Source organism: Ambystoma mexicanum, chromosome 2q, assembly GCF_040938575.1.
Source record: "Ambystoma mexicanum isolate Mex_15411 chromosome 2q, UKY_AmexF1_1, whole genome shotgun sequence".
Classification (NCBI taxonomy): Eukaryota; Metazoa; Chordata; class Amphibia; order Caudata; family Ambystomatidae; genus Ambystoma; species Ambystoma mexicanum.
Genome location: NC_090924.1, coordinates 288,686,937 through 288,831,115, shown reverse-complemented (window position 1 = coordinate 288,831,115; position 144,179 = coordinate 288,686,937). Strand labels below are relative to the sequence as shown.

General features: G+C 45.7%; 1 protein-coding gene across 1 annotated transcript; it reads left to right on the top strand.

Annotated features, from left to right (window-relative positions):
- Positions 1-55,210: 55,210 nt before the first annotated feature.
- On the top strand, positions 55,211-116,908 carry LOC138569348 (somatostatin receptor type 5-like). Its single transcript, XM_069647251.1, has 2 exons — positions 55,211-55,536; positions 114,983-116,908. The coding sequence occupies exon 2, from the start codon at positions 115,039-115,041 to the stop codon at positions 115,975-115,977; it is 939 nt and encodes a 312-aa protein (XP_069503352.1). The 5' UTR covers positions 55,211-55,536; positions 114,983-115,038; the 3' UTR covers positions 115,978-116,908.
- The last annotated feature ends 27,271 nt before the right edge of the window (positions 116,909-144,179 follow it).

Genomic DNA, 144,179 nt, shown 5'->3' with positions numbered 1-144,179 from the left:
TACTATGCCCGTTTTGAATGAAGCATTGATGAATGCTGTGAGAAGAGGTGCGAGTGGTTCTGCGCAGTCCTTAATGATATGTGGGGGACACACATCACCCTTGCATTGTGAAGGTTTGAGGTGTCTAAGGATGTCAATGACCTCGCTTTCGGGGATTTCGGTGAATGAGAATTTGGGCATGTTGCTAGTTCTAACATTAGGTTTCGTTTGTGGATGCAGGCTTTGCTTGGGTAGAGTTTTATAGTGGTGGGATATTTTGTTTTGCAGGAGGTTTATTTTGGCCAACATGGCTGATTGTATGCCTGTGCACCATGCTTCATCTTTAACGATTTCATCAGGGCAGGAGGGTGGTACAGTTAGTTCTTTAAAGATACTGAAGAGTTCTTTGGAGTGGGAGTTAGCAGAGGAGATGCGGATGTTATAGGCTTCGGATTTAGCGATGAAGATGGCGTCTTTATATTTTTTGGCTATGGATTTGAAATGATCTTTTGCGGTGTCACAAGGATTTCGTTGCCATTCTTTGAGCGTCTGGCGTTTGTTTTTGCGTAGTGTCTGGAGTTCCTCTGTGAACAAAGAGTTGGAATGGAAGGATTTATTTTCTTTTTTGTTTTTTAGTGGGGCAATGGTATTGACAGCCTTAGTAATAGTGTCTTTGAATATTTCTGCAAGGATGTTCGGGTCTGAGGAGAATGGGGGTGATAGGCATGGCAGATTCAGATGTGTGATGAGATTGTCAGCAGTGAGTTTTTTTGCCCTTCTGGCTAAGGTTGCCGGAGCAGTGGTAGGTACTTTCGTGTGTGTTTGGACTGGGATGTCGAATTGGAGATAGTTTTGGTCTGTCCATGGGAGTTTAATATTAGAAGTAATGGTCGTGTTACAATTATGGTCTATGATCCAATCCAGGGTGCGTCCTTTTGCGTGTGTAGGTGAGGTGATTTTTTGTGTGAATCCTAGGTCCTAAAGATCCTTTGCTAGGGAGATGGCAGTTTTGTCCTTGGGGTCATTGAATCCTAGGTTGAGGTCTCCGATGAGAAGTGATTTGGTGGATTTCTTGATATTGTTACCTAAGAGGTGATTGACGTGGCCTATGAAATTGGCAGCGGGGCCAGGTGGTCGATATATGATATGAATATTTATAGTACTGTTTGGCGAGAGTGCTAGTTTGACTGATAGGGTGTCCACATTTCCTTCCTCTGGGTGTGGTATGATTCTGATGTATAGTGTTTCCTTGTATATAAGGGCTACCCCCCTCAAAGTTTGGCTATCCTATCTTGTCTAAGGATGGCGTACCCTGGCGGAAGGGCTAACATGATAGCTGGGCCTGAGGCTTCGTTAAGCCAGGTTTCAGTGATTGCGAGAATGTTTAAGTCTTGTGTGGTTATCAGATCATTAACCTCTAAGGCGTGGGCATGAAGAGAGCGTACATTGATTAAGGCGCATTTGTAAGGCGAGGGGCACAAGTTCGTTATCGGTATGGGTGGCGTGTCTAACTTAGGTGATGCAGTACGTGATATGTAGGAATAGTTGCTGGGTGTGGCATGATGTATGTGTTTAATGTTGTGGTCTATGGAGGAATTGTCGTGGTAGGTGTGTGTGTTCACTATGGTGGTGCGTGAGCTAAGTCGTTAATTTCTGTGTAGTGTGCGTGTGGGAGCAGCATGGTGCTGAGATGGGAGGGTGCGGGATCTGAGTCTGACTAATCTTTGGTGCAGGTTGGATGCCTGCATGTTTGTGTCCATTGGGGGTGCACAATTGAAGGTGTTTTGGTTGTGGTAGTTAATGTCTAGGCTATGGAGGTTGGGTGTATTAGTATCATGGAGTATTGAGCTAAGCAAGAATGCGTAGAGGGGCAGGGCGTACATGCTGTGGGTGAGGTTGCCGTGCTTTAAAATATATTGATGTAAGTAGTAGCGAAGTTACTCACAGACAGGGATTGTGTACAGTAAAGTGGGCAACATGCAACTAGGTACTGACTCGCATGAATGGGCACAATGCAGCTAGGTACAGGCTATCATGATGTGGGCACAATGCAGTTAGACACTGACTATCAGGAATGGGTAAGATGCAGTTAGGCACAGACTAGCAAGAATGGGCACAATGCAGTTAGGCACTGACTAGCAGGAATGGGCACAAAGCAGTTAGGCACTGACTAGCAGGAATGGGCACAATGCAGTTAGATACAGGCTAGCATGATGTGGGCAAAATGCAGTTAGGCACTGGCTAGCAGGAATGGGCACACTGCAGTTAGGCACTGACTAGCAGGAATGGGCACAATGCAGTTAGATACAGGCTAGCATAATGTGGGCACAGTGCAGTTAGATACAGGCTAGCATGATGTGGGCACAATGCAGTTAGGCACTGACTAGCAGGAATGGGCACAATGCAGTTAGATACAGGCTATCATGATGTGGGCACAATGCAGTTAGGCACTGACTAGCAGGAATGGGCACAATGCAGTTAGATACAGGCTAGCATGATGTGGGCACAATGCAGTTAGATACAGGCTAGCCTGATGTTGGCACAATGCAGTTAGACACTGACTATCAGGAATGGGTAAGATGCAGTTAGGCACAGACTAGCAGGAATGGTCACAATGCAGTTAGGCACAGACTAGCATGAATGGAAAAAAGTCCAAATCGATACAGGATGAGTGAGATTATCACAGACTGTGTACAATTGTTTCTCATGCTGAGTGAGTCTTGTGGTCTGTTTGGAGGATAGGCATAGACGACTTACATTTGCATTCGGATCGTTCTGATCAGAACTGTATGTCCGTGTTGCTCAGTAGACGATGATGTCGTATGTGGAGGTGCCTGCATCTGTTGTTGTCCAGTGCAACGTTTTTGTTAAGGCAGGGTATAAGGATGTTACAAGAGGCAGATATGGTGAGAGGTAGATGGGGTACTTCACCTGAGCGCTACCAATGCGCTAACAGGCGCAAACAGGGCCTTAGTATGGCCTCTGCGTGTTTGCTGCGGCGAGGAGAAGCTCGATTGTAGCTTCTAGGAGGGGGAGAGGGCTCCGGCCCTCTTCCCTTGGCGTGTGAGACGAAATGGGGGTCACAGGAGCAAACAGGGCCTTAGTATGGCCTTTGTTTGTAGCCGGCGTATCCGCCTGCCGGCGGATGCAGATTTTCAAAAAAGGCACTCTCAGCCTCGTTTCGGCGCCGCATTGAAGTCTAAAATCTTCCACTAGGGTCTCATATGAGTGAAATGGCAGCTCATATCCATTCTTGCCCATTCTGTAGTGGCAACGTTATTTATTTGTGTTGTTTTTTCTCTCCAGAAATAATCAACATTCAAAACCATTACAATGTAGTTAGTGCAACAAGCAACATATAAAGGGATGAGTGGAACCTTTAGGCAGGGACATCATTTCACCAAAATGCCAGGGGTAGCGGTAGTGACATCTCACAACCCTTGACCTGTGATGACATCACTGGAAGTGATGTCTTTTGACCCCCCCTGAAGTGACATCACGGGAGGCGATGGAACACAACGTTTCACCCCTTGACAAAACAGGAAGTGGCATCACATAGCATTGTTTCTAAGTACACTACAAAAATATGGTTATGATATCACTGTAAAGTGTTATCCATTTCATACAAGAATGCATCACCATATTTATCATTAATATCAGAGCGTATAGGCCCGTATTACAAAATTACTGCCAAAGCAAGCAGACGTCTAAGGCCAAACGATAATGATGTGTTATTATATAGCACTTACACTTAAGCGTTTCATATAGAACAACTATACATACAATACCACCCAAGCTCTGTTGGTACTCGTTTATCAAACTCAGCAGGATGAAAGGCTGTGTTGACCTTGCTGGGAGTCGAACCTGCAATCTGCAGATCACACACACATTGCAGCACTGAGCACTGAACCCACTGAGCCCTCTTACCGGCTATAGCTATCACAAAACCAGCTAGTCCAGAAAGAAAGATCAACATGCTGCTATCCACAGCCCAGGAGCCTCAATTTAAAAAAAAGAAAAACCTTTTATATTTCACTTTTTCTTTTTTTAGGGGTGGCAAGGGAGACCACATGGCTAACAAAGGGAGGTGCTGGTGCGACCCCTGGCAGCACCTGACAGTCCTGTCGTTAGGGTAGGAGCACTGCCCATGTAGGGTGAGCTACCATAGACACCATAGACACTGATCCAGCAAACCGCAAGGCCTTTCTTTGTACAGACATTTCTGCAATTAAGTTATTAGTGTTGGGGAAAGGGAGCCAGGGAAGCAAACAGTTTTGGCAAAAGGCAATTTCTGGCACAAGACTTACTAACTTTCAAAGTTGGCATACCTCTAAAGGCCTACAAAACCGAGTAATAGTAGTGGAGCACTCTATGTACTAATGGGTTTAAAAGTAATGGAATCACATCGTTAAGATGTCGGAAGGAGATGCTCTGTGACAAAGCCAGCTGCCCTGATGTCAACTAAAGAGTGCAGTGCCCCGAGATAAAAGGCCCACAGAGCAGCGCGACATGAGTGAGGACAGTGGCCTGTGCATTCACACGTGTTTACTGGGTTCAATGTGAAACTATAGACTACACAAATAAAGGATACAACATTATAGGCTAAAATGATATCTACACTCTTGTTCAATTCTAAAATTCCAAAAGGTTGAGCACATTCTTCATTGTCCATAAATGCCAACAATATTACTGACACCCTATAAACTCAAAGCATGAGCTTTGCCAATACTTCTGCTGAAGGTGTTCTCCTATGCCTACTGTACCAGACATGGCTTTCCCTCACCCACCCCCACATATAAAGGGGAGGAACCAGTGATGATTTAAACGGGATAAGAAAAAGATGGAGGGGCGGCAATAAATTAAAGGAGTCGCTTAACAGGGTGGGTGGTGCTGCTGAGCCTGCAATAAAAGGGAGTCAACTTTGAAAAGGTGCATTACATTGAAATAATATGGAATCAAACCCACTAAAATAAAGCTATTCAAATATGAACTAGAAATCAAAGGTAAATAGGGGAACTGACGTTCTAATCCCTCAGGTCTTTCAAAGAAAATCCATGATTTGTATTTATTAATGTTATTAAATCATTCCAATGACACAGTACAATATAACATGTGGCACAATTCAAAACATTTGTTATATATGTTATACTTTACCTTCCGTTAAGTGTTAGGACAAAAAATCTAATTCAGAGGACAGGAAGCAGATGATCCAAAGAGAGCAAGTCCATGCAGTTGCTCGGAGCCATGATAGTTCTGTTCCTGTAGTTGGTAGGGACCAAAGGAGTGCGGGGGAGGGGCTAGACCAAAAGTCCAATCTGGTGGCACTATTTATCAAAAGGAACACTGTATGGCTTGCGTGTCCTCTGCACTTTAATCTCTTCACTGTACTTTCTGTAACTAGCGCCTAGATGCCCAAGGGATGTGTGTGCTGAAATAAAGGCAAATAGTTGTCTGCAATTGGTTACTTAGGGTTACAGAGAGCCTTTTGCCATTTGTCATGACCAGTGTGGATGATCAACAGGCAGTGGCATGGAAAAAGAGTTGCAATTCATGAAAATGAGTGAGACATGGGTGGACCTGATGGAAGAGAAGGACAAGTAATGGCCACAGAAACATACCCAGTTCCAGGCCTCAGAATTCCAACATTGCTCAAACATATCAAATGCAGCAAACTTCCATTTGCAGAATGTGCATGTAAGAAGATCAAACCATCCTATACAATAACATCTATAGGAAGCACAGATCAATTGTTCAGGTTTTTTTTAACATAAAGCAACAGAAAAATAAGTGTGATCAGGCAATGGTCACTGCCAAACATGACAGTAAACTTGCTGGCAGGATCGCTAAGGCTCTGCAGAGATCCTGAGAGGTGGAGGACAGAGATTAGAGCCACAGACAGGCCTACCAGGCCTGGACAGGGGCCAACAGATCCTGTCCTTGTCTCAAAAGCACTTAGCTGAGACACCCAACATAATGACAAAACGTCATGGACTTCATTTGGGGGTGGCCAGGGGTAGCACTTGCACCCCTGGCATCTCCCCTGCAACCCCTGGCATTTCCTTTGCTACCCCTGCTGTTTTCAACAGGAGATCCCTGTTGAAAATAACAAAGTTTGTTGTTTGACACAAATTAAAAAATGTTTTAAAAGTGCAAGCCTGCCTGGGCAGCGACCGGCATTGGAGCCGGCTCCTCTGTGTCGAGAGTTCTCACTGTTCTCATGGTTGCATAGCAACCATGAGCTGAGCTTGTCGTCCAACTTCCATTCTGTAATTGCTATTCTAATCTCTTGTGACTCGCCTTCCTGAGTGAACTATAATGGATGAAGACCCTATTGCTTACATTCAGGATATCCAGGAGAAATGGCAACTTGAAACTCGCAAGCTTTGGGAAAAGACAGTGGCATTATTTTATCACATTTTATGTCAGGGGTTGCCTCAGCCAGTACAAAGACAGATGAAAAAACAAGTGGGGATGGAAGCGAACCCATGGGCTGAGATACAGCTGACAATAGTACATAATTGTCGGTTATTACAAGAGAAAAATAAGAAGAACAATGAGAATAGGAAAATTGAGTAAGCCAAGTTAGTTCAGAATAAATTGTCAAAATTTGCCATCGAAGGGGCGGTATTGACAAGAAGAGAAGGATTGAGAATGGAAGAGGCAAAGGGTATATCGCAGGTGAGTAATCTGCGCCCGATGGATCAGGTGGATATGGCTTTTTGCCACAAGGGAGAGGTATAGGCTATAGAGGAAGAGGAGGAGGATTTAAAAATAATCAAGGTGGGTTTCAAGGTATGCAGAATGAGAACCAGAGTACTCAAGGAGGGCTTGTCAGATGTGCACCACCAGTATGTTGGATTTGTGGGATGACAAGGCACATTGCACGTGAAAGTGGGAGTCAAGGGAATGTTCAAAATGGCCAATTTTCAAGAGGAGTCATAGCTTATCCTCCACCATATAGCACACAGACTAGAGAAGGGTTAACCCAAGATCATACATTGTATCAGACAGAAGCGCCACAAGTGCAGCAGGTACAACAGCAAGAACGAGTGCAAATGAATCCATCAAAAGGGCAGTCACAACAAGCCCCTATGCAGACACAGCAGTATGTGAACACAGGACAAGTACTGACACCCAGGATAGGAGATGTCACTGTGGTAGGAGGGAATCCTTTCACATGGATGGGATGAGCCTGTAGCCACAATAGGACAGCTCACAGGGTGACTTGAAGTGTTCAGTACTATCTTTGACACCAGACCCCAAAGAGGAACAAGGGGTCAATGTGACGATAGGAGGCAAATATTTTTCTTTTCTTGTAGACACTGGAGAAACTCGGTCAGCGTTTTGGCGTAAGACGCTTAATAAATCAATAAATACAAATACAAAATCTATACGAGAGGGAAAATATCCAATGTCGGGTATTGCCACGAATGCTCAACGGTTCTCTGAGCTATGAGTTGAGTTCCTTTACCAATGAATTACCAGTCTCTATATGAGAATGTAATGTGTCTGTTCCTTTGTTATATTCACGACAGACACCGGTCAACATTTTGGAAAGAGAGTTAATGGCAAATCTAAACTTGACAATTTCATTTAATGATCAAGGAATGGTGTGTTCCACTCCAGGAATACACTATTTAAATGTGGGAGAATGTATACTGGCATTCACAGGGCAAGTGGCTCTGTGAGGTGTTCCAGTAGATACAGACACTTTTCTATATGTAGTGAGCATTCTATTAACATGGCTACCTGGCTTAGTGGGAACAATTGTAAGGATACTGGATGAGTTTTGTTTAGACCACGAATACCCATGGACAAAGAGGGGGGACAGACTATCACTATAGAATTGGAAGCAGCCATAGTACAAAGGGAAATAGCAATGCTTGAAGGAGTAGATGATGAGGATAGACCATCGATAACAGTAATAGCTCTCGAGGAAGGGTACAGATTGACTGACATAACTGATGATGACATGTTCAGGGAAGACCAAACAGACGATGAAGTAGTGTTTTTCATGAGCATTACATACAGCACAAGAATAGAGAAAAGGGAAGTCCCACAGGGAATTACAATAATGTGGCAACGTCCAGCATTTTTTCAGGAAGACTTGGAAAAGGTGACAAGAGTCCTTTGCACCACAGGACCTTATTACGTAGGTTTTTTGAAGGGAATAGGGGAAGTTAAAATAAAGCTTAAGCCAGGAGCGATGTTACCTCCAGCAAAGCAGTACCCCATGTCTTGAGGAGCTGATAAAGGTAAATTCCAGATCATTTCACCACTAATGAAGCAAGGGATTCTGGTGCCATCGGAATCATCGTGTAATACTACGGTGTACCTGATCAAAAAATCCAAAGGAGGGTTGTGGAGATTTATTCAAGGTATGAGACCGATTAACCAGATTGTAGAAGCAGAGTTTCATTTAGTTCCTAATCTGGTGAAGATACTGTGTAGTATCCTGGTGGAAGCTCGATATTTCACGGTAATCGATTGAAAAAATGCTTGGTTAAAATTCTAAGTTGTAAAATAGTGAATCCTGCCACGAAGGCGATCAGGTGCATGACTGTGCTAATCATGTTGAATGTTGATGATATACCCTGTGTGAAGGAAAATTCTTTAGCGGGAGGGAAAATACTGTTTATTGATGGTTCTTTGAAAATGTATCAGACTAGTGGGGAAAGGCATTGAAGCACTGCATTAGTGAGACATAGATTAAATGGACAATTTGAAGTTGTAGCAAGTGCAAGGCTACCCTTTCACTTTTCAGTGCAAGCAACGGAATGTGTACCACTCATTGTCACGCTCGAGAAACACAAAGGACAGAAAGTGACAGTGTACAGTGACTCTGCATACGTGATGTCAACCGTCCATGCAGTGTTAGCACGTTGGAAGAGGAGGAGCTACCTCAGCGCAGACGGCACTCTAGTGCAGCACGCAGCTTTATTGGATAGGCTTATTAAGGCACTACTACTCCCAGTGGACATTGCAGTCGATAAATGCGTGGTGCATACTAAGCAAACAGATTGTATCTCTTGCGGGTACGAAACCACAGACGAAGAAGCCAAAAGGGTTGCATATTCCCCAGATATTTCACATTTTGATACTGAGAATATTAAAGAAAAATTAGTCACAACTTTGTTAGTGCAAGAAGGATTTAATAAATGATTGATAACCCAACTAATGGAGATTCAAGGGAGTTCACCACATGAAGAGCAGGAATTGTGGATACGAAGGGGGTGTCCGTTATCCCCCACAGAAGCATTATGGTGACAAGACAGCACTGGAAACCCCGTGATGCCAGTAACATTATTAAAAGTTGCACTTGAACAGCTGCATTACCCCGCGCATGTAACTAGGGAGAGTCTTGCTGCTACAATTGCGGAAGACTTGTTCATTCTGAATTTGTTGGAACACGTTGCACTCTGAATGGGAAACTGCATCGTGTGTCAAATGTTTACTGCTGGGCATAGACTGAGGACAATTGGGTTATACCTCAACCAAATGGTCTGTTTCAGCATTTGCATATCGACTATGTCGACTATGTCGATATGCTGCAAATATGTCATGGATTTAGGTATCTATTAGTGGTGGTGTGTCCCTTCTCTGGGTGGATAGAGGCAGGTCCATGTATACACCCTGATGCCACTTATACAGTGAAGTTTTAAGTGCGCATAGTTTTCCAGAGATGGAGTTTGTGTGAAGTGCTGAGATCCGATAATGGACCACATTTTGTTTATGATCTATTTGTGCAGATAGCACTTCTATTGAGTATTAAGCACATGTTTTCTTCTGTTTATCACACACAACAGCCTCCTTAAAGAAAGGATTGCCAAGATTAAATTGACTTTGAAGAAGGGATATCTACATTGCCTACCCCTAGCCTTATATGCCCATCGGAATCAGCCAGGATCAGACCATTTCCTCACCCCTCATGAACTAGTGACAGGGCAGCATATGAGAATGCCCCTTACACCTCCATGTAGGAGCAGACGTGATGCCCAGAGTGTAGCCAAAATCTGAGGTGATGAAATGCATGACTATTTGACATGCATGACCTCTAGGATTTCTTTCATTTCAGATCAAGTCAAGCGCAAGGGGGGTTGGTCTCAGTACACAGAAGAAGACAATTCAACAACCAACCCAATTGAACTACTACCAGCATCTAAGTTATATGTTGGAGACCTAGTTCTCGTTAAGAATTTTACCCGAAGGTGGCATGAGCCACATTTTAATGGTCCCTTTTGTATTGAGACTATAACCCCTTCAGCTGTGAAGGTCCAAGGGAGACGAGCTTGGCTTCACCTCGGTGACATAAAGGCCTATGAAGGTGTGCCCCGCCCTCCCACCGTTGCTGATCCAGAAGCAAGACAATAAGAAAGATTTGAACGTGTGCGATCGATGACGAAGAAGAAGGATGATAAAGCAACCAGCGGTTAATACAGATTTATATTGGAGTGGAATTCAAGTGGACACCCCCTATAGATATTTTAGCAGAGAGTGCAAAGACTTGCAGAGAATTCCAGTAGTTTGAAAATGAACTTTTAGAAATACACATTGAAGCATCAGAGTTGCGCCTAAAATTCAGTTCTTGATTGGAAATTAGAAACAAGATGAACATCCAGATACATCTTGTGAAGAATACCTGTTCTAAACAGTAATTCATATGGTACTTACCGAAAGTGATGTTCATCGGCTTGTGCTTGCGGCTGTCTTTGTGTTTATACTTCAAGCTTACCCTGCTTTTGTGAGAAGAAATGTTGATTTTCGCACTTTCTTACAGGATCCTATACATGTCCCAGTGATAAGGAGGCTCCTTATTGCCACCATCGAGCAGATTTTGCAGTTATATAGGAATTTTGATGATTGTATTAAAAATATTTAAAGAGGGAAGTGGCAAGGTTCAATGCAAAGAACAAGTGTAGGGTGGCACAAGAGATGGATGCCTATGCTCTTAGGCATAATATATGCATGTATAATTGTTCTCATTGTCTTTCTGTTCCTAATCTTTCACTCTCAAGATTCTTGGAGCAATATTGCCGATGGTGATGTATAGATTCTGTGTGATCAGGATAGTGATCACCCAATGCAAGAAGACAGCGAGGAATGAAAATCATGATCGATGTTCGGACCCAAGGAATTGATGGATAAAGATGTCAGAAAATACATAGAGACCAGCATTGTAACATCTGAAGGAACAAAGTTATTGTATTCAAAGAATCATAAGAAATACGTGGGACGATGGTTCTATTGTAATCCAAATGGACAGTGCAACTACATGACATGGAGTGTAGATGAGCATGTTAAATCAGCCGGCACCCTCATGGGGGTGATTATGATCTGGACAACGAAGAAGCACTTCTTCAAGAGAAAATATCAAGATGTGGAAACTACTGAAGAGGTGGTCAAGGACTCGACAAGAGGGGGGAATGTCGAGGAGCATCTGCATGCCTCTGCAGGAAATCCCGCCCTCTGCCTCCTATATGTTGGAGGCCTGAGAACGTGCCATGTTTGACACCAGAAGTTGTGCCAATACCGCAGCGAATATTCAAAAAAAGGTATCTACTGAGAAAACCCTATCAAATGTATCCCTGAAGAGACGACAAGCTGAGGGAGGAAGTCCCTGAAGGAATATGAAAAGGAGCAAAAGAGAGAAGCTAGAGACATCACAAGAGATGTGCGTGTCACCCTGAAAATACTGGCTGAAGAGAATGCATGCATCTAACAGAAACTAATGATGAAGATAAAAATCAAGTAAACTTTCGTATGTGGAAAAAAGATTGCATGTGTGTGAAGTGCTACAGAAAATCAACCGTTCAATAATAGTAAAGATGTTGAAATGCAAGTAGACCATGTCATCATAGAAGCCGGCTATATGTAGTGAATAGACTGCAGGCAAAGCCGCCATTGTATAGGAGCTGAATATCAGTGTCATGAATTTAGTAATCCCGGACCCATGGAGAGGAAAGTCAGAGTATTGTGTCACAGCAAGAATAAGCTGAGATCGTGGAAGCGCCTGGCGAGGCTGTCCAGCCTGGTATCAAAACTGAAGCAGCCATGATTTTTTATCTATTTTGGAAAGCAGTGAACGTGCGAAGGATGAATCATCTCTTATTAAAGGGCAAAGAAAGAACACCAATAGTGCCAAGTTTTATTCATTTGAATGCTGCAAAATGGACCAAATCGTGGTCTTCTGTCATGTGAGCGGAGTATGGAAATAGAGTTGAGCTTGGAGTCCTAGAACAACCATAGTTAGAGCCTGCACTCCCATATATTCCCACATACCCAGATACTTTGCAAGGCTAAGTTCAAAGACAATCTTCATGGCACAAGGCTTAGGTGATGAGAGATGATGGGCTAATTGGGAGGGGAGGTAAAGTCAAGTCCACCTCCTGGCATCTGGGTCTGAGGTTACATGCTGCTAAGTGAACCGAATGTTACAGACATCACACGAGCATGCCAAGAAAGAAAGGGCCTTTTAATTTGAAGACTAATAATAAACTGTGTACTTAATAGTGTTGGAGATTACATGTTTTATATGTAGGCATGAGTTGTCCTCCTGACATTAGGGCAGACAATCACAATCCTATTCCCTATAGAAAGTATACTTAGATGTTCCCCTTGAACCAATTATAATCGCTTGTAGGTTTTCTTATTTGCCACGTAGTATGACATCACCTCTAACGTATGTTTAGTATTAAGTCTATGTTTAATGAGAAGATTGTCGAGAGCTGAGCTAATACTCCTTTGATGTCCGCTGTAACCTCCTGTTTTCGATAATTGTTAATGAAACAGCAACTTTTGCCATCTTCCTGAGTTGGTTTGATTATTTGGACTCAGAGTTATTCTGCAACTCTGCAACCCCATCCATTGCATGCACTCTACTAAAGAACCATAAGTTAAATCTTGAAAACCTCCACACATTCAGGGAGATGGGGGACATCCCTAGCATACCGGGAAGGAGGGAGGACGAGAATGAGTACTTTCTTGCGCGAAAAGGAGATGACAAGGGAAGTGACCCTGAGAATTCATGACACCAGAGGAGAGAAGAGACCAGACCCCGTAATTCTGAGAGGTTTTCCCATAGAGGAAGGGAGTGCCTAGTGGACAGGGAATGGACCACCAACAGTAGCAGCTCTGTGTCAGAGAGTAAGTGCAGCATAAAATGAATTCTGCCTAACATAAGAAAGGTCTTGTGAAAGACCCAATTTGTCAGGTAAAGGCATAAAGAGCTTTACGGCTCCCTACCGGAAGAATGCCAAATATTCGGTATGGGAGCATTTAGAGCTGTACGAACAAATTATGACATCATTTGGAATTAATAATTATGGGTACTGCATGGAGTGTGTCAAATGGACATTATCCCTAGAGTAGTCCAGCTTCTTTGCAGGGCTGGAGGATCAAGATCACCATAAATGGTCCACATACAAGGCAGCCATTTTAAAACACTTTTCCACTCACAAAAACGCACAGGAGGACCGCAAGGTGGCATACAACTTGATGTGTGGAGACCACAAGGTGCCTAGAGAGTTTGTTCAGGGTTTGAAACAAGTATTTGCCCAGACTTCTAGGTGGTTGAATACCAATAGTAGCAATTTCATCAACACATACTTCCATGCGCTCCTGAAATACATCATGACACAATTAGTGAGAGATTCTCATGAGTGTAGGTCCCTGGATTCGGTGATTGAACAGGCAACCAGGATCTATGAGGTCCAAATTCCTTCTGAAAATAAAAATAACCCTAAAACTCCCAAACCATCCAACACACCTGCTGGTGCAAAGGTAACACCAGTGAAAAATAATCTTCCATTGGACTAGCAGACTTGGGCAGAGAAGACCCTCAGATTCAGCCCAATTGAGTCAGGCAGGATACCAGACAAATCACCCTTCTGACACGGCCACCTATGTAAGTCCAAGATACAAAGGTAAAAGACCTATACCCAGATATACATATGCTCCCCTGTCACAAGGGGGGGTCCAGTCAGCTAAGCACCGCCCCCAGAAACCTCCCTCTAAGCTTCTCTCTGGAAAGAAGTACTCCCCACTTCCCAACTTGAACTTCTTTCCCAGGTTCCCCCTGAACTCTAATTTCCCAAAAAATACTCCTCTCTCTCCCCGCTTTCAGGACAATAGATGTATGAGAAGGGAGACCTAGGATGGTAGGTTATCAGGGAAACCTCAATTCCCGAGCTACTTCAAGAAAAGGGACAGTTACCCCTTTTCTGGAGCAGCAAATGTATGAATCAAGACCTCCCTACCAACCAGAAAATGTTTCACAACTGCAGCGACAGGTCCAACAACTAACCTAAGAACTGGGTTGCATGCTGAGGGCTAAGTCGAACCCTCAGCTGGAACCTGCCACCCAGAATAACCCAACATCCGGGTCTGATGCCCCAGGGGGTAAATGACTGGAAGAAAATTCTGACAACCAACAAGTTCCTGAGGAGGTGGCCCGGGTGGAGGGGAGATGCACAGCCCTAGAGGAAGCTTAATTTCCCACCAGAACAAAACCACTGTAAACCTCTAAGCCTGAATATGAATCTTCTGCCCCTGAAAAGTTGTAACCTAGAGAACAGAGAGTAGTAGGAGAAAGCAAAAGAAAACCCACTTTGTGGAGTAAGTCTGTGCTATCCCTTTTGAAGGAGAAGAATCCCTGGAGGATTCAGGTAAGAAAATCTTCTCTTTCAGGGTTGGAGAGATCCCTTCCAAGAGAAAATGGGTCCCAAAAGACCCTGATTTGGACTGGTTAAGTATGGAGATCGACCCAGTGCAAGAGGTTCTTAAACCATAACAATGTCACCCAGATGACCCTGAAATCACAGAGGTATCCACACCACAAACAGGCTCTGTGAACTGTCTCCAGGAAAAGGGGGCAGCAAAGAATCAGGGGAGAAAGAGGATCCCTCAACTCCATGTTTGTCTGGATGACAAATCTTTTTTACAGAATCTCGGACTCCGACACAAAAAACTGTCTAAGATCACACAGAGTCAGAGTTCAATATAAAAAGGTTAACTGCCAAGCTGACACATGATGCACATTTTCTTTGCCCCCTTGAGGAGAAAGATGGAAGATGTTATGTTCCCATCAAGGTACAGGATCAGTTTGCGTTATCAGCATTGGTGGATACTGGTTCCCAAGCCACACTCCTGTCCAAAAAAGTCCTTTGACCAACTGATCTCAGAAAGGGGCGAGCGTCACCGAATTCCCTTCACACCTCTTCCCAGACCACTCCAAAACTTTGATGGCAATGATATTTCCATCAAAGAGACTACGGATCTGGAAATAAAAATTGGGCCACATAGGATGAAACACCCGGTGATAGACATGATTCCAGAGGGCACACCATGTCTATTGGGGAATTACTTCATTCAGAGTTTATAACCCCTGATTTACTCTGTGAGCAAGGTCCTCTGGACCCAGACTACCCGGTCAATTAAACTAAAAGAAAGCAGAAATTATGTGAGTTTGAAAGGCACATGCCATGTGATTGAACGACGCACGGAGAAGGTGGAATTTAATTTCCAGAATAATCAGGTTCCCGACATCACCGTCATCCGTATAGGAGAAAAAACTAGTGATGGGAACTTTTCTCAATACTTGAACATCAACCTTCCTCCCAGTCTTAAGTGGCATTCCACACTGGAAGGGAATACTGTGAAATGTTATGCTAGTCCGAAACCAGAAGAAAACCTGAGTCTCATAAGAAGGGCAGATGAAAAACCGGCTCAAAGTCTGACCGACATCCAGAAAAATGATGAACAGCTTTTGTCCCGATTCAGATAAATGAGGAGGAAGAGCCTTTTCTCACCATAGTATGCCTAAATAACGGAAGTAGCTTCATAAGCAAAGCATTATTCAGGAAACTCCCAAAAGATCAGACCTCGCCCACATTTAAATTGATTGATAAATGGGAAGTAGGTCTGGAAAACTCAAATTCCAAACATCTCCAACCTAGAAGGTGTATGCTATAAAATATCCATTGGAGACAGAAGCATAGAACATAATTGTTGGGTCATGAGAGATGTCCCTTTTTATTATTTTTATTTAGGCAGTGTCATTTCTCAATTGATTCACAATTAAGTTGAAACTAATTAGTAATAAAGCCTGGTCTCGACTAGGGGGTAGCCCCATGGGGTTTTAAAATACAGAAAAAGCATTATGGTCAGCTCAATGTCTGCCTCATGTGGTTGAAGCTCAAGTGAGAGAAGAGGTTACAATACCAGGACAGGTGCTGCAATTTACAGTTCCCCAAAAAGTAAACGAGGACCAAACCTCAAAAATCCAGACACCTATATATCTTTGAATCTGCTAAGCCCTTTGTTGTGTGACACCTTGATTGGGGGTGGGAATGGAACTCCTTGAGCGGAGAGTGACCATCCAATAAACTGTGACACACAAGTGAGATGCACTTTTCCCCTTCACTTCCCCCATGCACTTGCACGATCTCAATGTAACCTGGCCTAGTAGGATCGCTGTCTGTCTTCCCTCCGTTTCCCCTCCCTTGCCTTGTTGAGCCTTGAAACACTTGTGTAAAGGCGCATTATAAATGCCATATAATATCATATCATATCATATCATACATACCCATCCCAAGCCAAGCCATGAAAACAAATATGGACATTTGGTATTCTATTGGGGCTGCTATCTCAAAAGGTGAGGGTCTGGCAGGAAACTAGGTGCTTGATCCATTGTCCTGAGAAATGTACTTTTTAAGTTATCGTTATAAAGCAGAGTATTGCTGAAAGCCAAATGTGGGTGTGAGAGTGGAAAGGATGAGAGGGCAAGTGAGTCATATGTATTTGGCCAGTATGTGACAAGAGAGTTTGGCATTCTTGAGACTGCATGGGTAATTTTCTCTGGTATTGGCCCTGTGCTGATTTTCAGGGCACAAGCCAAAGATACATGTGGTTGGACAGCATCCAGCCACTTTTTCCGAAGGGTGGATGCAACCCCTGATGGGTGTTTTTGAGGCCAGAATTAAAAATTTAAGTTTGCTTGCTCAAGTGCTTGGCTACTATGATTCTGCCCCAGGTGGTCATATTTCCAGTGCAGACACTTATTACCCCCAAGAACACATAAAAGTGTCATTAAAGCCCACGTCTCATGTTTGGATTTTGTTTTCCTTTGAATATTTCATTATTAATTGTTGGCCTTAAAAGGTTGCCACCTTTTATACTTTGCCAGCGTAGTTATTGGACATTCTTCTACCTCTGAATATTTTTCCAGGTTGATACATTTTTTTGAAATGCCAATGCTTATTTGTCTTGTGCACTTTCTTCCGAGGGAAAAGGTCAATTGAAATAAATGTGTATGTTTCACTATAAGTTAAGTTTGCTTATTTTGCCTGGATTATTGGGTGCCAGCTTTTCATTTTTACTACGGGGGCAGAAATTCCCACAATGAGTGCGGTACTCATCCCCAGATAACAACAATACATTTCATAGCACATTTTGCAGGAGGAATAAGAAAAAGACCATATGATTTACAGGAAGATCTAAACATATAACATCTCAGCAACAGTCACCCAACCTGCTGTTTTGCCTTTATAACATTGCTATAGGATCCCCTGCAACTCCTGCAACCGCAAAGTAGATTTGACCTACCAACCCCTCCAATCAAGGATCAGGTGGTCCATTAATGAGGCTCCCTTCTCATTTTAAAGTGAGAAACACTAGCTAATTTGGCGAGATGCATGTTATCATGTCATCAGCCTGAAGCCAGCAGGAGAGGAGACAAAAACTGTGCCAAAATCAGTCATTTAGACGAGCATGGCAATGAGAATGGGTGCAACTAAGCCTATGCAAAATTCATTGAGTCCCCCAAAAGCCCCCCCCTTTTTAGGACTTTAATCCTGTTCATTATGTTAACATTTGAAGAACTGAAAAATTGCTTAATTCCCTGCCTCACGACCTCCCAGGTAAATAGGCTCTATTGCACTATAAGGTAATACTGCAGTAGATGTCACCTGCCCCAGGGACGTTCCCTGCCCTGCCATGACATCCTTGGAACTTGCTTGGAGTGTATTTCTTTTGACAGCCAAAATAATCTGTATGTGTAGTTTCTGAAATAAAAGCATCTTGCTCCTTTGGACAATATGGCAACATATATACACAATGAAAATAAAAACAATAGGGAAATTCCTGCAAAAATAGCTAGTAAATTCAGCAAGCAAAACACAATTACGATATTCCTGCTGCCTTCCATAGTCAGATGGTGTTTTCAAACAAAATTTCAAAAATACCTTTTACAAACAATATTTCTATCATTTACTGAATTGCAGACTGGTCTCAAATCCTTGCTTCTCCACTTAACCAAAGTGTGTGCTCCCAGGCAAATCCTGTTATCTCCCTATGACTTCTCTGCTAATATTAAAAGTGCGTATAGGTATTCAGCCTCACTCCTGATATTGCAGCATAGGTAAATAAAGGACACAGCTTGTCTACTGCCTTAGTCATGGCAACGTGTTTTTAATGTAGCTCCCCACGATTCTGTTGCGTATTGAAGACTCATGCTATAATATCATATTCTGTAATATCAATGATGTAGCTATGTATGCAAATAAGGACATCCCACACACCATTTACCACCCAGGGCCCTCCAAATACTAGGGCCAGACCTAGTACTGAACATCCGCTTTAAAAAATCGAAACACCCAGGCAGATGCAGTATGCCGCGTGCAACGGTCTAAAGTTAGGCCCCAGAGCACGATGGCAGGATTAGCGCTGTACCCAGCAAAGCTGTAGATCCGGCTGCGGTTTGATTTATTTTCATCTGTTCGGCTGGCCCCAAGGTGATGTTAACACTTATCATCTCTGGGAGCCAGACTTTAGACAGGTCTGTGTAGCTGCCAATCTTTTGCACGTTAAAAGACACGGCAAGGACAGTCTACGACATTTTACAGAGTGGTTTCTCTTTGCGCCTCTTCCCGCAGGCATTGAAAGCATGAAGTCTATCTCAGAGGCCCCGAGGCTGGGATTTATCAGCGCGCCATCAGAGCGGGGGAAAACTGTCAGTGGAAGAAAAAAGAACCTTTGTCTTCAGCTGGACTCTGAAACTTCCTGAAAATGAGGGAAACGCAAGCCAGTCCGTGTTGCAGCAGCTGTGCTATCGCACATTGTACTCATTTCCTTAGAATGAGAGGGCAGGAGATCTCTCTCAGGCAATGGCGCACTTAAGAGCTGACAGCAAGTCTCTTGCAGAGGGCCGAGGGAAGTGTGTCAAGCACTGAAAAGAGCTGAGCTGATACACTCCTGTCAGGGCTCAGGTCGAGGGTACACGCGGGGGGACGGAGTCCACCCCCTTTTTCACAGGGTGGACTCAGTCCCCCCCACCTAAAATGAGAAACATTGAATGTCTTCTTTGAATGTATGAATTAACACCGACATCGGGGATCAAAACGCAGTTGTCAGGTTTGCAGGCCGAACACTTCTCCACTGCACTATAAATCCTAATGAAAAATAACAAACAACTAAAGGTGAAATGTCCCATTTCGGTACTGAAAATCCCATGGAAAACATGTCTATTGGTTCTTGGAGTTTAAACCATGCACATCGTTTAACGTTTTAATAAACACTATTAGAAGAAAATATCCTCTCTTGGTTTTCTGTGTGTGTTGATTTTATAAAAGGCAAATGCATTCGTCCCGGGCGATTTGGGTGGTTATGCAAAGCCAATTTAATGAAATGTGCATATTCCAACTTGATGTACTCATTTCTGGTGACATCACATCCAATTGTGTTTGTTGATGAGTCCCCGAACTTTAATTTTTAGGACTTGACCCCTGATTTAAAACCTCTGTTTAAAGTGCAGTAAAGCCAGCTGCATATCAGGACGTTCTTGGAGAACAGGGCAAGGGTCGGGTCACTCCACTCTCGAGGATATCTCCCAGCTCTTCACCATATGGGCCAGTCAACTTTTATTTGGACTCCACTGCAATAGACATCTTCACCCAGATGCAATGCTCAGCAATCTCCTCTGGTGTTTCCTTGAAGCTCTCAGATGGTACATTTCAGCAGCTCTGTCCCTTCCCCCACACTGCCTACCCATTATACTAGTGATGACACCATCAAGTTAACAATCTTGGCCAGTACTAAACTTATGGTTCTTTAGTATCATGCATGCAATGGATGGAGTTCGCAGAATAACTCCAAATAATTGAACCAGCTCCGGAATATGGTAAAGGTTGCTGTTTTATTAATAATTATCTAAAACAGGTAGGTTACAATGGACATCAATGGACGTTTGTTCAGTACTCGACAAATTTCACATAAAAACATCCTTATATGCAATAAATACATCAGCAGTGACATCATACTATGTGGCAAATAAGAAAATCCTATGAGGGATTGTGATACGTTCAAGTCGAACATCTAAGTATACTTTCTATAAGGGCTGAGATTGTGATTGGCTAGTTACTGTCAGGTGGACAACTTATGCCTACCTCTAAAATATGTCATCTTCAACACTCTTAAGTACACAGTATATCATTGGCTCTGAAACTATAAGGCCTTTTGTTATACAGCCTTCTACAATTGGTTGGCATGCTCATACCATGTCTGGAACATTTGGTTCACTTAGCAGCATGTAACCTCATACCCAGGTGCCAGGAGGTGAACTTGACTTTACCTCCCCACCCAATTAGCCCAACATCTCTCATCACCCATGCCTTCTGCCATGCAGATTTTATTTGAACATGGCCTTGCAAAGTATTCTTGTCTGGGAGAATATATGGGAGTACAGGCTTTTACTATCGTTGTTCTAGGACTCCAAGCTCAACTCTATTTCCGACCTCAGCTCACGTGACAAGGTCTATTTTGCAGCCTTTAAATGTCTTAAATGAATAAAACGTGCCACTATTGGTGTTCTTTCTTTGGCCCTCGCTAAGGGATGATTCATCCTTATAACATTTATAGCTTTCGAGAATAGATAACTAACATTGGCTACTTCTGTTTTAATGCCAAGCCAGATAGTCCTGCCAGGTTCTTCCAGGATGTCAGCTTATTTGTGATGCGACAAAAATTTTCGACCTTTCTTCTTCATGGGTTTTTAGCTTACTAAAATTCATGACACCGATGTCCAGCATCTATACAATGGCGGATTTGCCTGCAGTCTATTCTCTACGAATAGCCAGCTTCTATGATCACTTAGTCTACTTGTGTTTCAGCGTCTGTACAGTACCATTGAACAGTATCATTTCTTTAGCACTTCGGATGTGTGCAATCTTGTTTTCTGCATATTAAGTTTACTTGATTCTTAACTTCGGCAACAGTTTCCGCAAGATCCATACATTCTCTTCAGCCAGTATTCTCAGTGTTTCATGCTTGTCTCTTGCGATGTCCCTGGCTCCTTTTTCACTCCTTTTCATATTCCTTCATGGAGTTCCTCCCTCAGATTGTCATGTCTTTGAGGATACATTGTTAGGGTTTTCTCAGATGATTCCTTTTCTCAAACACTTGCTGCGGAATTGGCACAACTGTTGGTGTCAAACATGACGCAGTCTCTGACTTCCAACATGTAGGAGGCACGGGGTGGGATTTCCAGCAGAGGCATGCAGATGCTCCTCTACAGTAACCTGAAAGAATTCTTGCAAATATGAATGGACAGTCACCCTTCTCTCTCCTCTCAAGTCCAGCCTCTCTCTCAGGATTGGTTTAGGAGTATGAAACAGACATATGAAATCCAGTTTTAATCCCATGTCAATATTTGGCAAACATCGTTATGTGTCAAAAACATAGTGATTTACTAGTAATAACTGCAGTGTATACATATTATGCTTTAGGTACTCATGGGGAATTAAAGAAACTGATAGCCAGGTCGATACCATTTGGCAATTTTCCGCCATTTTTACAAAAAAAAAAAAAGTTAGGAACATGTAATCTATTGCCCATTTTCCTCATTTTACCCACCACAAGTTTGCCAACTCTTAAATTTGGGACATTTTCAGATCAGCCAGAAAGCCATTTTAGCTGGTCATTACAGTTCCCTAGGTTACAGGAGGATGATTTCAATTTCAACAAAACTGTCCGGAAATTGTCCATAAAATGACACATAAATCAATGCAGTATGACTTGTGGTTGCTGGGCAAACGACCCGTGTTATAATAACCCTTTAAATTAATTGTAACTCTTTATGTTCAGCAAATGGGATCTCTACTTCCACCAGGCCATTTGTCCCTTTCGACCAGCCTGTGACCATATTTTTTTATTAGTCTTTTTGTTGTCTGAAGTTGGTTTTGCAGGTCGTAAATGGGGGGTTCATTTGCTATACAGAATTCTCCCACTGCAGATAATAAGCTAGGCTGGCCCTGTGATGTCATGAGGCCTGCCCTCTTATCTGAAGGGGACCTTCTTATATTTCTTACAAAGTTTCAGCTTCTCTTGATTCTAGCCCCTGTATTAACACCTCCCCCCGCTTTGCAGTCAGGCCCCTGCAGTCTCAACTGTGACACAGCAGCCTGAGGAGCTCCAGCTCGTACTTTTTTGGCATACAGGCTGCCCATGCTGCAACCCTCCCAGCTGTGCAAGCCGTGTCTGTTTCCCACTGATACCACCCTGGATCAGCATTTTTCGACCTCCAGCGAGAGCAACAGGACCATACAGAGAACAGCCCATGCGGCTAGCAGATCTCAAATTTAGCGCCTGTGAAATCTATTAACCCATAGACGTCAATCTACACAGAACTCCATCCTGATGAAGGCCGTGTTAAAGATGAGGCACACCTAGCCCACCTAGAAACGGCTGAAACACCTGGTGTAGACGCACTACTCCCCCAAAACTACAGCACATTAATGCTGTTTACGCAAGAAAAATAATTTTGTGTACCCACCATTGTTCTATGTGTTTTCCACACATGTTGACTTGAATATGTACACTGCAATATGTGAATTTCTTGGCAAATCCTAATAGGAGTCAGGTTTGTTACACACACACAATTTGGAGATTGTCCCAAAAAATGTTTTTTTGGCACTGTGTGTTGTAAATATTTTTCTGTTTTATTGTCCGATTGTTCTGTTTTAGCAAACCATTTTGATGTCTTAATTTCTCTAAATGTTGGATTTATGTCTTTTTGCACACAACTTTAATATAAAAAAATGAGATTTATCTCTACAACATACTATTGAAGAGTGATTTCTTGCTTAGCAATGCAGAGTTTGATAATACATGTGGAGGTGTTGTTCTGAGCCTAGCATCCTTGGACCTATTCATTTGTATCTTTTGTTTTCCTAGTTAGCACCTCCCCCCTACATTCCGGTCATACACCATCCAGGGCCAATTGTCCTGCCCAGAGCTCAGCCTTTCAAATACCTTTCAGGCAGGGCACATTTTACTGTAGTTATAAATAGGTGGGATGCACAAACCAGGCTGGAAGTGGGGGAAGCACTTGGGAATTTTGCCAATTGTCCTTGGCTGAAAAGAACTTACATTCAGCAACTTCAGACTTTATTCTTTGACACACTTTGTTTTACTGATCAGGGTTCACTTTGGTTTTGTGCTCGAAGTGCAGAGCTGTTTCATTCAGTAATTAACAAAATACACTTTTAATGATCTGTTGTTAATTTTTCTGCTGAAAAGTGAGTCTGAATTGTCACAGTGCACCACCTTTTGATGGGTTGCAGTTTCAGTGAAAATGCTGCATTTATTTCTCAGCCAGTAATGTGATGTGCTTTTGCAATCTGCACTTTGATTACATTTTTGTTTTAGCTTTCTTTTGATTTCCACTGCATAAAGACACCCACCTAGAGACCCACCTAGTCTTCCTTTGGCCTACAGGAGCTTTTCATGGTGTAGAGGAGGAACCAAAAGCCTTTACCGGAAGTTACCCCCCTATCCTGCCTATATGCTGGGAACCGGAAATAGAAACAAAAGTGACACCTGTAATGATGCCTATGACACAAGCAGCCATCGAAGCAAAGTACCCATTAAGAAGACCATTCTTTATGTATCCACGAAAAGCTGACAGCCTCTTGTGAAAGACCTCAGAAGAGATGACGAGAAAGAAAGCTAATAAACTATATAGAATCTGATGACAAAACATAGAATCAAGTCATCCTTTACGTACAAAATGAAGATCGCACGTGTGAAAAGCACAGAAGAAAATCTAAACCATTTAAAAATTGTACAGATACCGAAATGCAAGTTGATTAATTATTCATGAAGGCTGGCTATACGTAGTGAGTAGTGCAGGTGGTGCCACAAAGGTATATACATGCATAGGAATCTGGAAGTTCCACATCATATTTTAGCAACCTGAAAAACCTGTGGATGAAAGGACTTTAAGTGTTGTGCAGCAGAATAAGCCTTGCTGGAGATGGAAGGAGAATCGAGAAGGTCTGCCTGGCCTAGTATCAAAGATTGGGGCAACCAAGAAAATGGTTATCTAGCATGGAAAATACAATGAGCAAGAAGGCGAGAGCCGACCTCCTGTTAAGGTGTGGCGGAGGGACAATGTGTGCCAGGTTTTATTTGTTTAATACCAGTAAAAATAACAAAGGAGCTCAAAACATGGTCTCCAGTAAAATGCTCAGATTAAAATAGACTTCAGGCGGGCTACAGTGAGACCAGAAGATAAGAACATGCTCACACTCCCTTTTACTATCAGGCATAGAGATTCGAAGCAAGGCCGAGTTCTAAGGCCTAATTGAATGGCAGACAGTAAGCGTGATAATGGATGATGAGCTAATTGGGTGGGGAGGTATGGTCAAGTCCAACCCACCAGCACCTGGAGTACCAGCTTGCATGCTGTTAACGAGTGGAATATTCCAGAAAGGTACAAGCATGCCAGCACATTATAGAGGGCCACCTATCAAAGAGCCCTATAGTTTAGAGACCCAATAAGACTTTGTGTATTTCATAACGCTCACACTGACTTGCACGAGAGGTGGGCAGAGTAGAGATCCAATCACACCCACAACCCCATAGAAAGTATATCTAGATGTTCCCTGTTACCCAATCAAGTATAAAAGTATGTTTTTAATTAAATACATTGAGATCTTACTGCCAGACATCTTTGATGTCCGTTTATACTCCCTGTTTTAAATAATTTTTATTAAAACAGTCTTTTGCCAACTTCCTGAGTTGCTTTTATTTTTGCTGTTTGAGTAATTTCTGCATCCCCATCCACCCTGTAGAGTGTCACCTTGTCTTAAAGGACCTTCGGGTTCAATGGCAACAAATGTTTGCTGGTATTTTGCATGTGAATCATAATATACATTATATTTTTGTCAACACCAGGTCTTTTCCCTGACATCTTTATGTTGGAAGGGGAACATTTTTCTCATGTCTTGCCTTAAACTGCAAGCACACGTGCAAAGCTGTTTTGGTGTCAGTGTTTAAAACGCCTGTTTTTCATGTGAAAGGGACGTTTGAATTTCTTCTACCTTTGTGAATTATAATGTTGATTTTCTGTATATAATGAACCCCAAAGTCTGCTTTAATAGGCCTGTTTTTGGTGTGAAGGTTTTGTTATCAAATTATTCTAAGGGGCCCTTAGTTCTGTTGGTTTGGGGCCTATGATTACATCTTACATGCCCCTCCTCGTTCTTCAATGATTATTTTGTGGGGAAGAGCATGGCAGTGTGGAGTTTTCATCCAAAGCCCCTTTTATTTTTCTTTCATGGTTTTTTTTGCTGTTATATCCCATCCGGCCCAATTTTCTTCAGTAGGGAGTGGGCCCTCAAGCCTCCCCTTTCGTTTTTGGGTTGGGGGTGTAGCACTGCACCCCTTTCTTCATTCATTAGGAAGTTGGCAATCCAGCCTCCCCTTCTGTCTTTGGGTTGGGGGTGTAGGACGGCACCCCCTTTCCTCCTTCTTCCGCGGTCTCTGGGGTTCTCACAGGACTCCCCTCTCGCCTCCAGGCTGGAAGTGAATGGAGTTAATTATCTAACAAATAAAAAAAACTTCAGTACTTTTTGCACACATAGTTTCAAGGAATATTTACACAGACTTGACAAAAACAACAACAGCATACAATTATTACACAACACATATTCACCATTTCACATACCATATTTATGTACTGTCTTTCTCTTTACAATGACCACTGAGTAAATTACTCCCTGAGTATATTTAAACATCTCTTAGTTCCCATTTGATTTTCTTGCATCATCCTTTTCATTCCTCCGATGGTTCATCTGCTCAACTTTCATTTGGCTCCTCAATCAGTCATAAAGCGTGTCTGGGATGAAAGCATTTCAATGGAATGATGTCGACCCATTTTTGTTCTCTCTGTTCTCTTTTTGACATGTGGATCTTGTAAGCAAGAGCGGATATTTTATCTACAATTTCAAAGGCTCCACACCAAGATGGAAGACATTTCTGCTCCTTGGCTTGTTTCCTTGTCACATACTTCATACACTTTCTTGGTGATATTTAGGTCATAATATGTCTTCATTCCTTCAGCCAATTTTTCTGAATTGCGCTGAGCATAAGCACAATTGTGCTTCCTTAAATTTTCAATGTGGACTCATTTATCAGTGTCTGCTCCTGAGTTAAATAGAACTGATGCTGAAGTAACACCATTTGTCATCTGGTCGTGAGCTCAAATGGAGAAATCTTTGTTGCAGAAGATGGTGTAGACCTAATAGCCCTCAGGACAACTGGTAATCCAATGTCCCAACTGGGTCCAGAGTCTGCCACACACTTCTTTAAGCATTGTTTTGTTGTATCTCTCTACCCCCCATTTGAGGCCAGCGGTATGCAATGTGGAGTTTTCTTTTTACCCCTAGAATCTCCCACAACCTTGCCATCACCTCACTGATAAAATGACTTCTACGATCCGACTCCATCCTTTGTGGGAGGCCAAAATGAGAGAAGATGCGATTGATCATTAGCACAAACAGCAGTTGTCTCTGCTTTACAGTTCCAGGCTGGAAGACACTGTACCTACTTTGTGTACAAGCATGTCACAGTCAACATGAACTTGTTTCCTCTAGAGGAGCTTATCACTGGCCCGATGACATTGACTTGCAATTCTGACCAAGGCAGTGTCATTCCCCGTTTTTTGTAGGGGAGCTCTGAGTGTGAGTGAACTGCGTTGAAATTGAGCACACACAAGACACCCCTTTAGGTAAGTGCCGAGGTCCTGGCCCATGTTTGGCCAGCAGGAAACCTCGTGCAAGATTTCTCATGTTGTGTGATACCGTGTTTGACCGTCAGTGGCTGCTTCAGGGGCGTGGTTCAACATTAGGCTTCAGAATGATGTAGGTACCACTCACTGGTCACAGCCAGATAGGAAAACCCTCTTGGATTCGGAACATCTCGGAAAACTTCAACAACAACCGTAGAACCTCTTTTTCGCTATAATCTGACTCTATTAGAATAAAACTGACGGGGTCTTCAATGTGTTGATGGAATTTTCCAATGATTGGTCTTCTTTCTGTGCAGTGATGAAATCTGCATCTGGGTATCTTTACTCCACTGGGTTGGTGAGGGCTCACCATTCGCACCAGTTTGAGACCTGGTGACGGTGGCAACTTGGATTTCGCCCAGCAGGGATTCCATTTCTATGAAATCCCCCTGAAGGGCGCCAGTTTCAGCCAGCTGGTCAGCCTGGTAATTCTCAGTTTTATCTGACCACTCTATTTTGGAATGACCGCTTATCTTCTTCCAAAAGATGGTCATCTCATTGGAGGTCACCAGATCTTCAAATGACTGGATCAGTTTGGCATGATTTAAGGATTTATTGTTGGCACAAAGCATGCCTCGATTCTTCCAGTAATCAGTGATTATGACTAGTTCATTGAGTTGGTGGTGCACTGCAGTGAGGATGGCTTGATGAACGACCATCAATCCTGCAACCTGACTACTTTGGGGTCTTTTCTATTAGCAGCAGAGAGCTCTGGGGTATCATGCACCCAGGCATTCCCAATGCCATCCACCAGTTCTTTTTCCCAGCTGTTATCAACATGGTAGGAACATCCATCCACATAAACTGAGGGTACTTCCTGATACATCTCTTCTTCATGGAACTTGTGTACGGAAGTTGAGTACACCTCCATGTTATTGTTTTTCATTAGACTTTCATCCGCAAGACTTTTTTCTTGAACACAAACATGCAAGTCTGCCAACCTTTGCACTGGGGGACTTTTATTGTTGTGGCCATATCTGATCTCCACAGGAAAGCCTTGCATGGACAGAATGCAGGAAGTAATTCTGGAATTACTAGCATTCCCCACCGGGAATCTCTTTCTTTGGAGATATTGCAAGTGTTGGTGAGGAGTCTTGTCAATAGGTGCTCCCCTAGGATGAATGGGTGGTAATGCCCGTACCATTCCAAGGAGTGCCTTCTCTCAATCATTTAATTTTTCCTCCACAGAGTACAAAGTTTTACTTGCATACGAGATGACTTTCTTGATATTGTCATCCTTTTGATAGAACAACACTGTTAGGCAAGTATCTGAGAACCCATCTCCAAGCAGAACTCCTTGTTCTTTATGGGGTAATCCAAACAAGGAGCCTCGGTAAGGCTTTTTTCAGTAGTTTAACTGCCTCAGCTTGTTCCGGGTCCAAATCTCACTTGACTCTGGCCTTTAATTAATGTATCATGGGTTGAGTGACCTCTGCATAGTCTTCAATGACCTTTTGACTATAATTAGTGAGTCCAAGAAGGCTTCTGAATTCTCGCAGAGTAGTAGGGTCTTTTCATTTAAATAAGGCTTCCACCTTCTTAGCCTGTGGATTAAGACCCTCAGGGGTGATCTCATTCCCCAAAAAGTTCACTTGGGTCTAACACCACTGGGCCTTCTGAAAGGACAGTTTTACTTGACTTTCTGAAACTGGGTCAGAACATAGGGTATTTCTGCTATATGTTCCTTCACAGTTGAGCTCTTGATCAGAACGTCATGGACATAGGCTAGGTTTCCCCTTTCGCCCACCTCAGGCATGACCTTATGTAGAAATCAAAATCATTCGCAAACGCTGTTGCTGGGCGACTTTAACATCGGCTTTAATGAGCCAGAAAACAAAAATGCCCTCTCTATAACAGCTATACTAAATGACCACGGCCTTACCCAATAAGTCCTCTCCCCCACACATGCTAAAGTCAGAACCCTTGACTGGGTATCTGAACTTAACTGCAACATAGTCATTACTGACATCACCCCTTAACCATGGACCGACCACCATCTAATAAACTTCACTGCCACACTCGACCTCCTCAGCCCTAAAATTATCACCACTCCCCACCAGAAGTAAAAAAGACATTACTACAGAAAAACTCATCCCCCTCCTCTTGCCTACTATCAATGGCCTGAAGGGCAATACTGACCCAGACACCCTTGTAGACACCTTTAATAAAGCTATGTCTCATGCACTAGATACTATTGCACCTCCAAAACTACGCAAAGCTAAACAAGAAGCCCACCTTAATGCTTGGTTCACCCCACAGCTTAAGGACCTTAGAAAGCAGAAACGAAAACTCCAAACTATCTGGAGTAATTCGCCTACCGAAGACAACAAAGCTAATCTAACCCAAATCACTAAATATTACAAGTCAGAAATTATCAATACAAAAAAATGTATTCAATGACAGAATCACCAATGCCATGCAAATCTAATACCAAGGAACTCTTTGCCATCCTCCGAGAAATGGAATCTCCCATCCAACCTACTGACACGGTCCCCAAGGACAAGATATGGTGCACTAATATACAGAATGTCCTATCGAATAAAATCTCCACCCTCCAACTTAAAATAACTAATAAAAAGGATGCCCTCTCTCCTACTGATCAACAAGCACCTCTAGTGACTGAACCCAGTACCATCCCCCCTTTTAGCTTCAAACCTATCTCCATCATCGACACGGAAAAGGTTATCCTCTCACTGAAGCCGTCCAACTGTAAGGGTGACAGTTGCCCAGCTCAAATAATAAAGGACGCAGCCAGAGACTTAGCCACATTTATCTCGAAGCTCATTAACTCCTCCTTCAAATCCAACACAGTGCCAGCCAACCTAAAAGAATCCTGGGTCCTCCCCCTTCTTAAAAAACAAACCCTCGATCCATCCATCCCGACCAATTATAGGCCTATCACCACTGTACCCTTCCTACTAAAAATTATTGATAGAGTAGCCTATCTCCAAATTCAAGATTACTTAGAAGCTAACCATCTACTAGGCTCGTGCCAATCGGGCTTCCGCCCTCTCCATGGCACTGAAACAGCCTTGATAGATCTTAAAACTAAAATGGAGTAATTCAAGGATAGTGGGAAAACAGTGTTGCTACTCTTACTGGACTTGTCAGCAGCTTTTGATCTGGTGGATCATGCAGTTTTATGCAACCACCTCAAGCTCGCTGCCAATTTCACAGGAGAAGCTATAGCATGGGTCCAATCCTTTCTAGCCAACCGGACCATGAGAGTGTTTTCCACCTCCACTTGTGCCGATCCCATCCAAATTACATGCAGAGTCCCACAGGGCTCCTGTGTCTCACCCACCATGTACAATATTTTCATCAAGCCATTGTTCGACAAGTTGGACAGACTGGGCGTCACCTACACAAATTACGCAGATGACACCCAGATCCTCATACCCCTTTTGGGCAACTATGGAGTGGACCTGGCTTTGGTGAATAAAATTTACATCCTCATTCAGGCATGGATGGCCACCCATGTCCTCTGCCTGAACGACGATAAAACTGAAATCCTGCTCCTTGGATCAGACCATAACCTATCTAAACTCACCCCGGACTATGCCTCATTTAACATCGACAATAATACTATTAAGGTTATGCGAGAGGTTAAAACCCTAGGTTTTTAGCTCGACTCAGCTATCACCCTCAAAAAGCAAGTGAACTCACTCGCATCCACAACCACTTACATGTGTAAACTCATCCGTGCTGCCAGACCCTTCCTGTCCAGTGCCAGCTGCCTCACCTTGGCCAATGACCTTGTCATGTCCAGACTGGACTATTGCAACGCCTTATACTCAGGTGCTAATAAGTCGGTCATTGACAAACTCCAGAGGTTACAAAATAATGCTCTTAGAGCAGCTTTGAACATCCCACGTAGAGAGCATATCTCCAAACACCGGACCGAGGCCCACTGGCTAAAGATAAAGGACAGAATCCTCCTTAAAACCATTTCTCTCACAGCCAAATGCCTTAACAATCAAGCCCCCCCCACCTACCTGAAAGAATTAACTGGAGACCCTCTAGCCGATTGACAAGATCTGTCAACACCTTCTTACTTGAAGTCCCTAGATTCAAACTTACCACGGCGGGTGGATCTAGCTTCCCAGTTAGAGCTGCACAATCATGGAACATACTCCCACCTGACCTTAGATGCCCTCTACCCTACACCAGATTTAGATCTAACGCTCTCAAATGGCTGCACAATAACGATATGTAACGATATTCACCCTTATCTAGCTGATCATACTATACACTTGTTAAGACGATATTCTTCTGCGCTTACCCATCGATCCTATATGTACTGTTTCACCTGTATCATTTGTTGTAAGTTACCACTGTTCTGTAATAGCCTGTGTCAGGCATTGTAACTAAGTTTCGAGTCTACTTGTATTGTTGCGCCCAGCTTCCCACGGGCTTGGAGCGCATTACCAAATAAATAAACAAACAAACAAACAAACAAAGATGTTGATCTCATTGCCAAAGTTTATGTATCCATAGGGGTTCCGGGTCCACATGTACTACTGCCACCCAAGGGTAAGGGCGAGCTAGTACTGGTCTTCCTGACTCACGGGTGCTGTCCAGTAACAATTGTTCAGGTCAATGGCGGTATACACCTTTGACCCTTCGATCTGTGCCTGCCCCTGATTGATATTGGGAAGTGGCCATCTTGACATGTGGACCTGTTTGTTCAACTTCCTCAGGTATTCACATAATCTTCATTGGCCGAATGATTTGAGGATGCCCATGTGATGCTGGAAATGCATCAGAGGGACTGGCCCTCCCTTTCCTTTTCCTGTAGTCCTTTTTCATTTGTGTTCTGTATTGTTTTCTGCCCAGGAGTCCATATGGGACTCCTGGCAGTGCAACTCTTCCTGTTTTTGGTTTGGTGTACAGACCCCTAGGATACCATTATGGCACCCCTGGGTGGGGGTGCAACCCTGTGCCCCTAGTGTATGTTTTTGGGCACCGGTGTGTGGCCCACAGAGCAGAGTATGGACTAGTGGCAGCTCCATGCTGAATTTGACAGGTGCTTTGAGTATCCTCCATTTTGGGATACCCAGGCCCTGCCATTGGAATCAGTTGATTCCAGATAGGAAACAAGATGGCCTCTTGCTTTCTATTGCCTGTTACCTTGTTTTCCCAAAGTCCTGGGAAGTCCTGACTCTGTCCCTTCCCCCTGACTGGCTGCTGGGTGGAAGTTCCATATATGGTGTTGTTGTGAAATCCAGGCCATAATGGCTGGAGCCTTCCCAGTGACTGTATGTTGTGGGTACACCCAGTGGGTGGGACCTTGGTGAATGGAGTGTGTGACAAATGTACATTCTGTCTTGCGGATGTCTAGTATCTGGTGTATAACACAATGACTGAGACAGCCCTGCCCGAAACTGGTATGAATGCAGTATGGAGTGTTGAATGGCTGGGTACTTGTCCCAATACACATAAATTGTTATGAGTGTCTGGAGAGAAGTGAATGGCATGAATGCACTATGAACCTGATTGGATGCCTGCCTGCATGAATGCCCATCTGACTGATTGGTTGCCTGAGTGTGACCCAGAAAAATGAATGGGAGATCAACTAGTATATCTGGGGGCCTCTCACTGCTAGAATTTGTGTTCATAAGCTGAAGAGAAACTGGAGTTGATACTGAAGCTTAACCTTGAAGCCCTGCTGGAAGAGAAGTATTGATGCTGCTCTACCTCATCAATCTGAAAGCTGCTGTGTCTCCAAGGACTGACCCAGAGAGGACCTGGTAAAGTGCCCTCTTCCCAAGCTACGAGGGACCATCGTGTACCAGCTGATCTTTGCGAAAGCTCCCTGGTAGACAGGCCTAAGACAGGCTGCCTACCGGAGACAGGGACATCCGCAGAATCACAAGGAGAAGCGCCCGGACACTGTTGTACATCATCGTCGATGACCGCCGTCACCAACCGCAGCTTCAGTGCTCCCGCTGCCTAAGTAACATTTGATTCAAAGACACTCTCGCCTGCACCGTCGACCACTTTGTCCCACCGGAGAAAGTCGAGGCCACCGACACACCGAGGAGCATCCGTCGGTGGGTTTCCCGCCACCTGACAACCATAGAGAAGCCGGACGACTTGACGCCCTTGCTAGGCCACAGTTCTTCACAATCTCTTTGCGGTCCTGAACTATCGTCATCGAGGTGCCCCGCACGCCTCTTCCTTTCAGGACGCCAACGCTCCATTGTTGCAGAGAACCCCTAGGAATGAAGCTGCCGCCTCGCCGTCGCCGTTCGCCCCTTTTTCCTCGTGGGATCGCGACGATCCATGGCTCCTGTCTTAAAGGGAGCCACTCAACAACCCGATGACGAACTCTGCTATTCCAGGTACATTGGGGCTGTAGAACTATTTTAGAAGGAAATAAGACTCTTTTGAACAATATATGGACTGGGCTTGTATGATATATCTTTATTTACAGGTTGCCCAGGTGGGGGGATCTCCACACAGACTTGTGCTTAGTTGGTAGGGGTCAATATTCTGCCAATTGTTCTAACCAACTGCTTTCCTCCTATATCTATTGTTGGTTACTTTTATTCCTTCATCTGTGTGATATTTGACCAGAGTATAGTTGATGCACTTTAATGAGATCTGATAATAATTGTGGTACCACTTTAGAACGGTATATATTTGCCATTGTAGATTTTCTGAGCACAAAGTGAGTTATTGTGATAGTGTACATAACCTTGAATATTAATTATGTATTGACTGTGTTTTAACTAATACAGTGGGCCTCATTACAACCCTGGCGTTAAGGGGTTAACGGCGCCGTAAAAGGCTGCGGCACCGTTAAACCCTTAACGCCCGATTCACACTTTAACGCCTGCTTTTTGCAGGCGTTAAAGTCCAACCCGCTAAGGGACCTTTGTGCTAATTACGACACTGTAATTTACGGTGCCGTAATTAGCGCCTTCCCTATCCCCATTGAGCCCTATGGGCCAAAAATGGGAATGGGGAAGGGGCCATGGTGAATGGGGATTTACCACCCCGCCAACCTTGGAATGGTGCGGTAAATCTGCCATCCACCATAGCGAAATCCGGCATGGACCATGGTGCTAATAGCATCATGGTCCAACGGCAGGGTTGTAATGAGGCCCAGTGTGTGGACATGCCTTTGTGGGGGCTTGGGGACTAGACTGTACTTAAGAACCAGCCTGCACCACCTCCTGAGAAGCTAGGCCTTGATTGCTCGTCCATTGCTACCTTATAGAGAATCTTAGCAGGGGTCCTCTGTGCCTCGCCTCTGGCATATAGAGAGCAGGAGTACAGACCCCCCTCCGGTCTTTACAGCCCAGTACCAGATTGTTGAAGGTACTGTGGATTGGGCAAATTATTCCGCAGAATACTAAGTTCTTAATGATCTCTTTGAGTGACTCCATGGACAGGAGAGGTAACTGGTATTGTTTCAGAAATACTGGAGTCATCGTGTGATCCGTGGGTATGGTGGTTGAATGAATGGATGTGTGTCCACAGTTGTGCAAGTCTACTGAAAAGATATCTTGGAATTCCTGGAAGACCTGTTTCAGCTTTTGTATTTGCTCCTCAGTCTCAAAGGCATCAGCAAGATTGAACCTTTCCTCGCCCATCTGCTTGAAACCTGGAAAGACCTCAAGCTTGGCAATTTCAACGGTATCCTCCAGTTGGGTGGAGAGATTTATTTTGATGGTGTCGACCTGGACAGCAGGGTCCAGGGATTCAAGGAAGTGGTCGTTAACTTGATAAACTACCTTCTCCCTCCTGATGTCACAGGTCACATCTTCCACACAGTAGGGGCTGGAAGAGTACACCATGAAATCTTCTGCATACTTAGTAAACATCTTTTCTGGAGGAATACCATTGGTGATGTTGAAACAGTCATTTGGGATTGGTCCCATGATTTCATGGCCTAAATCAATAGAATAATGTTGGGCATCAACCACCATTCCAATAAAGCTGTCTTCACCCAAAGTGATACGTCTAGGGTCTTTTATCCAGCAATATTCAAAAGGTTTTGTGTTGTAGGTCTACTAGAGGTGTTAGATTTAAATACAAACCTTGTTGCTGGAGATGGGAATTTAAATGTATATAGGTGTCCTGACATTTGAGGTTCTCTCCTCGTTTAATTTTGAGGGGAATAGTGAATTGTCGCACCTGTCCTGGGTTGGTAACTCTTCTCGCACTTTAAATTCAATGGCATAACACAGCATTCGAGCTGACCAAAATGGTTTTCCATGTTGTCAAAGCCCATGGGGTTACCGGCCAGTCATGACCAGGTTTTCTTATTAATTAGGTCAAAATTGATTGTGAATGGACTGAGAATATCACTGCCTACAATAAAAAAAAAAGGCTGGAGGTACATCTCTCACGATGCAACAATTATGTTCTATGCTTTTGTCACCATTTGACATTTTTATCATACCCCTGTTAGACAGGAGATATTTGGAATTTGGGGTTTCCAGACCTATTTCCCATTTGTCAATCAATTTAAATGTGGGAATCGTCTGATCTTTATGGAGTTTCCTGAATAATTCTTCACTGATGAAGCGTCTTCTGTTATTCAAGCACACTCTGGTGAGCAACTGCTTCTCCTCATTTAACTGAATGGGTAAAAACAACTGTTTACCCTTTTTTTAATGTCCGTCAGACTTTGAGCATGTACTTCCTTGTCACAGGTCTCATGGTTTCTTCTCATTATGGACTGGTGTAAACATTTAGGGTGTTCCCTTCCAGTGTGGATTGGCAATGAAAATTGGGTGGAAGGTTGATTTTTAAAAACGGAGAAGGGTTCCCATCACCAGTGTGTTCTCCTACAGAGATGACAGTGATGTCGGTTGTTCTTGAAATGGAATTCTACTTTCTCAGAAAATCGATCAATTAGAATGACAGGTACCATTCAAGCTTACATTATTGGTACCCATATTTAAGTTTATGGGCTGTTTAGTCTGGGTCAAGAGTACCTTGTTTACACAGTCAATCAGAGGGGATAGCCTCCTTAGGAGATCGTTCCCCAGTAAACAAGGTGTGTCCTCCGGAATCACAACTATCATCGGATCTTTCAGTCAATATCGCCCAATTTAAGTTTCCAGATAAACAGTCCCTTTGACAGAAATGTCATTCCTGTCACGATTTTGGAGTTTTCCGGGAAGTGGTGTCAGGGTAATTTGGTGGTCATCCCCCTGTCCAGAGTTTAGTTGGTCAAAGGTATTTTTGGACAGGAAGGTGGCCTAGGATCCAGTGTCCACCAGATCTGATAATTCACACTGACCCTGCACCCTGACTGGTGCATGGAATCAGCCTTCTTTCTCCTCCAGAGTGCAAAGATGGTATGAGTCATTTGCCAGCCTGGTGGTCATTTTCTTAATATGGAACTCTGACACTGTGTGGTCTTGGGATTTTCTGTGTCGGAGTTCAGAAAACTTTACAACTCGCAATTGGGGTCATTGGGGAATACTCCTTCTCCCCAGCTCCTCAGCTGTTCACCTTTACCTGGCAACAGTTCTCAGAACCTTTTTGGGAAGAGGACACTCTCCATTTCAATTCTTGTTCTGGGTCGGTCTCCATGCTTATACACTCTCACTCAGGGTCTTTTGGGACCCATTTTTCTTTAGGAGGGATCCCCCATTTTTTAAAGAGAAGGACTGCTTACCTGAGTTTTCTTTCACATGGGATGATTTTTCTCTCTTCCACAAAGTGGGTTCTTCTTTGGCATCTCCTACTTACCCTTTTCTCTTTGGGTTTTAACATTTCGGGGGTAGACAAGACACTTTTAGGCTGAGAGGTATTTAGGGGCTCTGTCTGGTTGAGCATTTCCCCTGCACCCGGTCACCCAAGTCAGGATCCTGTGGTTTGTCAGACTGTCCTCCCGTCATTTCCCCCTGGGGCATCAGACCTGGGTGTTAGGGAATGTTGGGAAACAGGGTTAGATTGAGAGCTGGACTGAGCCCTCAGCATGCACCCCAGGTGTCATTCAGTTGCTGGACATGTCACTCCAGCTGCAAGACCTTTCCTGGGTGGTAGGTAAGTCTCTAGGCATACCTCTGAAGCGCCCCAAAAAGGGTAACTGTCCTTTCTCTGAGAGTAAACTCGGGTACTGGACAGTTCCCATATAATTTTCTACCCTGAATCTCCCTTCTATCGGGTTCAGAGATATATTGTCCTAGAACCTGGGAGAGAGAGAGGAGGATCATTTTTGAAGTTCTGATTCAGGGGATATTTGGGGAAGAAATTCAAATTTGGAGGTGGAGTGATACTTCTCTCCTAAGGGAAGTTCGGAGGGACATTTCCTGGGGCAGTACTTAACTGATTGCCTCCCTTTGGGCAGGGGGAGTGTATCCACACCCCAGGATTGATTTGGTACCCATGTACCTAGGGCTTACATAGGTGGCAGGGTCTCAGGGATGATTGTTCTAGGTCCCTGCCTGACTACCACTCGATTGGGCCTGATTGAGGCATCCCTTCTGCCTTCCTTTTTGCTTGTTGGCAGGAGGGTTACTTTTAGCCCCCCCATTTCCAGATCCAATGGAGGGGTAGTTTCTACCTCTGCCACCTTCGCAGCAGCTGGGATTTTATATGGTTTGGGGGTTTTGGGGTGTATTTAGTCACAGTGGTCTTGTGAACCTCATAGATCCTGGTAGCCTGTTCAATCACCCAATCAAGGTCCTGTGCTCGTGAAAATCATGCACCAACTGAGTCATTATATATTTGGGTAGCACACGGACATATGTAGTTACGAACACCCTACTAGTTGTGTTCACCCACCGGGTAGTCTGAGCAAATGCGCACTTTAGCCCCTGTTCAAATTCCCTAGGTGCCTGATCCTCCCCACATTGAAAATTATATGCAGACTTATAGGCCTCCTGTTTGTTTCTGTGTGAGGAGAAATGTTTTTAAATGGCTGCTCTATAGATGGACCATTTATAATGATCATGGCCCTCCAGTCCTGAAAACAAAAACTGGAGTACTCAGGTGAGAACGTCCATTAAGCAAATACTATACAATTCACATCACTTGTGATCTGTAATGATGCCATCAACTGATAATAAAGTTCCAGGTGCTACCATACCGAATACTTGCCATTCTTGTGGTATGGGGTCAGGAAGCACCTTATGGCCTTAATTTGTCTTATTGGCACTTTCACAAAACCCTTGCTCTGTTTCCCTGTCTTTTCCGTCTTCTGCACTGGAGTCCATTCACCTTCTGACTCAGAACTGCTAATGGTACTCCCTTCCCTGCCTTCTAGGTGCTCCCTATCTCTATGAGACTGCAAATATCTCCCAGAACCATGGGGTCTGGACTCCTCTCACCTGGGCAAAAGTGACCTGTCAGGATAACTCTCCCTGCACTTACTTTTAGGCCCAGGATAGAACTGAGTTTTCTCATTCATACTTCCAGGGAGTCTTGGGAATTCCTCCCTTCCCCAGAAGGTACAGACATTTTTAGAATCCCCTTCCTAGGCTGAAGCTTTAAATGTTCTTCTCCAGCAAAGCAAGCTGGATGGTCTCTCTGCATTCTCATTTTCTTTAACTCCAGCTCCCTCATTTTCTCATCAAGGGAGGTGAGTGCTCCTTAATCTCAGATAAGGACTGGTCTTCTGGATCAGTTTGGCCAGGCCTGGGTAAGTCTAGGTGTCACAAGTTTCCAGGAGCGTGGTAGGTGGAAAGCATGAGGTCAGTCGCAGTCAGCTCATGGGAGGTTGTGGTTAACTGGCATGAGGTTCCTGATGGAGAGGGCATCATCACTGAATCAGAGGGCCCATTCCCATATCCTAATTGGTCAGTGAACCTCAATGGCTATTTTTGTTTTTCAAACTAATGTGTCAAACTCTCACATCGGCTTCTCTCTGTCCTCAGAGCTGGCTTTTTAACTCTAAGAACAGGGCCTCATTGGCCTTAAGCACTTTACTCTGGGCCATTAATCAATCTTTTCATTCCCTGATTTCATTCTGACTTGACTCATTTTCATTTTTTTGCAGCCTGCATTGTGCGGGCATATCCAAAGCGGTTTGCTTTCAAAATACCAATCTCTTTCTCTTACACGTTTGTACACTGCGCTGCCTGTAACAGGTCAGCTTCAGCTTGCCTCACTTGCTCTATGAGTTCTACATTTGCTTTCCTGTTTCCAATCAGTTCCTTGGAACCTGACTGATTATTTTCTGCATCCACTGATGTACCTTCTGTACAAGGACACCACTGTCCTGGTTCAAGAGGTCTTTTTCGACCACCAGTTGAATTTTCTGTTGTTTTAAAGTATGTACCTGCTGATTTAGCTGATTAAGTCATTTTGGGAATCAAGCCCTTTTATAATTAACTGACGGTTTTCATTTTCAACTCCTTTATTTGTAATTGAAATGTCATAAGGTCATCTAACAGCCCTCAATTATAAATAGTCAGATCATTGACCTTATGTTGCGCTCACATTTTCTACACACTGTTTATGTGCATCTTGCAGTGCAGAAAACTGTGTTTCACCCTCTGCACTCCCTTGCTCTTGGGTTTTGAACTCATGTTTTAGTTCTTCCATGAGGCTTTCTTGCTATAACTTGATTATGGTTTTGCTGTATTTGATCTTCTAACTGTTTAAGTTCTTTTTGCCCCTCATTAAGGATCTCAGTCTGACTTTGCAGAGAGGCCTCACTTTTCTGCACTCGCTCTTCTACTAACTCCAAGTAGAAGTATAGATAAGCTTTGAGCTGAGCCATTTCACTCAGTTCTTCTTGAACATTTCTGGTTATTTAAAATGTCTCTAATGTTTTGTGCAGCATCCCACCTTGACACCGAATGTCAATGACTTCTGATGTGACATCTTGCATCATTTTAGCTTGCCAGCTCCCTTCGTCCATCTCTGTCCATTCACCGTAAATAAACGGCTTAGTAAGGAAATGTCTCCTAGCATCATCTAATTCAAAAGTATTCATTTCTAACTATGGCCTTTTGCATTTTTTGTAGAATTTCCATTGTGGAGAGGGAATATCACCCTGTTCCTGCTTAATTTCCACTCGCAATGCAAAATCAAAAATCAATTCTTACTCAATTGTAATTTGTTTACCTATAAACCTCCCTGAAACTCAAGGTTCAAGTCCTTGCGGCACTTTACCAAAAGAAAGATGAATTTCACTCCACCTTAATGCAACAAGATCAAGGTGAATAGTCTGACAAAATGCACTTGCCGTGAGTCAAAAAAAGCCTGCCAAATCACGCCCACAAGACCCAAATGTGAACACTCCACCTTCTTTGTGGCTCACCATTAACTTTTTGTTGCACAAATAAATCACACCAATGTGTTGGAAATAACATAAATTAGGATACTTTTCTTTCTACATAATTCACTTCAAAACATAATCAGCACTGATCAATGACAGAATCCCATTTACATATGCAATGCTGTTCAATTTTGATTTTCGTGCACGCTTAAAAGGCTAGCAGTTAAGTTTTACACATTTGTGCAAATGCATATAGCAATTATTATTTCACCCATACTTTTTCTTTGAAATAAACACACAGTAATTATTTAGGAGTTTATTTTTCAGACACCCTTCCCGTACCATGGTCTGTATTGGGGAAGTAGGACAGAAATAAATGTGAATTATTAGTGAATTTTATATATCAGAACCCCCCTCGGGCTAAAGGCCTGTGTTGCGGAAGCTGGACAGAAACAATTGGGATGATTTTAGAATTTTGCATTTCAGATCCCCCTTCACTAAAAGGCCTGTGTTGGGGAAGCTGGACAGAAGAAATTGGGATCATTTGAGAAGCTTTGATTTCAGACTCCCCTCCACTTAAAGGCCTGTTTTGAGGAAGAGGGACTGAACAAATCGTGATTATTTGAGAATTTTGGTTTTCAGATCCCCCCCTACTTAAAGGGCTGTGTTAGGGGAAATTGGACACATAGGATTACCCAATTAAATTACAGTTTATAGTTTTCAACACACACAGGGAATGAACTTTGTTAATTTTGAATTTTAACAAAAATCACTGTGGTGTTATGCCAAGCGGTATTAATTACATTAATATTTATAGTTAAATAGGCTAAAGATCTACACCGTTTTGCCTCCCACCCACTATAAAGGCAAAGAATTTAAGGCAAGCAGACACCCCCACATTTTGGTTTCATATGGCGCAATTCTACTTACATTTAAAATCTCTGTTTAAAGTGCAAGAAAGGCAGCTGCATATTAGTACCCTCTTGGAGAACAGGGCAGGGGTCTGGTCCCTCCAATCTCAAATTTTGCCATATATATTCAGTGAAAAAACTTTGTTAAAGGGACGTTATGGTTCCAAGTAAAACCGTAAAACCCTTGAAATTCTCCAGTTATGGTAAGCTAAGCAACCATAACTCGTGCCACCACCGTGCACTGCTAAGACTAACACCCACGACATCAAAGATGACATCACAAATGTATGTACTTTTCATGAAATATGTGTACAAGGGATTCTTATTATAATGTTGTGAAAAAAGTGTCAAGGATCATTGCAATAAATATCATACCCTAATTAGTGCATTGAACGATGCATTGATATAAATAGCATTCTATTATGGGGTTCTATCTAGTATACTAAGCTACTCATGCAGAAACATAGCATTGTGTGGAGCGTACCAGATGAAGGTCTAATATTCATAATGGTAATATGTTGAATAATGAAATGATATTTGTTTTCTTAATAGATTTTTGTGTACTGTGAAATATGTAATAAGTAGCTAATAAAACCCATGTATTACATAATTGCATTACTATAGACAAAACACAAAGAGACAAGAACACATACCAATATGGATATATACAGGGAAAGTGAAATTAGCAAAAAAGCACAAGTAGTAGCAGAATCAATTCATAACCTAACTGATTATTTTCATGCAAATAAATGATTGCTGTTTCAAAGCTGCTTTTTACCCTATGTATATGTATCACTTGATGTGATTGGACCCTAAGGAAAGTAGTGTGAGTACAATGTATACAATATGATCATAAACAGGGAAAGTACAGCCATAAAAAAACAACAGAACTATCAGAAAGTGCTGATAAGTCTATTGATTATCTTTATGCACAAAAAGGATTGCTGTCTTTCAAGCTTGTGTCTTCCCCTATGTATATGTTTCATATGATGTGACTGGACTCTAAGGGAATTACTGTAAGAACCTACTTGAAGGATACGTCTACAAATAAAATACATTTTTTAGTTTCTGACTGTTACTGAAGAAAACCATGTTGCCTAGATATATCAGCAAAAGAAAAAAGAGTGAGCCAGACATGTGATGTCATCAGTGATGTCATCAATGACATTTGTGATGTCATCTTTGATGACGTGGGTGTTAGTCTTAGCAGTGCACGGTGGTGGCACGAGTTATGGTTGCTTAGCTTACCATAACTGGCGAATTTCAAGGGTTTTCCGGTTTTACTTTGAACCATAACGTCCCTTTAACAAAGTTTTTTCAATGAATTTCATAGGTTTTTAGTAGCGCAACTTAACCATAACGTCCCTTTAACAAAATTTTTTCACTGAATTTCATAGGTTTTTAGTAGCGCAACTTAACCATAACGTCCCTTTAACAAAGTTTTTTCATTGAATTTCATAGGTTTTTATTAGTGCAACTTAACCATAACGTCCCTGTAACACAATTTTTTTTGACTGCATTTCATAGGTTTTTATTAGTGCAATGTCACCAAAACATCCTTTTCAATAGATGAAGACCACTAGCATCTTAGGTCCTCAAAGTGGGAACCCCAGGTGGTAAAAAAAAGATTTTTCTTCCCAAACCGGGACGCCTGCAGTGTTCCGGTGCAGGAAGGAAAATCTTTTACCAAGATGGCCACCATGGAAAGGGAAGGCGGGGTGTATAAAGAGAACACAACAGGGCATGAGCGGGGGTTGGGGGGGAACAGGAGAGAGACACAGGGCATGAGCAGGGTGTGGGGGGCAACAGCAGGGAGACACGGGCATGAGCGGGGGATGGGGGGAACACGAGGGAGACACGGGGCATGAGCGGGGGGTGGGGGGAAACAGCAGGGAGATGTGGGGCATGATCGGGGGTGGGGGGCAACAGGAGAGAGACACGGGGCATGAGAGGGGGTGGGGGGTAAAAGGAGAGCGACACGGGGCATGAGAGGGGGGTGGGGGGTAACAGGAGAGAGAGACGCGGGGCATGAGCAGGGGGTGGGGGCAACAGCAGGGAGACACGGGGCAAGAGCGGGGGGTGGGGGGCAACAGCAGGGAGACACGGGGCATGACCAGGGGGTGGGGGGCAACAGGAGAGAGACACAGGGCATGAGAGGGGGTGGGGGTAACAGGAGAGAGACACGGGGCATGAGCGGGGGGTAGGGGGCAACACCAGGGAGAGACAGGACATGACCGGGGGTGGGGGTAACAGGAGAGAGACACGGGGCATGAGCGGGGGGCAACAGCAGGGAGACGCGGGGCATGACCGGAGGGTGGGGGCAACAGGAGAGAGACACATGGAATGAGAGGGAGGTGGGGGCAACAGCAGGGAGACACGGGGCATGAGCGGGGGGCAACAGCAGGGAGACACGTGGCATGAGGGCATGAGCGGGGGTAGGAGGCAACAGGAGAGAGACACAGGGCATGAGCAGGGGGTGGGGGGAACAGGAGAGAGACACGGGGCATGACCGGGGGTAACAGCAGGGAGACACGGGGCATGACTGGGGGGTGGGGGGTAATAGGAGAGAGACACGGGGCATGAGTGGGGGGTGGGGTGCAACAGCAGTGAGACACGGGCATGACCGGGGGTGGGGGGCAACAGGAGAGAGACACGGGGCATGAAAGGGGGTGGGGGGTAACAGGAGAGAGACACAGGGCATGAGCGGGAGGTGGGGGGCAACAGCAGGGAGACACAGGGCATGAGCGGGGGGTGGGGGGTAACAGGAGAGAGACAAGGGGCATGAGCGGGGGGCAACAGCAGGGAGACACGGGGCATGACCGGGGGTGGGGGGAACAGGAGAGAGACAAAGGGCATGAGAGGGGGTGGGGGGTAACAGGAGAGAGACACGAGGCATGAGAGGGGGTTGGGGGGCAACAGCAGGGAGACACGGGGCATGAGCGGAGGTAACAGGGGAGAGACACGGGGCGTGAGCGGCGGGTGGGGGGGTAACAGGAGACAGACACGGGGCATGAGTGGGGGCAACAGCAGGGATACACGGGGCATGAGCGGGGGGTGGGGGGCTACAGCAGGGAGACACGGGGCATGAGCGGGGGGTGGGGGGCAACAGGAGAGACACACAGGGCGTGAGAGGGGGTGGGGGGGTAACAGGAGAGAGACACGGGGCATGAGTGGGGGGGTGGGGGGCAACAGCAAGGAGACACGGGGCATGAGCGGGGGGTGGGGGGTAACAGGAGAGAGACACGGGGCATGAGCAGGGGGTGGGGGCAACAGCAGGGAGACAAGGGGCATGACCGGGGGTGAGGGGAACAGGAATGAGACACGGGGCATGAGAGGGGGGTGGGGGGTAACAGGAAAGAGACACAGGGCATGAGAGGGGGGTGAGGGGCAAAAGCAGGGAGACATGGGGCATGAGCAGGGGGTGGGGGGAACAGGGGAGACACGGGGCATGAGCCCAGGGTGGGGGGAACAGGGAAAACACGGGGCATGAGCGGGGGTGGGGTGGAACAGGGGAGACACGGGGGCATGAGCGGGGGGTGGGGGCAACAGCAGGGAGACACGGGGCATTAGCGGGGGTGGGGTGCAACAGCAGGAAGACACGGGGCATGAGAGGGGTGTGGGAAGGCAACAGCAGGGAGACAAGGGACATGACCGGGGGTGGGGGGCAACAGAAGGGAGACACGGGACATGACTGGGGGGTGGGGGGCAACAGGAGAGAGACACGGGGCATGAGCGGGGGTGGGGGGTAACAGGAGACAGACACGGGGCATGAGCGGGGGGTGGGGGGCAACAGCAGGGAGACACGGGGCATGAGCGGGGGCAACAGCAGGGAGACACGGGGCATGAGCGGGGGTAGGAGGCAACAGGAGATAGACACAGGGCATGAGCAGGGGGTGGGGGAACAAGAGAGAGACACGAGGCATGACCGGGGGTAACAGCAGGGAGACACGGGGCATGACCGTGGGGTGGGAGGGGGGGTAATAGGAGAGAGACACAGGCATGAGTGGGGGGTGGGGTGCAACAGCAGGGAGACACGGGCATTACCGGGGGTGGGGGCAACAGGAGAGAGACACGGGGCGTGAGCGGGGGGTGGGGGGCAACAGCAGGGAGACATGGGGCATGAGATGGGGGTGGGGGGTAACAGGAGAGAGACACGGGGCATTAGAGGGGGGTGGGGGGTGACCGGAGAGAGACACGGGGCATGAGAGGGGGTGGGGGGGTGACAGGAGACAGACACGGGGCATGAGTGGGGGCAACAGCAGAGAGACATGGGGCATGAGCGGGGGGTCGGGGGGAACAGGGGAGACACAGGGCATGAGCCGAGAGTGGGGGGAACAGGGAAAACACGGGGCATGAGCGGGGGGGTGGGGGAGAAAAGGAGGGAGACACGGCATGAGCGGGGGGTGGGGGGCAACAGAAGGGAGACACGGGACATGACTGGGGGGTTGGGGGCAACAGGAGAGAGACACGGGGCATGAGCGGGAGGTGGGGGGTAACAGGAGACAGACACAGGGCATGAGCGGGGGTGGGGGCAACAGCAGGGAGACACGGGGCATTAGCGGGGGTGGGGTGCAACAGCAGGGAGACACGGGGCATGAGAGGGGTGTGGGAAGGCAACAGCAGGGAGACAAGGGACATGACCGGGGGGTGGGGGGCAACAGAAGGGAGACACGGGACATGACTGGGGGGTGGGGGGCAACAGGAGAGAGACACGGGGCATGAGCGGGGGGTGGGGGGCAACAGCAGGGAGACACGGGGCATGAGCGGGGGGTAGGGGGCAACACCAGGGAGAGACAGGACATGACAGGGGGGTGGGGGTAACAGGAGAGAGACACGGGGCATGAGCGGGGGGCAACAGCAGGGAGACGCGGGGCATGACCGGAGGGTGGGGGGCAACAGGAGAGAGACACATGGCATGAGAGGGAGGTGGGGGCAACAGCAGGAAGACACGGGGCATGAGCGGGGGCAACAGCAGGGAGACACGGGGCATGAGCGGGGGTAGGAGGCAACAGGAGAGAGACACAGGGCATGAGCAGGGGGTGGGGGGAACAAGAGAGAGACACGGGGCATGACCGGGGGTAACAGCAGGGAGACACGGGGCATGACCGTGGGGTGGGAGGGGGGGTAATAGGAGAGAGACACAGGGCATGAGTGGGGGGTGGGGTGCAACAGCAGGGAGACACGGGCATTACCGGGGGTGGGGGCAACAGGAGAGAGACACGGGGCGTGAGCGGGGGGTGGGGGGCAACAGCAGGGAGACATGGGGCATGAGATGGGGGTGGGGGGTAACAGGAGAGAGACACGGGGCATTAGAGGGGGGTGGGGGGTGACAGGAGAGAGACACGGGGCATGAGAGGGGGTGGGGGGGGTGACAGGAGACAGACACGGGGCATGAGTGGGGGCAACAGCAGAGAGACATGGGGCATGAGCGGGGGGTGGGGGGGAACAGGGGAGACACAGGGCATGAGCCCAGAGTGGGGGGAACAGGGAAAACACGGGGCATGAGCGGGGGGTGGGGGAGAAAAGGAGGGAGACACGGCATGAGCGGGGGGTGGGGTGAAACAGGGGAGACACGGGGGCATGAGCGGGGGGTGGGGGGCAACAGCAGGAAGACACAGGGCATTAGCGGGGGTGGGGTGCAACAGCAGGGAGACACGGGGCATGAGAGGGGTGTGGGAAGGCAACAGCAGGGAGACATGGGACATGACCGGGGGGTGGGGGGCAACAGAAGGGAGACACGGGACATGACTGGGGGGTTGGGGGCAACAGGAGAGAGACACGGGGCATGAGCGGGAGGTGGGGGGTAACAGGAGACAGACACAGGGCATGAGCGGGGGGTGGGGGGCAACAGCAGGGAGACACGGGGCATGAGCGGGGGCAGGGGGCAACACCAGGGAGAGACAGGACATGACCGGGGGTGGGGGTAACAGGAGAGAGACACGGGGCATGAGCGGGGGGCAACAGCAGGGAGACGCGGGGCATGACCGGAGGGTGGGGGGCAACAGGAGAGAGACACATGGCATGAGAGGGAGGTGGGGGCAACAGAAGGGAGACACGGGGCATGAGCGGGGGGCAACAGCAGGGAGACACGGGGCATGAGCGTGGGTAGGAGGCAACAGGATAGAGACACAGGGCATGAGCAGGGGGTAGGGGGAACAGGAGAGAGACACTGGGCATGACCGGGGGTAACAGCAGGGAGACATGGGGCATGACCGGGGCTGGGAGGGGGGGTAATAGGAGAGAGACACGGGGCATGAGTGGGGGGTGGAGTGCAACAGCAGGGAGACACGGGCATGACCGGGGGGTGGGGGGCAACAGGAGAGAGACACGAGGCATGAAACGGGATGGGGGTAACAGGAGAGAGACACAGGGCATGAGCGGGAGGTGGGGGGCAACAGCAGGGAGACACAGGGCATGAGCGGGGGTGGGGGGTAACAGGAGAGAGACAAGGGGCATGAGCAGGGGGCAACAGCAGGAAGACACGGGGCATGACCGGGGGGTGGGGGGAACAGGAGAGAGACAAGGGGCATGAGAGGGGGTGGGGGGTAACAGGAGAGAGACACGAGGCATGAGAGGGGGTTGGGGGACAACAGCAGGGAGACAAGGGGCATGACTGGGGGGTAACAGGGGATAGACACGGGGCGTGAGCGGGAGGTGGGGGGCAACAGCAGTGAGACATGGGGCATGAGATGGGGGTGGGGGGTAACAGGAGAGAGACACGGGGCATTAGAGGGGGGTGGGGGGTGACAGGAGAAAGACACGGGGCATGAGATGGGGTGGGGGGGTAACAGGAGACAGACACGGGGCATGAGTGGGGGCAACAGCAGGGATACACGGAGCATGAGCGGAGGGTTGGGGGCAACAGCAGGGAGACACGGGGCATGAGCGGGGGGTGGGGGGCAACAGGAGAGACACACAGGGCATGAGAGGGGGGTGGGGGGTAACAGGAGAGAGACACAGGGCATGATGAGTGGGGGGCAACAGCAGGGAGACACGGGGCATGAGCGGGGGGTGGGGGTAACAGGAGAGAGACACGGGGCATGAGCGGGGGGTGGGGGCAACAGCAGGGAGACACGGGGCATGACCGGGGGTGAGGGGAACAGGAGAGAGACACGGGGCATGAGAGGGGGGTGGGGGCTAACAGGAGAGAGACACGGGGCATGAGAGGGGGGTGGAGGGCAAAAGCAGGGAGACATGGGCATGAGGGTGAGGTGGGGGGAACAGGGGAGACACGGGGCATGAGCGGGGCGTGGGGGAGAAAAGGAGGGAGACACGGCATGAGCGGGGGGTGGGGTGGAACAGGGGAGACACGGGGGCATGAGCAGGGGGTGGGGGGCAACAGCAGGGAGACATGGTACATTAGCGGGGGTGGGGTGCAACAGCAGGGAGACACGGGGCATGAGAGGGGTGTGGGAGGGCAACAGCAGGGAGACAGGTGGCATGACCGGGGGGTGGGGAGCGACAGGGAGAGACACGGGGCATGAGAGGGGGTGGGGGGGTAACAGGAGAGAGACACGGGGCATGAGCGGGGGGTGAGGGGCAACAGGAGGGAGACACGGGGCATGACTGGGGGGTGGGGGGCAACAGGAGAGAGACACGGGGCATGAGCGGGGGGTGGGGGGTAACATGAGAGAGACACGGGGCATGAGCAGGGGCAACAGCAGGGAGACACGGGGCATGAGCAGGGCGTGGGGGGAACATGAGGGAGACACGGGGCATGAGAGGGAGGTGGGGGGTAACAGGAGAGAGGCACGGGGCATGACCGGGGGTGTGGGGGGGCAACAGCAAAGAGACATGGGGCATGACTGGGGGGCAACAGAAGGGAGACACGGGGCATGACCGGGGGTGGGGGGCTACAGGAGAGAGACACGGGGCATGAGAGGGGGGCGGGGGGTAACAGGAGAGAGACACAGGGCATGAGAGGGGGTGGGGGTAACAGGAGAGAGACACGGGGCATGAGAGCGGGGTGGGGGAAACAGGAGAGAGACACGGGGCATGAGAGAGTGGTGGGGGGAAACAGGAGAGAGACACGGGGCATGAGAGGCGGTGGGGGGTAACAGGAGAGAGAGACGGGGCATGAGAGGGGGATGGGGTAACAGGAGAGAGACACGGGGCATGAGAGGGGGTTGGGGCAACAGCAGGGAGACACGGGGCATGAGCGGGGGGTGGGGAGCAACAGGAGAGACACACAGGGCATGAGAGGGGGGTGGGGGGTAACAGGAGAGAGACACGGGGCATGAGTGGGGGGTGGGGGGCAACAGCAGGGAGACACAGGGCATGAGCGGGGGGTGGGGGGTAACAGGAGAGAGACACGGGGCATGAGCGGGGGGGGGCAACAGCAGGGAGACACGGGGCATGACCGGGGGGTGAGGGGAACAGGAGAGAGACACGGGGCATGAGAGGGGGGTGGGGGCTAACAGGAGAGAGACACGGGGCATGAGAGGGGGGTGGGGGGCAAAAGCAGGGAGACATGGGCATGAGGGTGAGGTGGGGGGGAACAGGGGAGACACGGGGCATGAGCGGGGCATGGGGGAGAAAAGGAGGGAGACACGGCATGAGCGGGGGGTGGGGTGGAACAGGGGAGACACGGGGGCATGAGCGGGGGTGGGGGGCAACAGCAGGGAGACATGGTACATTAGCGGGGGTGGGGTGCAACAGCAGGGAGACACGGGGCATGAGAGGGGTGTGGGAGGGCAACAGCAGGGAGACAGGGGGCATGACCGGGGGGTGGGGGGCAACAGGGAGAGACACGGGGCATGAGAGGGGGTGGGGGGTAACAGGAGAGAGACACGGGGCATGAGCGGGGGGTGAGGGGCAACAGGAGGGAGACACGGGGCATGACTGGGGGGTGGGGGGCAACAGGAGAGAGACACGGGGCATGAGCGGGGGGTGGGGGGTAACATGAGAGAGACACGGGGCATGAGCAGGGGCAACAGCAGGGAGACACGGGGCATGAGCAGGGTGTGGGGGGAACATGAGGGAGACACGGGTCATGAGAGGGAGGTGGGGGGTAACAGGAGAGAGGCACGGGGCATGACCGGGGGGGTGGGGGGCAACAGCAAAGAGACATGGGGCATGACTGGGGGGGCAACAGAAGGGAGACACGGGGCATGACCGGGGGTGGGGGGCTACAGGAGAGAGACACAGGGCATGAGAGGGGGGCGGGGGGTAACAGGAGAGAGACACAGGGCATGAGAGGGGGTGGGGGTAACAGGAGAGAGACACGGGGCATGAGAGAGGGGTGGGGGAAACCGGAGAGAGACACGGGGCATGAGAGAGTGGTGGGGGGAAACAGGAGAGAGACACGGGGCATGAGAGGCGGTGGGGGGTAACAGGAGAGAGACACGGGGCATGAGAGGGGGATGGGGGTAACAGGAGCGAGAGACACGGGGCATGAGCAGGGGGTGGGGGGCAACAGCAGGGTGACACGGGGCATGAGCAGGGGGTGGGGGCAACAGCAGAGAGACACACAGGGCATGAGCGAGGGGTAGGCGGGAGGGGATAGAGACACACGGGGCATGAGCGGGGGTGGGTGGGAGGGCTAGAGACACACGGGGCATGAGCAGGGGGTGGGGGGAGAGACACACGGGGCAATAGCAGGGGGGTGGGTGGAGGGAGAGACACACACGGGGCATGAGCGGGGGTGGGTGGGAGGGCTAGAGACACACGGGGCATGAGCGGGGGGTGGGTGGGAGTGCTAGAAACACACGGGGCATGAGCGGGGGTGGGGGGAGGGAGAGAGACACACGAGGCATGAGCCGGGGTGGGGGAAGGGAGGGAGACACATGAGGCATGAGCAGGAGGTGGGCGGGGGGGGGAGAGAAACACGCGAGTCATGAGCGGGGGTGGGCGGGAGGGAGAGAGACACACGGGGCATGAGCGGGGGTGGGAAGGAGGGAGAGACACACATGGGGCATGAGCGGGGGTGGGGGGAAGGGAGAGAAACACACAGGGCATGAGCGGGGGTGGGGGGAGGGAGAGAGACACACGGGGCATGAGCGGGGGTGAGGGGAGGGAGAGAGACACACAGGGCATGAGCGGGGATGGGGGAGGGAGAGAGACACACGAGGCATGAGCGGGGGGTGGGGGGAGGGAGAGAGACACATGGGGCATGAGCGGGAGGTGGGGGGGACAAACAAAAACACGGACATGCCGTACGGACATGAGTTTGTGCGGCAGATCCCGCTCCTCGGCCCTCCGCTGGCCACCGTGTGCGATGATGTGAGCGGGGGGCTGGAGGAACAGGGGACACACAAAGCATGAGTGGGGTGGGGGGGCAGGAAGGACACGGGGCATGAGCGGGGTTGGGGGGGACAGAAAGGACACACAGGGCATGAGCGGGGGGTGGGGCAGACATGGGGCATGAGCGGGGGTGGGAGGAACAGGAGACAGACACGCTCCTGCTGACCTGACAAAGCCTCTCATGCGGTAAAGAAAGATGGCGGGCGTCTCTGAAGCCAGACGCACTGCACGCTTTCACCGCATCCAATGAGAGAGCATGTCAGATGTCCGTGGACATCACGCAAGCTGCTGGCCCATTCACAGTCCTGTCCGCGGAGCGAACGGGGAAGTCCGTCCGCGGACCGAACACAGATATCACTATTTGTTTTTGCCCTACTTTTTGGTCATTTTTAAAAAAAACTACTGGAAGGATTTTCACCAAATTTGCAAAAGCACCCTTTTGGGACCAAGCCGCTGCTCCTGGTCCAAATTTGGTTAAAATCCGTCCAGCGGTTTGGGCTGTAGGCGCGAGCAAAACATTTTTCCCATTCAGTCTATGGTGAAAAACAGAAATGTTGGGACCCCCCCTATAACTTTTCCCCCCCTGTACAAATCCTCACCAAACTTTGCAAAAAAATTCAGAGTCGGCCATATACTTTTTTTTGCAAGGTTTGGTGAGGATTCGTCCAGGGGGAGCGAAGTTATAAGCTGCCCAAAAAGTGATCATCCTATGGAAACAGCAACTTAACTATAACTACACTGCCGCTATCGTGGCAGTGTAATATATATATATATATATATATATATATATATATATATATATATATTCCACTTCAGCTAATCATTGGGGATAAAATTAAGTGACAGCCAGGTCTGCACCATTTTGCACAGCCGTTTGGCAATTTCCCACCTTTTTTCCTAACACCATAATAGTTACCCATAATCCTAATTTTACCCTCCACCAGTTGGCAAAACGTTTAATTCGGGACATTTTCAGATCGCCAGAAACCTATTGACACAGATTTCACTGCAGTCGGAGTTGTGGTTGCTGGGAAAAAGGCCTAAATTATAATAGTCCTTTTAAATTAATTGTATATCTTTATGTTCAGCAAATGATAGTTCTGCATCCTCGTGGCCAGCCTGTAATCATAGTTTTGTTTGTGTCTTTTTGTTGTTTGAAGTTGGCTGTTGCATATCGTAAATGGGGGATTAATTTGCTACACAGAGATCTTGCAATGCGGCTGATGAGCTAGGCCGGCCCTGTGCTGTAAGAAGGCCTGTTCTCTTATATGAAGGGGACCATCATTCTGATTTGAAAGGCTTCTATTTCTTGTATTCAACTTTTCTTGATTGTAGCCGCTGTTTTCACACCTCCCCCTACATTCCGGTCATGCTCAAGCGAGGGCCAATTGTCCTGCTCAGAAACCAGCCATTCAACAACTTTCAGGCAGGGCATATTTTATTGCAGTTGTAAACAGTTGGGATGCACAAACTAGGCTGTCAGTGGAGGAGCCACTTGTGAATTTTGACCAGGGGCGTTGCTAGGGGGAGTAAGGGGGCTATAGCCCCTGACCTTTTGGTTGTAGCCCCGGATAGAATCTCAGGAGCTACAGCCAAAAGACTAGCTAGCCCCCAGCCCCAACAGTTGTGACATCAGCTTAGCCCCGGGTATTTTCCAGACCTAGCAGCTCCCCTGATTTTGAACATTGTCCTTGGCTGAAATGAACACACATACTGCATTTTCTAACATCAGCCTTTATTCATTGTCACACATTTTGTTTTACTGATCAGAGTTCACTTTGATTTTGCACTGAAAGTGCAGGGCTGTTTCTTTCAGTCATTAACAAAATACACTTTTAATTATCTGCTGTTTGTTTTTCTGCTAAAAAGTGGGTCTGAATTCTCACAGTGCACCACCTTTTGATGGGTGGCAGTTTCAGTGAAAATGCTGCATTCATTTCTCAGCCAGTAATGTGATGTGCTTTCCCAATCTTCACTTGGATTACCTTTTTGTTTAAGCATTCTCTGGATATCCACCGCAGAAATAGGCCCACCTTTTCTGCCTCAGGCCTATAAGAACTTTTCATGACAACAAAGTGAGCTTTTCTTTTCAAATGTTTGCCAGTATTTTGCATGTGAAACATAACATGCATTACTTTTTCTCTACACCAGGTCTTTTCCATGACATCTTTATGTTGGCTGGGGAACATTTTTCCGATATCTGGTTTTAAACGTCAAACACACATGCAAATTCGTTTTGGTGTCAGTGTATAAAACTCCTGTTTTTCATGTGAAAGGGCCCTGTGAATTTCTTCTACCTTTGTGAATTAAAATGCTGCTTTTCCTTTTGTAATGGCAGCTGGCTTTTTTCACATGACCCTTCCTTTTGTTACTTGCAGAAACCCCACAGTCTGCCTTAAAATGCACATTTTCAATGTGAAGGTTTTGTTATAAATGCTGGCAGGTAATTTTTTCAGTGGACCCCTCAGTGCTGTTGGATTGGGGCTTGATTGCACCCCACAGTAGATAGGAGCAGCATGAGTTAGATTACACCAGACTGGAGCATGGTGGTACACAAGCTTAGTGGAAGCTGTGGCATGTTACATTGTGTGGTCAAAATGGAAAGAGAGGAGAGTTTTATACTGGGAAGGCTGCACCAGGGTTGCTGGGGCCACATTGGTGTGACAGTGCGTCACGTTGAATGATGGTTTCTACAATGGTTGCAGTAAAGTGAGGAAGATTGATATGCAGGAAGGAAGCAAACATCAGTGAAAAAGGTAGCAGGACGCTCGGTCGAGTGCGGACACACACATAGACAGGCATTGACAAGGTCCTTATTCTCAGGCCTTGCTCTTGTGTCGGCATTGCGTGCCGGCTTCTAGGTCAGAGTGGGACATGAATGGAAGCAGCCCAGTCAGGGCTCTGCTTGGTGGAATCTGTTGGACAATCAGGCCTCGGCATGGATGTCAAGGCCTCCAGGCTTGTGATGGTGTCAGACATCTTGGTATGGAGCTGAGGCTCTGATGAAACAAACAATGCGCCTGGAAGGTCCAAGGTAGTAACCCTCAGGGAGATGCTTAGAGTGCAGGACAGGAGAGCAGTCTCACCTGTGGAATCGGCAAGGTCCTTATTCTAGAACCTTGCTCTCGTGCCGGCTTTGCCTGCCGGCTTCCAGGGCAGAACTTCCTTGTCAAGTCATACTAGGAGCTGATCTGACATTAGTGCACACTTGTCAATGATCTCTCTAGGCCATCTGACCCCCAGCATCCGTTTTGATAGCCTGACTATGCCACGTGCTGGTGCTAGGTTGGCTACCTGTGCCTTCCACTCCTGATATATCATTTTATGTTAAAATTGTGTTGAATTGCTGAATCACCACTGTTACAGATTCAGAGCAACGAGCATATTTTCTACCAGTTTTAACAAGATCGAGACACCTGGTTCTTTATCAGGGGTGGACTCGGAACCAAAAGAGGCCCTGGAATTAATGTTCAAAGTGGCCCCACATTACACATTTGTAGCAAGCCCAACCCTTTTCCTATGAAAAAAATGTGTAAATAAAATAAGTTACCACACAAACGAGGCCCAGGGTGCAGAGGCTTACTGGGACATCTCTAGAGTTCCCAAAAGGCCAGTTAGCCCCTGTTCTCTATCTTGCAGGGACGTTCCCAGTTTTCCTCCAAATAACTAGGCAATTCAATTGTTAACCTGTTTTGGGGCTGCAGAGGAGTTTTGAGAGCGGGACCATTATATTTCCCAGCCTGTCCAATTGCGGTTTCCCCTCCCCCGCTGTCATCTCCCTGCGGCCTCCTTGGTGTGTTAGCCAAGCCCAGCCCCGTTCCCCCGCCGTGGGAAGAAAGCCTGTTATAAACTTCCCAGCACATGCCAGAGAAGGGGAACCGCATGCTGGGGGGTGCTGTCAGAGGTCCTGGGCGTGTGTAAGCCGCGCTCGTGTTTTGCTTGTAGTCTGACGCTGCTCGCCTCCGCTGCAGGAGTTCAGCCTGCGCTCGAGTGTCTGCTGAACTTTCAGTCTGTTTTCTTTGTCATTGGATCAAGAGCAGCTGCAGAGCGAAGACGGAGAGGGGACATCGCAAGCAAAGCAGCACTGCCAGGTAAAGGGCGCTCGGGCAAACATACCCTTTCTCTCCTCAGCACACTCTCTTTAATGCGGGCTTTTGGGGTCTCATATCATTTCTCCATGATGTAAAGCGTCTACACATGAAACATATGCGAACTCCGGAAAGTATCTGAAATAGGACTGCAGCTAGGAAGTAAGGCGCGAGGGGCATGGCTGCTGAAGTATACTTACCTGCCCTCTACAGCAAATGTCCTTTCCATTCTCCTCCATTTCGCTTTTTTCCACATTACCTTTAACTGTAGCACCTCCCATCCCATCAATGTGTCTTTCCCTTCGCGTGCTCCCTATTTCCCTCCTTCTTTGCTAATACTTTATCGTTTTCTTTTGGAACTTTCCACACCTTTCTCCACTACACCCACACCCTCCATTCCCACAGCCCCTAATTCCATCTCTTTCAATGATCTTGGTTTTTCTCCACCACCCCTCGCAGCTGTGCTCTCGTTTTCCCTCCTCTCATTTTATTTGCCCTTCCCATTTTATTCATTTTAATGGTTCCCTTCTCTTCTCTTCACTTTTCTCCTCTTCTCTTCTATTTTCTTCTCTTTCTTCTCTTCCCTTTAATTTTAGTTTTTATATTTCACGAACTGCCCCCTTCCCCTTTCACCACCTCATCATTCATTCTAATTCCTTTACCTTAAGTCCCCCTCCCACTTCCATCTAAGCATCCCTCCTTTATACACCCCTTTCTCTTATGCCCTTCCGTCCCCATCCCTTCCGTTCCCTTCTTTCATTCACCATCCATAACTCTTCTCCCTTTCCCTGTCACCCTATCCCCCCTTCCTCCCCTTCCCTTCCCTTCTCTTATCTTATTTGCTCTCTCTTCTCTTCCCTTAACTCTCACCTCCTTCTTTCATTCCCCGTGCATTTCTCTTCGCCTTTCCCTTTTCTTTTCCCTTCCTTCACTCCCCATCCATTTCTGCCCGCTTCGCTCTTTCATTCTCCATTCTTTTCTCTTCACCTTTCCCTTTTCTTTTCCTTTCCCTCCCGTCTTTCATTCCCCATCCATTTCTCTGTCCCGCTTCCGTCTTTCATTCTCCATTCGTTTCTCTTGTCCTTTTGACTTCTGTTTCACAGTTCCCTTGTATTCCTTTCCTCGTCCGTTTGCGTTACTTTCCGTACATGTTGACGTATGCTCGCGTTTAAATTCGGCACCTTTTAAAATAATTGTACGAACATTAATTTTAGTCAATTCAGCACACAGCTTCAAAAAACCTCGTACTCCACTTTAATAGTTCACGACGAGAACTTCGTTCGCCGCACAGACTGCGAAAATAAAGCCTGGCGCCGGAGTGCAGGAGCCCAGAGGCCCGAATCTAAACAAGCGGGGGGCATGTGCTTGATAAGTAGGACGAAGGCGCTGGGCGAGCGTCCTTCCCATGCGGGCGCCCAGTACAGTGACAAGAAACTATTCAACAGACATCTTGCTGTGCAAAACCCTTTGAACATTGTTTTATAAATAGGGTGTACAAAAGCGCTTTCTTCTCATGCTTCCCATTTGGATGTCACCGCTGCCCCCCCTCGCTTCCCCCCTTGTTGCTCTCAGTTGTTACACAGAGACAATGATGGTCCATTGTGCCTTCTTGGCCAACATGCGCCCCCATTAATTCTATTAGCCAAAAGGTAACGTGAACTGTCCTTTGAAGTCAGACGTCTTGGAAATCTTCCAGGGTGCTGCTGAGCTCTGCTCATCACATCACCATGCACGCCACTCTAGTACATGGCATGTCATGTCGTGTAGCCTGATCTTGTGTCATGCCGTTTCGTGCCACGTCATGCCATGTCCTTATCTACAGACACCTTTACACGTAGGTTTAACTTTCCACACACTCCTTTCACGCTCCAGGCTTTCCAGAGCACCATGCACCCAAACGTTCACAAGCATATTCCATCTCCACTAGTTAACGTCTTCTCCCGCTCGTCCTTCTTTTGTTTCCCGTTGCATTTCCTGTACTCCCTCCCCTTTTCTCTTTCCTCGCAGACGATGGTCAAGGCACCCCTTCCTGGGACACAAGATGCCACTTTTCATTCAAGTCTAGGTGCTCAGAGACTACTATGGCGGTGATTTGCTGCACTATAAAAACTTCATAAGATAATATAGAAAGCACATTATCTCTCAGATGAAACATACATGGTTCAGGGATGGTTCTACAATAAGGCAGTTCTGGGCACCTGTCCTGCTTAGGGCTCTCTCGGCATATAGACGCCAGTGAGCACCAGGTTGCCAAATAAGGTTCCTTTGTAAGGGAGCAGGCCCAAAATGTTGCTTTGCCTGCGTAAGCATTACTCCTTGCACAGACCGTGCATGGGCGTTGAGGCAGAGTTCAACAACCAACCTCATTAATGAACTCCTGCCATAGGGAAATCCATAACTAGCAGCGAACAGACTACCAGCGCAGACAGCCCCTAGTGCCAAGAAGCTGTGAGAATGAAAGAAAATGGCAAAACCTGATGGCTGTAAGGGCACCCACGAACAGAACTCCTTGTATGGTTGTACGGTAACAACGGTGCCGGTAGCGATACCAGCGCCGTTGTTGCCTTACCGCCATACTCGTAATGAGGCCCAATGTGCTTTATAAATTCTGAGTGAAAGACTCACCAACAAATGGACCTAGGACAGGCGGGTCTTCTGGCAATTTCTAAATTTGAGGAGGTTGCGCTCTGCCTTCAGATCTGTTCCTACAAGAGAATGTGTCGGAGCTTGCCGTGTGGTAGAGGGTGCAGTGATTAGCCTAGTGAAATCGTGAAGGCCTGGGCATTCTGGCATAGGTGTTAGTGCAAATATGTTCCTGTGCCTATTGTCCTAACCAAGGGCTTAATTTGTAGGAGTGTTTGCCAGGGCTGAGCCCCAGCACACATTCCTGGGCACTGGCACCTACTGAGGTTATATTTTGGCAACTTCATTTTTTAACTTTAAGTCAGTCTTATCGCACAACCAAGCAACAACACTTGTGACTGTTGTGCTAGTTATCTAGTTTCATGAGTAAGAATAAGCTGGAAGGTGGCAGTGCTGGCCGCTCCTGCTAGCAATGCTAAGATGTTGCTCTAGACAGCCAAGCTGACTGGCAGAACTGCTGCAGCAGGGTGGGTGGCTAAGGTGTGTGGTGTGGACAGAAGCCAGCCAGCCCCAATACCAGATGCAGCCAGGGCTGGTCCTAGGATTTGCGGGGCCAATTTAGCACATTAAGTGCAAGGCCCCTTAATTTGCATTTGATGTAATCACAGAAAATGACATCACAGAAAGTGACATCACAGGGGGGAGAGTTACTTGCCTGTAAACATAGTTCTTCTTAATTTGAATAGTGCCTCAGATTGGGAAATTCCAGAAATATTAAATAAACACATACATAAAACACTTATTTAAAATAGGTCTTCCATTAAATTGAGAGCACTGTCCTAGCGGCCATGAATTGCCAAGGAAGCCTGCCACTAACCGATCAGTCATGGACATGTAAGTTGCACCCCAGAGGCTTTTCTTCAGATTCACCAGTTGCAAATCATAAATACGAAATGCACACCTGTGCCGTTTGTGTGCGCAATAACATCCTCATTTGTTTCCCAGCAAGCTGTGTGAAAGTGCTATCATCTCACTGCCATTGCATTCACAATCCAATCTCATTCTGCACGAACAATGTCAGTAGAAAAACTAGCATTGGAAATGCAAAAGGTTTGGGCTTTTGTGTAGGCACGGGAAAGGCATTTTCCATGCACTGCTGTACTACTATTAACTGGTCATCAATGGTAACAGATGCAAAATGGTCAGAGTTCTTGGCATATAACAGCAGTGCCTGGCAAAGACCTACTATACACAAGCAAAAGATGTTTTGAAAGGAAACACAGAGTAGTTACAAATAGAGTGGTCAAAGGCAGACCTGATTGAGACAGTTTTATTACACCAGAAGCATGTTTACAGCACACATTTCGTTAACTATCAGAAGACTGCTTTGAAAAAACATGGGCTGGCACTTGGAGCATTCAGTTTGATTGTAAGGCTTGAAAAACCTCTCAGAGATCCCAGGAGGATGTGTTGTTGGTGAGGAAGGGCAGGAAGTGGGTGGGATTTTAGCATGGCCATCGGCAGTCAAAAGCCCAAACTGTTGGCATCACCAATGCTCGTTGGTGGAGGATGTACACATCGTTTCATGCAACCGTCTATTTTGGAAAACAAAGCAATCCCAAATTCCAGTTGTGTAAGCATGTATTTGCATAATAAAAAAAAGATCACGTTCATAACAACACAATATTTCACTGATCAAGTGTAATGTGCACCGAATGAATAATAAGGCTGAATGCTCTGCTACCAGAAACCAATTTATTGGCAACAAGGAAATATGTAAATGTGCAGTTTGGGCTGTAATAGTTGAAGTTTAAAAATTGCATAACTTTTGCCATGCATGCAACATAGAAGATGTTCTATGCATGATGGTGTCTGTGAGGGGGTTTTTGTGTCTGTGTTTTTCAGTGCAGTAGCAAAGGTAATTTCTTACCCACACACCCGAAACCAGGTTAGATCCTCTGAAAAGATTATCAACACTTTCAAGCAGGAAGTGCGTGTTGTTATCCCTTTAAACAATCCACTTCCATCTTCCTGTACCTGTAAACTAAGGATGCATCAAAGTTCAGAAAATGGTATTATCGAGGAAGGGCGAAGGGGGAACAGCCAAAAAATAAAACCACGCTCCACCCCCCACCCCCCATGATTGCACTTAACTTTTTAGACTCAGGTAAGCAGCATGGCCCGCCCGTGCGTGCGCTCAGAGTGCACGAAAGCACGCTTAGCTACTCTGAGAACACAGAAACGGGCCACGCCGCAGGAATGAAGAAACCCTCTGAGCGGGCTCCATAAGCGCGGGGCCAAGTGCTGCTGCACATGCCGCACACGCCCAGCCCCTACCCTGGATGCGGCTCACTAGTTCAGCAGGCAGGAGGGCTCACACATCCATCCATATGTGCCAGTGTCAGGGTCATGCTGGCTTTGCTGCACCTCTGCATTCAGCTGGCCCATGCAGGACATACACAATGTTTGGGCCATGGCACTTATTGTTTTACAAATTAAGCACTGTCTTAACCACACCCAACAAGTTTACTGTGTTAAGGAGGTCTACGTGCAAGCCAAAGAGCTTGTATGCACTGTGTACTTGTCCCTCATTGTTATGGTATTTATTTATTTATTTATTTATATTTATATAGCGTGCAGACAGCCCAGGGGCATTGTGGCGCTTTTACTTGCAGGAGCTTAGTTACAGGGGTACAGGAATGGTAGCAGTCATTGGCACATTATGATTGCTACAAACATAGTAGTTATTACAGCTCATGTATTTTTGGTCATTACATTACAGACATTTGATTGGCAATCATGGTGCTGCGAGGGACCTTATGTAAAGAGGATGGTTTTCATAGCTTTTCGGTAGGCAATAAGGGAGGGCTCACCTCGGATTGTGGGAGGTAGGGCATTCCAGTGTGTTGGTGCGAGATAAGGGAAGTTGGATCCGCCTGCTCTGGCTCTTTTTACTAGTGGCACACAGAGCATGTTGGTATATGGTGATCTAGTTGGCCTTGTGGAGGAGATGGGGTGGATCCTTTGTGAGAGGTAGACCAAGGAAGTGAGGTGGATGCCCTTGTGAGTCAGTGTCAGAGCTTTGAAATCAAAGTTATCTTTGATTATCTTCTATTTAATTCTACTGTTACACAGTATCAGAGAAACCAAACAGCTTTGTGCATAATATTAAGGGCCCAGGCAAACCCCTACCCACCCCTCAAACAACTTAAAGGCAGAGACATTCAGCTTCTCCACAGGCTGCGGTTAAATGCCTGGGGTTATATGCCCTGTCTGCCCTTCTTTTACATACTCAGGGCAACATTCCCCCCAGCCCCTAGATCCACACTCAGTCCTAGTAGCTCCGTCCATGAACGTTTAAGTGGATCATATGCTAAATCCAAACTTGTGTGACTAACAGAAATGCACTCATAAAGAGCAGGAAAACAGTGGATGTCTCACTTTGCACTACCTTTGCACTGCAAAAATACACTTTGCACAGTTCCATGAATCAGGGTTTGTATCGGCAGTGCAAAGTCACTTTTCAGCAGTACAAAGTCACTTTGAACCATGCAAAAAAATGCCATGAATCGGGCCCAATGAGTCTGTGCAGAGTGTGAGAAGACAGGATTGTGCAATAGTTGTGTTATGCTCAGTGTGTCTGGTGGGAATGCGTGGGGCTCTGAAATAATAATTCAAATCAAGCAACAGGGGAGGAAATTAAAAGCATGTGTTAAATACCCTATTTTTAGCCGGCAGCTGTAAAAGGCTCCCCCGTGTATTGCGTAGGCTTAAACCCAATGGTTCTTGCATTTTGTAGTTTCATGTTGTATAAATCTTGCAAAGTTGTTGCACATCTGTTCGTTTGAATAAAGTTAATCAGGGGCTGAAAGAATGCCAAGGAATATGTCCCTTGTAATTGTTTTTTCCCCAAGAAGTGTAGGGGAGAGGTTTTTTTTTTACCCACACTGCCATTGGGATGGTATTCAGAATTGGTGTTTCATTGGAACAATAGTTGCTAAAAAGATGAGCCAGTGGCAGTTAAAGAGCGGCTGAGTCTGTGCTGCTTCTCTTGGGTCAACTTGTGCAATGTCAGGAGGGTCCCAAGTCATTATTGTTCGATACCAGAGGTGTTATAGTTTGGTGACGATTTTAAGGACTCTACAGTTCTTCTCTGGGGCGCCAATACAACATTTCCGCCCCTCTAGTTTGTGGTTGGCACTGTGCCAATGTTTTTTGTCATGGTTACTGAGCTCATGTTAGCTCTCTGAAGCAATGAGGGCTGGCATGTAGCACAGTGCAAATCGCCAATTCATGAAGAAATGGTGCAGAAAGGTACTGAGCTTTTTTCAGCAGTGGTACTGAGCCCTGCAGGGTTTCTGAAGGGAACTAAGCTCATTATACCCTATTGGACGCCCCCAGTGAGACTGTGCAGTTTTGGATGTAAAGGTTACAATGGGCCTGATTCACAGAAGTGTGTTATATTGGTGCAATTCCATTGGAAACACTATGTGAATCAGGCCCTATGTCTTTTTTGGTATAAAATATGCCTTAAGTACAAGTTGGTCTCCAAATGGTGCAAAGACTTAGGGCCCGATTCATGGAATTATTAGCATGGAAAATAGGAACTTGAGCACCAAACTGCATGCGAAATCCCATTAGTGGATCCATGGAATCGAATGCGTGGATTTTCCTTGGACTTGCATGGATTTCGTGGCAGGCCGGAACACCCCTGCAAGCAGCCAAGTGCCTTGCGCAAGACACCATGCAGAGCGTGGCCATGGCTTGCGCAGAGGACAGGGATGGGGGCGGAACACCAAAAATGGGGAAGAAAATGCACGGCCACTATTGCACAGAGCAATACGTATTCAGGGATCCGACCGCTCAACCTCCCAGCAGGGAAATGGCCACGCTATGCCCTCATACTATCTGCCACCCGAAGTCAGGCATACAGACACTTACACATAGGAATCACTGCTCAGAGTTAAGATTGGGTGTCGGATTTAGGGGTGCGTTCACACAGCTGGGGTTCCAATTTAATTTAGGAGTGCTCGTACACAGTGGGGTGGAGTGCAGGAATTGTTTACAGGGGTTCGCACACAGATTATCTGAGTTTTACCCGAATAACGATAAATTGTACGCATGCTGTCGGGGTGCCAGTAACAGTTATGGGGGACCCAACGCAGGGTCCCGAGATGCAGACCTGTTTGCGGGTGACCCCATGCACTGTTTTGAGGGTGCATGTGTTTGAGCTCTGGAAGCACACATAGGTGGATGTTTCTGATTGGCTTGGGGGCGTGTCGGGGGCGTTCCGGCTGCGATTTATGTATCCGGTTACTTTGCGTGAACAATTCATTGAAAACATTGCACACATTTGATTGCGCAGTGATGTTCTCCTCACGCGGCATTGCAGGATTTATGTGCCCTTTTCCATCAATCTGGCCCTAAGTTTGTTCCTCTGTGTATTTCATTATTTGTTGAGTGATTGTTGTATTACACGAAGTCCAACTGGGTCCTAGAGCTAGAAACAAAAAGGGCTAATGGGGGCAGAGAGAAGGGGGTGCCGGAGACAGGGAAGAAGAACGTGGGCAATCAGCGGGATCAACTCACATTAACATTGCACACGCACATTCCAGAGTGAACAACAGCAATACATTTGAAATAAGTGGCCATTTTAATGCACAGGTTGTTTTCTTGCATACAGGTATGCACTGTTGATATGTACCTAGTTATCTGTAAGTTGTTTGTAGGGTCATATGTACAAGTAGTTTGAGTATCATCGACACCAAGTAGAAAGATAGTAGCGGCTTGTTGTTTGTATATTTGTATGCTGTAAATATATGAAATACTGTAATTGTACTTGATGAAGTACACTTCTGTAATCAATCTCTTAAGCTCCAGTGCCTAGATGCCTCTGGGTTACGTGCGCTTTATACATTTCAAAATAAATAAATATATAAATAATCCATAGGAAGATCATTTGCTCTGTAAGGGTTACACAGCCACTTATGGCTTTGCAGGTCGAACGAGCCTTGGTTATAGTGCATGCTTCTTTTTTTCATCCATTTGACATGGTATGCATTATCGTCATTCCCTTGTTGATCTCCAGTTGGAGCTAACCCCATGGAAGTTTCATAAGTGCACTAAATACTGAGTTTTGCTCTTGCTTATATATCATTATCATTATAAGACTTTTTGTACTGGGCCAGATCGCCACCATAGAAGTCTCAAAGTGGGTAAACCTTGTCCGAATTAAGGTGTGGTAAGTCCCACCCAGGGACAGCAAGAGCCTACTCGGCTTAGGATGCACTGACCGGAAAATGATGTGATACAAGAAGAGAGAGGTGTGCAGAAGTCAAAAAAATGGCGCAGAGCTTGAGAAGACGTGTGAGTGTGCAGGTGATCAATAGCTGGATATTGCTGGATATTAAATATATATATAAAGTCTGGGGAGCGAGGGGCTCAAGATGTGCTTGGGCTAACCTAAGTATACTGTGGGCATGATGCAAATAAGAACACCAAATGCCATTACTATTCCCAATGAATTCTCTAATTCTCTACTTCTCTAATTCTTTGCCTTCTTTAATTGATTGCTGTCACGACTTCTGCGTCCTTCCCATGGATCCCCACAACCCGACCTCGCGTTATGTCACTGCTGCTTATATCAATGGTACATCAATGGTAACTTGATTGTTTCCCAGATCATTTTTCTCAAACTCTCATTATTTCAATTGCTCTAAGTTTCACATGTAAACAAAACCACAACCTTTTCCCCATGTACTGGTGCTCTTACTAGTTACCAAACGCAACTATTCTTCCGCCTGCCACCACACCAGGACTCTTCAAGGTTTCCTTTCTTCCGTTTGCAGCCAATGAGCTCGTCACATTTAAACGTGAGCACTCTACGCTTATTCTTTTCCTAATCTATCTGACCCCCATCCCACCCACCCAAACGCAAATCTTGCTACTATTTACTAAGTCGCAAAATCAGAAATGTTTCAGCACGTGCTAGTCTTACATTCGTTTCTTCGGAGCTCCTCACCTCTCAATCTACCCACGCTCGACTCGAGCCTAGAGTCGTTTGCGACCCCTTCTCCCAAGCATTGCTCTCTTTCCTGTAAAAGCATTCCTGGACCTTTCTCTGTCTGTTTCCTCCCACCCAATGCCCCGCCTTCTCTTTGAACTGCTGGAAGGTGTCATATGTATCCAGTAAACGTCATATCCTGAGGTCAGGTCAAGTTCATCCCTTGACCTTCCCACACGTCGCCATTGACAGTGGACTGAACCTGCCCCCCGCCCCCTTTTGCTTCTGTCACTATGACCTTTCGCAGTTACTTGTTCTTGTTGGTCTGCTTAGAACTGGGGGTACATTGGGCCTGGTGTAGCAGACGCATAATCAAATGCAAAGGGGATTTTGAAATTCTGAAGGGCAATTTACACCATGTAAACAGAGTACACGCAAACCCAAGGACAATGTCACATGAAGCACACAGGCAGATTACGCGGGTGTGAGTGCAATACAAACTAATCACGTTTAGAGCAGGCACTTTGATCTTAAGTGCAACCAACGTAGGTGCCTTAACACATGCGCAGTAGACCACACTGACAATAGAATGGGCATCTGGGTCACGTCACCCTAACACATCTAAAGAGGGCATAGGTGTTGCCCTCCCCCCCCTCAGCAAGAACCCCACATGCAATTAACATTACCCTTTGGATGCACCGAGGGCATTCATTGGCAGATGGAGCAATCATTGACTCATTGAGCTATAGCAATGTAACAGCCACCGAAGAAGAGCGTGCACAAGGCGGACAACAGTATCCCAGACAGCTGAATGAAACCAACTGCCCAATTACAATCCTAAATACAAAAGAACGCTGTGGCACCTTCTCGACGACACAGGCCTATTTCTAAACAAGCCAGCAACCCACCGCCAAACCCTACATTAAAAAACTTAGCGTGTCTCAAGTGTTTTTCTTTTGTATTGTTTTGTTTTTCCAAGAAATGTTAAAGGCCAGTAGTGACATATTTTTAAGTTTAACGGCATAATTTTCAGGGAATTGGACCATTTAAATCTTGTAATCTTAAAGATAACTGAATGTAGGAATCTCTGACTGTAGAAATGCAGAAAAACACTGCGCACATTAGATCCTAGCAGAGGAGAACCCAACGTGCGCGCGGGCGTGTGTGCCTGCACATTGGCACATTTGGTGAAGCAATTAATTACAAGGTGATAAAAGAAGGGGATAGTTCTGCACACCGGAGAAGGTATGTTATGTTAGGTTGATATATACCAGGCACCACTACCACCCAGGGGCAGTCTCCAGGTGTCGCGTGGCTCTGCAAGAGAGAGGGGTTGGGAGGTTAGTGGGGATAGGGTGAGAGGGTAGGTTCAGAACAAGTAGGAACTGTCGTCTATGAGTGTTGTTTTGCGTGAGGTAGTTTGTGCGAAAGGCCACGTGCATTGTAACCGTATGGGTAAGATTTGGTGTGTCGGGTGTGTGGTAGTGTTTGTTTTGGTGTTAGTGTGTTGTGCGGTTTATAGTGGGATTGGTTGTGGGTGCTGGTTAGATAGTGTCCATAAGGGATCCAGAGTCACCGAAGGTTGGAATTTTTTGTATCCTTTAGTCAAAGAAAGTAACCAACACAGGCTTCTATTATTCTTCAATGTTTATTCATCTTCTAATAATAACTGTGTACTTAATCTATAGCACTATAGATTGTCATACAGCTGACAATAACAGTGTTTCTATCACTGATGCGAGGATGCACACCTGGAAAAGATAAAAAGCCGAGTTTCTATGACCCAAGTTCCAGCTTTGAATTCCAGGTTAAACAAATATACTGCGGCAAGCACTTAACTTACTGAGATATTGGTCCATTAGTTGATTTGATTGGTGGATATGTGTTTATACCAGACCGTGATTTGGATTAATTGATCTTCCATATTCTGAGATTTCTAAACTATGGGATATTCAGTTGAAGTAAATGTGCGCACATTATTAGATACTAGCTGGCGGTTTGGGGCCAGCAGTCTTTCCTAGGCGTTTCTTATAATTCTCTTTCACCTTCTCTAAATGGTGACCTTGGCATGAGATGTCACTAAAGGGATATGAAGGTGTAGGTGCACACTTGCATTCTAAACAAAACTAAAACTCATGGTGCTTCAACTAAATAAGACTCAAACAAGAGATCAAACACATTTTCCCCAATGGTAATGTCCATGGTGGACTCAAAAGAGCTAACAGTGAATGCTCAGGAGGAGTTGAAATGAATCAGCATGGAGGCCATCTAAGTTTTATCAAAGAGCATTTGTTTTGTAAAAAGGTCGCAAAGACAGCCCTTGCCTCAAACTCCCTGTCATTTCATGATCATTTGAAGATCCTGTTAATAATATTCATAAGAAGTCTGCTTCATTATTTTAGTGATGCAACATGTGTCTATTGTTATTTTATTTATGTATTTATTTGTTTATTGCCTCATTGCACCTTGAAACACTTGTGTATAGGTGCTTTATAAATGCCTTATAAATGCCTTATCATATCATATCATATCATATCATTCATAACAAAAGGAAATAAGGACACAATTAAAGTGACTGACAAGGTAGAAATCAACAAAGGACTGTTCTGCCAAGGCCTGTGTGTGGTGAGGATATTGTGGACTGCTTTATGGTTAATGGTGTCAAAAGTGAAAGAGAGTTTGAGTGTGGGGTTGAATAAGCAGGGGTCTTCTTTATCCAGGGTTTGTAGAACATCATTGGTATCTTGTATGGTGGTGGTCTCTGTGTTGCATCATGATCCAAAACTGAATTGCTAGTCCAGTGGGAGATTTTGCTCAATGATTATTTCATGCAACTGTATGGCAGCAGCCTTGTCACTCACTTTGCCAAGGAAGGGTAGATATATGATGGGGCGATAGTTGGCCAGGACATCAGGGTCATATGTGGGCTCAGCAGGGTGGGGGGCATATGACTGACTTTCAGTATATCTGGTATGGTGACTTGTGTGAGGGATTCATGGATGACACTGAGAAGTGATGTGAGTGCTTTACCTGTGATGGCCTTCGCTTTGAAGGAGAGAAGGATGTTTTCTTTAAAGAAGATCAGATTGAGGGCTGAAGAAGTGTTGGTCTGGGTTTCTTGAGTAATTGCCCTGGATAAAGTTCATCTTGATATTTTGTGGGCTGGTTGGGGTGGGACATCTGTAATGTGTTTAGAGTTGGCATTCTGCAGGCTTCCCTATTCAAACTTGTCTTTGAAAAAGGGGTTGATAACATTGCATCTGCCAGTGGATTGTGATATTGTAGAGTCTGGCAAGGGATTGGTGCAGTGCCTCTTGGATTGTAAATGTGTTGTACTCTTGTTTGATGCTTCCATGATGGTTTTTCTATAGTGTTTTCCTTTGGATGCATTTATGAATGCCACGTGTGATGAACAGAAGGTTCCCAGGAATATGAGGCTTTCTATTTTTGGTCATTTTCGCCACTTCATTTCATGTCGGCATATTGTGCATTGTCAGTTGATTAGTTACTTTGTATACTAAGGTGTGGAGGGCTTATGTTTGTGGAATCAAAGTTGTAATGTTGAATGGGTGTTGGTGAACTAAGTTAATGCATGATTGGGTGTGCTGAGCTAGGCTTTCATCATGTTCAGATGGTTCAGATGAAGAGGTCAAGGTAATGTGGTTTTCTCCCAGTCATCAATGGAGTATTTCCTGAAAGAACAGTTGATTGTCTTGGTTATTTTGGGTCGGGATAGAACGGTGTGTGTTAGGGAGAATTCTCTGTTTAGGCTGAATTTCCTAACCTAGTGAGTCCCCCAGCAGCTTTGCTGGATTTCTGGAGTTTGTTTGTTCCACCCTGCCAAGAGTGGGACTCTTTTTCTCCCACTCTTGGACATGAATGTGTGTAATTCCTTTGAATGTCAATATGTTCTATGGGCTATGGGGTCTTTTACTCCATAGGGTCTCATATGTTTTACTATGTGTGTTACAATGCACCCTCCGTGCTGTAGCACTGGGGCGTCCTAGCGGACCTCCATCATAGACTCCATACCCGGGGACTGACTACTGTCTCCCTGGGCATGTAAAGTCACCATTGGCTTTACTAGACCTAAATTTACTAACAGAACTAGTACAAACCATCCTATTGTGGACGTACTAGTAGGGGTAATTCGATTACTCCTGGGTCTGTTATTCGAGGGGGCACTGTCCCGCCCCCCTCGTCGAGTTTTGGCTGGTGGCAGTGGAAACTACTTGTTATATTCGACCCCGAATATAACCCTATGGGATTCTTCCCATTGTTGGAGATTGATACTTTTGCTCGTTAATCTCTAACATACCACCAGTTTACTTATCTTAAATAAGTCTATTGGATGGTATTTTCTGCCAGAACTCGGTTTTTAAAATGGCCTCTGTGTTCGTCTCTGTGACTCCTAAACCAAAGGTTGAGCCCTTTGTTCCACTTTTGGCGGGCTTCTGTACAGAGACCCTCCTAAGTGGTTCCATTCTGTCTGGTTTACCACAGGGGTTTGGGAGGGGGTTTAGGCAACCTGGACTGAGTTGCCTTGCCAACTCCAGTCGAACTCTGGTGTGATTGGGCCAAGTGGTGAGCCACCCCGCTCATCACTTAGCGTGTTTTGATTGACAGCTAGGCTGAATGAATGGGGGTTTTCTGCATAAAAGCAGGGCTTTTGGGACTGGATCTTCAGAAGTCGCCACAGGACCTAAGAATCCAACGAGGGTAAAGCTGAGCCGACCTGCAACGACGACACCTCCGGTGGAGCCCTGCGGAACCAACTCACCACTTCCCGACGACAGAGGACATCTCCCTGCCGGAGAGTCTCTTCCCCTAACTGGTGGGAACAACCAGTCCCCTTTTCGTTTTCTTCGCTCCAGGACACAGTGGTCGAATTGCCCGTGCAGAGCACCTCGGCAACCGGATAGCCACTACCCCTGTACCGCGACCAAAAGGTGGTGCCTTGTGATGGTCTCTTCCCTGGTGGTGCACCGGACTTCATTTTTCTTCGACGACAAGATCATCTCTACTCTTGGCAAATACCTGACGTGCATCCACCACCAGGAACAACTGCCCCCGCCGGAGCTGTCTCTCCACAAACAAGGTACCGTGTCCGCCTGGCTTCCCTTTCTGCCGGATAGAGTGAGGTGTCTTAATCCTCACCTTTCCATTGGGTCGCCTCCAAGCTTTCTTTAACATGTTGTTCTGAACTGGTCCAATCTTTCCATAACATTTTTGCGATAAAGACTCGAAGCGCATTTCCACTGAGACACTTTTTGGGACATATCGCCTTGCCTCTCTCCGAGTGGACCTGGCCTCTGAACTTTGTGATCTGCAGTAGACCCTGCCTTACTTGCCTTGCATTTGTCCGTAAAGTATTGGTACTGAGTTGACTTCATAACCTGCCTTATTTTTCTCTCCCGTCCTAACCAATACTAGAGTGCCATCTAGGTTAAAGCATACACCTCTGTCTGCAAATAAGTGATGCTGGTGAACCTAGACTTGTCGAACTATTGTTAGGGGGATTGATCTTTTTCTTCGTATAGTAATTGTGATTGAAGTTGTTTGCCGTATTAGTGCCAGAGTGTTTTCTATAGATGTGCTGTTATAAATAAATACCTTTATATCTTTACACCAAAGCCTTGTTCCGTGTTTGCTTGTTCTACTGTGTAGATTGCCCTATATTGTATACTCCACATACTGCCTAACTCTTCTCGAGGGAAGTCTGACTGCTCAGCCACAGCTACCAAGTGAATCTGTGTGGTACAGACTGCTACCAAGTGGGTTTACTGCCAAATACCTGTAGTCCTAAATCTTTTGCAGTGGTCCCAGAGGGAACTGCACAGGTTTCCGCCTAACACTGGTGTACAGCGGTGGGATTTGTATCGAGTAAACAGTTTAGAGTGCTTTTCGACACTTTAGGATAACTAACCACAAAGCTTAGCACTAAAAAGAAACTTTCAAAAACATGTGTACTATGGAAGCTTACAATCGAGAATCCTTGTCGGGTGAAAATACTGAGAGTTTACAAGCTCTCTGTAGGCAAGAGAGTCTTTCTGTAAGGGGCAAGAAGTTAGAACTGATAGCGAGATTGCTGGAAAACCAAAGTCTGGGTACTGGTTCAGAGGAACCAACTTCTCCAGCAGATGTAGATAACAGTGATGGTGTTGATCTAAATCGTAATTCTGACGATAGTGATGAAGAGGCTGAAGAGGAAGGAGAGGCTAACGGAACTGTCTCCCCTGCTCCTCTACCTGCCTTACCAGCTGTACCTACTGGGCCTATAACAGGTCCCACATTAAGCCCTCAAGTCCTTGAACTAGAAAAAATTAAAATAGACTTGGAATTCAGAAGGATTACTGCTCAAACTGAACAGAAGCACCAAGAAATGCAACAAATTCTTAGGCTCCGAGAAATGGAGCTCAAGCATGAGTTAGAAATGAAAAAGTTGTCTGTCGAAACTGCTTCTGCCTCTGGCTCTTCTAGAGGCTCCAGTCCCAAAAGACCCCGGATGCCGAAGGAATTAGTGGGTATGTATGAACTGAGATTGGATGTTTTGGATTGGTTAAAACTGTTTGAGTACAATCATGGGCTCCAGGACATCACCGGGAATGATTTACTTCCCTTGTTGTTCTCTAGGCTCCCCCCTGTTGCGACTGATGTGGTAATGGAGTTGGGGGAGGTGGATAAGACGGATTATGAAAGTGTGATAGCTAGATTTGGGAAGACCCCTTCCCAGTATCTTAAGAGGTTTAGAACCCTCAAAAAGCATGATGGTACCCCTTGGGCTACCTGGGTGAGTGAAGGGTTGAAAAACTTAGAGGGATGGATTAAGGGTTAAAAAGTGAACACTTATGAGGGTATGAAGAATCTTTTTATGTTGGAGACTATTTATGATGCCTGTTCTCCTGAGCTCAGACAGTACTTGGCTGATTCGAAGGAATTGGATTCCCGGAAGCTGACTTATGGGTTGCCAACAGGGCTACTCATAAGGATTCTGGGGCAACTCAGAAGAAGGATGAGGGAAAACAGCCTAAAAAAGACTCAAAAGAGAATTCGAATAACTCAAATTCCAAAGAGGGCCCCAAACAAAACCAGAAGGGTAAGCCACAAGGAAAACCGCAGCAGAATAGTGTGTCTTCTCGTGCCAAACCGGAAGGGGGCCAGAACAAGCCACCATTCCAGAAAACATTCAGTAAATGCTTTGTTTGTGGCTCGACTGACCACGTGAAAGGAGATCGCAGATGTAAGGGTAAACCTTCAGGGGTCCAGCTTGTCTCCTTAGCCTTCGCTCCAGAGGAGGAAGTCCAAATGGCAAGTGGAAACTTTCTACTGCTAGCTGATGAACCCATTGGAGTCTCAGCCAGCATTTCTTTAGTATCTCTGGGGTTGTGGGAACAACAGAATTTAGATGTCTATAATTCTATCCCCGATAATACTAAAGAGTATTATAAGGACAGTGTCGAGGTGAATGGTCAGGAGACTCCTGCCATTAGGGACACTGGGGCCAGCATAACTGTGGTAGATAGATCGTTTTTTCAGGCTGAGAATGTTGCTAAGGCACCCAAATGCCTCACCAAGTTAGCTGGAGGGCCTGTGCAGATGCTTCCCCAATTACCAGTTCTCATCCAGTGTAACGACACAACTGTGAAGATACCTGTCATCATACAGAGTGAGGTACCAGGACGCGTACTGTTGGGTAACGATTTGAAAACTCTCGGAGTTGTATCGCATACTCCCAGACCTCCTAGTAAACGGTTACAGGAGCTAACCAGACCTGCAAGAGAGAGGACCATGCGCGGTACTCTCCCGGATATGATGAAGAAAGAAATCACTCCTGCTCCACTGGAATTGTCGGGCGCTGTCTCGAAGAAATCAGAAGCGAAAGGAAACCTAAGACTTCTACCCCGAAACCAGCAGCCAGCATTTCAGTGCAGCCAACAAGGACTTCCCCGCAGTTGTCCAAAGTTACACCCGTAACTCCACCTCCAGCTGAGGCTGAGAGGGAGGTAGAACCCTGTGTGGTAGAATTAGACTCTGAGGAAGAGCTAATGGAAGGCCAGGAACTCATTGGAGATCTGGATCCTGTTGACCATCCTGAGCTGCAGTCTTTACTGGCAGAAGGTGGACCCAGCAGGGCAGACTTCAGTAAGGGACAGAGAGAATGTCCAACTCTGGAAGGTCTTCGCCACCAGGCCGAAGCTCAGGCTGAAGGGCAAGAGCCTGGGAAATACAGGTTGCACTGGGAAGATGGCCTCTTCTACAGTGAACCGACCGAGTCTGCACCTGGAGACTACAAGCGGCTTGTAGTGCCCCAAGTGAACAGACCACAGTTCTTGCAGTTAGCCCACGAGATTCCTTTGGCTGGTCACTTGAGATTCAAGAAGACTAAGGAAAGGCTCTCTCTCTACTTCTATTGGGAAAAGATGGGGGCAGAAGTAGAAAAACACTGCAGAAGCTGCCACACCTGCCAGACCTCTGGTAAGGTTGGCTCCAAGAATGTGGCACCTTTAGTGCCTCTCCCAGTTGTGGGAGTCCCGTTTGAGAGAGTAGGGATTGACATTGTTGGTCCCCTTGATCCTCCAACCTCCTCAGGCAACAGGTTTATACTTGTTGTAATAGACCATGCTACTTGGTATCCTAAGGCAATTCCTATGAGGAATGTTACAGCTCTGGCTGTGGCTAAGGCCCTCCTTGGTATTTTTACCAGGGTCGGGTTTCCTAAAGAAGTAATCTCTGACAGGGGGTAAAACTTTATGTCCCACTACATGAAGGCCATGTGGAAAACCTGTGGAGTTACTTACAAGTTCTCAACAGCTTACCACCCACAAACCAATGGGTTGGTAGAATGGTTCAACCGAACCATGAAGAGCATGATAGGTGCTTTAGAGGAAACCCGTAAGCATAAGTGGGACCTTCTACTGCCATGCCTTCTCTTTGCTTATAGAGAAGTCCCTCAGGAGGGAGTAGTTTATTCTCCCTTCGAACTTCTCTATGGTCATCCCGTCAGAGGTCCATTGGCCCTGATTAAGGAGGGGTTGGAGAGTGCTCCTTCCCCCAAGCCAGTCAGAGTGACTGACTACGTGATAGGTCTCCGGAGGAGAATGTCGCACATGATGACAGAAGCAAGCGATAACTTGAAAGCTGGACAAGCATTGGTCAAGCACTGGCACGATCAAAAGGCTAACATGGTTGAGTTCGCTCAAGACCAGCTCGTTCTCGTTATGATCCCAACAAGGCAGATGGCCTTGCAAGATAAGTGGATGGGACCCTTCAGAGTTGTGGGTAAACTCGGAGAGGTCAACTATCTGGTGGACTTGGGCAATCCCAAGGAGGCTCCGACAGTCTTTCACACCAACCGACTCAAAGCGTATGTCTCAAGACCCGATGTAGGAGCGTTGCTTCTAGCATCATCCGAGGAAGAAGAAGAGAGTGAAGCTCTTCCGGATCTCCTCAGAGGCTTACCTTTAGACGAAATAATTGAAGGAGTCAATCTCTCCTCCAATCTGACACCCGAGCAACAAGAAGAGTGCAAATCCATGTTGAATCAGTTTGCCTCTCTGTTCTCGCTCTCACCAGGCTTGACCCCTTGGGGCCAGCATGACATACTCACTGGTGACTGTCTGCCAGTGAAAAGCAGAGGATACCGAATGTCAGAAAACGTACGAACCCACATCAAAGGTGAGGTCAGCAAGATGCTTGATCTCGGGGTAATAGAGCCCTCTACTAGTCCATGGTCTAGCCCAGTTGTGTTAGTACCAAAGGCCGGATCTAAAGAGCTTAGATTCTGCGTGGATTATAGAGCTCTTAATGCAGTCACCAAGACTGATGCCCACCCTTTGCCAAGAACAGATGAGTTGGTGGATAAACTTGGCGCCGCCAAGTTCCTCAGCGCATTTGACTTGACGTCAGGCTATTGGCAAATAGCCCTGACAGACCATGCCAAGGAGAACACTGTATTTTCTACCCCCATTGGCTTATACCAGTTTAAGGTAATGCCTTTCGGATTGAAGAATGCACCTGCTACGTTTCAACGGATGGTAAACCAGGTTCTGAATGGGATGGAGGACTTCTGCATGGCATACTTGGATGACATAGCAGGGTTCAGCAATTCCTGGGAAGAACATGTAACCCACCTGAGAGATGTTTTGCAGGCTCTTGGATGAGCCAATCTGACCATAAAAGCGAGTAAATGCCAAATTGGACAGAGTAAGGTAGTCTATCTTGGACATGAGGTAGGAGGTGGAGAAATAAGGCCTTTGCTCAGTAAGATTGAAGCTTTGCAAAATTGGACAACACCTACTACTCAAACCCAAGTGAGAGCCTTCCTAGGCCTCACTGGGTAATAAAGGAATTTCATCGAGAACTATGGGACCATAGTGTTGGGGAGAAGCTGGACCCCCACCAGGGCAGTGGGGGGCTAGCAGCCATACCCTCACCATCTATGGGAGACCGCAACACCTCCCATATGGCCCCCAGAAATGCAACAGAGTCCCAAGCAGGCAGCAGCATGTTCCAAACTGCGTTTATTTCTAAGCAGCAAAAAAGAAAAAAAACACGCAGAGCATCGTGCACATCGAGAGTTCAGGCGCCGTCTCCCCCGGGGCTGGCTTGCAAGCCAGCTTTATAATCACACTGCAGGCTGACCTCACAGAATTGGATCAGTTCCCAGAAACCTAACTCCTCCTGCTATTGGCTGCTAAGTGATAGGTTACCTATGTAGCCCTTATAGAGAGCCTGACAATTGAATGTTAGCCTTTTGCGTCAGTGGGTTGGTTTAGCTGTGCCAGCCCCCATTACCTAATTCTAACTTGTTACATTATGACTTTGTTCCCATAACTTTTTAGCAGAAGCAAGCAATTTGCACTTGAGCTCTGAGCGCTAATTGGCTGGGCTGAGCCATTCTTGTTACAATTATGTTTCAAATGTTGTGCGAGTCCTTGAGAAAATGTCTTTCTTTCCCAGAAAGAAAAACAAAAAAACACTGGGTTGCTGTGGTTTATTCGCATTTGTGGAGAATTAAAATTGTTTGTCTGCAGAAAGCAATCTTATCTTGAATGTGCGACCTTGGCAGCTCGGGGGTTTTGCGAGGACCATTGCTGAAGGCTTCTGCAGCCAGTGTTCAGTGAGAGAAATGAACTTGGCTGTAATTTTCCTGAAACATGACTTTACACTGTGCATTTAGACCATGTTAATTCATATAGGCATTTGCAAGCCTTTAAACAGGGATTTTTGTGTTTGTAGATTCTGATATTGCAGCATTGATTCTAATGTAGCATGGAAGTTTCACTGTTGGTGAAGTGGGTGTGTTTCAGCATATTTGTCACCCATGGGTACGCTGGGGCCTGGTTCAAATGATAAGTGCGCTCCTTGTTCTTCCTGCTGTTCTTCTGTATATGCGCCTGGGGTGAGGGGGCATGGGTTTGATCTCGATTTTCCCTCTTCAGTCCCCCCTCTGGTCGCTTTGTCGACCACACCTTCAAGCAACATTCACCTCTTTCCGGTCTGCATATCTTTGTCAATTCCTTGAAGTGTCCATAATTTTATGCATTGTTGTTGATGAACAGTACATATAGGAGTGTTCTCCTTCTGTGTTCCACCACACTCACTACCCTTCGTACTTCATCTGATCACAGGGAGTGGCCAACTTTATTACTGCTGGAACCATGTTGCACACCGCTATCTTCTCCCTTAGTCCGGCTCTTCCTTTCACCATGTCTCTTATTTGCATTCCGATGACTTCTTCTGTTGTTCTCTTACATCTTGCAATGTATCTCTATCTTGCACAATGATGCTGTGCTCGGTACTAGTCCTTCCGTTATCACCTTCAATCAACCAGGCAGTCATGATGTCATCCATTACCATGCAAGCACTAGCTAGTTCTTTGCTTTCTCTTTTCAGATGCATTTTTTGCTGATCATTCTTTAGTATGCTGGTACTTCACCCAATTATTCTTCTGTCTCGCTCGAGAAGTAATTCCCCCCTCTTTTTACTCATCTGTCTGTTTCTCTTCTTCCGTTGTTTTCCATCTTGGTGAATGTGTCATTCTTCACATCTTCCTTGGTCATCACCAACAAGGGCATGCTGATGCGCACCAATGAACACTCTCCTCCCCAATTCAGTGGTAGTTTCTCTTGATCTTTAGATGCATGTGCTCAATAGTAGTCCATAAGCAGTGATGTTCCTGCTTTCATCTCGCAACTTCTCTCAACCTTCTTGCATCCAGCATGATTGTCCACTTCTTGTCACTGTTGTGCTGGTAACATAACGTTGGTACCTTAACAGTATACATCCTTCTTCATTCTCCACCCAAGTGACCATCTTCGCTCTTTTGTCTCACTCCGTTAGGCACTTATCATATTTTTGTCTCTTTTATTTTATTTTTTCTTCTCTCTTTTTGTTTTTCTTTCTTATTTTATTATTTATTTTTTCTTGTTTCTTTTTTTTTCTCTTGCAGCTTGCTCACTGGTGCATTTGCTCGTTGTTTCTTCTCTCTCTGGTCACTTTCCACATACAGTTGTTCTCCAATTAGCTGCTTTTTGTAATCATCTTCCATAGGGGATTACCCCCTTTTTTTATCAATCTCAATGTTGCTGTCTTCCCTTGCAATCTTCTTTGCACCTTGGCATACATGGGCGTCGTGCTCTGCTGTAGTAATTTCTGTTGTAATCAATTCTCTTCCGGCATATGTTAAAGAACAGTCAGGACAGCTCTCTCCAGTGGTGTCCCTACCAATTTTGTACATGTGTGCATGTTGTTGGTCACTTCTGCTATGTGTGTTATGTGTATGTTTTACTCCCTTTGTGTCTGCCCTTAACTCTCCTTACTTTAGCAGCAGCTTTTCCTCACCCACTGATGCCGTAACTCTTCCTGCTTAGGTTAGGGAATGTTAGCAGGGGATACAGCGGTAATGCTCACTATTACAAATAATTTTCAAATTACCACCCCCATTATTTTGTTCATCATTAATAGTCCCATTGTGAAGGTAAAAGTCCTTATTTGCTTGCCCATAACCACTTACGCTGCTGGGTCCTTGCAGCTGGTGAGATGATAAAGTTGCCCGCCTGAAAATCGCAAGAAAGGCGTTAATACGTTAGTACTTGTTAGTAACCTCAAGCTCTGCAAACTAAACAATCACTAAGGGCAAAAATCAAACCTCCCCCTGGACATTTCGTGTTTTCAAAATTTCTCAATATGGGTAGGGAAAATCTTGGGCTGTTTATTCAATGGAAGCAAGGAAATATACTTCAGTGAAACATGCTCTAAGGGGTCTAAGGTTCCTGATAGGGTGGGCAATTGAGTGGGGAATGCTTCACTATCCTTTAATTAGTAGTCCTCAGTGTTACTAATGGAAGATAACATTAAGGAAATTTCCTACACATTTCTAACAGCATACATATGCAACAACCTGCATGTGCGGGGAAAAGAGAAGGAACAAAACAGTGTTTCAGCTGTAGGTGCACAAAATGTAACATGAAACTCAATTAAACTTTGGAAATGCGTGTGTCAGTCCCTATTCTAGTTGCTAGTGTGCGTTGGACCATAGGATGGCCATGTTTCCCTAACTCGGGAGTGTTCGTGCTATTTTGCAGTTCATGAAAATCACTTGCGTTGGCCCTGTTGATCGTTGCTCCCTCGTTGCCAGGGTGGCCACCGCTTTGTAGGGCTTGACACCTCACAAATCTAACAAAGTCTGTCAGGAGGGGAAAATGTCCCACTGTAGTCCATAGCCATTGGGTGTTGGTTGTCCGTTGTCTTCAAGCCTGCCCTGGGTCCTTTATATCTGGCGAGAAATGAAATGGAAGCGCTTGAGACCTGAGAATTTACATATTCTTCAATTTCTTGACCTAACCTCTCTGCACTACTCTCACACTATTCAGTGTCCTAGTGGGAGGAGCCAATGGTACACCTATGCACCATCCTGTCACCACCTGGTGGCGTTCAATGGCGGTCTGACTGTAAATTGTTACACAATTCGAAATGTACCCAGAAAATGGGTAGGCACTTCATTTATGTGAAGATACTCATTACACACTTGAATTTAGGTGCTAGTGTACAAATGGGCCTTTGGATCTTTATATTTACTGTGCTTTTATTGTAAGCTATTTATAGTGCGTGCCTTTGTCCCGTGGGGCATCAGGCACTGACAAGCTAAACAGGGAAACATCAGGGTGGTAAATTTGTCATATAGGGTGGCTGTGTTTCTGAATTAAGTGCACCATGTTACTTAGTGAAGATAATCGCAGGGTTTTTAAATCTTTTTTTTCTATGGCTCCTCTCTCAACTTCTCAGGGCGTGTCTCGCAGTGAACTGCAGGCACTTTAAGCTGGTACTAATGAAATTTGCTACCAATTATTCGCTACCTGTCTCTCCCCCCTCTTTTGTATTTATTTATTTATTTATTTACTTCCTCTTTTCTTTCAAACCCAACCGTCATAATTTACTCCCATTCTCTCTATCCCACCCCATGTCCACTTGTTAAACCCTACCTACTCTGTTAATTACTCATTTAGTCTAGTATTTTATTACTCCACTACTTTAATTACTGTTACATTTAAACAATATATTTATCCCCCCATTATCTGCTCTCAAATTTTAATACAACCATCATTCTCCAGTTCGTGCAGCAATGACCTCTTTCCCTATGTGTGTTGGTTAATGCATTTGTGCCAGTGCTATTTTCAAAAGCGCTAGTGGCATTACCACTTGCACTGTTATTTTGTCGCCAAATTAATTCTGTTGGGAACATGGATCATCCACCCTTTACCCCTATTTCTCTCCTCCTGTGGTGACCTGTCAATGAAATGTAGGCCTCCCCCCTCAAGTGCACCTTCTTCCACCTTGTGTGTCTCATTTAATTGTTCTGTGTTAATCGTGTATTCATGAGCCCAGTCTCCTCACTGAAAGATGTGTGCTCAAAATGTAGCTAAATGTACTCTCTTGTGATGCGCTATCATTATGCACCCCCCTCTGTACCGTGCACCCCCATTATGCTTAAACAATCTTCCTTACTTTCAACATGTGTATGCCTGGTGTTTAACAAGTTATGGATTTCTCTGTTAATAAGGTGGTCATATCCACATCGCTCATGATGTCACAAATGTCTCTTCCCTAATGCATGGCCTAGTCGCCCCACTGTCACCCAGAAAAGAAAATGTTTTGATACCTATCGCCACCCCTATGCAATTGTCCTCTGCATTATTGAGTGTGCGTGAGTGTGTGTGTCGGCACGCGTCTCGCCCGCTCTGTCGGGGAGGTGGAGCATGAGTGTGTGTGGCAGAGTGAGTCAAATCAAGTTTGTCTTGGGCTGTCCTATTAGCGGATTAATGTCAATCTATGTCCTTTGAAAGGTTTGTTTCCCACCAGGAAGACCCCTCCCAGTCATGTAACCGGTACCATTGCTATTGTGTCAGTGTTCTGTATGGGTGCTGGCTGCTGTGCAGTGCCCCTGTGTTGTGATTCTTGTCAGTCCTGGGGTAGTGGTGCTGTCATTTGTTGTGTCTGTACATGTAGTGGTGACAGTCCCTGCGTTGGTGCTTGTGGTGTCTGCTGAAATCATCCCGTCCTGCCCCATGTATCCTCCCCACATGGGCGGTGCATATTGTGGTGGTTGTTGACACTGCTATTGTGATTCTTGTGCGTGTGTGTTGAGGCTGTTTTTAACTGCCCCTCCCATTGCATACTTTAATAATTTATTTTGTGCCTACTTGTCCTCATCTGCCTTTCTCTGCCCCTGCGTTTTCTTGCCACAATCTACAATGCACACAGTCAATGTCTAGCGCGCTATCATTCCTTCCTCCCTTCCATAACCCCATGCATGCTGCACCACCCCTTACTGATCCTCTATCATGTTTGGCTGTGCTGTTTCGTTCAGTCCTTCTCTCCTCCTCCAATCCCTTTCTTCCCTTTCCAGTTCCCCCTCTCTGTTGCTATTGTTACTCCTTGCACCTCCCCCGTTATATTCCCTTTAAATTTAATTCCTCTGTACCTGTGCCTTCAAATCTGCTTCCATGCACTGCAGCCCTTCCTTGCTCACTCCTGTGCTGCTAGTGGGTTGTTCTGCACCTTCCTGTTTGTTCGCTTTAGTGTATTGTGATTGTGTGTGTGTGTGTGTGTGTGTGTGGTGTTTAAATGTCCTTCTGCTGTTTTCAGTTCTCTCATGCAATGCATTCCTTGCTTACCATCTGTGTCATCAAATATTACACTCCCGGAGGTTCAGAAGGGTGAGTCCCCTCTTCCCTCCGCTCGTGCTGGTTCAGCATCAGCTGACCCCTCGCATCCTCCCTTTCCTTCGTGCACACAGTTCAACTGTAGCCATGTGCTTTTAAAGCTATTCCCGTGTAAGTGCTGTGTATGTGTGTCCTTAGCGATTGCTACACGCTTCTGGAGAAACCGCCTATGAGCAGCCATGGTCTTTTTTAATTTACCTTCAGTACTTTTGAACCTTTGCACACTATGTTTTACTGACTTATTTCGGCATGGGAGCTGTGTGCTACACAACAGGTGAAGGGGAGTCATTTCTGCATTGTGTGATACATTTTACCTCTATTCAATTTGAAAATTTCGATAGTCCGCTGTTCAGGGAGCAAAAGTTAGAAGATAATTGAACATTTTTCAACTTCTGTGACCCTTCTTGGCTCCGCACCTTAGCCAGTGCACTCCACGTGCAGCCCATCTTCACCAAACCATTGCCTTCTCCGGCACACCCCCACAATCTTGCGCATGTGTCTTCCACACACCGCCTCTGGGTCACCTATTCTCCAAATCCAAAACCACACCACTATCTCCTCACCATCAAAACTCTGTGTCCTATGCATCAATCTGAAGGTGACGTCACCAAACTAAAAAGACAGTGCAAATGAACAGACAAATGTGCATACACAGAACAATAACCCATTTCTCCCAACCCCACAAAAATCCCAAAATAAAACCCCACAATCCCCACAGCTGTCTTCCTGTCTCAACTGGAACAAGGTAAACTACAATAAAAACTCTTATAATTGGACTGCACACGCTGCGTCTCCTCACGTGTGATACGCTCCTCACCAGGGGACCTTCACCAGCCAACTATCTTCCGCACTCGGGAACAATCTAGCTACCTCCTGCGGGAAAACATCATCCACTCACTGAACTAAAATGCTCAATTAGCAGGGAACCTCATCTACTCATTGATCTATAACGTCAATTCATAGGAAATCCACACCCCTGTACATGAAATCGCCATCCGGACCAACCAGCGCGGCACTCCTTTCCATATGTGGGGAGTCACTACCCCACCCAATATCCTCATAAACACAAGAAGGGGCAACTGCCACCACTCCAGTCCCAACAATTCACGTGCCGATCACCACCAATGCGCCGAATTTTGTGACAATGTACAATCACCCACCACCCAATTTACAATGCCTCCCCCTGTTTCTACCCAAACAAAAGAACTTAACATTTCTGCAACATACTGATCAACAATGCATCATAATACTTTAAACATTTCCCCCCCTCAAAGCCCATGTTGCTGGTTGACTTACATTTCCTATGCTGCACTGGCACTTGCTCTGCTGCTGGACACCCCCTCAAGGCGCTTCACCGGACCCCTTCTCCTGCAGGGCTCTCACCTGCCCTCAACCGGGGTATTTCCAAGTGGCCCCCGATGCCTTTAGCCGGTTACGAATTTTCCGGTGGTCTTCAGGTGCAGGTGAGGGTCCCACAGCTTCCTTGAGTCGGCGGCAGGGAGTTCTGTTCAACGCAGGGCTTGCGCAGGCAGTGCTCATTCACCCATGTTACAATGAGCAATGAGCCTCACAGAGGGCACCAACTTGTTGGGGAGAAGCTGGACCCCCACCAGGGCAGTGGGGGGGCCAGCAGCCATACCCTCACCATCTATGGGAGACCCCAACACCTCCCATATGGCCCCCAGAAATGCAACAGAGTTCCAAGCAGGCAGCAGCATGTTCCAAACTGCGTTTATTTATGGGCAGAAAAAAAGAAAAATAAACGCAGAGCATCGTGCACATCGAGAGTTCAGGCGCCGTCTCCCCCGGGGCTGGCTTGCAAGCCAGATTTATAATCACACTGCAGGCTGACCTCACAGAATTGGATCAGTTCCCAGAAACCTAACTCCTCCTGCTATTGGCTGCTAAGTGATAGGTTACCTATGTAGCCCTTATAGAGAGCCTGACAATTGGATGTTAGCCTATTGCGTCAGTGGGTTGGTTTAGCTGTTCCAGCCCCATTACCTAATTCTAACTTGTTACATTATGACTTTGTTCCCATAACTTTTTAGCAGAAGCAAGCAGTTTGCACTTGAGCTCTGAGCGCTAATTGGCTGGGCTGAGCCATTCTTGTTACATTTATGTTTCAAATGTTGTGCGAGTCCTTGAGAAAATGTCTTTCTTTCCCAGAAAGAAAAAAAAAACACACTGGGTTGCTGTGGTTTATTCGCATTTGTGGAGAATTAAAAATGTTTGCCTGCAGAAAGCAATCTTATCTTGAATGTGCGACCTTGGCAGCTCGGGGGTTTTGCGAGGAACATTGCTGAAGGCTTCTGCAGCCAGTGTTCAGTGAGAGAAATGAACTTGGCTGTAATTTTCCTGAAACATAGCTTTACACTGTGCATTTAGACCATGTTTATTCATATAGGCATTTGCAAGCCTTTAAACAGGGACTTTTGTGTTTGTAGATTCTGATATTGCAGCATTGATTCTAATGTAGCATGGAAGTTGCACTGTTGGTGAAGTGGGTGTGTTTCAGCATATTTGTCACCCATGGGTGCGCTGGGGCATGGTTCAAATGATAAGTGCGCTCCTTGTTCTTCCTGCTGTTCTTCTGTATATGCGCCTGGGGTGAGGGGGCATGGGTTTGATCTCGATTTTCCCTCTTCAATAGCCTCTCCACTGAATGTCATCTCCTCGCCCAAATTTCCTAAAAAGGTTAGATGGAACGAGGAGTGCAATCAGGCTTTTGAAAACCTAAAAAAGGCTCTTTGCCAAGCCCCAGTACTCAGAGCTCCTGATTACCGCCAACACTTCATTGTGCAGACTGATGCTTCAAATGTAGGAATAGGTGCCGTACTCAGTCAACTGGATGGGAAAGGTAGGGAGCACCCCGTTTGCTTCATCAGCCGCAAGCTGAAGGATCCTCAAACAAGGTGGGCAACAATCGAAAGAGAGTGCTTTGCTATCATGTGGGCTCTGAAGAAGTTTAGGCCATACTTGTATGGTTCTACTTTTGTCATTCAGACTGACCACCAACCCTTGAGATGGTTAATGCAAATGAAAGGGGAAAACCCGAAACTATTGAGATGGTCGATCTGCCTACAAGGGTTTGATTTCACCATTGAGCACAAGTCAGGGTGTCACCACCAAAATGCTGATGGTCTCTCTAGGATGTACGTCATCGACTAGAGGTATGAGATTCATCCAGGAGTGGATTAAATCCTCCTGTCCCTTAGTCTGGGGGAGGCGAGTGTTAGGGAGAATTCTCTGTTTATGCTGGATTTCCTAACCTAGTGAGTCCCCCAGCAGCTTTGCTGGATTTCTGGAGTTTGTTTGTTCCATCCTGCCAAGAGTGGGACTCTTTTTCTCCCACTCTTGGACATGAATGTGTGTAATTCCTTTGGATGTCAATGTGTTCTATGGGCTATGGGGTCTTTTACTCCATAGGGTCTCATATGTTTTACTATGTGTGTTACAACGCACCCTCCGTGCCGTAGCACTGAGGCGTCCTAGCGGACCTCCATCATAGACTCCATACCCGGGGACTGACTACTGTCTCCCCGGGCATGTAAAGTCACCATTGGCTTTACTAGACCTAAATTTACTAACAGAACTAGTACAAACCATCCTATTGTGGACGTACTAGTAGGGGTAATTCGATTACTCCTGGGTCTGTTATTCGAGGGGGCACTGTCCCGCCCCCCCTCGTCGAGTTTTGGCTGGTGGCAGTGGAAACTACTTGTTATATTCGACCCCGAATATAACCTTATGGGATTCTTCCCATTGTTGGAGATTGATACTTTCCCTCGTTAATCTCTAACATACCACCGGTTTACTTATCTTAAATAAGTCTATCGGATGGTATTTTCTGCCAGAACTCGTTTTTTAAAATGGCGTCTGTGTTCGTCTCTGTGACTCCTAAACCAAAGGTTGAGCCCTTTGTTCCACTTTTGGCAGGCTTCTGTACAGAGACCCTCCAAAGTGGTGCCATTCTGTCTGGGTTACCACAGGGGTGTGGGAGGGGGTTTAGGCACCCTGGACTGAGTTGCCTTGCCAACTCCAGTCGCACTCTGGTGTGATTGGGCCAAGTGGTGAGCCACCCCGCTCACCACTTAGCGTGTTTTGATTGACAGCTAGGCTGAATGAATGGGGGTTTTCTGCATAAAAGCAGGGCTTTTGGGACTGGATCTTCAGAAGTCACCACAGGACCTAAGAATCCGACGAGGGTAAAGCTGAGCCGACCTGCAACGACGACACCTCCGATGGAGCCCTGCGGAACCGACTCACCACTTCCCGACGACAGAGGAGATCTCCCTGCCGGAGAGTCTCTTCCCCTGACTGGTGGGAACAACCAGTCCCCTTTTCTTTTTCTTCACTCCAGGGTGCAGTGGTCGAATTGCCCGTGCAGAGCACCTCGGCAACCGGATAGCCACTACCCCTGTACCGCAACCAAAAGGTGGTGCCTTGTGACGGAGCACTCCGCGGCTGGTCTCTTCCCTGGTGGTGCACCGGACTTCACTTTTCTTCGACAACGAGATCATCTCTACTCTTGGCAAAGACCCGACATGCTTCCACCACCAGGAACAACTGCCCCCGCCGGAGCTGTCTCTCCACAAACAAGGTACCGTGTCCGCCTGGCTTTCCTTTCTGCTGGATAGAGTGAGGTGTCTTAATCCTCGCCTTTCCATTGGGTCGCCTCCAAGCTTTCTTTAACGTGTTGTTCTGAACTGGTCCAATCTTTCCATAACAATTTTGCGATAAAGACTCGAAGCGCATTTCCACTGAGACACTTTTTGGGACATATCGCCTTGCCTCTCTCCGAGTGGGCCTGACTTCTGAACTTTGTGATATGCAGTAGACCCTGCCTTACTTGCCTTGCATTTGTCCATAAAGTATTGGTACTGAGTTGACTTCATAACCTGCCTTATTTTTCTCTCCCGTCCTAACGAATACTAGAGTGCCATCTAGGTTAAAGCATACACCTCTTTCTGCAAATAAGTGATGCCGGTGAACCTAGACTTGTCGAACTATTGTTAGGGGGATTGATCTTTTTCTTCCTATAGTAATTGCGATTGAAGTTGTTTGCCGTATTAGTGCCAGAGTGTTTTCTATAGATGTGCTGTTATAAATAAATACCTTTATATCTTTACACCCAAGCCTTGTTCCGTGTTTGCTTGTTCTACTGTGTAGATTGCCCTATATTGTATACTCCACATACTGCCTAACTCTTCTTGAGGGAAGTCTGACTGCTCAGCCACATCTACCAAGTGAATCTGTGTGGTACAGACTGCTACCAAGTGGGTTTACTGCCAAACACCTGTAGTCCTAAATCTTTTGCAGTGGTCCCAAAGGGAACTGCACAGGTTTCCGTCTAACAGTGTGGTCGAGCAGAATGTGTATGGATGTGTGGTCTGTCTGGTGAAAAGGTAAGAGGGAAGACATAGAAAGGCTGGAGAGGTATAGCAGGTTGAATGCTTTGCATTTGTTGTTGGTTGGTTGGTTCAGTGTTGAGTTGCTTCATGTGAATGGTGTAAAGCTGTTCAAGTAGAGATTATCTGGTGTTGTTTGGTAGCATGACTCCTGGTCAGGTTGAGATCTTAGAGGAAGATGTTGGTTGTGTTGTCAGAGGCATTTGAGATGAGCTCTGCAATTTAAAAATAAAAACGCATTGTTGTTTTGATATGTTTCATAGAGCAGGCAGACGATAGCTGTCTGAGCAGGGATGAGCAGGAAGTGGCAAGTGGCAAATGAGCATTTTCATGGATGCTGGTGTGGTGGGCTGCAGGAAGCTACATGTCCAAGCCCTCAGCCACCCTTCCCTTTGCACGCCTTGTGTTGGATGCTGTAGCATGTAAAAATGAGGGCCTTCTGGATGTGTGTGAACGTGGGGGTAAGCCATGTCTCTGTGATAAAAGTGCGTCTAGGTTGTGAGTGGCAATGGAGTCAGCAATGTCGGCTGCATGTAGTACTGTGAAGTGAGCCAGAGGCAGCTTCAGAAGGAAAAGAAAGGACAGATAATATTGGCACCATAAAGAGCGCGTACAGATTAGCAGTGTTTAGCAAGTGAGCCAGGAAGAGGTCACATGATCAACATCCACTTGCACCAACTGACCAAATGTAAAATAAAGGGTCAGGAAGGCAGCTTATGAAGAGATATAAGGGTATGGCATACACAAGAGTTTACCTTTAATAGTTACGTCTTCCTCTCTTATCAGTTCCTTTGGTTAGAATATACTAGTAATGTGCCGCCACGCAGAAGCTTCATTGACATCCTAAGCAATTTTCCAGGAAGTGGAGTCTTCATTTGTGTTAAAGAACTGCACATACCTGTTCCTCTAGTAATTTCCTCTGCAATGGTATTCATTGCAATGGTACTGGACGGATTTCATATGTTATTCCAAGTATATATCTGCATGGTACATCAATGGATCCGTCATATTCACTATTCATTCACGATATCAACATCTTGTGATATTTCTATGACCGGTCATTCTATTGTAGGTTCTTTGTGGACACAAAGAATCCCGCTGTATATGGTTTAATGATTAAAAAAAGTAACTTCCTTTGTCCATTTCATGCACTCATAAAATCTCCTGTCCAAATACCTTGCATTATTCCTCACAAACTATGTATCTCTTATATTTTCTAGCCAATAACATGCCTTAGAAGATTTTTTCTGTTATATGTATTAAGTGAATTTAATCCATCGCCTCAATCAATAGGACAAGTAACCCAGATGAAGTCATCATTAGTTCATCAGAAAACACTTTGCATCATCTGTGTTGAGCTGACACAGTTTTACTTTCCTATTCTTTTATTTAATTTTATTTGAATATTTGTTTAGAGCTGACCCTCCCCAGAGTGTCTCGAGCGCCTTACCTGGTTCAAAAAAGGTGGGAGATGAAAAATGATGTTATATAATTATTTCATGGCAGGATAGGAAGATGTGGACAGACAAGTGATAGCAGTGGAGGGGGGGTGGGCTATGTGTGGGGAAACAGGCATATTTTGACGCACTTTCTGAAAGTGGCGATGGAAGGTGCAGAGCGTATGTGAAGAGCAAGGGTGTGCCATGCTCTGGGTGTCCAGTGGCTATATGCTTGTGTGTGTGTGCCTGTGAGTTTGCAGAGTGTAATGTGCAGAAGGTGTTGGCAGGCTTGTCTGGTATTTGTAGGGGTGATGGGTTTGATTTTGTCATGCAGGTAAAATGAAGTTTTGAGGTTCCTTGTACTGTCACTACATTTACAGTCACCTATACATTGATGGATGGAGGCCCCAATACCTTTGACAGCGAGTATGTTTACTACTCTGGTGGGAAATGCATGATAGGAGAATCCCATTTAACACATCCTTGTGGTTTGTGTCAGTAGCCACCCTCATGCAAGATCTGAGTGTACTATTGAAGAGAAATGACATGGCTTCTGTTGTGTTTTTTACAATGCGCCCACAGTCCATGTCTTTTCGAGCGGTTATGCAAGCCATTAACATTCCATGAAAGGAACGTTACTTCATTTCTAATGTTTTACCTATGGTTAGCCAAGTAAATGAGGAATTTGGAAATTACATCTATTTTAATCTGCAGCAGGCACATCCTAGCCGTTCCCCTCCTTGGCAACGTCTTTCACCATTTATTCTGTGCTCATCTGCGTCATTTTCCTTACCCGTACAGCCCCCCCCCCCCCACACTCCCCAACCCCTCTCGTCAGTGGAATAACGTTCTCGTGCATCTGCAAATGAGATTGTGGATCTCCAGTGGTCTTTTCATGCAAAATGTGAACCTCACAATTCAAGTCACCACATCATTCCCCGAGGTCTATATTCAGTGTCTCTCAAGTTAAAGAAAACAAAACGAGTGTGATTGCTGTTTTAGACCAGCCTTGACGTCTGCACTCCTTTTATTGTGGCTGAGAACCTGATTATTTAATTAATCTTCTGCTCCTTTGACTGAAGAGCACAGAGCTTTGATGTATTCTTTAGGAGAATCTTTAGCCCAGCTGGACCCTATAGGTGTACCAAACACCTAATTTCCCTCAGTTTAGAAATGCTTTTAAAAAAAGAAAATCACCATGTTGTCTCTTCTCTGTTTCTTCTGATATCATACGTAGATCTGCTACTCCGCTGTAGTGGCCACTTTATTGTGCGGCTGTGTATATAGTGGGCTTTCCTTACAAGGCAAATCTCCAAACTACATTGTCCTGCCTCCATGACATTTCCTTTCCCCAGAACCCCCCAAAAATGCAACCATAGCAATGTAAACGACTTATTCGGGAGACACTCATCAATGTATGTGTTCTTGTGTCTTAACTGTTATGTCATGAGGTCCTAAGAGAGGCAGGCTTGAAGAGAATACAGGAAGTCTTTGTGTGGGCAAAGAGTAGAGTTTCCCAACTGAGGCTTTCGGAGAATAGCACTCCATCTGCAGGGCCCAGAGAATGTTGATCCCTTCCCCATCTGTTTTCTGACAGAATTTCTCTCCCTACATGATCTGCTTTTAAGAGTTGTATGCACATATCAGCTCCATTCTGTTATAGTTGTGCAATCTAATGTGTTTGACTGATGCAATGCACCACCTTGGTATCCCAGATATGTGCAGGTTGACCCGCCTTGGCCTGTTTTCCAAATCCATGGTTTTTGATTTCTAATATGCGATTTCCTTTTCTCGTTCATCAATTCAGGGTGGCTTCATGTGACGTTTGAGTCTGCGATTTACTCACTCTATCCTCTAACTCCACTACATTACGTACTTGTTGAACCGTATGCTTGTCTATCAGACAAAGTTGTGCATGCAATATCAAACTCCTTATTGACGTAACAGAAATCTTGTTTGACTTTAATGATGTCCTTTTTATATTAGATTTGGTCTTGCATTGAATTTGCTCGAACATTTAAAATGATAGAGCATCTATGCGATAGCGATGAGTATAATGGTCAGGCCCTCCCCTTCAAAGATATCGCTGTCATTTTGCTTCACTTTACCATTGAAATAAGGGCCAGTTTCTCGGAGGCCACTTCACCTGGACTGGATGAATTAATTGCATGACACTCGAACAAGAGGTGTAATTATCCTTAAGTGACAGCTCTGCAGCATTCTAATTTCGTTCTACCAAAATAACCCTGGATATTTGAGTGTGAATAATTAATACTGGGGGCTCAGCAAATTGCTATAGCTGAGAAGTACCGCGATCCAATATTACTGCATTTTGCTCATCAGCACGGAGGTGTGTGGTAGCCAGATCCCCCAGAGAATGGAAGAACACCCTGTGACTTGACAGCCTGAAGATACTTTAAGCCCATTAAAACAATTTTAAAAAAAGTTCACGCAGTGATGTTTAATGATTAAATGGTATACTAAAGTTGGCACATTGTCTCTGCTCAAACTCATCGTGTATGTGGTTCAAGTACGTTGCAATTGGTTTCTGAATGTTCTACATTTGGAAAGAAAACGTAGGCAATATATATTGTAAACGGATAGAAATGTAGCAGACATATAACCTAAAGCTCACAAAGCAGATATTATAACATGGAGACATCATAAATAGAACCCAACGAACCACAACACAACCACCAACCACCTTCTCTTTATTCTCCCTCTCTAATCAAGAGTACAACACTTATGCTGTCCCACAAACCGTGCTGCCTTGCATTGGACACGCAACATCATTGACTGATTCCTTGAAACAATATAGATCTGGTTTTTGAAATGGCCACATTCTCATTTCCTGAAGGCCAGTTACAAGCCCCAGGAATTCTGAAAAATATTGCCTATGCTGCATAATGAGGAGGAAGGGCAGAAATATCAAGGATGGGGTGTTTAGAGAGCTGGGAGAGGATGGGGTGACATAGAAACACTGCCAAGTGGATGAAGTCACACTCTAGAAGAGAAGAGGGAGCGAGAGAGAGAGAGAGAGAGCGAGAAGTAGTACATACTTTGCAAACTCAACTCTCCAAACAAACATACACAAGTTAAGCACATTAAAACAAGTAATATTGCAATTGTTATCTTAAAATGTGCTGAAAGCACCTTAAAAAAGTAAAACGTACATAACATTTTCTTTTCAAACGTTTTAAAGAAACAGAGACATATTCACATAAATCAGTTACAACATGTACATCAACACAAGACAAAACAAAAACCATTGCAGCTGAAACTGACCTAATTGTATATAAAATGCCTCCTGAGCCATGGTCATCTTAGATCTAATATGTTTGTACAAATAAGCAAAAAATGAGGTAGATCACCGATCGCACCGCTACCGCAGGTACAATACCCAGTCTTAAATTGCCTTGAAATTCATCCCTTTAATGGCAAGACATTTAATCTTATCATAGCTAGAATACGTCTTTGAATAAGTGACAGAATAGAGAGAGAGAGAGAGCACAAGAGAAACAATGGGGAGGGTCAGCAAATGCAGATGCTGGAAGGTTCTTGCAGGGGTCAGAGAGAACCCTAAAGGAAGAGAAAGAAATACAACAGAGAGGAGTGGAAGCAAAACATAGATATACTGGCAGGGGAATGTGCAACACTGTAGAAGGGTGTGGGGTGAAGAGAGACACCATCAAGTGGGAAAGAAGAGGGAATGGAATGGAAGGCAAGAAGAGAGGTGGAGTAAGAAAAAAAGTAAATGCTGAAAAGCGAAAAGGGAGAGGGAGACTCTGGGTTGGAAGAGGAGAATAAGAGAGAGAGCGGGAAATAAAGGGAGTCAATGGTAAATGCACCGAGAAAGAAAGTGGAGAAGTATTCACAAGAAGCTAAATGAATGACAAATAGACACTATACATCAAGAAGTCAGATACATAAGAGAAAAGGCAGAGGGGGAAAATACAGTACAGGACTAAGAAATTGGAGATAAAGGGAACACGGTAGAAGAGGAAAAAGAGAAACACTATGGAAGGAGCAAACGATTAAAAGGTAGTCTGAAAGAATATAGAAAGATGGAATTGTGCAGCAGATAGCAGGGCCTGTTGCACGGGATGGGAGAAGAGACTAATTACAGAACAAGTGGGATTCTGGCATCAAGTAGAAGAGAAAGATGCTCACTCGAGTGAAGAAGGACAAAACAGATATTGGACAAAGGAAAAGCAGAACCACTCGGAAGAGATAAAGAAAATAACAAATATGAACAAGCGGTTAATACAAGACCATAGAGAAATACTTAGCCAAAAAAAGAAGGGAAAGATACAGTGCAGAGTGGCAGACAAAAGAGAAAGGCCACATATAGAGACTGAGAAGTTGAGAAAATGAGAGAGGGTATCCCACTGTTTCCACAAAGTAAATACTTCAATGTAATTTACTTTGCAGAAATTATTTTGAAAATACTTCGAATTGTATAGTAAGGGGATACAAGGGTGTGGAGAGTAGTCTGAGGTGGGGGTGGTAGTGACTGGGAAGGGGGGCATGGGGATAACCTCCCAAGATAAAAAATCGAAGTATTCTTCCAAGTTATTCAACCAAGTACATTGCATGGAAGTAATTTAGTTTGTTGACATGACATGCAACCAAGGAGTGCTGAGAACCAAGATCTGGGGCACTGGGGAAAAGAGAAAGAAAACAATGCGCTTGGAGTTTTTAAAGTAAGTATGTGTTAATTGACAGTGTGATTATAAGCAGTTGGTGCAGATGTGTGCGCATAGTGCTCGGTTTGAGAAACTTTTGATCCACAGAACATGTGTAGGGCAGATGTTCGGTCCTCAAAAGTGAATGCCATTTGTGATTTGCCTATATCCATAGAATAGAGAATTTGAATACATTGAAACTTAATGAGAGGTATTCATATAGTAAGCGAATTTCCCGACAATCCCGTGTGGTTGGGGCTCTCCAGAGCTGGGCTTTAGAGACAAAGGGCCTCATTCCGAGTACGGCGCTAACCAATGGTGCTATTAACGCCTTGGTTGACGCCGTACCCGGACCGGCAGCGCCTTGGTGGTTGGCGGAATTACCGCCCCATTCCAAGGTTGGCGGGGTGGTAATTCCCCAATCCCCATTTACCTTTCCCCATTCCCATTCTTGCCCCATAGGGCATAATGGGAGTGGGGAAGGCGTCAATTACGCCACCGTAAATTACGGTGGCGTAATTAACATCAAGGTCCCTTAGCGCCATGGTTTTTAACGCCTGCTAAAAGCAGGTGTTAAAACCACCATGGCGCTAAGGGAACTCGGAGTATGGCGGTAAGGGATTACCGCCACCGCTCTCGTTAGCGGTGGCCGCTATCCCTTACCGCCATACTCGGAATGAGGCCCAAAGGTTCTACATTATCTTTGATGAGATCTGGGATGTCTCAGGGAGGAACCAAAAACATAACAATGCACTGCAAGGCAATACTAACAGCAGATAAATGTGTTTAAGTAACAATAACACTTCATAAACTAGCACATCATAAGATAGCATGCAATACCTCACTTAACATAACATTTCATCGTATATAATCACCTTTCAAGCTCTGAGATATCGCACATAAGTAAAGACGATACTTGATAGCTGTCGGTTCGGCAGATTCGCCCAGCGCGGTTCAATTTCTTAAATGAGGTAGGAGAGCTAAATTCATTTTGGAATTTGATATTCAAGCCATTTCTGATAGAACATGTCCTGTCACCAGGAGTTCCTTGACATATTTGGGTTTTAGGATTCCAATCCAACCAGATCTTTCTGTCCGATGGGAGTGATCAAGGGATCTCCAGTTAGAAGGGTCTTTCTTTCGGAGAAAAGCGAATATAGCTCTATGACCCCACATCCAATTCTTGAATCATTGGCACACACTTTTTCAGCTGTTGCAGAGCACACCATCTTGAATTATGTGACCTGTGACATGCTTTGAGCACATTACCATTGTTTTCCATAGCCTGCACTTACTGGCAGTGGATTTATGTGTGAAGTACAACTGTCCATTATAGCCATAGTGCTCCACAGGTGCAAGGGCCTGGTACTTTGCACGCTTGTGTGGGCATGCCAGGGGATGGTTATGAACAGCCCCGTGATATCAGAGGGAATACATCACTCCATTCAATGCTTGATTGTCCTGCCTTCTAAGTGTGGTCCTAAATCTATACAATGTTCCTTTAAGATATGCACAAATGCTTTTCATGTACCGGACCCACTGCAAGAGCCACTATTTCTAGTTTGGCCATCTCATTTTAATTTTGCTTAAACATTATTTTTAGTTTTTTTAACTACGTTTTGCTGGGGTGTGTTTCATTGTCACCATAAATCGGTGTGTTTTATAAAAAAAATACTTTGAACTGAATTGAGATGAAATGAGCTGACCAGCAGAATGTGATATTTCGGACTCTTCGATTTGCAACTCCTAAACCCAGATCTAATTGTCAATTTATTCCGGCAGATAATAGAGGAAGTGCCACCCGAGTAAGGCATCAGCTGTTGAACCAGCGAGCTCCTATTATACCCGCCTTTAATGATTGAGCACTTGAGTTGCCACAGAAGATGATGCAGCACTGCATAAGTATCCCAATGTAACCCTCAGGCATGTTCCTGCTTCTCGGGTTGCACATGGAGATTGCTGCATGCCATCTTTCGTGTGCTTTTCGATACATTGATTATTGCATGACAGAAGCTGAATGAAATGGTGTGACATTTGCTGCTTTCTAGGTAATGTGATCCTAAATTGATCCCCATTGTTGACTCATAATCCGCATTTCGGACCTTCTGCTATGCAGAGATGTAGTCCTGAAAATAAAAGAGAGACACTAGGGATAGCCTATATTTATTTAAGCATTTTGCAAAGTTTGATATGCAGTCTCAACGTTTTGTCAGAGTGCTTGTAAGGCCAAAGTTGCTGAAATTGATCAGCAGCATCAGACTCTCTCATGGCCATGAACCAATTTATTGGCTTTCAGGCCTTTCTGGGGGCAAAAGGGTCCTTAAACCGCTCGGGTCATATATCAAGCCATGTTAGCACTAGAGCTGGACTGTGTGGTTAAGACAACAGAGTCAGTGATAGGACCCAATGCGTTTGAATAGCGGGTGGGAGCCCTCTGGCAGCCCTCCCACAGTCAAAGATCCGTTTTCATTGTTTCCTGAAATGAGGGGCTTTTTGATCTTGGGATGAAGTCAAGCCTGTACCATATCGTGGCTCTCATATGCGCCAATGTTCTCCTCCTGTACTTTCTTCTTTTGATCTGTTTTTGCCCGAAAAGAAAGCATTGGCTGGTGTGCAGGTTCCTTCCTTTATTTGTGCATAATGAATTGAATTGGTCATTAGCCCAAAAGTTCTTGTGCATTTGGCAGGTGGTGCACAAGACATTACATTGCACCCATTTCACCTTTAGACCCCCCCCCATTGCTTATGAAATATATTTGAGATTCACTAAACTGTTGCCGCCTGCGTTATTTTCAAGTCTGTACTTTTACGATTCAAAGTTTTCATAGATATAAGTGGCTGTACTTTCCTTTTTAAAATTGCAAGCTCTAGAAAAATACTTTAAAAAATAGCTTGGGAAATGTAAGAGCTGTCAGACATAGATGTACAATGCAAATTGCGGGCAACCAGTGGCCACACATCTTTATATATGTTGTAATCGAGCACCAGGAATGGGCCACATACCAAAATAGCTGCACAATGTTGGCATGCCTTGATGTCGGCCAGAATCCCTTTAGCGTGCATTATATAATATGATCTTTAAGCTCTTTGACGGTGTCCTTTCCAAGGCCTTCAAATGTCATCAGCACTACGTTATGGGCATTTTAAAGATGCTTAGGCACTTGAAATTAGTGTCGATGCTCACTTTTGTATATTGAGTTTAAAACTTCAATATCAATTTCACAGGGTATTTTTTCAAATCTTTTTTTTAATTCAAGTGCCATCAAACCTATTTTGCTGGAGTTATTAAACTGACTATGTATTTATAATGTATGCAGCAGTTTTATTGTTAAGAATACATAAATGGAAGTTTAACTGAATGTCACTGTTTTGTTCAATTTTAAAGATTGCATAACAATGAAAGATACGTGTGATAAAAATAGTCTATTGATTGTTCTCTCCTGTGCACACATTATAAATGTTGATTGCTCCATAACATTCTATTAACTGAGTATGGTATTTTCTTGTTTTTCTGCCCGAGTAATGGCACATAGTAAAATTGGGCTGATATACTTACCTTCACACAATTTCTTATACACTCTCTTGAAGAAGCCCTTTACTTATTACTCTCTCTCTCTCTCTCTCTCTCTCTCTCTCCTGTCTCTCTCTCTCTCTCTCTCTCTCTCTCTCTCTCTCTCTCCTGTCTCTCTCTCTCTCTCTCTCCCCCTCGCTCTATCTCTCTTTTTCAGCTTCAAAATATAAGATAATACAAATGTTCCCCTTTACGGAACACAAATAGAGACATGTTCGATAATAACATCTTTTAATCAGTCAGCCAATTCATCATTCCCGACTTCTGGCGCCAAGCATATTTCAGCTTTTATTTTTCCCCTAAATCTACTTCTCTTCCCTAAATAATAACAATATCATTCGTTTAGTATAGAGCTTTATATTTGACTCCTCCCACTTCTAACTACTGTAATAACAGATGTTAAAGATACCCAAATAATGGTACTCAATATATTAGCCTCCAAAGTATGAAGGGATGAATTGGCTCTGATGGGCCTTATTAGAACCTGAGCCGAAATGTATAACCTTTACAGTAGTTAGTTGGTTTAATGTTATTCTGATTATCGTGGTTATTCACCACACACAATAATTATATTTTTATGCAATAGCTTTCCAAACATTTTGCACAAAAAAATGCTTCCAGTACTCTGCCATTCTTCTGGTATTAGGGAGTTTTGATAACCCTTTCCAAACACTTTAAGGCATTATTACCTTAGTCTGACATCAACTCAACTTTAACATACAAATCCTTTACACCTTTGCGTATATCATAACACGATTATTTCCACAGTCCTGATGGAGATGGAGACTCCATTCATTTTCTCACCCCATCCACCTTACAATCTATGGTAATTCAACCAGGAAACCTCTTGGTGTTAGGTTTCCTTCCTCTAAAAACCTTAAAATATGCCATACTCATAGATAAATGGGTAGTTACTCTATAGTGCACCGATCTGTGCTCAATTGGCTTTCTTGTTTTTCTCTGGATGCCTGTGGCCTTCACCCTTTTCACCTTAAATCTGCCAAGATAGGCAGACAATTACAATGTTGAACCAGCATGATTTTGAAAACAAAATTAAAAAAGGGTTTATTTTCATCCACGCTCATGAGAATTGCGTGCTTCTCTCTGCAAGCCTCACTGTTGCCCTTCTTACATCTGGGAGCAGCCTGCACATAGGCAATCAGTCTGGCTGCTCACCTGGTCCCATTCTGCCTGATGATCGATGCAGAATTACAAGATCGCTGCATTTTTCTGCCATGCGATTGCGTTTTGGCCCTGGAGCCCTCCTCTACCCCTGCCTGCACTGTGATTGGCCTGAGCACTATACAATCTGGCCTCTGGGGGACCGGCAGGGTTTAGCTGCCCCCCCATCTAAGGCTTCCACCCAGGCATGCAAGCCATGTCCAAGCCTGCTTTCTCTTCTTTCCTGGAGCCACAAGGACGTGTCTCCCTTTCCCCTGCCTGGACCTCGTACTTGGAACATGCTCCAGCCCTCTCTGGATGCCTGTGACCTTCACCTTGCCTAGGTAGGCGGACAATTACAATTTTAAACCGGCATGATTTCGAAAAGAAAATTTTAAAAGCCTTTAATTTCATCTGCGCTCATGAAAATTGCACTCTTATCTCTGCAAGCCTCACTGTTGCCCTTCTTACATCTGGGGAAGCCTGTACATAGATAATCAATCTGGCCGCTCACCTGGGCCCATTCCGTCTGATGATCGATGCAGAATTACACGATGGCCACCTTTTTCTGACGTGCAATTGTATTTTGTCCCTGGAGCCCTCCTCTACCACTACCAGCACTGTGATTGGCCTGAGCACTATACAATCTGGCCTATGGGGACCGGCAGGCTTTAGCCGGCCCCCTACCTAAGGCCCACAATGAAGGCCCCTTGCCACCAGAAATGTGCCCCCACCCCCTCCCTGGTCCCCATTGATATCTGTTGTGCCCCCCACACCCTCTTTGGTCTCCCGTGACGTCCTTTGTCTCCCCACCCCCTCCCTGGTCCCCCTTGATGTGAGTTGTGCCCCCACCACCTCATGTCCCCGGAATGTCCTTTGTGCCCCGCTCCCTGGTCCCCTGTAATGTCCTTTGTGCCCCCATCCCCTCCCTGGTCCACTGTGATGTCCTTTGTGCCCCCCACCACTCCCTGGTCCCCCATGATGTCCGTTGTGCCCCCCACCCTCTCTCTGGTCTGCCTTGATGTCTGTTGTGCGCCCACTCCCTTCCTGGTCCCAATTATGTCCTTTGTGCCCCCCACCCCCTCCCTGGTCCCCTGTGATGTCCCTTGTGCTCCAACACCCCCTCCCTGATGCTCTGTGATATTGTGTGTGCCTCCCCACCCCCTCCATGGTCCTGTGATGTCCGTTGTGCCCCCCACCCCCTCCCTGGTACCCGACAATGTTCTTTGTGCCCCCACACCCTCCCTGGTCCCCTGTGATGTCTTTTGTGCCCCCCACCGCCTCCCTCATTCCCTTGATGTCCATTTCCCCCCTGACCCCGTTTCTCTGGCCCCTAATCCTGCTTTGCCCACCCACCCTGCTTTGCCCCAAACTCTTCTTCCTGCTTTCTCCTTCCCCCTGCCCCTTTCTTCCAGACCTGCTCTCCTAGCCACTGCAGGAGTTGTCTTGATTCACTATGGTTTCACCATCACCGACCTGTTGCCAACACTTGGATTTGACTTTATGGAGACATTGGGCCTCATTACAACCCAGGCGTTAAGGGTTTAACGGCTAATTTGTCTATGGTGGTCTTGTGAACAGCATTCTTTTAAGGGTTTTTCTGAATGCCAGGTGTTCTTCCTTTGTTCATAGTTAGGTGGTTGCTAGGCATAAGGACCATTAGTATAGTTTCAATGTGCTAGTGGTGTGAATGCCCTTGGGGACCGAAGTCCAGAGTGTTGGAGATCATGGATAGGTTTAGAATGCGTACGTGCATTTGGCCATTGTAAGGCCTAGGAGGGCTGGCTGAGCTCTGATAAAAAGCATTTCACAAGTTCAGGCATGTGAATGGGTGCTGAGAGAGAGTTTAGGAGAAAGCGTTGAGTGCAAGAGACGCATTATGTATCCAGCAGTCCCAAATTTGTCATAGGTCTTCGCTGCATGCTAATGGCAGAGGTGTTGAGGCATAGTCTGATGTAAGCAGGCGGAACAAATATGTAACCAGCAAGGCCAAATCCACTGTAGTCGTTGCTGTATTCCGATGTGTGCAGGTGGCCATGCCTATAGCCAATGTCCACCGGAGTGGTGCGTTTATACATACCTAGAAACCTGGATGGTGATTTGTTGTAGATACACCTGTTTGGTCAGGTAGTGTCATCGTCTGTCAATTCTTGCGGCTTTGATAGTTAGCAACATAGGCTAGCCTTCACACATGACCACTAGTACCAAGGCCAGGGGCAGAGAGAATCTATCCTGACAGATCCTTATGTGCAAAAGGGGCAATCCTAATACATCTTCTAGGTGCAAAGAAAAAGTCTGTCCTCAAAGGAATTCAAGGTGCAATGGTAGGTTCTCTCCATGATCTTCAGAGTGCTGGGGACAGGACATCAACATAAAGATCTGCATAAATGGACAGGCTAACGAAAGAGTGCAACAGCATAGTTAACCCCCTGAAAATCCATCAAGGTGCAAATCCCTTCCCACTCTCAACAATCCATCCAAGTACATCATATTTCATACCCCCAAAATCCATCAAAGTGCAACTCATTTCCTGACCTCAAAATTCATTAAAGTGCATTACATTTCCTAGCCCCAGCAATCCATCGGAGTGCAAAACATTTAGTACCCCTGGTGTCTTAGTCCTTCTATTGTTTCTCGAAGGATCACGTGAGCAGGGCTTTTGGAGCATGCGCAGAAGGCTGCAAGGCTAGCACTGAGAATCCTGGCAGCCGGTCTTCAGTCAGTCAGTCGGAAGCGGCCGCCCTATTCTCTGATCGACTGAGTGGGAGATTGTCTCTGCGGTGCGGCTTGACTGACGGCCGGTTGTTGCCAGAGGTTCTTTCCTCTAGTCCTCCAACACTCGCGTCTACCAGCTCCCGGAGTGCTGTGGGGAAGCTGGGTGCCGAGTGCTGGGCGTTAGGCATTGGAGCACTGTTGGAGTGACCAGCGCGCTGTCGGGGGAACCCGGCCGGAGAGGCAAGTACTCGCTGCGAGTGGGGAGCTGCAGGGGGCCTCTCCCGGTGGTCGGCCCGCGCTTAGAAAAACACCTACACACCGGGTGTCGAGTACCTGCACTTTCCCCCGACGAGGTGGAAGCGCGGAAGGAAGGTGCGGGTACGGTGCGGGTACGGTGGCCATGACCGCTGTATGTAAGGTACCGGCATAGTTGGTGCCTATTGGTGCCTATTTGTGACCCTACTGGTGCCTATTGGTGTCCTTGCTCCCCCCCCCTTTTCCCCTCTTCTTAGCACATTATAGTAAACAGCACCTGTGGTTTAGGGGACACCCTAAGTCTTTGCTGGGGTGGTGCTAGAACTGAAAGAGGGGTGGGAAATACTCCCTGTATCTACAGTAGAAGAGGCCCAACGGAGCCCCCCCCACTCTTTATTATAACCCCTTCTTTTTTGTGTTTGCATTTCTGCTGGGGGTGTGACGGACAGGATTACCACCCTCCCTCTAATTATGCATCCAGGGAAGAAGACAGCACAAAACAAATACAATCTACGAAAGACGTCGAAAGTTCGGGAAGTAGAGGCATTGTTGGGTGAGGAGAAGGGCAGTCTTAAGGAAACCTCTATGAAGAAACTCAAAAAATCCACCCTCCCAGGTCAAGGGAAGATTACTGGTTTTTTCCCTACAAACTGTATACCTGAAACTAACTCAACGATAATAGAGGATCCAACTTACACTGGAGGAGGTGGGGGTGACTGTATGAGTTCCACTAATTTCGATGACATTGATAATAATTCTCTACTTGATTTATGCCTAAACATACAACGTGGGATGACCCCCCTGATGCTTAAGAGGCAGGATGAAAAAGATCTGACACAGGGAACGCATCCTGTGGCTTCTCCTGTCACCATCTCGGACTATACTGAGCAGAGGGGCAGATTATCAGCCTCCCCCAACCTAGTAATGGTATCTATGGAGGACGTCCCGAACAATGAGGATGTGGACCCTTCTATCCTGTCTCCAGGAGCAAACGCAATAGCAGAGATACAATCCTCTGTAGCCTCTATTCAGTTCGCCCTAAAAATTTTGCTCCAAATGACCGGACGCATACTAACCAATACCACTGCGCCGATTATTCCCCAAACTGATGAAAATCCTGTGGAAGATGAGGCAGAAATCAATTTAGCAAAGGCTATTGATATAGCTGAAGAGATAAATGTTTTGCCCAACAAAGAAGCATCCGCAAACATGGACCGGAGCGAGATGGTTTTTTACTCTCGCAAACAGCGCAAACTGGCCAAGAAGGCGCAACAAAACAGGAAAAAACTGTCAGAGTGCCCCTCAGTAGAAGAACTTGCGAAAACCGGGGGCCGTTCAAAAAAAGCAAAGAAGAGGGCTGCCCGAGCTAAGAAAAGGAACAACTCTGGAGGTGGTTGCCTGACTAGTTGGCTGATTACAGACCAAGATCAGAACAAGGAACAATCGAAGATGCCGTCAATGCCTGCCAGGGAGGATGAGGATATTGAGGCTAAAGGTACATTAATTTTGGATGACCTAGAAGCATTGGACGAAGAGTGGGAACAACTTGAAGATGAAGCTCAGCTCACTGAGGAAAGGGAATGTGGGCCCTCAGTGAAACCATCCCACCCGCCGCCCCCTCAGGCTAAAACCATCCATCCTCCTAGTAAACCTATGGAGGAGGGCTCAAGTACTCCGTTCAGCAGGATATGTCGGATCAAGAACCTTTATAATAATGGCGGGCGCAGATGGTTATCTCGGTCAGAACTCTTAACCCGCCTACACTCTGTTCCGGAATTGCGAGTATTACAATCTGATGACTTTCAGTTTGTGGAGCCATTGAAGGGGCGGAATTCGTGTGTTTCTGCCCTGCATTGCAAGTTTCTGTCAACCGCACAGCTAATCAGGAAGTATCGTGACGAACTTTGGGAAGTTGATGTGGAGACAGATGTCGACTTGGATGATCCTGACACCTGTATCGATAACGGCGAAACAAGTGGTTTAGCTGTCCTAGATGTATGCCCGATTTTACCTAAAGGAAAGAAAGTAGAAATGGCAGAAATACAACGCGTCCTAAAATGGTTGGCTGAAGCGCTTCCTGAAGCTCTATCCAATCATTGATCCTGGACATTACTGTCGTGGAATTGTAGAGGATTCACGCACCTGCTGTCCCCCGAGGGGTCAGCAAACTTTGTCGCCAAACATGAGTTACTATGTTTACAAGAGACCTGGGCGATGGACCCATTATTACTGGATGGTTTTGTGATTTATCAGTCTTTTGCGAATAGGGGAGAGAAGGGCAGACCATTCGGCGGGTTGTTGATTGGGGTGGCAAGTTGTTTGATCTCTAAACAGATACCCTGTAGCCTAGACAATAATCTTTTGGCAGTGGAAGTCAAATATGGGCCTAAGGACAAAGAAGAAAAGCTACTTTTGATAAATATATATAATCCTCCTCATGCCCGTATAAGTGAACCACTTCAAGCGGCCCTTCAAGAATTGTTGGCCTTCTGGTCAGCAACTCAGGGAAAGGGCGCGGTAATGGTAGTTGGAGATTTTAATTGCTGAATACCAGGGGAGGGAGGGATACACCCACAAAATACTAGGCTTAGAAACAAGCGGTTACTCACACATAGCAAAAAAGATACTGAAGGCCCGCAATGGCGTCTTCTGTTTGACGACTGGGATCTTGAGATGGTGAACGGTTACACTATTAGTGATCATCCAGGAAAACAAACATGGACCAATGGTTCTGCCTCCAGTACAATTGACTATATATTTATGTGCCCTAAAATGTTGCAATGTGTTGCTGACCTAACGGTATCTTTAAATGAATGGAGTGACCATGCTGCACTTCAGTGTGTATTAAATATTGTTCACACTAAATCGAAGAAGAGCAATCTGGGTACAATCCAGGTAAATAAAAAGGGCTCTAGCATCAGGTGGACTACCCAGAACATACATTTAGCCTCAGAAGCATTAAACATGGAGTATTGGTCCCTATTACCCAATTTCAATGATATGTCTATAGAAGCCATAGAAACCTGGATCAGTCGTTTTTCTAATATTCATGCCTTATCCCCTAATCGGAATATGATCAATATAGAGGGTGGGATACCCCCGTTTAACAAAAAGATTAGAGACATTAAGAGGGAACATAGAAGGGAGCTGCGTATGATCAATCAAAGGAGGGAACCCTTAGAAAATCTTAGGGCGGCTCTTAGGAAATGCAAGAATAAATATAGAACTAATATCAAAAAACTACGGCTTACCGAAAGAACTCTGGCATACCAGAAGTTGATTCACACCATCTGCTCGAAAAACACTCGTAGCATTTGGGCACTCCTACGTGAAGCTAGAGAAACTACTAAGGGGCAACTTGCAAATCCTATTGGTGTAAAGGAATGGGAGAATTTCCTGTTGAATCGTAATGCTATCATGCAGCAAGAGGAGAGTCTGCCATCGCCTCTGCCGAGATCAAGTATATCATTTGACATGTCATACTCAGCAATACTTTGTAAGATAAAAACTCTAAAATCCTCTAGAGCTCCCGGCCCAATGGCCTAGCGAACATAGTTATCAAAACCCAACCTGAGTTTTGGGCGGGATTGTTGACAATTATGTTTGAGAAAATTCTGAGCCAAGGAGTTATACCGAAGACATGGCAAACGGCCGTGTTGATCCCGGTATTTAAAAAGGGAAACCGTCTTGACCCGAATAATTACAGACTCCTCTCTATGCTAGACACGACAGGCAAATTGTTTGCCGCTCTGGTGCTTAAGGACCTTCAGATATGGGTAGATGAGGCCAATATATTATCCAAATTTCAATGTGGTTTTAGAAAAGGCTACTCCACAGGCTATAACTTGATGGTAATGAACCTACTAAGAGCAAGAGCTCGCAAAAGGGATGAGCCACCATTGTATGCACTATACATTGACTTTAAAGCAGCTTTTGATATGGTACCCAGAGAACGCCTATGGTCTAAACTGGCTTCCCTAGGCTGCCCTGTTGACGTACTATATTTTCTCAGATTACTGCATCATAACACCTCAGTCAGGTTAAAATTGGATCACGAGGGGCATCTGACTGGTAAGGTATATCAAAACAGGGGGGTCAAACAGGGCTGTGTGACTGCCCCTCTAGTGTACAATCTTTATGTGCATGATATCCCGCTTGCTCTATCCTCTATTCGTAATTGCCCCCCCAAAATAGGGGACTCCGCTTGTCCCGTCATGGCATATGCTGATGATTTGGTCATTTTCGACCATACCATCAGTGGCTTACGTAGATCAGCTACTGCATTATGGGAGTATGCCGAATCTAATGGTCTTATCATGAATCTAGACAAAACGAAGGTACTGAGATTTACTAGCAAAAAAGTGTCTCGTGTGAACCTTATGGTAAATAACAACCTGATTTCATACGCCCCACTCTACCGTTATTTAGGTATTGATTTTGAACCTAACGGGGACTATGCGGCCCTTAAGCTTTCACGTACGATGCGAGCAGCACAAGTAACATCCTTAATAGCCAATTTTACTAATCAACAAGGAGGATTTACACTTTGGGGTACGCGTCAATTATATATGCAGGTATTTATCCCTATGATGACCTATGGTCTAGATTCACTCCTAGAATTAGATTTTAGTTGGCTTCAAATCATTGAGGGTAAGTTCTGGCGTCGCATACTTGGCCTGGGCCCGGGAGTCCCGATGGCAATTATTCAACTAGAACTAGGGTTACCCTCAATGAAGGCTATCGTCATGAAAAGGAGATTGGGGCATTTTCTGAAAATGCGCAGTACAACAGCTAATCCGCTCCTGCTTACCATCTTCCAAGAATTGTGTAATAGACAAAACCCTCAGTCTCCATCTGTGACGATGACAAAATTTCTTGCTACCATTGGATGGACCTGGCGAGCAGGCCCATATACCAAGCAAGTCCAAAATGCACTTGATAAGAGGGTAGAAATGTGGGATTGGCTAGAGAATTTCGATCATCTTAGTACGTTAAAAAGCTACGCATTTGTACAATATAGGCTGTACTCATTCTTGCAACCTCAAGGGTATCTCAATCTATGCCCCTCAAAAAAACTGCGACGATTTATCCTTTTATTAAGGATGGGCCAACTGCCCATTCTGTTGGTCACGGGCAGAAGACAGCAGCTGCCATTGGAACAACGCGTATGTCGGCTGTGTGTAAGAAACAAAGTACTAGAGTCAGCAAGACATGTTTTGACAGAATGTGGCACTATGATTGATGTAATTCATTGTCATCTGGGAAAGTTTTCTCATAATCTAGCATCAATCGGAACGTCATTATTCGGGCATCACTGCATGAACTCTGAGAGCATGTGAGAAATGATAGCTCTCTTCAATATCTGGATTAAGGTAGAAGAATTATTGAATATTCAGATCTAAAACCAGTATCCGTAATTTTTAGCTATCTTTGACCTGGCCAGTTGGTCTTCTCTTTTTTGCACTTGTTTTTTTGTTACCGGAGCTTTGAGCTTCGAGATTGATTTATATGTGTAAATAGGTTATTATTATTACAGTGTTGTATTTTTGCTATATTGTTATTATTCTGTTTGTGGAAGTTTAATTTTTTATATATGATGTTTACTTATTAACATGTGTAAAGTTTATTAAATAGACTGTATCACATGAAATAAATAATAATAATAATTAGTACCCCCATATATATGATGTGTATATGTTTGGTGAGGTATATAACACGGTCCAGTTGGTTTGGTGAAGGTTGGGTAAGTTGATAGATGATATGAGTTTCCTCTGTATAGTTATAGCAGTTGAGGGCTGACCTCTGCATGATCTAGAAAAAGGTTGATGTAGATTTAAAAAAGTATTTGAGTGTATGCAACATCCTTGTTTTTAAATGTGTTCAATGTGAATGAGTAAAATTATTCTGTTTTTCTTACTGGTCCTAATCAGTGTTGTGATATTTGCATCATAATAATAATAATGGCTTCCACATGGTTCTCGAGATTTCCGAGGGAGTCTGTTGGAAGATCATCTGGAGAACGAAGGTGTCCAGGGGTCTTTATACCCACTTCCTTAACTTATACTTAAACAAGTTAATTCTGCTCATTTCTGGTGTGCTGCTGGATCTCTCTTTTTATCACTGACAATAAGTGTCGAGCCCACTGGACCATGAGCTGTGAGCACAGTTGTGCCTGGAGCAACTACACCCTCATATTTGACAGCAGAGATAACCTGAGGAAAAGGAGTAGACACTTTGTTGAGTGTCCACCATGTGTGATGGACGCAACAAAGTGAGAGAGATGATGAGATGATAGGTTATTAAAAACGTGCTTAATACACAGAAGTTTCTAAGCGTGGACCCGGGGATCGAACCTGTGGTGCTCTGTGTCGTCTTGCTTCTAAGGCGAGCGCGTTGCCCCTGAGCTATCCTCCCGAGACTGCAGCGGAGGAAGGCATAGTGTTATGACTCAGGATTAGGTGGATTTCAGCAACAGAAGCAGTGATATCAGCAGGTGCTGACGAGGGTGTGGATGTGTCACGCTGTTGGTCCTTGGCCCTGGGTGAGGTCAGATAAGTTGGGGTAGGTTGAGGAGGCCTGCGCAGCGTCACAATGTTGACACTTTCTAGGACTGTGCATGCTCACAGTAGTTGCGCATGAGCTGGCGGCAGCAATTTTGGGATCAGGCAGACCCAAGCCAAGGCTATGGTTGTTAAAGTGACAGCCAGAACTGTGTCAGGCCCCAGTATCTAACAACAAAGAAAACAGACAGAAGGCGAATCAGTGGAGGACTTAGTGACCGGTATGCATAAACTGGGCAACCAGTCCAACTTTAGTGAATTATATAATGAACACATACAAGATCAATTTATGCTAGGGGCAAGGGAGCATAAGATAAGGGAGGACATTTGGAGCAAATGGAATCCCGCTCTGGAAGAGTGCTGCGGATAGCAAAGAGAATTGAACACATGATGAGATGTGTGAAGGAATTGAAAAGTAAAGATAGGCGTGGAGAACAAAGGATGTGCTGTCATAAAGAGTTACGACAGAAGGTCAGAACCCAAATGAGAGCGAAGGCAATGATTTTTGGAGGAGAGTATGGATAACAGGAAAATTGAAGAGATAAGAAGTGGAGCTGAGCAAAAGAAGACAGTGAAATGAGGGGGCAAGAAGATAAGGAGGTGTTTCTGTTATGGAAGCACCTTCCATTTTGCAAACACAGTGTAGCATGCGGGGATGAATTCGGAGTTCAGACGGTGTGGGAAAAAAGGTCACTTTGCACGCTGTTGTGAGAATTTACCAAAGTGAGGTGTGTGAGAAGTCTCAATTGATGAGGACACATGGATGGCTAAGAGTAGTTGATGCTACAGGTGGTGTGAGTTTCTTGATGAAAAGGACGGGAGGGAAACCGCATGCAGAGGGGCACATCAATGGCATACCTGTACCCAGGTTGGTGGACTCTGAATTGGATTGCACCAATATAGATTGGAAGACCTCAAAAAGATGCTTTGAAGGGAAAGGGGTTGTGTTAACCAAGCTAAATAGGTGTGTCAATGCCTTCGGTGGTGTGAAAATTGACATTGTGATGGAGTTTGAGGGGAGACACAAATGTTTAGGGTACTCAGCTATAACAGGTGTTTATGTGTCCAACTGTGGGGAATATTTGCTTGGATGGTATGAGCAAAGCATGATTAACATCATTCTAGATCCTAGCATGCCTGGAATGGGGTTAGTGAAAAGGGGAAGTCGATCGGGTAAGGTGAAGGAACATTTTGTGGATGTCGTTGAGGACAGGTTGGAGTCTCAAAAGGATATTAACATCTTATTAAACTTAAGGTCAGTGCACGGCCAATTGTGGGTAATGTGAGAACCATTCCTATCTGACTCAGAGAGGAAGTGAGTAAATAGCAGGAGAAACTGCAACATTTTGGAGTAATTGAGTAGGTGGAGGCATATTTGTGGGTGTCTCCCATTGTTGTTGTGAAAAAAGCCAAAAGAGAAGTCTGGCTATTTGTGGACCTTAGGGGGCTCAAATGAAATGTTATTGTGGACAGGTTTTGTCTCCCAAACATTGGAGAAATGTTTAGTCTGGTAGGTGGAGCCAAGGTTTTCAGCATGCTTGATCTTGCCCTGGCCTATCATCGGGTCGATTTACATCCCGACTCTAGAGATTACACCACTTTTATCATGCCAGATGGTACATACAGACTTCGGAGGATGCACTGTGGGCTTGTGTCAGCAGTTGACTTTTTCCAAAGAGTTATGCACATATGTTTAAGGGAGTTTTCTGCTTCCACAATGATATCCTGGTGACTGGAGCTGATGAAAAGGAACATGACAAGTAGCTGGGGACAGAGCTTAAGATCATCAGGGAGGCAGGTCTGACATTAAAGAAGGCGAAATGCAGCATAAGAGTGAGTGAGGGAGATGTCCTACCAATGACACAAGCTGAGTGTGCAAGGGGTGGAAGCATAAGAAGAGCTGGTTTCAGTAACTGTACATTTGGAGAGGCCAAAGGACAGAGGTGTAATGTATTTTCTAGGTTCTGTGAAATTCTGTGCTAAGTTTGTTAACCAATTTGTGAACAGATGCAAGGAAACTAGGCAATTGATCAAGACAGGAGTGGAGTTCTGCTGGTCTGAGGTGTGTCAGAGGGAGTTTGTTGACATCAAGGAGGCTATAGTAAAGTTCTGCATCATGCTTGGTGTGAATGCAGGTGCATGGGAATGCTGAGAGAATGTTAGTGAGCCTGGGAGAATGTTTGTGTATGTGAGTGTAGGAATGCCTGTCGTGAAGGTTCCAGGAGATGTCAGTTGGAGAGGCCTAGCCTGGGTGATGGGACCCAGTGGTTAACTGTTACCATCTTAAGTGTAACTGGAATAAAGCTTACCCGTGGAACCTTGCAGATGTATCCAAGCAACATGCTTTTCTACACTAGCGACAATTATGTCTTTCTTGTAGTAAAAAGAACCTTTGTGGCAAGAAGTTTGAAGTTAATATTGACCAGTCTGCTAGTGGGGATGCAGAGAAGGAGGAAAGGAGCCACTTCCCCCATGTCAAGTAAGTCCCATCACCCAGGGGAAAGAGAAGGGATGTAAAAGAGGCCCGAAGGTAAAGAGACTCTGTCCCAGCCCCCAAAAGAAGAAGAGTGAGGGAGGTCTGCAGTGAAGTGGCAGAGCTGCTATACATTATGAAATTGATGTACAAGGAATAGAGGGAGCTCTGCCCCAACAAGAGGACGAGGGAAATTTAAGTGAGGCCAATACCTAGGGAGAAGGTAAAGAGGATGAAGTCCTTGTGCCCAGAGGAGGTACCTATAGCAATGGGTAACCTGAGCAAGAGAATGTCCCAAGTAAAAAGGGGCGTGCTCCATCTTCAGCAGCAGTAAATGAGCTTCAGGCAACTAGTGGGCAGAAGAGGGATTGTGAAAATGAACCGGCTGCAAAGCGGTGCCCATGGTGAGGGTAACTTCAGCATGCTTCCATTGACCTAAAGGTGGTTCTGAAGTGATGTCTAGCTCGGATGTTGGCAGAAGCGTTTTGCCGGCCCCAGGAGGTTGTAATGGCTTCCATTGGGTGCAGAGCGACCGTTGGATATATGGAGCTCCGCAGGCCTTTCTGTGCAGTGTGGGAGTGATGACGCAACAGTGCTGGAGGAGGGGATAGTGATCGGCCAGAACGCTGGGCCTGACATTGTGTAGTGGACGCTACAGCTAGAGGGTCTGAGGACATAACCCTATGGTATGCTGTGTGTGCCAGTTAGGGGAGTTGTGGAAAGGACTTAGAGACATGTTCGGTAGTGTATGCTGTCATGGGACCACGCTTTCATAGATGAGGGAGCTGCAGAGGAGGTGTGTTAAGACAGCAACCACAGAAGAAAACTTGTGGCGGCTCCTGGGTCAGTGAGCTGTTTAACCGGTGAATAAAATGAAAAAAAAGAAACCGCAAGGAATCGGCAAGGGATCAGAAGCAGCGTCCCATCCAGGAAGTGGACGGTGCCAAGTTGCCATACACGTGTTGAGGGTGAGGCCGGACTCAGATGTGAAGCAATCACTGTACTGTTTCCAGAGAAGTGCTCAGTCTCGTGGGCAAAGATGATTCACCGTGGGTGAAGTGCCCATGTGTTCTCGGTGGCAAAACATGATGAACTGCCATCATGTATTTAGCAATGTGTTGTCAGCAATTGGTTGTTTGGTATAAACTAAAGTGTTCAGTTTGTGATGGCATATATATTGGTGATATGAAGACAGTGTGTAAGGGTACTGTGTGTGGGTGAGCTAGGATAACCATTTGAGGAATTTCAGGTTAGAGCTATCCCCAGCTACGGACTTATAAGAAATTGGCTATGACAAAGGATTGTGAGTTGATGGGTGAGGTGTGATGTTATGATGTTCTATATGGTGCTGGTCATAACAATTTTGGAGGAGGTACAGTTATAGAAGTAATTTGTACAGTGAGAATTTAAGTATAAATCTGTGATTCAACATGGACTGAGAAGTGGTAAATGTCGAATGTACGTTTCTAGTACTGACATTATATATGTGAAGTTAGGTTATATAGAAAAGGGAGGTGTGCGTGTGCCTTCCGCTGTATGAGTGGTTGTGAATTGTGTATGTTCCAACCGGGCTAGATAGCGGTGTGTTTACATTCTGATGTATGAGCAGTTGTGAATTGTGTGTTTTCCAAACCAGGGTAGATAGGGGGGTGAAGCCTTCTGCTGTTTGAGTGGTTGTGAATTGTGTATGTTCCAAATGGGGTAGATAGGGGTGTGTCCATATTCCACCAAGTGAGTGGTGGTGAATTTGGTGTTTTTCCCACCAGTGTAGATAGGGGGTTAAGCCTTCTGCTGTTTGAGTGGTTGGGAATTGTGTGTTTTTCCCAACCGGGTAGATAGGGGGGTTAAGCCCTTCCGCCTTCCGCTGTGTGAATGATTGTGAATTGTGTATATTCTGACCAGGGTATATAGGGGTGTGTCCACATTCCATCGAGTGAGTGGTGGTGGTGAATTGTGTGTTGTTCCACCAGAGTAGATAGGGGGTTAAGCCTTCCGCTTAAGTGTGTGTCTGTCGTGGTTCAACCCAACCATTTACAATAATTGTTATTATTATCAGCATGACTAGAAAGGGGGGGGCGCCTTCCATGCTACAGATACAGAGTATGCTTGAGGGGACACCCTCTGCCTTTACCCTGAGTTCCATCTCTCATAAAGAAGAGGTTTTGTTTGAGTGTTCCCTGTTCGTTCCCTTTCGTGGATTTGTGTGTGAGTAAAGCAGTAAAGGAGGGGGATATGTTGCATTGTGCTTGGTGTGAATGCAGGTGCATGGTAATGCTGAGAGAATGTTTGTGAGCCTGAGAGAATGTTTGTGTATGTGAGTGTAAGAATGCCTGTCATGAAGGTTCCAAGAGTTGTCAGTTGGAGAGGCCCAGCCTGGGTGATGAGCCCCAGTGGTTCACTGTTATCATCTTAAGTGTAACTGGAATAAAGCTTACCTGTGGAACCTTGCAGATTTGTCCAAGGACCATGCGTTTTTACACAAAGGCATCGGCTAGACAGTTTTGATGGTTCTACGTGATTTTGCTGACCTATTTTTGGTTGTGGTACTTTTCATCGCCGGATTTTACATCGCCAGAAACCCTGTTTTTGTTTTATTATGGGGGCTTCCCCCCCCCAGAGATCCCCCCTTACTATTATAATAATACCCCAACCCCAACAAAACACCCCCAAAAATAAAAACATAAAAAAACAGGATTTCTGGCAATGTAAAATCCGGCGATGAAAAGTACCACGACCAAAAATAGGTTGGCGAAATGCGTGTATACCGTTTTGATGTTCAGTATCCAATGTGGCTCATGACCAATGCCATTGACACAGGTCTTGGTGCGGTTATCTTTTAAGGCAACATGGGGTTTACTGGGTAGTGGAATTTGCGTCACAGGCATTTTGGGATGTGAAACCCCAGTACTGAGTGATTGAGAAAGAGGCTTTTTGTGTTGACGCTTTTTGTGTTTGGTAGGCCCTTAATATGTTCTGTGTGTTCGTATTTGGGCTCTTGTAGGTATGTTCACCACTAAGGGGTTGTAAGGGTTTTTGACATGATCATGAAGTTGGTGCTGGCACCTCAAGAGCATGCTTTTCTTGTACAGTACATCACGGGTAGGGAGAATTTGTTGGCACATTTATTTTTAATGAGAGCAGAAAGGGTAGGCCGAGTGGTGGAGGCCACTGAGGAATGGGAGCAGGAGAATGAGCAAGATTGTCAAGTGTGTGGTGGCGCTTTTAGTAAGGAAGAGTGAGACAGCGCAGCAGGAGAAGAGGTGCGTCTCAAAATGGTAATTGAGAGAGCTGGAGCAGGGTGGCGAGAGTGACCTGATTATGAGGTGATGAAACAATATCATAGGGTTTGCGAGAAACTAAGCCTAGAGAATGGTTTATTGTGTAAAGGAGGGAACGTTGTTCCTTCTTTGGGGTTGAGAAAGAGAATATTGGACTTGGCTCATGAGGAACACTTTTGGATAACCAAGTGTAAGGGGATATTGAGAGGAGATTATTGGTAGCCAAACATTGATGAGGAAGTGGAGGAGATGATTAATAACTTTGTAATGTACAGAGTGTCAGATACGCCTGTGATGAACTAGACCCAAACGTTGAGACCATTGGATTTACCAAGCTTGCCGTGGACTCCCTTATACTCATATGGCACTTGATGTTTTGGGAATGCTGACAGGAGAGAGAAGAAGAAATACATATATATTGGTACTTATTGATTTGTATTCAACGTAGATAGAGTCTAAGATAGTCTTCTAAATAGATTTGAGGGCATTAGTTCATTTCTTGGATGAGGTGTTCCAGCGTGAGGTGTTTCTATCAAAAATGTGCATGGACAATGGAGTGCAGTTGACTTTGCAATAGGTTGAGACTTTCCTGAGTGTTGTAGGGGATGAGCCTCACATAACATAGCTCTACCACCCAGAGAAGGATGATACTGTAGAGCAATCTATTTGCACCATTTTGCAGGTGATACTCTTGGCTGTCCAGGAGGGAAATGATTGGGAGGACGCAGTATTAAGGAGAATGTGTACCTGCCACCTGGTGCCCCATGCCACCATAGGGCATGGGCCATTTGAGGTACTAAGAGGAAGGAAACCACACACAACCATGTGTCCTCCATTATTAGGAAGAGCTGGTTTTTTAAATGGAATGAAAAGGAGCTCAGAAAGGAGGTAAAGAAAAAAGGGGAACGTATGAAAGAAAGGTATGACATGCTCAAGCATGCTATGAGACCGGAGGTACACATAGGGGGAAGTGTAAGAATAACAATGGGGGAGTGATCATAAAAGGAGGTAGCAGGTATTGGGGTTCTCAGAAAGTTCTGATAGTGTATGAAGATGCAATGGTCACAGAGGATGGAAACGTTTGGAAGATAATATGGAACAAAGGAACTCCGGGAAAGAGTGGTGTCTGAACATTCATCTTGAAATCCGTTTTATGTTGTTTTGTTGCAGTATTAATGTTGCTGTTAGACCAATGTGTTGCATGCGCTTGTTAGGTGACAGGGCTCTGGATTACACAAGGAGTTCTATGGGAGTCAGTCGGAAGATCATCCGGAGAAAGAAGGCTTTATACCCACTGCCTGCACCTGTAAATTAACATGTTAATTGTGCTCACCTCTGGCATGCTGGATCTCTCTTTTTATCAATAGGGTAAATAATAAATACAGGATTATTCCCACATAATTTCTGTAACAAATCTACCACGCACTGTAGTTGCAATGGGTATTTGAAATTTGTGAATTTCTCAATATGTATGCACAGTTATCACCAACAACTAAGAAGAAATACATTACTTTGTGAAGAGAGAAAACACCAGCTCCTCTTTGCTTTAATCCTTGAAATCCATATTTGACATTCTTCCCCACTAAATATTTGAGAATTAATAAAATGCACATTGGGCATCGTTATGTACTTTACGGCATGCTCGAAAACTCTGCTATTGCAGTGGTAACTCAGTTACTACTGCAATACTGCACTTCGTAACAATTGGTTTGAAGCTACAGTAGAGAAAAAACTTCCAGCAAAATCCTCTATGGGGACTAACGCTGCCATACCACCACTTGTAATCCGGCGGTAATTCCCCTGGACCAAGTGTTGTTAACGGTAAATCTGTTTCCTGGTATCACTGCAAATTTACTCCTGAGATGCCACCAAACTCATAATGATTCCCATTGTTGGGTGTTTGAAGAAAACAAATTATCCTTTCTGTATGAAAATGAGATTTCAACTGAACAACGACAATGCATAGTGATTGCATTTTCGAAGCGCTTGACCCATTTCTGCCATTTGAAATAGTGCATTATGTATAATATTATTGTAAATATAACATTTTTCAGAGGTTTGTAAATTATATTCCATTCTCCTTTTCTTTCAGACATATCAGTGACTTTCTTTTCTGTACCAGTTGGCTGATCTGAAAAGCGGGGCCCAATGGATTATTTTCCTGCTTACGATGTGATCATGGAAATCTCTGACCCAAATGACTCTTACACTCTCAACGCAACATTCGCAGAAGACATTGACTATGGGGTCACTCACATCATTACCTCAACAATCTACTTCCTCATCTGCGCCATTGGGTTGATTAGCAATGCCCTGGCACTCTATGTCGCTTTGAGATACGTCAAGTTGGGCAAAGCAACCAACATATTCATCTTCAACTTGGTGATCGGGGATCTCCTGGTCATGTTCGGTCTGCTCTTCACGGCCTTCCAGCAAGTCATGTTCTACTGGCCATTTGACTCCTTTTTGTGCAAGATTGTCATGATGATGGACTTCATCAACCCACTGGCTGGCATATTCTTCATTATGATTATGAGCATCGGTCATTGTGTGGCTGTATATTTTCCTGAGAAATCATCTGTGTGTCAAAGGCTGGAAGTGGCTAAAGTCCTAGCTCTGATAACTTGGCTTGTTGCTTTCTTCTTTGTCCTCCCCGTAATTACTTTTGCAGATGCCAATGGCTTTAACCAATGCACAATTGTCTGGCCTGAACCTGGCATCACTTGGGATGCCACCTATACCATTACCATCTTCGCATTGGGTTTTTGCCTGCCTGTATGGGTTAGTGTTGTCAGTTTCCTGATATTGTTGGTTAAACCAAAGGATGTTGACCTCTCTGCTGATGCATCCACTTGTCGAGGCACGGAGGGGACCAAGCTGGTGGTGGCACTCTGTGTGGTCTTCATATTGTGCTGGCTTCCATTAAACCTTCTGAGCATCTTTGATTTAACAGTGAATCTGCCAACCGCACTTGTCCGAGTGTATGATTTTTTCGTCATCCTGACTTATGCTAAAAGCTGCATCTATCCCATACTTTATAAGTGCCTATCAGATGATTTCAGAAAAGGTTTTCAACGAGTTTTATGATGCATACATGAAAAATAGGTTGAGGAGCAAACAAAGAAGTGACTCATTCTGTCATAGAAGAACCTCAGTGATGTGGATTCAGAAGGTGACAGACTTCTGTAAATACCAAGAGCAGAACGCCAAAACTGCTCTGAAAAACCCACATGTGCAAGTAACTACCAACCACATTTTAAAACCATGTAGAGAAATCTGTACGCAAGCAACCAAAAATGTATTCTTTTTTCACAGTAATTCGTTGGATTGTTATTGACTTATTTGGGAGCTTTTCAGTTTTAGGACATGCTTTCTGGAATCTGCTTTATAGTGATATTGAGCTACATCCATCCTAGTGACTGTTCTTGATTTCCTGTCTACACTCTCATAGAGGTCCAAGTCCAGCTTCCCTTGGGTTAATATGCAGCTGCATCAAGTTCACAAGTGGGCACCATCTTGGCCCTTTCAGATGACAATACAAGACAGGCAGGCATCAACGACGGACAACCTACTCAACCCGGTACAAGGACACCTAGAAAACAGATTAACATCACAATGTTTGCTGTGGGGGTATTGCCAACCTACTGCTATTTGAGTGTCTGACCTCTGTATAATTCAGACCTCATAGTTCCATCTCTGAACTTGCATGACATATCTTCAACGCAGTTAACACAAGATATAAAAAGGATCGATATTATCTGATGTTTAAAAGGTTTTGGGTCATCATATAAAAGGTTACCGTTACAAGCCCCAGTATGATTTGTCATCCAAACATGTTTATGAAATTGGCAAAATGGGACCGGACCACCCTGTATAAGAGACTCCAGAAAGTTATTTTTGTCCTTGGACTTAAGTTATGGAATGCTTTGCCTAAGAATATATGACTAACCATCCTTCCTGTTCCTGTTTTATATTGCAACCATTTATGAAAACTCACTTGTTAAAACATAACATAAGACATTTTGTGTATATATGTGTCTCTCTTTTCCTCTAATCCTTAAACGTCCAGTCTTCATGAACAGGCCTTGGTGAATACATTGTGGCGAACACCAAATCTTAATAGTGTCATGGTGCTCGGAGTAAGGCAAACTTCCCAGGCTTCACGCGTGGGGTCATACACTACACTGCTGTGAGGGCCTGGGCTCTACTGCGGTGCTTTCAAATTGATAAAACGCTCATTAAAAATCGGCAAAGTTGAGGCGTGGTTCCCGAATCCCACCACGAGTTTGTGGTGGAATTCAGGAGGCCCGAGTGTCCTTTGGATATTTGCAGGGGACGTTGCCAACTATTAACAGGTAACGTTTTTTACTGCCTTTTCTTAAACTCAGGACATATGGGTATTGCAGCATCTGTACGTATACATACATAAATATAAGGTAATCATTATTTGCACAGTGTGCTGCTGAATTGGTAAACCACAGATTCCTCATGCACAAACTGCATCAACCCACTTTTCCAGGAGAATCAAATTCTGTTAGATAGCTGGTGCGTCTTCCTTTTTAAATAGGTTTAACTAAATGGAACCTTTCGAATTTCTTACAGCAAGTCACCTTGTACTCTCATCATCACTATTTCTCTCTCTCTCTCTCTCTCTCTCTCTCTCTCTCTCTCTCTCTCTCTCTCTCTCTCTCTCTCTCTCTCTCTCTCTCTCTCTCTGCATCTCTGTCTCTCTCTCTCTCTGCATCTCTGTCTATCTAATTCTCTTTTATTCTGGTTGTGCCATTGCATGCCATGTTTGTTTATCTCTTGTCCAGGCTTCTCTTTTTTTCCCACCACCATATTGTAGAACATGAATTCTGTCCATGTCTGGTGCAACTCTGATTGGTGTATATAACCAGTGGTGTAGCACAACATTCGGGAGCCCCCCTGTGAGCCATGCTGAGGGCCCCACCTCCAGTTTGGGAATAAATCACATGTCAAGCCACACTCTGGACCGGCCTAGATTACCACATTTGTGCAATGCGCACGAACGTGCAGCTGAAGGGGTACTCTGCACACTGCACTACGGGAAAGATATATATATATATGTGCATTATACAGCACACTTTCTGAGAAAAATAGCTAAAAAGCCAGAGTGTTTGCAATTGCTTTGTAGGGTAACACCAATCAAAAAATCCAATACATGCAAGTCACCAACAGTGCACAGGAACATTAATGCTTTAATCAATGTACTGTTTTGCTATAAAAGATGTCATGTCACAATGAAAACATGTCCAACTGGCTGCACATTATAGACCAGTCTAGACACGTAATAGCAAATTACAGTAAAGCATGCCATGCCACATTTGACATACCTAGACTGGTTGCACCAAAATGCTAGTGGAAACAATAACACTTATCATGGTTGTTTTATCATAGATGCCCAGAAAAATATACAATCCCACAGTAAGGAACGGCTAGACTGGCTGCACCCAAATGCCAGTCTAGCCAGGTAATTACATTTAGCGTGAATGCTTTATCATGGATGCTGAATTAAAACAAAAGTCAAGCCAATCTTAGAAATTACTGGACTGGCTGCACCAAATTGCCTCTTTAGCCACTAATACCACATATCATGCCTGTTTAGCCTGATCATGGAAGACTATTGCGATTTATCACACAATCCCTACACAGAGGCCCTCTCCCTCCCAACCCCTGCCGCAAACCCCAAAATCAGCTCTTCGGCCCAGAATTACCTCCATGTCCTTCTTCTTTGTCCTGGTGTTTACGTATGAGGATTCTTGTCTCATAGGTGAGTACTGGGATGAGGAATAGTGAGACTAGGAGTAATGCAAATTGAAGGTAACAAAGCCAGGCATTACCTCCATGTCCTGCTACCTCACCACAGTACTTGTGTATGAGGCAAAGTGCCTCATACACAAGTGCTGGGGCAAGAAAGAATAGGGGCTAGGAGTAATGAAGATTACCAATAAGTAAACAATGCATTAAATACAAGCAGTGGTGCAACACCATTGATCTTACTGGGCTTCAGCCCTCCTTGCCCCCTCGCCCCCTGAAATTTTGGGCAATGTTGACTAAACCTGGCTGACCTACAGAGCTGTTGACGGACAGAACAGGACACAGATGTTAAACGGCACCCAGGTTTTGCTGTAGAAAAATGCCTGACAATTACCAAGGTAAAGCATTTCACTGTTAGTACTTGCATTAAAATGCATACTTTTTTAGGTAATTGAAATTGTGAAGTGGGTTAAGTACTTGCATGCCAGGGAGTGATTGGAAGTGTGGAGAGGGGAAAGAAGACTGCTCATTCTCACAGCAGTCCATAAGTGGGTGCTTTCAGACTTAAAGGAGAGAGTTAACTGCTTGTAACATTAACACTGCACTAGAATAGTCTCATTGGAATGTGTAACTAAGTTAGATGGCCCACACACATAAGTTTGTCCCCCCACCGCACATGAAGTTAACGTCTCTCCGAACATTTGGAGTTAGCCCCTTAAATGTAGGTTTCTCTGTGCCCCTGAACACAGGCACACACACCATTCACCATACACATACACACGCACACCCAGCCACTCATGCATTTAAGTGTGTAACCCTTCATCATACAGGCACACATGGGCAGCCACCCCTACATGTAAGTCATACAGGCAAACCCAGGCAGCCACCCATACATTTAAGTGTGCACCCTTTCAACATACACTCACACACGCACACCCAGCCACCCATACATTTATGTGTGCATCCTTTCACCATGCACTCACACAGGCGCACCCAGGCAGCCACCCATACATCATGAACTGAGTCATTCATGCACATTACATTATATACATTTATATGCACACACTCTGCCTTAGGTATGAAAAGCGATACCCTGAAAAGGACCTTGTTGCATAATGCTGTAAGCAGAAAGTAGGAAAGAGCGAGCGAGAAACACTGAAGATTGCCCTGAACTGTGTTCAGGTGGCTGAGGTTCAAGTCCCGATACTTGGGACCCCATTATGTGCTGTTTGAACACTTTCATATTTAAAAAAAAAAGCAACACTGAATTGAACGGTTGTAATAGTGTTGTGTTGCAAGCAGCGAGGGAAGGAAGAGGCCAGTGCTTTTTGTTCTAAAATGCATTTTTATTGAATTTTCAACATGCAACTGTCCTTTAAAAAAAAACATCATATTGCAGTGTTGATATGAATTGATTTGTATGTGGTACAGTAACACACATAGACTGAACCACATCCACCCACCTACCTCTAGCAAAGGCTTGTGCAACTTGGGGAGGTTTGTTAATACACATTTGATAGCAATGCCCCAACATTGTGGGCTTTTCTAAAGAGACCATTAAACATTAAACATATTTAAGAGGTCTCTGAGAGGCAATTCCCACGGTACCCGGGGTGGTATTACTAGGGATACGAGATGAAGAGTCATAGCCTCGAAATCCCAGACAGGCGGGGATCCTCACAACAATACTCCTTGCAGCCAAACTCGCTATAGTTTCTTTGTGGGATGGAACGATGGAATCAAATGGAACAACACAACAAACCTAACAGACAGCATACATTTTTTTTTTAAACCAGGAAATGGAACATACTTTTTTGATATCTGCAAAGAGATCACCCTGAGCTAACACATTTTTGTGTGGTTGAATGGGTGGCTTCTTCACATCCTTGAAGTGTGCTATGCTGTTTGGTGCTTGTCCACTCTCCTGCTTATTTAGACAAGAAGCTGCACACTGTTGTGGCTGTGGCAGGGTTGTGCTGGAAGCAGAAAGCGAGAAATCAAGAGTGAAAAGCAGGTGGGAGCCATAGGCTGTGTGTGGGTGACCACGAGCCGTTCGCTGAGCCTTGGATCCCGACGTGCTGTTTAGTACTTGGACAATCCCCTGCTTGTTTACATATCAACATTACCACAGAGTGGCAGCAGCATTGTGCCGAGAGGGGAACGTAGCAACGTGAAATGGAAACACATACAGTTTATGTGTACTGGGTATGGGTGACCTGAGCATGAGCCTTGTAACGCCCTGTTTGATATGTGCTTGAGCACCCTCTTAAAGAAGTAAACAAGAACTGCTGCACGATAATGAACACAGAAACACAGAAAGTCTGAAGAGTGGGGGCGTGTGGTTGGACCTACTAGTACTGCCAGAGGTGTTGTAAGGGGGGCTGAGCAGGCTATAGCCCGGGTCTTTTGGTTGTAGCCCCGGATAGAAGATCAGGGGCTATGACCAAAAAAGTAACTAGCCCTAAGTCACGACAGTCCCGACATTAGCATAGCCCCATATCTTTCGCAGACCTAACAACACCCCTGAGCACTGCAGAAGGAAAATTAATGGGTGGGGACAGCATAGCGACCCACATTAAAGAGGCTGGTCAGAGCGACCATGCCATTGCATGGGGCCATGTACTTAATAAAAAATGTATGTGGGGATTCCAGCGTTACTTCTGACTGTAGTTCTAAACCATATTGACTGAGGGTGGTCCATTATATGAGAAAGGGAAAATCCCTAACTTTCATAATAAACTGCAATCAAATTCGAAATATCTGGTTGCGCTTCAATAATGTCTGAGGCACAAACTTCTGAGGAGAATTTTAACATGAAAATATGAGCATTCTTTGGCATGTTCTGACAGATTGCTATAGGCCCTGGGCACATTGTTCATAGTGGTTGTTTTGATTCTTTTTGCCGCCCCCTCCTTTTTCCTAAGAATCTTTTTCACACTTTCTAAATTGTGACTATGCAGCCAATGATACATTTTATGATGTTTCTTGGCAGCCACAATAATGGGCCTGAACTGTTTCAGATAAGTTTTGTATCAAATGGTAGACACAGATATGTTCTCCATACACACCGGATGCATGCTGAACTGGGGGAAGGGTGTTTGTCCATCCCAATGGAAATGCTCTCCTATATTTGGGAGTTAACACTTCTGATGGACGGCAAACTTGCTTAAGTCCTCTGGTATAAAGTTGATTTGAAGCCTGTGTGATTTATTGAGGGATAATGTGGCAGACATGTATGGGCTAGTATCCAAAATGACCACCACTAATGGTGAGTGGTGCGATTAATGTGGGGCTGGAGGCAGGTGGTGAAAATAATGGAGGTCCCAGCGATGAAATGAATCTCTGTTTGGCTCCCTCTTTGGACATGCAGGTCCATGGTAAAGAATATCATTGCAGGGATAGGGCAATGTTGAAAAAGGTGCTAATTGTAGGTTGATCAGGGTAATTGTAATTTATATTTCCCAACATGGTGTTGCACTATGTGACTCAACAGGCTGCGTTCTGTCCTAAATCTGACTGCAGTGCCATATGGTCACTGCTACAAAAAGCAGAACAATTTTGCAGTGTCTGATAGACAACATTGGAAGTAAATGGCAGTACACCTTAGGAGGAATACAAATTGCAGGGGTTGCAGTAAAACCTGTAAGAGTGGAGTGAATGTAGGTATTCAAGCAATGAGAATAATGTATGATGATACAGTTTGAATGGCTAAATTCTTCACACTGTGTCGCAAAGGCAATTTTCAGCAAGGAAAACCGAGTTGAAGACTGCACTGGAACCACTGCATACATGACACAAGGGGGGAGAGTGTGGGCTAGGGATGTAAATCCATGAAAGCTAAGGGGGGATATAAGTACCATATAGGAACATGTCAAAGAACCTCACTAGGCAAAAGTGATGTGCACAGTAAATGTAGACAAGAGGTGGCTCTTGAAGAGAGATAGATTCTGCTGATTGAGGAAGAGAACATTGGGAACCAAGTATGGATAATAATGGTGGCTAACCAGAATTCTCGTGTGAAGGAAGCCCTCCTTTATACTGCTGCAAGGGTGGATCAAAAAATGCACTGGCGGCGAAACATGTGATCGCATTTGCCTCCAGGGTGCAGAGGGTTTTACAACGTGCAAATGGGGTCAGTGAAGAGGAGAAGTTGGGAATAACATTGGAATTCGACCAACTCAGTTTCTTCCTGTGGGGTGTAAAGTCTTAGGAAAGACATGGCCATAAACTCAGTACAGATCATTTGGATTCAATAGGTCTTTATAAAGATCCATTCAACATCAGAAAGTAGGTGAGGCAGTTATAGGAACACACATCCAAGGTCATATATGTTCCAGGTTCAAATTATACCTTAGGAGAATGTCTATCCAGGTTGGCATCCAGGGTAGACAAGAATAAGGAATAACTGGAGGATCAAGAGTTGGAGGGGAGCTAGAGTGTTCTAGACAAAACAAGAGGGCTAGGCGGCCATGCAGCCGGACCATCCATTATGCACTTTGAAGGAAAAACTCAAAATCAGCAGAATGAGTAAGGATGCCCTTGGATGCATTAGGCATGATGCCTCACGGACCATTCAGGGTGGACTACATGTGGATGTTGAACATATAACACAAGGGGACAGGATAATATAGAGTATACAAACAAAACTGAGGATAATGAGTGACTTCTGGAGATAAACAAATACATACAGTTTTACTTTGAGAATATAGTGACAAGGGGTGCACAACTCACACCCCACCCTTAAGGCGCGTCAGAATACTGGCTCTATAGTGCAAGCCAGTATCGTTACAAGAGGTCCAGCAGGCGAAGCATGTGGTATAGTCCTAGTGGACCATTTATCGAGATGGGCAGAGTTGACATTTCTCATAGGAGATCTGTGCATAACAACATTCACAGACAAGTTCTTTCCAAGGAAAAGGTTCCCTGTTGAGATTTTCACTGCCAATGGCATGTAAGTTAGATCAAACTAGAGGTAGGAATTTTTAAAGATAAATGATGTATGCCACAAGATCTCACATTTGGAAATAGCAAAAGGTAAAACGTTACAACACCATAGTTGTGAAGGAGAGTATCCATGAGGCATCGGAGACAGGTTACAATTAGAAGGAAGAGGTGAGACTTAAGGTTTTCACTCATCAATCATGGACTTCAACCATGGGTGTGTCTCCATTGGCAATCCTAAGGGGTAGCAAACTGAACATAGGAGTGTGCCCAGCTTGACTAGGGAAACCGGATGTGCCCGACCTGTGTTAATCATCCCTGAAGGACAGGATGTGTCATGAGCCACCAAATGACAAAACAGCATTAGCAAACATGAAGGTAGTACAAGATTAAATAAAAGGTGAGTGTGAGGGCCCAAGTGAAAATCAAATTCCCTGATGCTTTTTGCGGGGGGGGTGGAAGGGGGCAACAGGGGAAGTGTATTTTCCCTCTAAAAGTATTCGTCAAAAATGTAAGTACATTTTCAATTGTGACAGGGTCATCAGGTGTTAGAGTTGAGGTGGTACACAACACATGCAGTGAGCCTGACACAGCCAAAGAGGTCAAGATCTCGGGTGCCACGTTAGTCTCTCCATTCAACACAGTGTGAAAGGGAGATGGCACTATATAACATCCACCAGTGGGCATGTGTAACTAACTTGCAACGTAAAGGGGAGATGCGTGGAATCAAACCGAACACCATTCTCGAGTACACCGCTTTGAGGGGCAGACAGTTGGAGAGGAGCACAACCGGAAACTGACTAGGAGGGTGGAATTAGTGCTAACAAGATAAACTGCATTACTGCCCCATCAGCATATTGTGCATCATTGCTATAGTGCCTGGCTGCAATGCTTACTGCTGTGGGGTACAAAGTGGTTATTTTAGATCGTACATATAGTCTGCAAGTGCCTTGTTCTTGGCATTTATTTGAAGTAGGTCTTAGACAGAACTGAGCATGAGAATGTATTAAACTAACATTGAGCTATCCACCCAGACTGTACATACTACATGACTGCACACAGGCAATAGTGTCTATGTAAAGCAAGAGGATAATTACCAACAGCAACTCCGTTGACCACCAAACAGGTGACCCTACCACTAATGAAATAAACCAATGGTCAAGTTTAGAGACTGTGAACGAGTACTCTACAGAAAACCAATGTAATATGAATATGCAGTGATAGGAGGGCATTTCTGAGAGTACTGCCGGGAAAAGAGGGAGGCAAAACAAAGCGGGGATATCTCTGGATAAGGGAAGGAGAGATCATGTTGTCCAGTACCAGAGCTCATGAAACACGAGCTCAACTGGGGGAGCACAAGATAAAAGTGGTGAGCACACACTGGCCCACTTTCCAGATCTACTTTACACTTTGTCTCACCCCTCAGATCCCTGAACATGTTCAAGATGTCTGGATATGGTAGGTGATGGCTTGCAATATATCAAGGACATCCTTAATTGTGTGATATGACGTGGGATTAGGGCGACCGATATATGAAATAATTTCTAACAGTGCTTTCTTTTGTTCTCTGTTTGTTGAAATATACCATAACTTGTTATGATGCGTAGTGATATTATGGAGAGCAGAGCAGACCAATACAGGCACAACTTGAATGTCTTGTGAATTGGGCAATTTAGCCTTCAGATACAATTATGGACACTGTAACAGTACGTCGGCATTTATTATATGATGCTAAATCTATCTGTTTTCTACAAACTTTAATAAACAATGACTATTCTAAAAAGAAAACTGTAGAGAATCTAACACATTCCTGACCTGGTGTCATTGAAATGTATCCTTCAATGGAAACTCTACCTCTTGCCACACACCACTTCTGGAATACATTGAAGAAGCATGAAACACTATAGTACAATGGGCCTCATTACGACTGTTGCCGTAAGGCTACCGGCGTCGTTGTTGCCATGCCGCAACATTACGAGTTTGCTCACGGGTTCCGCTCTGGATGACTGGTCAGACCAGGCATGCAGTGCGGCACCCGCGAGCAGACCAGGATGATAGCAACAGTACCCTTATGAACTGTACCGCTGCTACCATCCTCCCCGTTCCCATGAGGACATACCGGCTCCGGGTCCCGTGAAAGGGAAATTACAGGGCCCTCCAAGGTCAGAATGGCCCGGTAATACCCCTTTGGCGAGACCCGGAGCCAGACCCGAGTTTGGGGGTAGTCATGCCCTTATTAATGGCATGGCTACCCCCAACCTCAATGTCTTAAAGGGAAATACCCGAGCAGGTGGCGTACGTGGGTTCTGGCCAATGATGAGTGGAACCTGCCTTCATATGTGTCCATCCTAATGAAACTGGATGGATATGTTTGATCGGCAGTGCTTACCAACTCTAGAGCAGAGAGAAGCACCTGAGGAAGTGCTATTTTCTGAAGATGGAGAGGTATTGATGGCACCGCCTTGCGGGAATACTTTGTCCTTACAAATCCCCTGTAAGGGATGATTTTAAGTGAACTGATGCAGCAATTTGTTGAGGACAACCTCATACCCCTATATTGTCAACTAACGGAGGATATGAGTGAGATGTTCCAGAGGATGTCATAGACAAGCAGCTGCACTAGGCTTAACACTGTTTGGTTGAAAAACAAAACTTCAATTATTTGTTAACCTTAAAGACAATTTGATATGTCTCTTCAAAAGACAAATCTGTCTCTCATTCACATTTATTTTATGACACCAACAGTCACATAATCAGGATTATCTTCCAGTGCATAAAAGGAGTGCACTGTTAAAATGTCCATTCAGGGAATAGTGTTCCATTGGCACAATATTTATTTGAGCTATATATGGTAATAAACAGAATCCTCTAGCAGACCAGTGAAACACTTCAAAACAAGAGTAACATTATCTATAAGTACAGTTTAATTCATTACTTGAGCTACATCAGTCCGAATCTACTGAAAGTGACCACATAGGTATAAGGGATAGTCTATAAAGTAGAACGCCATATCACCTACGCATGAAGATATGCTTGCATTTGCAGCCATCATTTACATGTGAAGGATAAAGAATGCATTCCTTTGAGTATCTCCATGTGCAAAAACACTGACTTTCACTAGGTCAAAAAGGACAAATGGCTGTCACACATTAAACCCGAGTTATCTTATGATCTGGCTTGGGCACCGGACAGTTCCATGCCTTGAAGTCAGTGTGTGCAATGGACACATTGGGCCTCATTATGAATGTGGCGCTCTGGAAACACTACACGTCTGCCTGCAGGGGCTGTTGCGCCCTGCAGGTCTGACCCTGCCCGGCGCAACAGCCCCTGCGGGCAGACATGTCACGGAAGCACCTCTTCTGAGTACCCATTCCTCCACGGAATGGGGACTTACCAAATCCGACGCCTGACTTCCCGCACCGCCGGGACTTGTATGTCCCGGTGGCACCGGGAAGTCAGGCACCAGAAACAGCGTTTCGGGGTTGGCAACAACCTGCCAGTGGCACCAGCCAGTTAACGCTGACCTCGTAATGAAGCCCATTGACTAACCCTTACTTCGTTGGTACTTATTTTACTTTGATCTAGCCCAGCCATATCCTCTACAGATTGCCCAGAGACAATCCTGCATGTTGCTTGCTGACCTATCCTGATCTCCACCTAAACTAAGCATGTTCTAAGTATTTTCAATATAGGAAGAAAAGAAGAAACCCCTGGTTGATGTATTATGTGGCTGATGCTTCCATATAAACAAAATTTAAAAAAGTAGGACACTGTAATGACCCCCTCTCTGCCCTCCCGCCGCCCCTCCCGCTCTGCCTGTGTTACACAAACTGGCACCTACAGTTTTGGATTGAGAGTAAAAGTGAGAAAGTGCACTAGTCTATGTTTGATGTGAAAGAAAAAGCAGCAGCCAGTTCAACAGTCCTTAATGAAACTCACGAGCTGGAGAACCATGATATTGATGGGAAACGCAACTGTGAGAGAAGCCTATGACAGAGCTAGCATGTAGCATATTACCATCTACAATATGGGCAGTGGTCGAAGTGTACGAAAAGAAGTAGTGGAACTATGTTCCCTAATGGCCTGTACCGCTCCCCACAAACCCAATCACCACGCCCCCTCCCACGCACAATACAAACCCCCAAAAACATGAACCTTCTGTTGAAGGGAACGCTTAGTGTAGTGCACTGAAAGTGCAAGTTTCAACTTCTTCCTACACTTTTATTTTAAAACGAAACTGTTGCGGAACGGTTTCTTTTTAAAATAAAAGTATAGGAACGGTAAAACTGATTTAAAAGAAGTAGAGGAGCACCGCTCCCGACCGCTCCCGCCCACTTTGACCACTGACTATGGACCTTCATGTGTTGATTCCTTCTAATGGAGGACACGTATGTGGCTAATCTCCACATGGTATCGCGTCCACTCAGTCGTAGCTTCTCCTCTTATTTTAGCTGGATAGGCCAGATTTATGGCCAAGTCCACACTTACCAAATCCTATGGATCAAGAGAAGGGGGTTAAAGCAGCAGAAACAACGTCCTCATAGAAGGGACCCAAGGATCCTGGGGATGATAAATAATCACAACCATAAGAGACAAACCAGCAAAGAAGGAAAGAGCCTGAAATTCAAAAGACCGGAAGAGAGAAGGGAAAATGGCAACAGTCCAACATGATGACATAATAAACCTGTCCCATTGCCAGGACGTGTGAGACAGTGAGAATGGGAATACAAGGAAGCCGAAGAAGCTATAGCTGCAGAAGCGGCAGCTTTGAACGGACAGATCCAAGTTTCAGTGACGCATAGAATATCATACGCGTGAGAGAAAAACAAACCAAGAACAAGATCAGTTTTAGAGAAAACAGGGCGAGCATTCCAGCTATCAAAGTTAATTGAAGGGGAAACATGGGGGTTAACAGGAGAATAAATAGGATTAGATGGTCTGGGTAAGTGTGTGGGGATGCACATTCCTGGAATGAGAGACATGAACAGGAATGTTCATGAATACATTTATTGTGAAGAGAACATAGACATCATGCATGTCTGTAATAAACAAGTTTGATCAAACAACGGGGAGCTAACCAGTGCGAGCAGGGGGAAACAGGGAGATTGCTGGACCCTTGAACAGCCGCCCTTCGACTGGACGCCTAGGCAAGGGACACGCTAGAGCCAACTGCAAGAGTAAAAGAAGCCGCAATGTTAATGGCTGCTAGAGAGGGGTGCAACCACATAGCGCTAAACGGTGATACACCAGCAACATATATAGAGGCTCAGAGCTCAACACACATACGCTGGATACCCATGCAAAGAGTCCGCTAGTACACATGCTAAATTACCCCGAGCAGGGGAAGGAACTTTCTGCTGTAGAGACACTTCCTTATGAAGTCATGTGATCAGCCACGACAGAGAGGTGGGGCCACAGTGCCAATCGGCAGAAATACAGCAGCAACAGATCAAGGGGCTTGGGGCCCGAGACAGACATGCCTGATCCCCACGCAAAGATTCAGATAATCCAGATGGTAAGTTCCCAGAGCAGTGGAAGGGGATATCAGCTGTAGACACACTTCCTTCCGGGGTTGCGTGATCGGCCGCAAGGGAGGAGGCAAACCCCCATTTCTGCTCGGTTACCCATTAAATGATGCACAGTGTATTATACTCAAATGGGCAAATGCCTGGGCTGGTCTCACATATAATGGAACCTGTGATATACATGGTGGGCACAGATCATGTCAGCTTGCGCATAATTTGATGAGCTTACTGATTGATCACTAGACTCTAACACCATATCATCAGTAGGAGATATCCCTCACTGTGCATGTTGGACTGACAGTTAAACAAACTGTGTTAGTCATTTAGGTGCAAAGAGAGTATGTGCTTGTGCAAAATGCCCAGAACACAAGTGTTTTATCGATGATAAATTATACTGAGCAAAGACAGGCTTAAAGCCGGGATAATCCACTTTTTAAAGCCACACAGAATCCACGTTTCTATATCTTTCATTGGATAACTCAAAATATTATCCCGCGATTGGACAGTGCATTCAGTTTCGAAGTCCTACAGACTTCTTCATAAGAAAGTTGTCATAGTGTGAACTCAGTAACATAAAGCATGATGAACATTGTTGTGACAGAGCTCTCAAAAAGACACCTTAAGCTCTTATACCTTATTCGGTCCTGTGTTCATCTTTTTTGTTTTCATTTCGGTAGTTGCACCTGTGTTTTTACCATAATGAATGCAAGACTACAAGTGCCTAAATGCAGAGAAAGGCACATGGTTTGATGTGGGCCTGCCATTGGCCGGAAAAAGAACTATGTATTGAACACAATTCTAAAATGCTTCTGAGGCTGCTACTGCCTATTATTTGACTTTCTACACTCTCACATGGTATATACAAGTATCATATCACAATTACACAAAAAATACAATGAGACACGTTTTTGATCAGTTTCCACTGGAAATCCCCCCACACAAAGATACACACACACACACAGCCCCCTTGCACTTCCCGTCCCCTGCACTTTGTGTTACCGCACTTGCACGATCTGAATGACACAAGGCCTAGTAAGATCGTTTGTTCTGTCCTCCACCCGTAACCTCCCTTGTCTTGTCGCTCCTAGAAACACATCTGAACAGGCGCGTTATAAATGACTTATCATATCATATCATACAAGCCCATACTACCACACAGATAGAGATCCCCTCCTCCGTAACCATGCATAAAGAAAAGTAGCATGACTGAACCTAGCAGCAGTGCCAGGCTCATGAGCATGTGGAGGCTTTGGTCTTAGGAGCATAAACGTTTTAGGACCATGAACATTTACTTAATTCAGTGGTTTTGTGTGCCAGGATAAGCTGGTGATTTCCTGGAGACTCACTTTCATGATAGTTCACTCAGCTAAGCATCCATGGGATAATATGCTGACACCACCATTCTGCAAAGAAGTTGACTGAGACATCCTACATTCCCTCATATACTCTATAGCTAAATATCTACGTTGAACCATGTGCGCTAAAGAAGCCTGTAGGCTAACCATTGGATTGTCCTCACTGGCAGAGCTCTTCTCTACTATCCACCTCGATTATAATTTCTTGTAGATCTGTTCTTTAATTCGTGTCAATCAGGATTGGGTCCCTCAGAATTGCACCCTTCTCAAGAGACCACTCCCCTGATTTTTTCGGACTAACACTGATCGTCTAGAAGTGAGTCACCGAACTGTTTGTGCTGAATAACATCCTCAATCCTTGACCCACGTCCTGTGCAAATCTGCGTCCATATGTCTTCCTGTTTCCATGGACCTTTTGAACCCGTCTTGGGACCAAGATACATTTTCCCAATCCTTCAAAGAGGCCTGAATTGTTCATCTGTCAAAGCAACCTATTTCCAATCATGATTATCCCGATAACCTGTGGCATTGTCCTTACACCTTTCTTGGCTAAAATTGATGAAAAAGCAGGAACATGCCAACATTCATGAATTTATAGAGTCATCAGGGTTTTAAACCCATAAATTGGTGATATTTTAACTGGCTATAGGGACCGAATCTGACCTTGTTTCTGCTCTGCATGATCTCCGTCAGAGAGTTGGCGGTATCCCGGTGGTAAATCTACCAGGATACCACCCATTGCCATTACCGTTACTGCCACTTGGTCCGGTGTTATTACCGCAGGATTACAAGTGGCGGTGTAAGTCCTCATTTTTTTTTTAGTCCATAAGACTCAATGGGGCATTTTGGGTGCAATTACCATGGCAGTAATTGCACCACGGTAATTGCGCCGAAAATGGGTGGAAAAACATCGGATTTACATCCAGCTCAGAGATGGAGGTGAATCCTCCAACATTCTGCCCAAATCATAGTTGGCCGGTGCATTTCTACTACAGTAACATTATTACCGCCACATTTTCACCACACTGCCCAACTCGTGATGAGGCCCTTTCTCCGCTTGGGTTTATCTGACATGCTTACCACTGTCATTCAGCCAACATTATTGCATATCTTGGGCACTGCTGGTATTCGAGAGATGACCCTTGCCTTGGTTCATTCATTTCCAACTGATCATTATCCAGCAGATATGGTAAATCCGTTTCTCTGCACCTTTCTTACTTTAGTATGTGGGGTTTCCTAGGGCCTAAGCCTCTCTCCTGTCCTTCTCGAAATGTATGTAAAGCTATTGGCTCAAGTGTCAGCTTCACCTGTATCACTATGCTGATGACATGCAAATCCATGTCCTGCAGGATGGAGAAGGAGCAGCATCAGATATTATTTATATTTGTATTTATTACATTTATAGAGCGCTTTACTCCAAAGCGCTTTACATTACAACAACTGGATACATGGAATAAGTGGAAGCTTAAATGCAAAACATGAGACAAACCATCAAAACAATATACAGAACAATTAGCCTAGTTCAGTAAAAGAGAAATAGAATAGAGGAAGAAAGGAGAGAGGAGACGATGTTAATAGGACGGGGAAAGGAGAAGGTGAGATTTCAATGAGGAGCGGAAGGAGGGGTAAGAGGAAATGGCGCGGATTGAGAGAGGTAGAGAGTTACAGTGTGGGGGTGAGGAGCTGGAAAGATCGGAAGCGGGAAGGGGCGCAAGGGGGCAGGGGAACAGTAAGAAGGAAGAGATCAGCAGATCGGAGAGGGTGAGAGGGAGAGTGCAATGAGAGGAGAGAGGAAAGGTAGGGAGGGGCGAGATCATGAAGAGATTTAAAGACAAGACAAAGGAAGTTGAATTTAAGTTAAGAGTGGAAAGGAAACCAGCCAAGATGAGAGAGCGAAGAAGAAATGGAATCATGAGGAGAGAGAAGGCAAAGGGTATGGATGGCAGAATGATAGAGGGATTTGAGAGGAGCAAGATGGGAGTCAGGGAGGCCAAAGACAAAAAATTAAGAGTTTGGTGGCATGGAAGGTGAGAGAGGAAAGGTTTACCCAACAGCAATGGTTAGATAGACGAGTACCCACTGGCTTAGGAATAACTCTGAAGACAACTGACATGTTGCTAGTGGGTGTCCTCAATGACTACTGGGACAGCTCCATTTCACCATTGACATGGAATTGCTTTCCTGTCCATCCCCGTGGGTAAAGAAATTATGAGTCACACTTGGCAAATCACCTTCCTTGTTATCCAAATTCCTTTGTCAGAACTATCTTTTTGCATTTTAAATTCTTTGAACAAATCTTACCTTTCCTACCTCTGACGATATGTACCACTGTGCTCTCTTCCAATGTCTCCAAATTCGTAGGTTTTGCAAATGTAGGTATGGAGGCACGTCCTTTTCAGCCCTTGCCACGCACCTCTGGAATTCACTACCTCTTATGATTCATTCTCTGCCAGCAGCGTCAAGTGTGGCAAACAGAGAGTCCGCAGAGAGGGTGGAGTAACGTTATTCCTGCTCTCCCTTAAGTTACTGCACTTAGGTGTAATGTCTCAGCACTCGCTGCCTCGGATGGCATCTCCGTCTACTCTCTCCATGTCTCCGCAAATTTCCAGGGCCTCCAACTGCGCTTGACACAGGCTTCATTAAGGTGCTCCACACAGTCCTTATGTTCATACTAAGTTACTGTCCTAATACTGCGTCAAGGCCGCTGTTCAGTGATCTTCCTGAGAGCATCCACATGGAGAAGCGCCATTTTGTAGCAAAGTATTTTCCCTCTTTGAGGTAATTCTCGCTACGCAGCGCATAATGAGCCACGGATGTCGAGGTTCAAGGTATCACGTAAAAGAACTGTAGCTTTGGGGTCGTTACATTTTCCTGGCTAGCAGAAAGGCTGTGCTAAGTTGAAAGAAAATACAGAAATTCCAGGTAAAACTGCCACTGAAGTGACGTTAAGTAAATGACCTATGACCTCAAAGCTCAACATATTCCACTTAACGTTATTTTGCATTGCCAATACACGGGCCCTGACCTCAACCATGACATCAAAGAGGCCAATTTCACAGGCCTCTTGTACTTTCTTCCTATTTATTTCGTTACAGCCTTCTTGCTACTCTTTACATTTAACACTTTGTAAGGCATACACAAGAAAGCAGAAGTCACTACCTATAGCATTTCAGGATTTATGGGTCCAAGCAGTTAGTTGGTCTCCTTCTTCACCCTTAATATGTAAGGTAATAATAATAATAATAATAATAATAATAATAATAATAATAATAATAATTTCGCATTTATATAGCGCTACGAACCCTCAGGTATCTGAGCGCTGCTTATTATTACCCACGGTGTGTGGTGCTCAAGAACGATAAATTAAGAATGTAATTCATTTGCTAATGTGCTATCCTCATGTTTTGTCATGGTTGAAAATGAAGCAATACCCATGAATTACGGGTCGCCTTTATTTTCACTGGCCCTTTATAAGTTATGTGCTGCTGAACACCCTCAGGAGAATTGCCACCACCTTCAGCCATGACCTGTGACACTGAAAAGCAAATCTTGCTGGCCACCATTATCTAAACACACAATATGGAGAAACTGCACGCGTTAAGAGGTCGAAAAGGAAAGTTTGCGTGCATTTTTGGGGCTATCACAGTAGCACTGTCCCGCCTTCCCCCAGAATTAGAAGTGCACGTGGACTGGATAGAGTAGTCTTTTATCCAAAGGAGACACGAGGGCTAAAGATTTTGTAACCCTGCTCTTTGATTAATCTGACAGCCTCCCTAGAGAGGGGCGATTTAGCCCGCACAGAAACAAACCCAATCTGCTGATCTTTCAATGAGTGGCACATTTCATTCAGATTATGGCTTTTGAGGGTCATTAGTTAGTTCATGTTTTTTTTTGCAGATAATGTTAGCATCAGCGCCCCGTAAATGGACTGTAAATGGACTGGTCGAGAGTAAGGGCGTAATTCAAAGAAACATTTAGCGTGGAGCAAAGTGACTTTGTACTGCAAAAATACACTTTTCACCCAGGGACGTCATTTAGGGGTCGCCAGAGGTCGCAACTGAGACCTCTGAGGTCTCTCTTGCGACCTCTGTGGCCACCCTTGTGACCTCTAGAAAAAAAGAAAACATAAAATAAACATTTTTTTTTACTTTTTTTTTTTAATGCAAGCTCATGGGCTGCGGTCAGCACCATGTGGCTCTTTAGTTCTGGAGTAGCTGGCTTTCTTGTTAAAGCCCCTTAAAAAAAAGAAGAAAAAGAAGAACAGGAGTGCCACAAGTCTAACACTTTCAGCACTGACCCTAAATAAGAAAGATTACGAATACCAAATGGTGTGTCTTTCTGGAATTCTATACAATAATTGATAGACTCATCAAAGGTTTATTTCAGGCACACTTCAGGGGGTGAGTCACTGATTTAGTCTGTTCTTAAACGCCTCAGATCCGGATGCAGCAAAGATGAAGATTTGGCGGCTAGATTGGATTAAGACCTGTGATCAAAGAACAAAGTGCAAGTTAATGCACGAAGTCCCAGGCGAGGCGAAAGCTTTCAACCAACGCCACTCTTACCTAACGCATCTGCCAAATCAGCACGCAAGAGCATTGTACATGAGATTCAGATTAAACGCACTAAATACAAAAGAACGTTTAAGCTCTTGGCCTAAGTATGCAAATATTGATCAAAGGTGCCGCTTCTGCAATCTTGATATAGAATCTCTAAAGCACTTGATCATGTCATGCTCGAGTTTTGAGAAAGAAAGAGGACGGATTTTTTCGCCAATCATTCATAATATTAGCCCAAGGAGCTCGGAAAAATGCTGGGAAATGTTCTTCGAAGGCTCAAACCGAACTATATTGTTTAATCTGATAACGCTGCTACAGGTCTTAAAAACAAGATTAGACATGAAGGATCCAACTCAAGTGCCCAGAGTCGAATGAACCTCTGCAGTGAACACGGCTTGGACACCAAGATTCATATAACTTGTGAAATTGGGTGTAGAAGGGTGGTGAGGGCAATGGACTTTAAAAAAGGTCTAGGAGATACTGTTGATCGGGTGTGATTATCCTGTCCTGTGTTTTTAAAGGTTGAACAAACCGTATAAAAATAAATAAAAAAAAAATAAATAAAAAATAAACGCCTCAACTCAGCCTTTCATCCTTCTGAGGTCGATACATGAGTACCAACACAGGTTGGGTGATATTGGGTGTATATTTTTTCTACATAAAGCGCTTAAGCGTAAGTGCGATATAACAACACATCATTACCATTCGGTCATGGTGCTTACATTCACAGTAATTTGGTAATATGGGCCTATACACACTGATCTTAACGATACATATGGCGATCCATTCTTGTATGAAATGTACATCACATTATAGTGATATCGTAACCATATTTTTTGTAGTGTACAATGCTATGCGATAGCACTTTCTGTTCTGTCAACGGGTGAAAGGTCGCGTTCCATCGCATCCCGCAATATCACTTCGTGGTGGGATCAAATGACATCACTTCCTATGATGTCAGAAGGGGTCAAGGGTCGTGTGATGTCACTTCCGCTACCCCTGGCATTTTGGTGAAATGACGTCCCTGTTTTCACCCGGCCAAATTCACAGTGTACAGCAAAATGACTTTGTACTGCAGACGTGCTCTTTGCACTACGGTAAATGCGACTGAATCACAAAAAAGCACTAAATATGCGCAGACTTAGAGGCCGATTTAGGAATTATTTGCATGGAAAATCAGAGATTTGCAAGGCATTCTGATTGCGAAACCCTGTTCGTCAATTCATGGAATTATTGCGCTGCACTTTTTCATAACTTGCGTGGACTTCGCACATGCTCGGCACGTCTGTGTGAGCGGTCAAGTGTCTTGCGCGAGACACCACGCAGAGTGAGGGCGAGGCCAGCGCAGTGGGCGTAGTAGGGCGCAGAACATGAAAAATGAGGAAGAACAAGGGAAAAAGAGGGCATTACAAGGGACGGGCCGCAGCCAGTAGATAGCACGCCTACAAATGCGCACAACAAAGCAAATTCATGGATGTGACCGCGCAACCTCTCGCCTGCGAAATGCACACGCAAATCCCTCCATCTGTCCTCCACCCGAAGGTGGTAAGTACACTTGCGCATAGGAGGTTGGTTTGCATGTCTGATTTAGGGGAGCATATACGCAGCCGGGGATCCGATCAGACTTAGGTGTGCGTGTATGCAGTGTAGTGTGGAGCAGGAAGGGTTTATGCGGGTTGGTACGCATTGAGTTTTACCCAAGTTACGATACATCGTACGCATGTTGTCGGGTGCCCGTAACAGTTACGAGGCACCCCGCGCAGGGTACTTGAGATGCAGGTCCAGTTGCGTGGGACCCCACTCACCGTTTGTGTGTGCATGTATTCACACCCGAGGGAGCATGCAAAGGTAGCTGTTCTGACTGTTTTTGCTTCGCATATGGGCGTTTCGGGGGTGTTCTGGCCATGACTTGTGCATACAGTTACTTTGCAGAGGAAATTCCATGAATATGCGAGGCACGCATTGTTCATCCTGAGCGCTGGCTCTTGCAGTGTCATTCTCGGCGGGCGGCACTTGCAGGATTACTGCACACTTTTCCATGAATGGGCCCACAAGTGATTTTGTTGTGAATTAAACCCATTTATTGTGTGGTGCAAAAAGTGCTTTTGCAGTGCAAAGTCACTTTGTTCCATGCTAAACGTTCTGTGAATTAGGCCTTAACATTCTTATTGTGCATTGTGAATGGCTGCCTGGGAAAAATCTGCCATTGCTCACATGGAACATCCTTTATTTTGCACTCATACCAATGTATAGTCATTCGCTACACTCCATACATTCATTCATTTTTTAATGCATGCCTGTAATGTTTGATTCATTCCTGTAATCGTGCCATCATTCATTTCACACCCGCTTTCATTCCAGTAGCGTGTTCAGATGGTAGCTCATTAATTTCTTTTAAAATAACATCATGAATTTTGCCAATTAATGCATTCACTCATTCAAGCATTCATTTATGTACACATCTGTTCTCGTTGTCTCGTGTGCGTTCATTTATTCATTTACTTACATCTCCACGACTTTATTGGCATTGTAATTGAGGTAATGACCGAGTCCCCGGGAAGTGGGGTATTAATACACATTTTGAGAAAGTGTTGTGTGAAATGCAAGACCAGTCACACAATAGAAGTTTGATGGAGTCAAGGAGCCGTTTGTGGAACAGTGAACACATAGTGATATGATCTTTGATCTTAAATGTATTCATTATTAATGTCTTTCTAATGTGTGTTGGAGTTATACATGTCTCACTTTTAAAACTGCGTCTTTTCTTTGTTGTATTCACATATGTGCTAAAATATTAGTAATTTCAGGGAGCAACCCGATTCCTGCACCTCCTGCACTCGAGTACTCACAAACCTATCAGCAGCCTTTCAAATCTCCCTAGAGTCTGTTATAGACTTGTCAACAAGATGCTGGTGCAGGTCAACCTCACAATTGTTCAACACATGCTTACACGCAATCAAATTGTACATCCCTTTAAATGTTTCAACATAGTTATCAGTCACCCACCTGCTCAGATATTTCAACAACAAGTGTATGAACGCTTCCAATGTCAGCCCACTTTTCTTTCCGAGCTCTCGGAAGTTCTTGAGATACAGTTCTGGGGTTACACGAGGAGCACTACCTTCATGCTCCCCTAAACTGGCCTTTACCCAGGAGTTACCTGAATAATTGCATCAGTCCCTGATGTCAATACGTGACAGGGCTGCACACCACAGTACCTCATCCACCTCCTGCAGCTGGAATGCTAGCTCGAGCACTTCAAACCAGTCAAAAATATCCTTCCCCACTTCATAAGCCTGTACTAAATCTTTGGGGATGTGCCGTTGGGGCTTATCTTGGGCACTCTGGTTTGACCCACTACTGCTGTTCTCTCTAGAGGCGGACCTGTTGGCCTCTTTCTGCTCTTCAAGTGCCAGGGTGCACAGCTCTATGGTGACTTTGTGCCGCTGTTTCAGTTCCTCTAGCGCTAGCCTCCTCTCCTCAAGCAGGAGCTTTCTATCTGCTACCTCATTAACAGTCAGAACAATTACTGAGTCACTTAGAGACTGTGCTGAGGCCTGGGACCTGCAGGATGCCGCACTAATCCCTATCCTCACTGACATTCTCGAGTGTTGAGAAACCCCACTTGCCCCCGGCGGGAAGATTGGCGAGAAACACTGCTCATGCGGTCATCCTCATCAATAACCCCTTCGGAAGGTCTTGTCTGTTGGCGTACACAGGGCCTAGCCCATCCTCTGAGGTCTTCTCCCCAACCGCCCTCGCTTCTACCCAAGCTTGGAGGCTGGTCAGCAACTCAGGATTATTAACCTTAGTGCTGCAGGGAATTCCCCTCTCTTGACATGAGATGCTCAGGGCATCCTTCTTCATTCTTTTTATAATCTCCATGTCAAGCTCCATGACTATTACTATAACCTAGCAGTGACTAAACGTTGCCTGCAACAGTACTTTTATTGTTGGTTGACTAAGCTGTGTGCAAGGCTCCAACTGATGCGACCGCTTGCCACCAATCTGACAAATCAACTTCCGGGGCACCAGTGGTCCAGGGATGAACATCGGTTTCTAAACCTCAATCAACCCCACACCTCTAGTACACCAGAAGGGATACGAGCAGATTGGCATACAAGTAAATTATAAGAACAACTTGTCTAGTTTTGGTAACGTGGAAGTAACGGCAGGCTTATCTCTGCAAGGTCGTGGATCGTTGGTTAGTTGCAACACAGCGAAAATACTATTATTGCCCAATTATAAAAGGGACGGTCTAGTCAAGGTTGTATAAAAATATCTACTTTATTATTACTACAAAAGACAGTTCTAGCACATTACAAAATACAACCCACCCTGTAAAGGAACACAGAGGACAGTTTTATGAAGGAAACTGACAGGATGGTACTTGGTAACGTAATTAGTCTTACTGTTCAAGATTATTTTGTTTCAGCACCAATGGGGCAAAGGGTTGTAACTTACTCTAGGGGCCTTTTGGGAAAGGACCAGGAGGGCAGAACCACAATGTACCTGGAGCTGAAGAAGTTCTTGGTGATCGACAGCATCGAGGCAGTTCCAATGGCACTTTGCAGACTTGAGACAGAGTTAGTGGCAGGAGACAGCTGTGGGCACCAGGCAGCAGGCAGTTCGGCAAGCGAGGCTGGACGAATGTCTGCAGGCTGTCTGGCGTGGTGTCTCAGGGCCAAGAATCATTGTCTCTGTGCTGGTTGGCGGATCAGAATGCTGGTCGAGACGTCTCGGATTGCTCTGGTGACTGCTGTGTGACAAAAGCCAGAGGTGCTGCCGGATGCAGTTCGAGGACTCGACTGTCTCAAAAATGTTCTTAAAAGATGGATGCTGGTTGTTTCTTGTATGTCACTACTCCTAGCTTCTTCGCAGTGGTCGTATCGTCCTTTCAAGGTGGACGGCCCAAATCTCTGGAGAGTGTTTGCAGGCAACACCTTTGTCCTTAGTTCAGATACTTTCTGGCACTTCCCATCTAGGAAGCATGCTGGCAGAACCTAGCAGGGCACGCTGTGTGCTGGCTGGGTACCGGTTCTGCAGATGCTGAATGGGTCCTCTGAGTCTGGTATCTCCCTCTGTTCCCTGGGAGATGTTTAGGGGAGGGATCTTGCTTCCCTCTGGGAGCTCCTGGCCTTTCGTCGCTGGCAGAAGATGTAAGGTAGACTGTACATTAAGCTCAGATCCAAATGAGTCCTTCTTCTTAATCCTTTCGAGATCTTCAGATGATCTGCTAATTGAGGGGTTCAGCCCTCTTTTAAAGCCAAATGGTCCCCAGTGATTGGTGCAGGCTAAGCCTACCTTAATGAACCAATCCTGAGTTCCCACCAACAATCTTCTGTTATATAGGAGGTCAGGACCAGAGAGCTCTGCAACAGGACAGACAAGGGGCTGCCAACATGTATCTAAGTCTGACCATTCTCCCTGTCTGTTAGTGTCTCTCTGGTTAACTGTGCCCTCTGAGACTCTTGATCAAAGTGCAGGGTTCCCTTGAAGATTGTGCTGGGAGCAGGCTTCCTGTTTCCCCCAAACCACATACTTCTCACCTCTGAAAGGGGTCAGCTCTGCAGGGGTTTGCCTACGGTAAATAGTGGACCCAGACATTAATTTCACTGCCTTACATACAGAGGGGTGGGAACTAGCTTCAAGTTGACACATTGCAAACCAAATGGGTGTAAGCTCCGCCTTTCCTGTTATCTATTCCAGCAACCAAGCCCCTTCTGGCTTGCTTCAATAATCTCTCAATAGTATGCACCGCCACCAACTTGAGGACAAAGGAAAGCAGATGCATGGGGCCTTTGATATTTAAATTAGGCTGCCCATGCTGGAGGAAGGTGTGCCTTCCGCCTCCTTGAAATGCTTTGATGTACCCGGGGATGTCACATTCCAGCTGAATATGACAGGGGAAGATGACACCTGTGGGCTGTGTCTTCCGGAGTACATTTGACTGTGCATTTTGTGCGGGAAGCAGATGGACTGTGTGTGGAATTGCCTCACACAGTCCTCACAGGTTGGTCTTCTGTCATTCTTTTCATTATTACACCTGCCTCCGAACCTCCCGGACTTGCATGGCACTGTACTCATATCACTGCTGAATGCGGCTGTTAATTAAAGAATGAGGTATGACAAGAGCACAGCGACTGTTGCCCGATCTGGCAAGCCTTTCCAAGGCACGGTATCTTCTGATCTCACCAGCTAGAGCACGACGTAATGAGGATATCGTTCTAAGGCATAAGCCACTGTTGGATCGGTATCTGATTCTTCACATTTAGGGGGTAATTCATAGAATTCGGCGCACGGTGGGCAGTCATAATTTCGAAAAAAAAATGTCGACAGACAAAAATGTCGACAAAAAAATGTCGAAAAAAAAAATGTCGACTTTCGTTTTTTTTAATTATATATTTATTTTAGGGGTTCGGGAGTTAAAAAAAAGGTAAACATTAAAAAAATGTTTTAAAAAAGGGGGGTTGGGGGGGGAACCCCCTGCATTTCGAAAAAAAAATGCATTGAAAAAAAAGTCGACATTTTTTTTTTCGACATTTTTTTTTCGAAATTTTGACTTTCGACATTTCTGTTGTCGAAATTATCACTATGAACCTCGGCGCACAAGTGGTGCACGCGGCTGGCGCACAGAGGGCACGTGCGGCACTCTGCACCAGCCGCGTGTGCCAAAACCCATGTAGGCGCACAGCATATTCATTAATTCAGACATCCATAAGCAGCCGTGTCGCATAGTGGCGCAGCGACCCTGCAGCAGCGCCAGTTATGCCCCAACCCCACCCTGTGCGCCAAAAACATCGTACAAATCCAGTACATGGCGCAAAGGCCTTTGGACCAGCATACCGCCCCCCAACCATGAAAACACGTGTAAAACTCCCTGCGCACCCCTCGGAATATACATACCCCGCTCGTGCCAGGCCTATCGCGTGTAAAACTCCATGCGCACCCCCAGAATACATGAGTTTCACACGTGACAGGGCTGGCGCGAGCGGGATACGTGTATTCCGGGGGTGCGCGTGGAGTTTTACACGCTATTGGCCTTGCGCGAGTGGGGTACATGTATTCCGGGTTGCGCGTGGAGTTTTACACGCCATAGCCCTGTCGTGAGCAGGGTACGTGCATTCTGAGGGGTGCGTGTGAAGTTTTACATGCGATTTGGCAGTGTGTTCCCTCCCGGGTGTGCCCCCTCCATGCCCCTCAGGCAGCCAACACCACAGGGGACCACCCCACACCCCTGGGCATGCCCCGCAGGCAGCCCATTACCCCTGGGCATGCCCCACAGGCAGGCCACATGGCACCATGCACTTGGGAGCCACGACTCATGTCCCCCACCCACACCCATTGACAGGCACCTGCCAGCAGACCTCGACTCATGTCCCCCACCCACCCCCATCGATGGGCATCTGCCAACAGGCCCCGACTCATGTCCCGCACCCACCCCCATTGACAGGCACCTTCCAGCAGGCCCGACTCATGTCCCCCACCAACCCCCAGTGATGGACACCTGCCAGCAGGCCCCGACTCATGTCCCCCACCCACCCCCATTGACGGGCACCTGCCAGCAGGCCCCGTCTCATGTCCCCCAACCACCCCCATTGACGGGCACCTGCCAGCAGGCCCCGACTCATGTCCCCCACCCACCCCCAGTGACGGGCACCTGCCAGCAGGCCCCGACTTATGTCCCCCACCCAACACGTCATCACAATCCAGATCCATGGCCCTTATGGCAACCCAAATCCCACCCCACGCCACCCCAGTCCAAACACCCAACCAAGCATTCCATCCACTCCAAATTGAAATCCCCTTGTCATGATAGATCCCAAATATGCGCATGAGTACAAGTCCGTCAGACCCACACAATGGCGACACATGCCTGAGAAAACCCACATTGTGACATGCACGAAACCAATGAGAGAAGACCACACAAATGAAGTAAAAAGTAAAAATGTATTATATTAAAAAATTAATGAATGAAACGAAATTACACAAGAATAAAATGATAAATAAAAGGATGTCCGAAATCAAGGAAAATGTATTAATGGTGAAATTAATAAAATGCAAAGAAAAATGCTTACAAAAGTGTCCGTCCATAACACCAAATCCAAAGTCAAAATAAAAACAAAACCATTCCTCCATGGTAAAAAAAAAAATATGTAAAATCAGGTTAATAACTATATACAATGTAAAAATCAAGGGTCCATGACCTCAACAAAGGAAACCTAAGAAAAAACCTACCTAATGAATAACTATTAACAAAAATGCGGGGCATAGTCCATGCGCCCCAAAGGAAAAAATAAATAAAGGAAACCTACAACTACATAACTATTTACAAAGGCGGCAGGCTAGTCCCACGGCTCACTGTTTGATGTTCCGACCCAGGGCATCATTGAACTCCATGTCAATGTTCTCGAGGCGGGCCTGTTCCCTGGACTCGAGGTCTCGCAGGGATGCAGCCATGGAATCCCTCAACTCCCTGTGAGTTTCCTCGAGGCCCTCTGCCCGCCTCAAAACCCGCTGCATGGAGTTCTCCGCCCTGACCATCCTCAGCTGTGCCCTCTCTGCCTGCCGCCTCTCCGCATCTATTTGCTGGCCCAACCGCTGCCACACGGAAGACACTCCCAGTCCGGGGTCCTCCTGCCCCTCGGCCGATGCCTGCCCCTGGGGTGTTGATGACCCGAGCCATGATGCCTCCCACTCTGAGCCTGCTGCTGCCTCCGACGCAACTGTCTCTGCCACCACAATGGCATCCAGGCTGATGGAATCCCCTGGCGCCGTTGTGCACGTGCCTTGCCCGATGATGCTGGCACATCCTCCATCCACTGGGGTCCAGTTAGTGGGGTGGCCACCCCTGCTGGACCTCCGACTCCTGACTGCGGCAGGGATGGGATCTCCACCTGGCTGGCTGCGTTGGTTGGGGCAGATCCACAGGGGGCCCTGGTGGCATCTGGGCTGGAAGACGGCATTGAGAACGATTGGCGTATATTGTGCACAGAGGAGGAGAGGGCCGCAAGACTGGCCGACACATGGAGGAAACCCCCAACCATGGACCTTTCCAACTGGGTCACGTTGGCACACAGCTTTCGTGATGACGTGCGTGGTCCCCCCAGGAAGCACACACATCATCACGA

Bases quoted from the DNA above. Each gene is read 5' to 3' on its own strand.
- LOC138569348 (XM_069647251.1), top strand. From the start codon at position 115,039: ATGGATTATTTTCCTGCTTACGATGTGATCATGGAAATCTCTGACCCA.